We start from the raw sequence: 113,333 nt of genomic DNA, 5'->3' as shown, positions 1-113,333 counted from the left end.
CTTTTTTTTCCTTAACATTAATAGAAAAAAAAAAAGTATTATCAAAAATTTTTTCTTAAAAATATGTGGTGTTTTTAATAAAAATTGGTATCGTGCTCAGTGCAACGGTTGTTTATTTATGAGGTTTTTTTCCATTGCTTAAATCTGCAAGTTTGCTGAGGTATAATGTTAAGACATGATTTGTATGCCATACATTATCATATGTCATGTTGTTTTTGTTTTTTTTGGGTAGAGAGATATATATATCTAGATGTGCATAGATTTCTACTGTGCTGAAATTGTAATAAGCTGTAATGGGATTTCCATAATTAAAAAAAAACAATCAGACCTAGTACAATGAACGATGGGTTTCAGTGTGATTTTTCATATTGTAAAAGAAATTAAAAATATTCAATGAAAATAAATTAAATTTCATATGTTAGTTTGATTAAGGCAAAGGTCATTGGAAAATCTCTCTTTCATAATATGCTGAATACCTTCTTTAACTTGAGTAGATAATGATTTTTTGTCCTCTCTTGCTTTTTGTGATCGTAATTAAAATTGATGCAAATCTCTTATTTATCAAGCTTGGCAAGCTTCTATTATCAAATGTACGCAAAACTAAACTTGATTTTGTTAGTTCAATTCTTGGCATGATTTGAGTGAAAAGCGTTGCAACACTTTTCATTTTCAGGTCATTTTGTACTTATAGAATGAAGATTTATTCTGGGGAAAAACAGGTGGGGGGAATGAATATTTTAAAATTTGCAACCTAACACTGTTCGACTTAATCTAATGGTCAAAAATTTTCGGAAAAATTTCCTCCCAGTCATTTCAAAAAAAGGGGAGGGGTTTCCCCCTTTGAAAAAAATTCATTTAAACGAAAATTCAAATTTTTATGCTTTCCCAATTTAAAGCAATTACAAAATTTTATTACGGAAAAATAATAAAAAGAAAAAAGGGGAAATACAGTTTTATTTGCATTTAATCTTTTCAATACTCCCTCACAAAATGGCCCCCAGAATACGGTAGTTAAAACCCTTAATTGAGGAAAAACCCACATGTTTCCGCATATGAGCAGAAAGGGAAAAAAAAAATAAAGGGAAAAATGCTTTAGATATGTATAAAAAGTTAAACATTGATAAACAAAAAGTACAGGGCTTTTATTATATTAAAGCTGAATACTTTTGAAAATTATTTTCACTCATGGCATTCGAGTATCATGTTTCTTTTATGTGTTTCCCTGATGCTCATAGCAAAGACTGTGGTAGCCCAGTAATGTTGCCTCGTTCAATAAAGTTGTTACTGACATACTGACTGACTGACATATTTAAATATTTCAGTTGATAAGTACATTTGAAGATAGACTGTCTCATGAAGAAACTATAAAGCTGCCAATACTTAAAGGTAAGTTAAGCTTTTATAAACCAGTTTAGCCTGACTATTTGACAAAAAGAGAGAGGTATCGTACTGTAGTCACCTAGGTATCGACAATGGAGTCACACTTTGGTTAAGTTTTGTGTGCGTGTTCGTATCTAGAAAACTACTGAAGGGAATTGGTTGAAACTTCACACACTTATTTGAGATCATAATAGGAGGTCACTTTCCAAGGCCCAGAACTCTAACATGGATTTTGACAGAATTATGTGCCTTTTTTTGATCTTAGAAATTCTACATATTCAGGCCTCTTGTTTTAACTATCAGCTCTTGAAGAATAGTCTAGCTTACTCTCCTGCTGACAGGTCTTGTTATAAATATAGCAATTTGAACTGGTTTCTGAAATTACAGATTTCTTTGACACATGTATGATATTATTAGACTTGTGTTAAGTAATACATGTCTTTAAATAGAGTACTAAAATATTGCCTTTAATTATACAGTCGACATTGTATTAAGAGGCCACTCAAGGGACTGCCAAAAAGTGGTCTCTCAATAGAATTCTGGAACATTCGAGACATTTTATTACAAGTCATAGATATAATAACATCTTTTTTATAAAAACAAAAAACTATACAATATTATGTATGTATAAACAGTTTATAATTACATTTTAATATGCCTTTTTTTAAAAATAGTCATCAATATTGTTATGTTTTTGTTTTTTAGTAGAAATTTGTGTACAAATGTGATCTACGCTCATAAATACTGTCAACAGGTCATTTTGACCATGAAACAAAGCATGTTGTCTTATATTTTTAATATGTTCATACACATCTCCTGCTGAACATACTTTACAATCATCAGCAAGAGCCACTCCAGATAATTTTTTTATGCAATGAGTTTTAAACTTCTTAATTTTTTAATAAACTTCTTAATTTTTTAATAATTAGTTTTCACACTAACCCCGATTTCAAATTCAATAAGATTTTTTAGAGATCTAGGATTTTTTGTCTTTTTTTGTCGAAGGGTCATATTTATTGGGATACTACATGTATTTTATAAAGTTTTCAGATGAGCACCTACACCATCAGCAATGAAAGGCTCGGTTCTGTAATGTTTAGTCCACTACGTTTCACGATTTTATTTCGACTACAATCGATGACATTTGCTATTTACTCAGACTCAATTTCATGCACGATTTCCTCATAAAATTTATCCGGTCTTATTAGTTGTCTGTCTTTTTTTCGCTCGATCCGACGTCATTTTCGATAAGGGAGGTCACTGCTGAGCACATGACAAAACTATGCAAATGCGGTGTTGTGATACGTTATTGCTCTGACAATATATGTCACAATAAATATTACGATCGGAAAATCGATTTTGAAACAATTGCAATTGTTATTCATTTCGTTTTTAAACGACAAATTATTTGTGACCATTGACCATGAAAAATATTTGTTTGTTTGCTTGTACACATCTAACCTACTCGCTAATTACACAGGTGAGAATGCCCGCAGGGACGATAGTTTGTCACGGCCGTTTTTAATAGATACTTTAACACACTTAATTTTGTACATTTGGGCCGACATTCAGTGGCCGCTGGCCGCGATATAAAATAGTCGTTTAATGAAATTAAATTAAATAGTAAAAATCATCGGGAGGGATTTTATGCGGCCGCTTAATAAAAAAGTCGCTTAATAAAGGTGGACGCAAGTACGATGCCGACTGTATATTGATAATTTCCCAGTAAAATGTATCTGTTATTTCACAGTAGAGAGATTGTATTCAGATGTGCAAAAAGAGCATTTATCATAGATGAATAGAAATTCCAACAGAAATACATTACATCTGAGCAACATGAATAAAATATTATATTTAAAACAAGCATTGTAAGCATTTACAATTGTTAAATCACGTTGACTTTTTATGTATTGACGTAGCTGGCCTTGCATTATTTATATAATTTCATTTGAATCTGTTAACACTCATTTATGGTATATGGTGGAAAAAAAATTTCTTTGAATCACAGGTACGCAGAACCATAGAATCGAGAACCAGGAAGTACTTAGCCAGTATGTATCATCACTATCCAACTTACCCGAGCACATACGACAGAGTAACTTCTTTACGTTGTTCTTCGAGAATGCGATGCAAAGGCCAGTAGAGATGACCGATGCATGTACTAGTCCCCGCCCACCTGTATTAGCCAATGTACCTGTTGTACAGCGATTACCAAACTCAGGAGGTACGACTTTTTTGTTAAAATTGCCAAAAAGAAATTTGTCGTTTATTCACTCTTTTATTCAATAAATTGTACAGTGAAGTAAGGTACTTTTTAGGTACTTTTTAAACAGTATTTGAAAATATGATGTCACTAGTTTTCACACAGTTATTTGTCCATGACTACATCAAATAGTTCACAAATCTAAAAAAAATATTTCCAGTCCCTTTGTGTCAAAACCTCTGACAATGGGGTCAGTTTAAAGTGTTGTGTTTGACAAACAAAACAAAATACTTTATACGGTTATTCAACGAGGATTTGATTATTGTTGTTTCAGATGAAGATGCTGTGATAGACCAGACATATGTTGGTCAGCCACTTCTCAAATGTATACACCCCATATTTCTCACAGTCACCTATAAATGGTAAGACTCTTGCTTTAACCATTTCCCTGCTGGAACCAAAAATATATTATATATCATTGTGACCTGTATAAAGCCTGGCGATCCTGTTCATCAGTGCAGTCAGGCCTTAAGCTATATATACTGTTGGCTTATTAACTTTTAAATCTCTAAAATTGATGATGAACAGTTTGACAAGTCCAATTTAATATATTCAATAGGTTGAAGGTTAAATACTGATAGTGAATTTTTTACTATCTGAATTTTATCTATAACTATGCCTCTATAATACCACTGTTATACCAGCTTGTAGACATGTTCAGTCTGACCAGGATCTTTACTGTTTGTGTTGGATGCTTAGCCTCCAGGATTTAGATATTGTTGATAATGTTATTCTCGTATTACCACTTTTCTAGCTGAATGGACTTGTCTATCTTTTGATTTGGACAAAACCATTCATCATTTTTAGGGAAAATTTCAATATATGTACTGACTGAATAGCCATAAATACAATGATCAGACAGCAGGAATATGCCAGCTGATCTTGATCTGCACTAGTGGCATGGGTAGATTCTGTAGCCGCTATCAGTCTAAGGGTAAAAATTAAACTCTTTAAAAATACAAAACAGAGCAGGTTCATATCTTATGATTTAATACGGGGTAGAAGCTTGTACAAAAAAAAACCCTCGTAAACCATTTGATAAAAGTATATCTGATTGGTCATTATATTAACATAAGGTTTCAATTTTAAAATTGTTATTAAGATAATAATACAAATATTAGGTACTTGCAGAAAAGCTGAAATTTTGTGTAGAAATTAAACAGAATTTTGAATTATTAACTTCACTTTATAATGTATATCCTCCTGTGGTGGAAAGAAACAATAAGTTTCTTACTGATAAAATTTCTATGTAAGGATGAACCAAGTTGTCAGAGGCAGGTATTTGATTAAAATGTTATGCTAGACATAAAATTTTATTTTAAAGTTGAAGAGTAATGGAACAGGTCATTGTACAGAGTGTTTCAACAAAATGATTTTGCACATTCTAATGTTGTCATATTGTCAGAAAAAGCTAATGTTGTCTATTAAATTATTATTTTAAGTTACACTGTATTCAAAGAAAGAGTTTTACTATAATTTTTTTGGTGACATGTGTAGTACATTGTATATTGTATTCATAAAGAGAGTTTTACTATATTTTTTCAGGGGACATGTGTAATTTATCTCCCAATAGTCCATCTCATCATGAAATAGCTTACCAGGCTGCTGCTGCTCTCAGGTACGTTATATTTTGTTTGCTGATATTCTTTCCCGTTTGTATGTGAAATATATTAATATACTGATGAAAAATTGCTGAATCAGTGTCCTTGGATTTTTGTGTCAATACTTACTTACTTATTTAGCTCACCTGTTTCAAAGAAAAAGTCAAATTATTATGATCACTGCATAGTCCTTGTCGTGGTCATATGTATTCCATTATTCAAACATTAACAAAAGTTATCAACTACTTGCTTGCTTATGAAAAGGTGCAGTTGTTAGATAAGGGGCATAATTCTGAAAGCTATATTTTATAGTTATGCCCCTTTTTAACTAATAATTTTTGTCAAAATCGGCTCTATGGTTAAAAGGGAACATAAACCAATTGTCTCTAACTACTGTAGGTTTGAGCCCCACTTGTGTCTCAGATTCTTCATGTGAGGAAGCTATCAAGCTAACTTCAGGAATGTCAGTCGTTCTACTCAGGTCCCCGCTTGTGCCTGAAATAATGTAAAGAGGGGCACCCTAGGTGTTCCTCCACCAGTAAAGCTGGAAAGTTGCTATGTAATCTATTCTTCATTGGTGTGATGTTAAACCCAATAAAAAACCCAAAAAACGAAACATTCTTACAATGTTATTTTATATTCAAGGATAAGTACAAAGATGTCAGATTTTTCATTCAGTTCATGTTCTGTTTTCTCATTTCAGTCCATGCTCGGCCAAAACAAATTCTCCACTTATTAACTCCCCTTGCCACTCTCCTGTTTCCTCCATGGAATCTCCAGCAAACAGTGTGCCTGGTTCCCCTTCTGTACATGATAGAGATGAAACTAGTCGGCAAGCAAATAGCAATGAGGGTACCAGACTTCTTAAATCTGAAGGGGGGACCAGTCTTCATAATTCAGACAGACAAGACGGTTCCAGGCTGGAAAGCACAGAGGCTATGGGCCAAGGCTCAAATTCAGAGGAATGCAGTGTTACAAATTTACTGAAGTTTAATAACCTAGCAAACCATGCTGAGAAGTTCCTTGGCTACACATTGGAACAGGTAAATCTTTCATTGATCATGAACATTTAATGTATAGTGTATGTTTTTTACAAAAAATGCAATAGATTGTTTAAGTGATGAATTAAAGGTAAATTTTAGTTTAGTCATAGTTTAGCTTGAATATGATGGAAGTTTGAAGCCTAATTGGAGCACTTTCTTGTCTTCTTTCTGTTAAGATTTGCTCATTCCTGATTTATATGAAATTAAGTTATCTGCAAATAAGTCTTTTTTGTTCTTATAGACAGGTGCTGGCACAGAAATTTATCTTATTAGTCACTGACATGGTAATCTGTTTCTTTATTTGAGTAAAATATTTAAATAATTGCAGGTCCAGTCAATGAGGATTGAAGATATAGCAAGGATGGATGTGCCAAAACATGATATTAGTGCAATAAGAGCAGTAGTGCTGGAGAAACTCAGGTAATGCTAAACCAAGTGTATTCTTAAAAGTTGATAATTTATTCAATAGTATTTCACTTTGTGAAATTATAAAGTGGATTAGAAAAAAAAGTTTTATATGTTGTTTATGAGTTTATGACCACATTTGGGACATTCGGTTTCATTTAAAGTTTACTTTTGTTTATATGGATAATTTATGCCTAGCTGGGTTGTTTTTTTTCTGATTGATAAGTCTATATGAGTTATGGAATTTGTGATGAATGACTTAAAGGAATATGTATTGAAGGTATACACAAAGTCATGTCAGCAATGTTAATGCTTTCAGAGAGAAACAGCCACCCTATTTGAATGGACTGATTGAGCCAGCACCACAAACAGGGGTGATATGGCAAACACCGGCTTTCATACCCCACCCAGCAGTACCTGGCCTAGCACCCATGCCTCCATTACAGTATCATCCTCCCGGTGCTTACCCACCAGTATTCAACTACCCAACATTCCAGGATGGTACCGCAATGGTACCCGTCACACAGGACATGTCCCCAACCAATTCAGAGTATTCAAGCCCATCACCTAGCCCCCATCTGCCACAGGTACCAATGTTATATAAGTCCCAGCAACAGAATCAACATACAGACAGTTCATCTGAAGATGGAGAAAGGGGTAAGAAATTAAAAAAAAAAACACCATTTCACACCCTGTGTTTAAATGATATGATTCTAATATTTCTAGTAAAGTTAATTGATCATATGATTTGCATACTGCCCTAACATAGCATACAGATGTTAATGTATTAACAAAAGTGCCCATTGATATAAACTTACTTTTTCACTACCATTTGTCAATGATAAATGCTTTATTTCAGTTTTGCATACTTGAAAGTTTAGTTCAAACTTGCCTTTTTCAGAGAAGAAACCTGGTCAGTACAGGGGAAGTGTGAGAGGTAAAGGGCACTCGGCCCCAAATTCTGCTAGATTAGCCCGTCCTGAGAGAACTGTAGATCTAAAACAAGACATTTATTCAAATAGAGGTACCCCTCCTCTGCCGTCCGACAAGTGTGATGTTAATGTCAATAATGCCGGAAGTAACGGAAGCAGCGGCTACACGTCTGATCCTACATCTACGCGACCTCTGATGCGTGCACATAAAGCTCAACCAGCACATACCAATAATATGCAGCCGCATTCCAATGTTGTTATTAATATGCCTGATAATAACTTTAAAGGCAGTGCTCAACCATTTGTGCAGATGATGGCAGCCCCGCCCTACTTTAAGGAGATTAACATGAATTCATCTCCCACAGATATAGGTCACAGACCAATGATATATTTTCCCCAGGGACAGTCTCTGATTGCAAGATCTCATTTTAACCCAGTGAGTGTGACTGGTTCTCGGCATATCTTTCATCCTACAGCTGTAAACCAGCCTATAGTTCCTGCCCAACCTCAGACAGTCATGAATGGGAATGCCCAGGTAGTGGCAGGAAGTAAAGGGAAGGGATTCCACGGATCTCCAGTGGGTGTAGCACCAGGTAAATCACCGAACATTATAATGAATGATGTTGATAACCTGCCTCAGACTTCAGATACCAGTGCACATAGATGTCAGGCTTCTTCAGCAGTCGTGAGTTCAAGTGCTAGTAATTCTACAGTCACACATACTAGTAGTGGTCAGTCGGGAACCACAGGAAATAAACCGGCAACTTGTTCTAACTGTGGTTGTCCCGGACACCGTGAGGGAGCTGTTCCTAGTGTATTCTTGCCTCAAATGCACGCAAACATGTGGCCAACACCATACCCAAATGGCTTTGTACCAATGCATATGCAAATGCCTCATCATCTGTATCATCATCATATGCCATATCCAAATGGACTCACCCAAGATATGTTGTACAATAATGTATATGGAATGTCTCATTCAAACAATCCGGTGGTGCCAGGTAGTTCTAATGTGATATATAATCATTATAACAATCACCAGACGTCTGCTGCTGGATATAATCAAAAGAAGCCAAAGAAAATAAACTGTCACAATTGTGGGTCAGTCAAACATACAGCAGGTGATTGTGTGGAGGTTTCCATGGAAGCCATGTCAGGTATAGTGTTTGAACATTTCTTCAATTTTTGTTTTTATTCGGGTTTTTAGGTTAAAAAAAACAAACTAAATAGTAATTTATTATAAGTCATATACAATTGTACTTACACACAATTGAATTTATTAATGTCTTAGTAGTTCAAATGATATCTTGAATTCTTTACCAAGTTGCATTTTTGCCATCAACAAGTTACGTCTGATACTTGATATAAACCGGTAACTCAAATTAGACTGGTAACTCAAATTATACCAGTAACTCAAATACTGGTAACTCAAATTATACTGGTAACTCAAAGTATACAGGTAACTCGAATTATTTTGTTACTTCATTTACTAAATCAATTTTTCTTTTTTTACAGGACCACCAATATATTCTTTTAAACCAAAGAATGATTCAGACTGACAGGAAGCCAACATACAGAGATAACAGGAATAGTAAAAAAAGTTCTTGCATATTTACAGAAGAAGACCCTTCACATTATTGTATTTTTATTTTATTATGAATGTTATCACAAGTTCCTAAATGAATTTTGATTAGAAATCATCATAAATTTTAACATCTTTCACATTTGTTATGTACTAGTAATGTTATTTGTGCTAATAACATTGGCATAAGCAAAATAGAAAACAGGTATTTTTTATATCTCTTAATTTTATAATATTTAAAGACAGTTGAATTGATGCTTTTAGTTGTCTTATTTCTTTCTAAAAAGACAATGCTTCACAGAGAACTCTGCAACTTGTATATGAACTTTGTTGGGTTTTTTTTTTTTTGTAAAATATATTTTGTGTTAGTATTAATTTGTGTTCAGTTTTACTCTTGAAGCTACTTTTTGTTGTAAGTATTTGATTGGAATAAAAACTATGAAAGGGTAATTTTTGTAAGGCAACTAATAAGTATAATACACATTTTGTTACCAGTTATAACACATACGATTTTTTTTTCAGTTTTACGATAAATATATATGTGTCATCATGGAACTCTATCATATTATGTATGAACATTTAATTAAGGCTGTAAGTTTAAACTGTTTTTAAGATTCATTTTAAATGTCTCTTCCCGTGCTACCTCTGTATTTTTATGATTTATTGAAATCAGTTTTATCAAAATTTCTTCTTTTTTTTATTATTATTACAAGGTGAGATAGAGTTGTGAAGGAGAGAGGACTAATTGCTTTTTTTGCAACAATAAACAAACAAAATTTCTTTTTTTTTAAATTTTTTGTTCAAAAGCAGGATGAATTTTAAGCAGATGTATATTGAAAATTTTGTTAAATAAGAACGGTATACAGCATATATTTATATATATTTGGAATTGATATGTTAGGAATGATGAAGCTTTTTTTTTCTGTGTGCGCAAATTTCAGCTTTGTGAGCATTCTTATATACTGTGCTTTTTTATTTACGATATTTGATCATGTAGGGCAACTGGACTGCAATATTTTTGTTTACATATTATATGAGCCGCGTCATGACAAAACCAACATAATGGGTTTGCGACCAGCATGGATGCAGACCAGCCTGCGCATCCGCGCAGTCTGATCAGGATCCATGCTGTTTGCTATCAGTTTCTCTACTTGTAATAGAGTTGGTAAGCGAACAGCATGGATCCTGATCAGACTGCGCGGATGGGCAGGCTGGTCTGGATCCATGCTGGTCGCAAACACACTGTTGGTTTTGTTGTGACGCGGCTCAATTATATATTACTTACTATGTTCTATGACTATGTTGTGTCATAAAGTTATTTTGCATAATAACCTGGTTATTGTTATACTGTAATTGTTAAACTGTGAAACAGGAGTGCTATTGTAGATCTCATAATGTGACACACAAAAAAAAAAAAAATGTGAAAATTATAATTGAGTTGAGTGTGAATTAAAAAAAGAAAAAATGTGAAAAAGTGTGAAGTTTGTGAAAAATATGAGAATTTGTTGTAATCAGTTTTCAGAATGTAAATGAGAAATTTTGTGTGCTTGCTTTTTTTCTGTCGTTTTCTTTTTGTAAATGCTAAATCAAATGATGGTAGTTGATATGGTTGTATTGAGGAAAAAGGCGAGTGTGAAATGCTGTTGTATAGAAACTCAAGGATATATTGTATTAATGCAAAAGTTGAAAATTTGACGAGATTGTTATTTGAATTGATATAAGCTCACATCTTTGTTTCAGAAACTAATATTTCATTTCTTGTGTCTCTCTGAGGTATAATTTTTACACAAACAAACTACCATAAACTTGTCAGCAAGAACACTTTAATAAGGTTACTTAACTGATGTAAGTTCTTTGTACTTTTACATGATTAACATTTGTGTGGGTCTGTAAAAATAGCGGTAACTAAAATATTCATTATGAAGCTGGGAAGAGGGCACATGCTGGAAATTTTTATTTGGAACTTTTCTTTTTTAAGTGATATAAAGCCATACTGAATGAAATATTTTGTATAGAATTGAAAAAAGAAAACTTTTTTTTTATTACTTTTTGGTTTTATCTAGAAAGATTTATCTGTTATTTAACACACGTGAAAACTGTGGGTAAACAGAATTAAAGTGCTGTTATTTTAAGTAGGTTTTATAGTAGGTTTTGAAGCGTTTAGCATTGAGTTTGTGCATACACCATTTGTTCAAAAGGAAATATACCAACATTTTCAGGCTATTATTAATTATTCAGTATCAAAAATCCAACACAAAATTTTTGTAAACTGCTGCTGCAGCAGGGATATATAGCTTTATACATTATAAGTCTAATCACATTGTTGTAGCTTGTTATCTACCTCTGCTTACATACAATGAAAATGAATTTTTTTCTACAGTTTCTTTTGTATTTGATTGATTGTTTTTATAAATAGGTCATGTATTTAATATGTGAATCAAAATTTTTCTTTGTCTATCAGAATTGATGATCATTTTTATAGCTTGTATATCAAAAAACAAAACAAAACTTTCATCTCTGGTAAACTATAGGAGCCATCAAATGATTACAGTAGAAAAAGTGTTGACATGTAATGATCACATAAATTAAAATTCTTCTTAAAGTGACATTATACTCATTTTGTTGTTGTCAAGTTGAATTAGATATTTATTTTCAAAAGATTTACTATTTTGATGGTGATCGACCAGTGATTGATAATAAGTAATGTTTAGAATGAAATATAAAAACTACCTAAAATATGAAAAGACTGCCTCACTATAATGTTACCAGTACATTTTTGAATGATATTTATATAAATTTCTGTGTGCCATGTGGGTTACTGAATATTGGTAAAAAGTATAAGAAATTTGAAACAGTCATGGCAAAATGTAAACTTATTTTGACTTTTACCTTTAACCTCTCAACATTTACACTTGGATGGGTATAGTGTCACTTTAATGTAAGGCTTATTCTACATGTTGAATACAGTCCTGTGTTATATCTAAGGTAATTTTTCAGGAGGCAAGTTACATCATCATTGCACACATAGTCCCACAACTTTATGACCGTGACATGTTCTTCTTTTTACAGTTAATGATTTTAACATTTGTTTGCTGCATACCATAATACAATAAAACAATTGCTTAATTTTAAACCTACTGGCTTACCATTATGTTTCAGGGTAATTTTATTTATTGTACATGTAAGTGTACAAAATGTCCCATACCTTCAGGGTGATTATGCTCTTATCTGTTCATTAATGATTTTCTTTACTAATAACCTATTAAAGAAAATAAGGAAATTCAAGTTTTTTGACATTAACTTGGCATATATTAATTCAGAAGTAACAATTTGTATTTTTTGTAACCTATGTTACTTAAATGTGAACGTCTGAAAGTTTCTGAGACAGGAAAAAGAGCACATGTTGGATAAGGTAACACAATGAATTTACTTTTCATAAATTTTTGAAAACAGTTGCATCAGAAAAAAACGGCCTTAAAAGCAATCGTCATTAACATTTGTGGGAGTGAAATTTGCACATATCCTCATTCAATATTAATTTCTGTTTTCAATTTCATATTCACCATACCAACAAGGGTAATTAATTCTCTAAGGGGCACCTGATGTCAACCTCCACCAGTATAGCTGTAAAGTCACCACATGTCCTTCATTGTGTATGTGTTATTTTTTTTAAATTTTTTTTTAAATCAAACAAACAGTTTAATTAATTCAGAAAGAGTGATGGTTTAGTGGTGTCAGCATTTTCTTTAGGATCACAACCATGTTTCCTCAAACCACAGCAGTATGGACAGACTTTAGGGCTATCAATATAAGTTGCAAGAACTTGTTTCACAATCTTACCGCCATGAACATGTTGTTAATAATTTTAATAATAAATGACTAAATGGTAATGAAAGGTAATGAAACGTTCAGATATTCAAATTTGGTCAACATGCTTATTACTCATCATTTTATTTTACAATATTATCAAACTTTTATCCCCAATCATGCTGTTGCATTCTATTGTATTTGTTCATTCTCTTTTTTTTTGTGTGCAAATTGACACAAGTTTATTATTAGGTAAATGTTCAGTTCTATTTTTCTCATAATGTGATACATATATATACAGGGGTTGTACTTTATATGCAGTTAGATCTGGTTGTCACATGATGATGAATTTGTCATGATTTATCGTTCTTTGAATTTATATTGCATGAAATTGATAAGATGGTTTGATGTAACAGTATTTTAACCTTGACCTTTTATTTGTATTAATTTTGACGATATTGCTTTGAAATACCAGCGTAAAATAGATTTACGCTAGTCATCATAAGGTATGGATTTTCCAAATTTTACATAAAACATGAATTAAAGAATCCTGTACAATTTTCTGCCCACTCATTTTGACAGTTTACCATTACTCTTAACAGTTCTCCTTTGGACATTTTCACCATCATGAAATTTTTTTTTTTAAATTTAGATAAAAATAAAAAACAATCCATCATTGAAATGTTTCATATTACCTTCCTGAAGTGATTTGATATAGGATCATTTATCTATGGACATCATACATGCCATGTGTTTATTACCAACCCTACATCACAACAGGAACACATTGAAATATGTCTTTAAAACTCAACATCTAACAGACTAGTGTACTTCTTATTGAGTCTATTTCTTCATATAGATTGCATTTCATGACTTTGGTCTTTCCTCTACAGACTCTATCTGATATAAAAATGATGTGAGGTTTTTTTTATGTCACCGTCCCCACCCTAGGTAGGGGCATTTAGATTTGCCCTTGTCTGTCCATGCCTTCCAAAATGTTGTCATGAGATGAGCTAGAGTAAACAGACTATACAGGAATGTTGATCAGCATGTGTATTTGTGCACATTGGGGTTTCTCATGTGGATTTATTCCAATATTTTTCTTGATTTAGTGAAAAATTTGCAATTTTCAACTTGTATCATGCGTAACTAAAAAAGTATTAGATCTAGAGTCATGAAACTTTACAGAAATGTTGGTCAGCATGGGTAGTTGTGCATCTTGTGTTTTGCTTGTTTTATTTTCTTTAAAACCTTGACAAAATGTGATCCCTCAGAAGCATTAAAGTATACTTTAGGATATAAAATTTAGATTTCAGCTCAATAATTGGAAAAAATCAAGATGTCAAAATTGGAAAAAAATGGATGTCATTTTTATGCCCCAACCATTTAGAGGTAGGGGGAGTCATGTAGATTTCCTTTGTCTGTCTGTCATACTGTTCTGCTGTATGTCCGTAGACTGACAAAACAGGGGAATGTGGGGGCATCTGTGTCCTATGGACATATTTTTAGGGTTTTTTGAAGAACAATATTACCAGTGTATTTTGTAATTAAAGTAAACTTGTTCTTTTTAAAACATGTATGTTAAAAAAATGTTTTTATTATTGTTATTTTTGTATGCATTTGAAAATATATAAATATTTTGTTTTGTATAATATGTACAGAATGTTGCAGAGTGCTACTTAGATTTTTTTCGGTGAAAACGAACATTTTTTATATTAAAATAATATGGCAAAAACTCTTGTTTAACCAAACAAAAAAGATATATTGATTTTTGGCAAAAAAGATTTTTAGACTTTTCAATGCAAAAAACAATAAAAAACAAAACACTTAAAAAAGCATTTTCTCATATTCAAATACCAGCATTTAATAATCTCTGCAAAATCCTGACTTTTAAAAAAAAAAAAAGTTTTCACCCTTTTTATTGTTGATGATAATCATATATTTATGAAATAGTTTCAAAACTGTGTTAAAAGACCATGTAACATATCACAACACAACAGGATAATGCTCACACTTATAGGATTCCTTTGTCCTGTTTTATAGACCACATTCTTACATATTTTAAGCTCAGGATTATAAGACAAGTAGATACATAAAACAGACCTCTCCCAAATTTATGTCATCTTTGTTTTTAACTCTACTTTTCAAAGAATATATAGAGCTGTTGTACTCACCCAGCCATCGGCATCACACTTGGTTAAGTTTTTGTGTGCAAGTTGGTATCTCCAAAACTACTGAAGGCAATAAGTTGAAACTTCACACTTAATTGAGAGCAATATAGGTCACTGCCCAAGGCCCGTAACGCTTACTGGATTCTAAACAACATTATTGCCCTTTTCCAACTTGTAAATATCTACATCCTAGCTCTCGTTTTACTATCAAGGCCTTAGAAAAGTCGAGCAACAGCTTGTTGTTTATGAAAATATTGTGTTTTATTTTTATAGTCGAGTGAAGTAAACATGGAAATTAACGTAAAATCTGAGTGAAATATAGTCTTTACTATGGTAAGATGTATTATGAATATTTATATATTTCTAAAAGTAAATACAATGTTCTAAATTTTGAATTATTTTAAAACTTTGTTCGCTTATCTGAAGGTTGGTAGCTTGAAGTAAGTGTATCATTAATAGATATAACTGAAAGTCGAACAAGTCTTGGCAGTCAAATTCAACTGAATATTCAGATGTTAAAATCAAGCACAGAACTGTATTATTCTTGGTCTGACTGTAGATAATACATGCTCTATATAGCATAGGCTTAATGTCGTTACCTCTGCCTTTCCTCTTTTATAAGGAACATAATTACTTATATGATGTGGTCTTTTAACACAGGGTTGTCTAAATGTTGCAATTTGTGTCAAAAATTGGTGGTCTTGATATATTTGTAATGTTTTACTACCAATATTGTTTTAATGAATTGTGAAATAAGTGCAAGCTTGTTAGTTATGGTAAGAAAAAAAATGGAATAAATTGGCAGTATTTATGTATAAAATACATGTTCATGTGGAAAAAAAATCAATAAAACTTTTTTAAAATGTGAAAAAAATATTAAAAATAAATTGAAAAAAAAAATGTTTTGTTATCTTTATGTTGATTTGAATGAGAGATCACATGTACAGTGAAATGAAAATAATACGAGGCCCATATTATTATATAGTTAATGGTCCAGGACGTTTCTTTTTTGACGGAGCAAACATTTGTATATTTGAAGAGGCACTCAAGGCAATACTAAATTTAAATTTTAAAATGTCTGTAATGAGTCTGTTGAACATTACATGCATTTCTGCAGCTTTTCTTATTTCTAACACCAGGGCCATGATTTATACGAGTTGTAAAGGCCCACTAGAAAATTTGACATACTTTGTAAGTGCTAGAGGAAAAAAGTTGGTACATGTAATATTATTTTAACATTATTTAAATAAGCATTGTTTCTTCATTTCCGACGACGTTCAAACAGGTGCATACATGTACTTAATATTGACAAACTTGCCTCAAAGATCCTAATTAACTTCAAACCTCAGCCAGGGGTAGATTCTTTTTAAATGTCTTCTATGGATTCAACCTCTAACATTATGACCATAACTGGCTCAAATGCAAGGAATATGAAATATGCAAGGTGTTAACATAATAGATATTGAAGACAAAACAACCCCACAATGTTTAGTACAAAAGACTGATCTGTAATATGTGCCTTGTAATTAACAGTAAACACATATCAAACTAGCGTAGGTAACACATACAAATAATGTATGTTGTGATAAAGTAGATATGTAATGTAGAGAACAAATCCAAAGTATGCCAAATTATATATTAACTGCATTTTGGCAGTAATGTATTGAATTAGCATTAAAATAATGCACAATCTGTTACATTAATTATTACCTTGCATTCCCTGAAAAAATAATGCATCATTAAAATTTTAATTTGCCCTATGTCTATTTTGCAAAGGGTGCTATACTAAGAACTTAAGATTATGTAGTAAACATGGTAATTCTTATACATGTATATAAAGTTAACAAAACACAGATGTATATTACATTTATTTCATTGATTTATTTTCAATTTAAGAGACTCTTAACGTTATCAAAAACAAAAAATCATTTTCTTCTGTTCTTTTTTACAGCATTTGGGTTTCTCCGTTCCCAGTAATGAGTTTCTCCTTTATGTGACCTTATTCCAAGCTGTGCAGCTCTACTTGTGACATCATTTAGTGAAAATGGTGAGCTGTTAGCCACATAATCTGGGTCAAACACGCTCATTTTTGCACGAGCTTTATTTGATATTCTGTTTTGTGCCGATGGCATGTCCTCCACAAGTTTTGGATTGGCTGCATGTTTACCTCCCTTGGGCATTGGTAGCTTAAACTGAAACACAAAATGTATGAATGTTATATTGAGTATTAGTATAAGTAGTGTTCCTTCATATAGCTAATAAAACTTTATGAATTGTTATTTAATTTGTCAAGACATAATGTCTATTAGGTCAGAATTAGACTTAAAAGAGCTCAACTGAGGTCCAAAAAATTTAAAAACAAAAAACTTGTAATTATGATTTAGATAAAGTGACGCACCTTAAATGGAAAAATCAGTAAAATATATAAATATGATCTGGATTCAATTGAAAATCAATGTTTCTTTTTTGATGTGATTCTTACCTTAATTTGAATGGAAAGTGTTTTAAATGCTTTCCATTTTTGGGTATATTTTGTACAATAAAAATGATTATTCAGGAAAGAGGGATTGAGAGAATGATAATGATCTGAGATTTTGCGTCCAGACCTTCACCCAACTGGTACACAAATCTTACAGAAATATTTCCAGTCCCCTTATAGTCAAAAACCTTAGTAAAGTCCCTTTAACACTGTTTTTTTATGCTCCCCGAAAAATTTCGGGGGAGCATATAGTCGGCGCCTTGTACGTCTGTCCGTCCGTCCGTCTGTCCGTCCGTTGTCTTGTCCGGAGCATAACTTGAAAACCCTTGGAGATAATTTGTTGAAACTTCATACAGTGGTAGAGGGCATCGAGGGGGAGTGCAGTGTCAAAGAACCATAACTCTATTTTGCCCGGTTTTTGAATTATCTCCCCTTATAGAAAAATCTTGTCCGGGGCATAACTCTAAAACTATAAGAGATATCAACATGAAACTTTGTAGGTGAATAGATCTCAATGGGTAGATGTGCAGTGCATAAGAACAATAACTCTTTTCATCCTAATTTTGGAGTTATTGCCCTTTGTTAATTTTAATACTTTGAACTTGAACTTTGTCCGGAACATAACTTGAAAACCCTTGGAGATAATTTGTTGAAACTTCATACAGTGGTAGAGGGCATCAAGTGGGAGTGCAGTGTCAAAGAACCATAACTCTATTTTGCCTTGTTTTTGAATTATCTCCCCTTATAGAAAAATCTTGTCCGGGGCATAACTCTAAAACTATAAGAGATATCAACATGAAACATTGTAGGTAGATAGATCTCATTGAGTAGAGGTGCAGTGCAAAAGAACCATAACTCTGTTAAGCCTTATTTTTGAATAATCTCCCCTTTTAGAAAAATCTTGTCCAGGACATAGCTGTAAAACTATAAGAGATATCAACATGAAACATTGTAGGTAGATAGATCTCATTGAGTAGAGGTGCAGTGCACAAGAATCATAACTCTACCTTGCCTAATTCTGGAGTTATTGCCCTTTGTTTATTTTTACTTTTTGAATTGTCCAGGACATAACTCGGAAATCATAAGAGATATCATCAAGAAACTTTGTAGGTTGATAGATCACATTGATTAGAAGTGCAGTGCAAAGAACTGTAACTCTGCCTTGCCTAATTTTAGAATTATTGCACTTTGAACTTTTTCCACGGACATAACTCTGAAACTACAAGAGGTGTACTTTCCTGTGTCCAAAACCTATTCGGGGAGCATCACCCGGCTCAAACCGGGCTCTTGTTTTCTCTATTCAGTAGAACATTAAAATATTGGTCCCAAGTTGCAGTAATTTGAAATTGCCATACCTTGGTTCCCCTCGTATTCATGGGTCTTCTTCTGGACAGGAAGTACTTGATGGAACCATCATCATTGACTGTCATGGAGACCTTGGTAAGTGTTTTATTACCACAATGTGGACAAAATGTCTTTTCTACATGTGTGGTTATTCTGTTGGAAAGAAATATACTTGCTAAAGAATGCTTTGTCACAATTACATAACAGCTAAAATAGAAGATCAAAACAGAGTTTTATAACAAAGAACTTTTTGATCACCTGATGATTAAATCATATATATTGAAGAAAACAACACAGAACATTTTCTAGCACAGTTTTTTTAGCCCAGACCATACTCAATGTATGCAATGATCTTGGACCGCTTCAAAATTTGGAATAGCCCATCAAGAGTTTAATAATATGGTAGGACAGGCTTGTCTGACTCTACTTATATTGTAGGAATCTTATAGCTGCTAGTTTAAATAGCATAATTACATCATATATTCTTTCTAACTAAAGACAAAACATTAAGTATGTTACAGTTCTCTGATCATATTTATATAAGTATATTTTTTGGTTCGACTTTACGTCCCTCCCAAGGCCATATTGCTACTTTACTGGTGGAGGAAGACCTCAGGTACCCCTAAGTGCATTATTTCAGGTACAAACAGGCACCCCTGTAGAACCACTGATGTTCCATAAGCTAGCTGGATAGTTTCCTCACATGAAAGAATCCAAAATCCCCATGGGAATTCGAACCCTCAGCTGTGAGGAGCAAGTGGTTTGAAGTCAAGGACATTTACCACTTGGCCACGGACGCCATCAACGTTCATATACATGTGAAGAGAGATCAGTATGCAAAAAGATATTACATCAACAAGCCTCAATAGTCTTTCAATAATGAAAATGACACTAATAGATAAAAAAAAATATTTAACAAGACATACTTAAAGCAAGCAAAACATCTGAGGACAAAACTCTTAGCTCTCTTGATCAGCATACCATCTACAGAGATTACGTTTAGGCCCATCTGTATCAATACATTCTGAAAGTATTTCAATATAAGACTATATTTGAAGGTGTGTTGACAGTGAGACACAAGGCTTTCTTTTACTATCTAAAATTTTTTAAGCATCTTAGAACACTGTTGTAAATCAAGGTTACATTATATTTTGTCTGCAATAACATTTTACCAATTGAATTACATATATTATTTCTTCCTATGCTATAATATAAACAATGTGATGAGGCATAATTTAAAGGCCCATTCAAGGCCTCAAACTTTTTATTTTTGGTACCAGTATATTGTTACAGTTTCCAAATAATTGCCACATAGATCAACTATCATTTTTTTCTGTTACTATATTAGCAACAAGTATAATTATAATGAATTAGTGTTTTGTATGGAAGTCAAAATACAACTTTGTTTACATTTTGCAACCTTTATGTCACATTACTGCATGGCATCAGTGCTATTTTCTTTAGTTGTTTAACATCTAACATAATCCATCATTAAAACATTTTTAAGTTTTTAAACACATGTTTGACATTCTGAAGAATTAAAAAAATATGGATTTCTGAGTTAAAATGCGCCTTTAAGGGATAGAAAGCAGTACCTGCATAGCAAAGTCAGTAGTCAAACAACCAACAGAAACTTCAGTTTTTTCTACATCAGTGCCACCCATTTTCTCTTTCACAGATTTTATATTGCTAGGAGTTATCCAACCATCATCATCGTCATCATCATCAGTATCATCATTTTCATCCTCCTTCTCATCCTCGCCACTGTCGGACTCCTCCCCTATCATATCATCAGGAACTACATCCCCTTCTCCTAATTCTTCAACTGTTTTACACGGTTCAGAATTGTCCTCTTTCGAATCTACTTCAGTTCTATCATTTTCAGTTGAACCATTTACACAGTTTTGTGAAATGTTGGTTGTTTCCTCTACATTATTTGTACTTTCAGCTGTATTCTTAGTAAGTGTATCTGTTTCATTGTCTTTAGATTCTTGATGATTTGCGACAGCAATGTCAGGAACATCATCTGGTCTCAGATCTGTAACATCAGGGTTGATGGAAGAACATTCTGACACTGTCCTTGAACTTGCTGGTTTCTAAGGGTAACAAGGAAACATATACATGTACATATACAAGTATCGATTGTGATTTTAGGAGGCCCTTAAACATAGTTTTAACATTAAACACATTAAACTGTTGTCTATATACTTCAGATCAGGTTTCAATATACCATTTAACTGCTTTCTAAACACATAAGCAACATATAAACTAATATGACTTGATTTTTACTTTCAAGACCGCTTCTCATTATTTTTTACATTCTTTCGTTTCACATATTTCAAAGCAGGTTGCATTTCATGTTTGTCTAACAAATGTCTGTTTTGTAAGAAAAAAAATAAAAAAATACACAAAACAAGACATTAATTGATGCAAAAAACTGCTCTCTTAATTCTAACTAGAGGACTACATGCAAAGTGCTTTTAAAACATATATCTAAAAAATTATCCCATAAATGAAGTGGATCTATCGAAATAGGTGAATAATCTATTTAATTATTTTAACATTTTTACTCCAAAATAAATGGTAGTATATGTAGTGTAGTGCCTGTGAAGACAATAAGATATCAGTTACTTGTTTAAAACAGCAAGTTTCTTTTGCATTACAAAAACAAACAACAACTTACTTTAGGTTTAACATAGAAACCAGCAATATCAGTTGCCTTTTCAAGTGGTCGGGTTGAAGCATTCCATTCAATCTAGAATAATGAGAATATAATTTTATATGTATGTATATAATAGACCTTAATATTTCATTTTTTGTCAATGCTCTTTTGTCTTGTAAATATTCTGATTATGAAACAAAAACAAAGTTGGAATTTGAAGAAATAATGAATGTGTTCTGAAAGCTACTCTCCCATATAAAACAGTTCTAAAACATCAACATATTTGTTAACCATTATTAAATATGCATAGAAGTAAATTTGCCGTTTTCTTGAGATAATTGTGACCTTACAGTTGTTACCTTTCACTTGGCATACCATATAAACACCCCAATCATCACAACAGTGAACATATACCTTGTAGGACAGTTTAATATAGGTAGAACTTACGTTTTAAATATCAGTTTTAAACCAGATACCAAGATGTGTTTTTCTTTTTTGTCTCTTTTTATAGGACTTCATAATTTTTTATGATATATTGTGCAGTAATTGTTTGCAGAATAAAAAACTTACCAAGTACACAATTGTTTTACCCACAAGCAACTGCTCTACTTGCAACCAGTTAACAGGTGTGTTAATAATATTAGTCAATATTTACAAAATAAAACATTGCAACAGTTTAAAAATTACAGCAGGATAAAACATCAAAAATATTACTTTGATGTTTTTAAGGGGGATAAAACATGGATCAATTATCTCGTTCCATATAAATGTATGAGTCTGTGGTGAAATTTTATCTTTTGATAACATTTTATTTCAAAAACGCCCAAACTATAGTGTGTTGGATAGTAGCTTTAACATAACAACTATGAATACATCTTATTTACCATAGTAACACAATGTAACTTTAAGATAAAAAAGATTTCCTTTAATGTAGTATTTTCATACTGTAGGCAGCATTTATATGATAAAATCAAAATATTTTTTTTTTTAAATACACACATGAAATTTTTCCATATTTTGTTTCTTGAAATTTATATCCCCCATTTCTAAATCCTAAACAAACTTTAACATTCTTTTAACTAATCCAGTTGAAAATACTCAAATAATGTTTTACTGCATAAAAATTTGTATTTATTAAACATGAAATAATTTTCAAACCTTTTTATCTGGCTCAGTTTTTATATGTTGTGTTCCAACAAATTGTTTTTCTAGCTGATAAGCAAGGGCCATAACTTTAATATCAACAGCAGATAAACTCCTGTAGTCTCCAGTTTTCTTCGAAAACTCAGTCACTGAAAAATACAGATACATCATCATTCATTCTTATATATGAATATTCAATAAATTATAATACATTAAATGTGACAGAGAAATATTTCTTATAGTTTCAGACTCTTGGTACTGGTCATGATGCCATTTTCAACGTTAACTACACATACATTATTCCTGGCTTTAACATTGTTGCCATATGGTCATGTTACCAAAATAGAAACAAGATTATCTGTCACAACAGTGGACATTCTTCTATCTTACTGAAAGTTAAACCAATTCTATGGAAAATCTATTTTTAGCCTCAGTGACCTTGACATAATCAAGCTGAAACCACATCTTCATGAGGCAGAAAGTTGCCAACAAACTACAAATGTAAATATTTAAGTTATCAGTCAATCAAAAACAAAAAAGTTACTATTGAAATTAACTATGGTAAATTTGCTCATGGACAGCAAATTGATAAAAAGTATACCCCAATAAACAAAAAAAATTGTGATCTTAGAAAATGTTATATTGGAAAATAATTGCATATGTCAAATGAACAAGTTATTTTATTTGTGCTAACAATTATTTGAGTTTACAATATCATAATTGCAAAACACTACCCAGTGCCCATGAGATACATTTAATGAACATCAGTGATTATCTTAACAAGATAGAAAATACTGCTTGTATTTGTTTTACAGTGTACAAATAAATTAATCATAATTATTAACTAGAACTCCGCGAGTCGGATGTGTCGCCTTGTGAACAATGTAGTTTAGGGGAAATGGCCAGGACAAAAATGAAATATGAAAAATAACAAAGGGCAATAACTAAAAAAATAATAAGTGCAGAGCAGCAGTTTCTGTACACTGCACTTCTTATCAATAAGATCTATCATTCTATGATGTTTCAAGTCCATAGCTTTCATACTTGAGGAGAAATGACCAGGACAAAAATAAAGTAAGAAAATCAACAAAGAGCAATAACTCAAAAATAAGAAATGCAGAGTATCAGTTCTTATGCACTGCACTTCTTTTAAATGAGATCTATCATCCTATGAAGTTTCAAGTTCATAACTTTTATACTTTCGGAGAAATGGCCTGGACAAAAATTAAGTATGAAAATTAACAAAGGGCCATAACTCAAAAATTAAGAAATGCAGAGTACCGATTCTTGTGCACTGCACTTCATAATAATGAGATCTATCATCCTATGAAGTTTCAAGTCCATAGCTTTTATACTTAAGGAGAAATGGCCCGGACAAAATTAAAGTATGAAAATAAACAAAGGGCAATAACTCAAAAAATAAGAAATGCAGAGTACCAGTTCTTGTGCACTGCACTTTTTCTTAATGAGACCTATCATCCTATGAAGTTTCAAGTCCATGGCTTTTATACATTAGAGAAATGGCCCGGACAAAAAATAAAGTATGAAAATTAACAAAGGGCAATAACTCAAAAATTAGGAAGTGCAGAGTACTGGTTCTTGTGCACTGCATTTCTTCTTAATGAGATCTATCATCCTATGAAGTTTCAAGTCCATAGCTTTTTTAGTTGAAGAGAAATGGCCCGGACAAAATTAAAGTATGAAAGTTAACAAAGGGCAATAACTCAAAAAATAAGAACTGCAGAGTACCGGTCCTTGTGCACTGCACTTCGGGTTATTGAAAGAAGCATGCATACCAAGTTTGAAGTAAATCAAACGTATAGTGACTGAGTTATGCTCCGGACAAGCTTTAGGGGACGCCGACAACGACGCCGACACAGACGCCGTCGGCGGTGTCACGCTGCCGCCGCCGACACCGCCGACAAAAGTAACCCCTATATGTCACCTTTTCAAGGCGACACAAAAATGATAATTAAGAAATTCCAGCACTGTAGAAAGTTGCAAGTAAACTTTGAATATTACCAATTCTGATGGCATCAGATGAAGGCTCTTTGAAAATCAACTCATATGGAAGGACCTGAAGTCGCTGCTTAGTGGCCTTATCTTTAATCTCTGACACCACTTCAGATATTGTGTAAACATTGTTAGATATATTCTGAAATTCATATAATGTTCAATATAACTTTAAGTAATATGTTAATTTAAAATAAAATAAGCCTAGTATTAATAAGTATAAACAATCTTGTGATCAATTTTATTGATTTCAGATGCTGAAATTTTCAAAATATAATATACCCATTTTTCCAGTTTGATTTATCAACATCTCCTTTCACTTTCATATCAGTATTGCTTTCTTTAAAGTCTCAGACACGGCCACAAAATATTCTTCAACATTTTTCTAAATTCTAGTACTCAAAAGAAAAAAGGCCCTATGATTTTCATGTTGTTGTTTTTTTCTACACAGGCATTATGTGAAAATGTTAGAAATTTAAAGTGAAAGTTTTTTTTAATTGCCAAGTGTTCAAATGAAAAAAATCAGGAAAAGTAGATATCTCTTTGAAAACTGGGTAAGTAAAGCATGGGCTACATCATCAGATTCTGGAAAACAGTGAGCCAGATTTTGATGTTTCACTTGTGAAATGTTGGAAGTTCGGAGATTGAAACGATCCAACTTATCAGACACAGATTGAATTTAGGCCAAGCTGGTCTTGATTCAATCATCACCTTAGCTAAAGAGACTTCAGCAAACATGTTTTAAGCCCTATTGTATCCTACCGTAACCCAAATTCGGCGTTCTCCTAAATTCGGCAATGTTTTGTTTTTCGTCATTCATGTGAGATTTCAGAGGTGAAGGTCAATCATATTTATGTCCCACGGTGTATTTTTACAACTCGAGTGATTTCCTGCACTAAAGATGGAGATACGGCTGGTAAACATTAAAAATTGTGTATGACATGGAGAAAATTGTGTTTTACCTGACGCAATTTCAAGTTTATCTATACTTTCCTCTATTTGATTGATATTGTTGCTTAATCAATTTGACAGTCTCCATCTGTTATATTACTATTTTTACTGCTGATCTAGGTCAACATACTACGTCACAATCCCGCCAAAATTAAAAATTTACTGCAACCAATCAGAATCGCCGAATTAGGTGACGTTTTCAGATCGTAGTAAGATTTTACATCAGCCATATTTGTTTTTATTTGGCAACCGCTGAACGATTACATTGTTAGAAATCAACTTAAAAGTAACTTTTAAATAGTTGTAGTAAAATAATATCAAGTATTATTATAGATTATTGTAGTTTATTGAAAATGCCATTGACATTTGTTCTTATACCGCCGAATTTAGGTTACACCGGGATATTAATTGTATTTGCTGTCCCACAACCAGAGCTCCAGATAGCGTGCGTATAAGCGTAAAATACGCATAGAAAATCTAAAATACGCATCACTTTCAAAATTCGTGCGTCAAAGTTACGCACAACAAAATGAAAATACGCTTGTATGTCAAAACTTAAGCGTAAACGAATAGAAGTGTAAACATTTGATATTCAGATAGAGGATGTTTTGAGCATGAAAATACAATATATTTCCATTTTATTGCATTGAAAACTAAAAGTTATGTTGTCAACAACGCATGTTAAAAACGAAAGTAGCAGGAAGTACAGAAGGGAGGTAACTCCCGTCGATCAACTTGTGAAATTATTGATATAAATTTTTGCCAGATAATCATCGTAGGAGTAAACAGTTTGTTTAGGCATCAATTGACATGCTTATGTCTCAAGATAAACAAAAATATATTTTAATTTCTTTCACTTTTGTTGTTGGAACAAAATAACATGTTTTTCACCTGCAGTTTTGTACTCAATATGTTCGTACCCAGTCTACAGTTACGGACAATTTTCTCTCAGACCAATACTTTTTTAAGGAAAGATAAAAAATCTTGTTTATTTTTCTTTAATTCTAATTTCAACTATAATTGTTCAAACTGGAGCACATGATAAGCTACATGCCAACAGAAATAAAGAAAGAAAAATATTGACTCCTAGAAAATATACATGTATTAATTTCAGGGCTTCCACTAGTGGAAGTTTGGAAGTCATTTACTCCTTCATTTTGGCATGTGACTTCCGAAAATATAATACTTTTCCTTCTTTACCAATATAATGTGACTTCCAATATCAGAGATTTTTAAGTCTTTGACTTCCAAATTTTGAAAATGGAAGCCCTGATAATTTTGCTGTGAATCCTAAACTTGAGTTCCAGTATACTCTGGAAGTCTGACTTTACAGGGCACGTTTTGTATTGCTTCACATTGAATCAGTATTTCATTTTTAAAGGTTTTTCCAAAAAAAGAAAATAAACAAACAAACAAACAAAAACAATAAGTTTACAAAAAATGCAAAATGCTTTTTTGACAGATTTTACCCCTTAAGTTTTTCAGATTTTATATTTTACCCCTCACTTTAAATTTTGAGGGGTAAAAATCCCTTGGCCAAAAAAATTATCTGGAGCTCTGCCCACAACATCAAAATAAAACTTTATTAAAAGTGACATTTAAAGTTATGGAAGTTAGAAATGTGATCACCTGTGACACCTGCCTAAAACAGGGGTCTATTCCAAGATATAGCACCAACAGATACAGTGACCAATTGTGTTACAAACTATACTGTTTGAAAGTTGACAAGGGCTGGGTAAGGTGGTATATGGGTCTTGCAGGTAAAGGGTCAACTCGGCCCTATACCAACTGGGCATGGGTCAACTGGGCCCTCTTTTAAAACTTATATTAGGATATAGATTGTTTAGTTAATATAACATTTAAGGAGTAAATTATTATAAAAGTATTCAAAAGTATGATCAAATGCAAACAGAAATTGAAAAGGGTGACAGTGTACATGTAAGTATTTTTTTTTAAATTATCTTTGTTAAGAATATAGATCTACAATATACATATATATATATATATATATATATATATATATATATATATATATATATATATATATATATATATATATATGTTAAATATTGATTTTGGATTGAATTTTTATGACAATAAATGTTATTGTAATTATAAAACCCTGTTTGAGGGTTTGTTCTTTTATACGATCAATGCTGTTTTAACGATATTTTTTTTACTAAAAACATCTTTAAGTAGACAAAACATGCATGTAAATTGTAAACACTTCCTTTCTCTACAATTCACATACAAATTGGTACTTTTGTCAATAAAACTTTTCAATATCCTTGAGTAGAGGTCTATTACTGTGAAAATGTTAAACAATGAAAGTTATGATGAAAACATTTAAAAAGTAATCAATATCTATTACTGTGAAAATGTTAAACAATGAAAGTTATGATGAAAACATTTAAAAAGTAATCAATACCAGTAATATATAATTATGGGCCGAGTTGACCCGTGCCGAGTTGGAATAGGGCCGAGCTGACTCGGGGGCCGAGTACGTTTTAGGGCCGAGCTGACCCCGATTCGGTCTTGCACGCAATAAATTATTGTTATGAAATGTTAATAAAAATCATAAAATTGTGCATAAATATTTCATAACAACACAATAAATTAAACTGTATACAAAGTAACAAATAAATGGATATTATATATATTATCGCGATTTTTATACCTCAATTTTAGCATTTCGTAAAAAAGCTCCAGAATCCAAAACAACGTGTTTGACGGACGCCATTTTGTACAGTCACGTGAGAACAAATTTAAGTACCTAAACAGTTGTAAATGTGCAAAAGAGGTGTTAATCTTTAGAAACCTTCTTCTGTGAAGTTACTTTTATTGACAAAAGTCATCTCTATAAACCATAGTTTTGCTATCGAACTTATTATGATAATGGATATTTCAATTAATTTGAAGGAGACCTGAATTCTTAGCTCTTGGTTTGGGTAAACTTTTAGTAAAATTTCTAATTTGGGAAGTAAAACAACCTGTGTAGGGTATAGTTTTGGAAAAACTGCACGATTTTAAAGAAAAATTATATTGGGAAGACACCTAGAATGAAGTAAACTATCATTTTGGTTTATTAGCACATGATTCATTTATTTAAAAAAAGGACTGTTTTATGTATATATTATGCCTAATCAATTTTTTATTGCAGCTGTTGAACCATTGTTGATATGATACCTTATGTTAAATACAGTCGGTTATAAAAGCTCTTAGAGCTTATGTTGTACTGTTGTTAACTTGCCGACTTGAAATAAAACTTATCTTGTCTTATCTTATCTTATCCTTTATCTTACCTTTATAAGCTTCAGTCTCTCTGAAAGCATTACTTTAAAAACTAATTAAGTCACAAATTACGTGATATTTTCTTACAGATGTACATATATACATTTCTTACCTAACTTGAAAGTCTCTCTGGAATTTAACAGCCTAATAGATAGATTATTTTCCCCAAAGGGACTGACAACTGCGTAACTTCTTATAAACTTCTGTCGGTATCAAATACACTTCATACTTTCTTTCATCTATATGTGTCGAAAATGACAACATCCGATTTTCTTTTCCTTTTGAAAAGTATAAGTAGCACAAACAAACGAACGAACTAACAGATGGACGGATGAACAAACAAACAAACAAAAACAACAATAACAACATTTCACAGAACTTTAGTGGATTGTGCCAACTTTATATTTTTCTGGTCCTTCAGGATCATTGATGCCAGCTATTTAGTGTTGAGAATTGAGTACCGCTCAGCCGGTGCTAGGGGGGCGTGAGGGTTGTTGCACTTATTCATTAACGCTCATGTACAGACTCAATCAAACCGAGTCTGCAATTTTCATGTAATTTTGTTGTGACTCATACTTCCGAGGGATCACTTTGTTTCTAGTTTATTTTTTCTTTGTAATCATACGTTCTCCATACTTTTTAACCGTACATGTTAACAGCAGTATTTAGGGAGTTTTAACATCTACATTATTGCATTTATCATATTGCTTGGGTATGAAAAATTTACACTAAATTAACAGAGACTAAGAAATTTCAATGTTTTGTCCACTGAAAAAAATATTAAACTGCCAAATTTATAAGAATTATTATTATTTTATTTCAGGGATCCAGCCGTTCACCTTTACATCTCTGGTTTCTCTTTATTATCTTAGCATTATTAGCATATAGTGTGTTTAATATTTTGAAAAGATGAATGCGGCAAATAAAAAAAACGTTTGATATCACAAATTTGTCTGCATGCATGCATTTATTACCGAGTTCTTACTAATTGTTCCAGAGAGACTAACAAGAGCTAATGGTTTGTCTCTTTCAGTAATTCTATATGAGGTCCCGATGTTTTCATGCTGATTGTTTTTTTAACAGTTCTAAAATCAAATCAGTTAAACTGCAGTATAACTTGCCTACCGGTGGCGGCTAGAGATTTATACATGGCCAAATGTATCATAGTCATACTAAACAATTACAAAATATGTATTGTCTCTTTTTTGTTCCTGTTCATAGTCATTTGAAAACATATTTATTTTCCGCGTTTTATCGTACAATTACAAAAAAACATGTACTTCACCCTTCGACCTGCAGTATTTGACTCACGAATGTGCCCTATTTTGAGTTTGGAATAGTTCCTTCGAAGTTTAAGAGATTTTAATATATTCAATAATTAAAATTTAGCCGACCAAAATTTCTGTTAGTGCAACACTAAATTCATAAAAATGATTATAAACAGAAGTACAAATAGAGGAGCCGGAAACAGATTTATCTATACAGATAATTATTGATAATAGCTTATATATTCCTGAGAAGATAAAATAAATGTTCCTTGTAATGAATCATCATTCATTTCTAATATCCCTCAGTGTGAAATTGCACTCAAAATTTAACAATGAAAACCCATGGTCGTTCACTAATAATTTGTTTCTTAATTGTAAAAAAACACTAACCAACATTACGTTGTTTGCTTTAACCCAGAAACGGACTATAACCGACCGTGCAATTTACAAAATGTAATATACAATGTACTATACGTAGCCTGGAGATCATTTCCCATACAATACTCTCCAGACAGGGAATTAGACTAGACCATATAAAAACATATTGACTAGTCCGATTGGACGGGGAGCACTAGGTTATTACAGAAAACGAAAAAGAAAATAAAAACAAGCAACAATGACAGTTATATCATAGTCGAAATCAAATGTATGATGAGATATAACATATTTGTCATTTTGTCACTTACTAAACTATGCTTCGTTTGTTTGTTCAATGATCCTAACTATACCGTTTACGTTCGTCTGCTACTACCCACCTCTTAACTCAAAGTAGAACTTCAAAAAGTCCATCTACATCCACATTGCTTTGGACTTCTAGGTGAAGTTTAATATCACAGTGAGTTTCAGCAAACACAGTTCTTCCTTCTGATGAGAAGGGAGAATAAATTAGATATATTATAATGTTATGTAATAAATTCTGATATATTATTATAAACAAAAGCCGAGATGTTCCGACTGCCATGATGTATGTGAACTTTCGGTCAGAATTAAAATAGCAATCACCTATATGTCATAAAGTGACAAATTACGTTTACAAAGATATGGCCTTCTTCAGAAGCAAGAACAATACACTATATGATTCTGCATGCATTTATTAAGCAAATGTACATTCGTAATAAAACTGAGTCTGTAAGTTTCATTTATTCTTCCAATACTCCCTAGGGTATTCACGTACACGTTTTATGCTCAAAGTTAAAGTTCATATCTATACAAATAGATGAGAAAAAAAATCAAAATCTGCTGTTAGTTAAGTCTTGAATCCTATATAGAGCTGTTGGTGGCTACAGAATCTGCCCTTGCAACCTGTGCGGATCAAGATATCTGTCATCATGATTTGTACTGTTCGCTATTCTGTCAGGACATGTTTCCTCTTAACTGATGAATTGTCTTGTCCAGATTGATAAATATTTATCAGAAGGGTAGACAGTGCACAAAATATACTAACTGCATGATAATTAGATATTTCATACAAATAGTCATGATTGAGCTACATGTATTTGTAACTTCTTTTTAATTGTTTTTCAATGAAAGTACCAGTCGTGGTCAACATTATTACTTCTGATAACAAGTTTACACATTTTTCCTACTGTCTCAATCAGTCTTCTCATTCAATGAGTTAACGAATGACTGTGCATTGGTTTCGCAGTCGGAATATGGCCATAATATTTGTTTTACACGCGCAAAATGAAAAGATAGATCTCAGGCATATCCCTAATTAACCGGCGCCATACATATTCAATTACTGTTTTATGAAATAATTTGCAATTGACAGGTCAAAAATCGAGTACTTGCAGGGGATAAAATTTTTGAACAACAAACAGTGTATTAGATTAGCAGGTTGCAATCACTTTTTTGTCAAAACATGCTGACAAAGTGTGCCTACGCGAAGATTGAAGTAGTACTTGTGGTATTCGATACAATCTACAATATCGACTGTGCACGGTTTCTTCTGTATCATACCATCACTACAATTGTAAGAATCGTCTCCTCTACATTCCTTATAAAAAGAGTTCTTTTTCATGGTATCGTTTGGGTAAAAGATTTCTGTTCGATGGTGATACGGTCCGTTATCAGGCGTGGAACAACCAGTAAATAGTCTACACGTTGGCAAATGACTAACAATGTCTCTATTGTGGACCACTCTCCAGCTGTTGTTTATCAACCGATCATAATTGAAAGCAAAGTTTTTATCACCAACCCTGGGTTGTCCAAAGGTGTATATAGACATATTGCGTAACGGAATAACATGTTGATATGCAAAGGTAGAAGCTGCAAGTGTTGCGAGTGCGCCACCAAGCGAGTGTCCTGTAACCACAATGTTGTATTCTGGATACATTTTGACCAGGGTTGTGACGCTTGCGTTTACATCATTATACAACTTTTTATGAGCATCAGCGAAATAACGCTGAACTTTCCCACCGATTGGAAATGGAACTTTATGAAAAGTTAGTACAGAAATCATCTCATCAACAATTTGTGAAACCGCAGTGCTTCCCCTGAAAGCAAGGGTAATAACTCTATGTGTATGTGAAACTGCAGTATAGGCAAAACACTTTTCGTGCGTAAATAACGGTAAATCTTCGCAATCGTGTTTGATAATGTCTTTAATTTCAAAATCTTTAGTAGCGTTCATTTTCTGCAGGCACATCTTTGGGTCCTTCGAGTAGGCGGCAGCGGACATAAGTGTATACAAAAAAGCGGAATGAGGATCATATTTTCCATACTTAGTTTCCCTACACAATTTTGGATTTACAATAGTTAAATTTTTTAAACATGGATTCTCGGAAGAAGATGGGTCGTGACATTCACGGTCTAGAGGACACCACTGACATCTTTCTACATTCCAACTTTTGTCGCTAGTGCACGTTTTACAGTCTGTATACGTTTTACATTTGCATTTAGCAATCGATTCCTGCGGCAACATTGAAAGTACCAAAAGAAATTCTAATTTAAAAGTGAACATTTTCATGAGTGCGGAGTACAGCGTTTGTTCTGCTTCCAAATGAAATAATGATCATACAGTAATTCGGTCAGTTTAAAGTTTCTCACTTGTTGGAACTCTGATGTAATGTTTTCAAAAATCTAAAATTTCACTTTTACTGACACGTACATTTCGAAATTGAAATGATCAAAACACTGTTCATCTACTTGCAGTACAAGAATGTAATGTTCATTATCCAAATTTTTATAATATCGTTTCCTGATGGTTCAGCTTACTTACTATCCTACATATTAAAATATATTACTTGCTGTAAGTTACAAATCTAGTTCCATCAGCATAAAATATCAGTGTTGCTTCATATAATTGAAAACCCTGAAATCAGCGTTGTTAAAGGTATAATTTTTACTTTTCAATAAACATAAATTTCAATAGTTATGATGAATCCTTATAACACTTTGTTGCGAAATCAATGTTATCACTCGATGTTTGCCGAGACAATTAAAAAACTGGAAAATCACATTTAGTGATATCTATGATTTTAAAATGAGTTACATGAGCCTTAACATTCGATTTTATTTATCCTTTCCTTTTTTATGTACTTTTTAAGTTCTCTTGCCTTTATTCATACTTATGTACATCATAATTACCCGTGGTATATTTATAACTGCGCACAAACAGTATGTCTTAAAATTTCCTGTTTCACTTTTGTTAAATGACAAATAATATAATGCTTCATCGGCTATAAAACATGTGTTTTAAGAAAATTGTTTCTCATTAAGCTTGACAAAAGTTAACAACACCGTTAAAAACACAATATTTAGTTTCAGTCATAAATAGAAAACTTCCTGGTTATCAATGTTTTATAAGTAAATCTATTGTATGTGTTTAAGTGTAATAAGATACAATGTATGTAAATGAAACAAAAAATGAAATATGAAATTAAGCAGGTCAGTTTTGTTTACCAAAAGATCGTAGATTCAAGTTTGTTAGTATGTTTGATTGGATTTTAAGTTGCACCGACACATTATAGGTCATATGGCGACGTTCCAGCTTTACTGGTGGAGGAAGACCCCAGGTGCCTCTCCGTGCATTATTTTAGGCACGGACGGGCATCTGCGTAGAACCATTGACGTTCCGTAAGCTAGCATGAAAGAATTCAAAGTCCCTGTCGGGATTCGAATCTAAAGCGGTTAGAGGCAAGTGGTTTGAAGTCAACGACCTTAACTCGGCAACCGACGCCTCACGGCTTCTATAATTACCTCTTAATTCAAAGTAATACTTCAATAGATCAAGATGTCTGCGCCCATCTACATTCTATATGCTTTGGACTTCAAGGTGGGGTTTTTAATAGCGCCACCTAAACAAGCATAGTTCGTCTTCAAAAGCAAGAACAATACACTAAGTTTCTGAATGAATTTATTAAGCAAATGTATATTCTTAATTAAACCAAGTCTGTAATTTTCATTTATTCTTCCGATACTTCCTAGGGTATTCACGTACATATTTTTATATTCAAAATTAAAGTTCATATCTACACAAATAGATGAGTACAAAATCCAAAACTTGCCGTCGGTTACGTCTTGAATCCTATGTAGAGCTGCTGGTAGCTGCAGAATCTACCATTGCGACCCGTGCAAATGAAGATATCTGTGCAATTATGAATATCATCATGATTTGCACTGTTCGCTATTCTGTCAGTACATATTTCCTCAAAACTGATGAATGATCTTGTCCAGATTAATGGATATTAAACAGAAGGGTTAACAGTACACAAAATATACACATAGCATGATAATGTAATACTTCATACAAATAGACATGATTGAGCTATATGTATTTGTATTTTCTCTTGAATCGTTTGTAACCTTAATGGTTTCAGTGAAGGTGAAAGTGGTGGTCACATTGTTCATTCTAATAACAAGTTTACACATTTTTTCTACTGTATCAAACAGTCTTCTCACTCAATGAGTAAACGAGTGACTGTGCATTGGTTTCGCAGTCGGAATATGGGCATCATTTTTATGTTACACACGCAAAATAAAAAGAAAGATCTCAGGCATATCCATAATTAACTGGCGCCATACATATTCAATTACTGTTTTATGAAATAATTTGCACTTGACAGGAGAAAAAAGTAGGTACATGTACTTGGAGGGGATTAAAAAAAGCTGAACAACAAACAGTATAGATATACATGTAGATTAACAGGTTGCAATCACTTTCTTGTCAAAACATGATCACAAAGTCTGCCTACGTGGAGACTGAAGTAGTTCATGTGGTATGTAAGACAATCTTTAATATCGAATGTACACGGTTTCTTCTGTATCATCCCATCACTACAATTGTAAGAATCGTCTCCTCTACATTCCTTATAAAAAGAGTCCTTTTTCATGGTAACGTTTGGGTAAAAGATTTCTGTTCGATGGTGATACGGTCCGTTTTCAGGCGTGGAACAACCAGAAAATAGACTACACAGTGGCAAATGACTAACAATGTCTCTATTGTGGACCACTCTCCAGCTGTTGTTTACCAACCGATCATAATTGAAAGCAAAGTTTTTATCACCAACCCTGGGTTGTCCAAAGGTGTATATAGACATATTGCGTAACGGAATAACATGTTGATATGCAAAGGTAGCAGCTGCAAGAGTTGCGAGTGCGCCACCCAGCGAGTGACCCGTAACCACAAAGTTGTATTCTGGATACATTTTGACCAGGGTTGTGACGCTTGCGTTAACATCATTATACAACTTTTTATGAGCATTAGCAAAATAACGCTGAACCTTCCCACCGGTTGGGAATGGAACTTTAGGAATAGTTAGTACAGAAATTATCTGGTCAAATATTTGTGAGCTCAGAGTGCGTGTCCCCCTGAAAGCAAGGGTAATAACTCTATGTGTATGAGAAACTGCAGTATAGGCAACACACTCTTTGTACGTAAATAGCGGTAAATCTTTGCAATCGTGTTTGATAATGTCTTTAATTTCAAAATCTTTAGTAACGTTCATTTTCTGCAGGCACATCTTTGGGTCCTTCGAGTAGGCAGCAGCGGACATAAGTGTATGCAAAAAAGCAGAATGAGGATCATATTTTCCATACTTATTTTCCCTACACAATTTTGGATCTACAATATTTAAATTTTTCAAACATGGATTCTCAGAAGAAGATGGGTCGTGACATTCGCGGTCTAGAGGACACCACTGACATCTTTCTTCATTCCAACTTTTGTCGAGAGTGCACGTTTTACAGTCTGTAAACGTTTTGCATTTGAATTTAGCAATCGATTCCTGCGGCAACATTGAAAGTACCAAAAGAAATTCTAATTTAAAAGTGAACATTTTCATGAGTTTGGAGTACAACGTTTGTTCTGCTTCCAAATGAAATAATGATCATACACGCAGTAATTCGATTGATTTGTCAGTTTAAAGTTTCTCACTTGTTGGGACTCTGATGTAATGTTTTCAAAAACTAAAATATCACTTTTACTGACACAAGCGCTTCGAAATTGATAAGATCAAAACACTGTTCATCTACTTGCAGTACATGAATGTAATGTTCATTATCCAAATTTTTATAATATGGTTTCCTGGTGGTTCAGCTTACTTACTATCCTACATATTAAAATATATCACTTGCTGTAAGTTACAAATCTAGTTCCATCAGCACAAAATATTAGTGTTGCTTCATATAATTGAAAACCCTCAAATCAGCGTTGTAAAAATATAATATTTACCTTTCAATAAACATAATTAAATTTCAATATTATGATGAATCCTTAAAACACTTTGTTGCGAAATTGCTGTTATCACTCGATGTTTGCCAAGACGATTAAAAAGTTTGAAAATCACATTTAGTGATATCTATGATTTTTAAATGAGTTAAATGAGCCTTAATCCCTGTTTAAGGAACATTCAATTTTATTTATCCCTTTTTTGTACTTTTTAAGTTCTCTTGCCTTAATTTATACTTATATGTACATCATAATTACCCGTGGTATGTTTATAACTGCGCACAAACTGTATCTTATAAAATTTCCCGTTTTACTGTTATTAAATTACAAATATTATTATGCTTTATCAGCTATGATTACACGTGTCTCCTTTTTGATATTTAAGAAAATTGGTCCTCATCAAACTTGACGAGATTAGATACAACACCGTTAAAAACAAATATTCAGTTTCAGTCATAAATAGAAACTTCCTGGTTATCAATGTTTTATTAGTGTGTTTAAGTGTAATAAGATATGTAAGTTAAACAAAAAATGAAATTAGAAATTAAGCAGTTCAGATTTTTTACCAAGAGATTGTGGAGGAAGACCCAATTAAGGTAGCCACCTGCATAAAATATTTTAGGCACGGACGGGCACCTGCGTAGAACCATCGACGTTCCATATGCTAGCTGGATAGCTTCCCCACATAAAAGAATTCAAAGTCCCTGTCTGGATTCGAATCCATAGTGGTTAGAGGCAAGTGGTTTGAAGTCAACGACCTTAACCCCGCCACCGACGCCCCACTTGGGTTCCAGTCGTTCTTGTGTCAGGTCCATGTGACACCTATCCTGGTAATCCCGGGGAACTGACTTGAAACGTTGTGATTATCCCATGTTTACATCAACAAGCTTCATATGATGGAGCCACATTGATGCATCGGAACAATGCGTTTTCCAAAGTTCTGAAATATTTCAGCATCAAAGCATTAAAATGTAATCATCACATTATACGAGACAGTGGTGATATCAGATATTGAAAAAGAAAAAGCAACAGAATCCTTAAATCACACAAAAACGCCAAAATTGAAAATGTTGCAGGTTCCCCGCGCTCCCAGCACTGACCCAAGCAGAATTCAATATTTAAGATAGAAAATGGTGACTTTTTTTAATTTAGAAACAAATGTGTTTATGCGCCTGTAATCATGGAACTTCCAATGTGATACATTTGTGCCATTTCATGAAAAGCTACGTATGGTCCCCAAGTAAATGAATGCGTGTGCCCTAAATGAGCGGAACTAATAAAGTGGAATTTTGAAAGGAAGTCAAAAGACAAATTTTAAAAGCAGGCAACATAGCTTTAGCGTGATTATACAGTTTTCAAGTTGGAATACTGGAAACATTCAAATAAAAAAGATCAAATAGAAGGAACTACAACTACAACAAACACTTTGTGTCGTGCTGAACGATCTTCAAGGATCGAAAATATAACATCTTTGATTACATGTACGTGGCAACTTTTTACGGCCATGAGCCGAATTAACACAATCAACACATTTGTGTTGTGTTTGTATTATCGAATCCATGTCATATATACATATTCTAACACAAGTTATCTATTTATAAATGTTCTATATAAAGTGTAAGAGATTGCAATGATACCCATGAATACCTTGAAGCTTTTGTTTCGTGGGTTTTGCCCGCCTTTAGTGGTCTTTTCTTTTATAAACATGTATTTTGATACAAAAATTTAAAAGTTATAGAAAAGGTATTACTCAGAGCAAAGGAGGCATTTAACTGATGAATAAAAATAGCCGGAAAAAGGTGTAAAATTTTTTTTTCGGATGTAATATTACCATTATGCATTTATTTATATTACATACGTGTTATATGTCATTGGCGTACAAAAGCGCATCAAACATCCAAACTTAATCTTAATGCGTTTAGTCATGTGATAAAAAAAATCTCACAAACGTTGCCAAAACATATCAAAGGCTCGCTTTATATCATTTTTTCCAACTTATTTAGAAACATTTTACAATTTATGTCAATGAATGTGAAAGCCTTAATATATATCGTATCATTAAGTTTTTACACCAACTGAAAATGCTAAAATGCATAAAATGTGAATTATAGCAATTTATTTTCAAACAGGGTCCCGTTACAAATGAAATTGTTTTAAGGATTCAGAATTTGTGCTAGATTTCACATTGTGTGAAATATCACAGATTTTTTTCAGACAACAGCCCAAAAGTCTAAGCATAATTATGAATTTGACTAAGAATAAAAAGATGCCGAAAAATGCTTCTCACCAAATCATAATTTTTCCATAAATAAAACAAGAAAACGTCTGGTAAAAAATACATAAATTTATAAAGCTTTTCGTACTTTCTTATAAATAAATATGGGAAAGCAATGTACATAAACTTGTATCAAAATCATATATTTATGTCTTTATTTTTATTTTTATATTTCTTTTAAAAAAAGCTGCATCTAAGAAGAAATGCAAAATGTTAAACTGGAAAGAAAGTTCGTGTGAGCATGTCTTTATCCTTGTTAAGTATAGTTTACTGTTTCCAAGGCAAAAGACAGAATGTTAAGAATAACCTAGTCTGAATTTAACTAAGTTATAAGTCTTATGAGGGTCATTCCACCCTTTCTGGCGCAAAAAAGGTATAATGAGTAGGTAAGGCAGCCATGATAACTGTTATTATGCCTGCTATGGCATTTCAAGCCGTCTCAAGTCGAATACCACTGGATAGTCATTACGTATATATAACTGTTATTCACGGCAACTGTAAATTTAATATAATATATTTATTTTCATATTTCCCAAATAAAGAAATTGCGTGTGATACAGGTTTTTATGGAGATTTGGTTTATGAACTTTGTAAGATGTTGGGTCATGGTAATTTTTCAATTTTTTTTTTGTCTACCAACATTATCTAAAGTTGGATTTAAATTAAAGAGGTTATAACTAAACTACTTTTAGTGTTAAACGCTTTTAAAGTTGAATACTACGCATACTTTCCTCTTTCGATAACATCTGACGAGCCAAGTCTTTGATGGGCATTTGAGACATATAGAGTACTTTTGTTGTGGTTATAAGGTTTTTTTTGTATGTACTCGTATTTACTACAGATTTCAGTGTTTTATTTATCAATTTTAACTTACATGTTTCCATATCAACTAAATTTTAACTTGTATGTTACCTTATCAACTATTAGAATTTCTTGCGTTATCTTTTGTCCCAGGAATTTCACTTGACGGGGAATAATTTCATTTACACTGTCTCGTCTCATATGAACATTTTGGGCTAATAATGAGGTTTGGTGCACTTTTAACCGGTTTAATTTAACTCCCAGTAGTGCTTTTTGGCTGCTGTCTCTTCCAAGGCTGTGTCAAACTGTATTCATTAATTAAGATGTGTCCCTGTGTCTCTAGTCTATAGACCCTTTCATTTAAGACCGTATTCAAGTTGTCGCCCTTGAATGACGTCATTGGGGGATACGGTGGACAATGCCGATACGATTAAGTACAGTAGGTGTCACCCCGGTACGGAATTAGACCCAGCCCGTTGTAGTCTAGAAAGTAGTTCTTTTAAATTTTGAAATGGCCTATTTCATATCATCTTAATTGATACTGGTTATATTTTAAGTATATCTTTAGTAATTATGTACATGAAGTTTCATTTCTGAGTACTTTAAAGGTTGTTTTTGATGTATTTTTGCAGGATTTCATTTCTGGGTGGAAGGTTTCATGAGGCACTATGCTCAAGAATACACACCAGTTACTATTTGGAATATTCTATAGTGATTACAGAAATTAAAAGCTGCAGAAAAACTCCAAGGGCTAATGTATTATTTTTTTGTGCTAAATTTACTTGGACTGCATTGGTGTTTAAAGAAATGGTCATGAAGTTTCGGTACCGGATTTGTTTTGTCCAGAATTTAGCCTTAAATGTGATGGATTTACTATAGGATATATGGGTCGAAAATTCAGTAGGCCGTGTCCAGTAATAAAGGGATATAAAGATCTTAATTCTTTCTCTTGTAAGATTGGAATATTGAAATTGCAAAAACTTTGTGTAATTGAATAAGATATTACATAAAAAGGATGGTGAAATGAATAAAAATGTTTACTATGATAAGGTTAACGATTTGTTTTAATAGTAGACCATATTGCTGGGTAACTGATTATGATTACCATTTTCGTTAGATTCTTAAAATGAAAATTTTACAAGGCAGTTAAATCGTACTAACTTGCTAATACCAGAGATATAGATAATGTATCTATGTCTCTGCTAATTAATAATATACAATATCCAAAAGATATTTTGAGTTTCAAAAATGTAAGGATTCTGTAGTCTCGAAAGACGGCTGCGTAATAATTAATTGCAAGATACTGGTTTTTTAAAAATCATTTTGATTTAAGCATTACTAAGACAAAGAAAAACAACAATATAAATTTATGTAATTTCAAAAAAAACATGTAAAGGCATATAAAGTAAAAATTATTTTGAATGTACATGACTGTATACTATTTGTGTCGGCAAAAAATGCACTCTCAAAAATCGTATATCACACCAATATATCTAAGCTGGTAAAGTAATATTTTCAACTTGATACTTTTAATTCATACTATGCTTATCAAATATTTTAAAAAAATCAGAAAAGAAAACAAAACAAAAACAAGTTGTGAAACACATTCACAGAAATACGTTATTAACTGAATTATAATTTTACGCATTTTTGACAGTGCCAGTTGATAGGACTCTGGATCGAGCATAAAATCAGTAAGGCATGGCCAATAAAGTCCCTATGATGAACCATAACAAATTTCGGACATAGATATTTTGACAACTTACAAAAGTGACGTAATCTAATTCTTATAACTCTAAAAAATACACCCTGGTGATTTATGATATCACAGCCAAGTGCCGCTTGTATATACAACATATGCACCCTGTTAATTAATATGTTACCGCCTCCGTGGTCGAGGGGTTAGAGTCGATGACTTCTAATCCAGTTACCTCTCTGGCGTGGGTTCGATCCCCGGGAGATGCTTTGGTAGTTTAGCGCGGAGGAAGGTAGTCTAGTACTGGTGTAACTCTCCAGGAACGATGGTTAGGAAACTACCCGCCTATATGACTGAAATACTGTTGAAAAGGCGTAAAATGAAACAAACAAACAAACAATTAATATGTTACGGCCCAGTGGCGCTTATACACATCTATTTATCTATGAAATAAGTTACTGGGAAAAGATCTTAAGTTTTATTACCATAAGAATATATTTTTAATATCAAAATTATCTTATTATCGTCTGTTGCGAATCTAAAATTATAAAAGTCAATGCCACATGGTTTTCGTTCTTTCCGAATATTTATAAAATTATATCCTTCACCTTTTCTTTCAAATATTTTTATACGGCATCATGAAAAAGAATCAGTAAGTATTGACAGAATGCATTCTGTTGTTGTTCTATAAAAGCTTGAAAAACAATCATTCAAAGACATTGGCAATCTTATTTTCATGTTTGTCACAAATACGCCGGAATTTTCAAACTGACAGAAAATAACACAGAAAACTAGAAAATGGCCATTTAAATTTGTAATAGGCAATTTCAGTGTGAATGGGTGTTTATAAAATATTAAAATTTGATTTTTATCCTGACATTAGGGAAAATCTAGATGTAATAAATATCTTCACTTTGAAGTTTTGCTGTTTCACTCCGTAGCGAGAATTATCTTAATCTTTGTTTTTTTTGTATTTTTTTCTATTGTCTTGATATTGAATTTATGTATGCATGCGTAAGTTTTTACATGTTATAATCATAATTGAACGATCAGTATTTACGCTTTTAACATTTCAATAAGCTAACATTCTGTGTGTGTATTTGCGTTTATTAATACTCGCTAACATTCTATGCGGCCTGCATAGTTTTATCCCCATTTACGTCACATCCGGTAAGGGAAGTAACTCTTCCCTGACTGTTATCGCTTAAATGAAAGGGTCTATGGCTCTTCGATCTCTTTACCACTTGCGCTTGTTGGCCTTCTTGAGTTTCCTAAGTTATCCTTTATTACATTGTAAACAATTATAAGAAAACCTCAACCTTGCTTTGTCATAGTGTACTTTCCATTTTGTGTTGCCCTTCTTGAGTCTGTGTCGGTGGTTCTGTGTTGCTGGAATTTAAGTGCTGCGGCTAATCTTTGTTCTCATATTTCTTGTCTTTCCGCGCTTTAAAAAGTTTTACTTCTCAACTTCTCGGCTTTTTCCGTCAAACTTTGGATGAACGAAAATCTTCGAAGTATTCCGAATTTCCGGATATTCCCGACGGAGACCGTATGACCTTCACCTCAAATATTCTATTATTTAACATGTTGAAGGCGTTATTTAACTGTGAATTCACAGATATTAGATAGCACATCTCCTATGTGTGACAGAAATTAAATTTGCTGTTTCGAAACGGCCGGTGAGTTGACTTTATTTTAAGTTTTAATGACATTTCATTATTTGTAATATATTTTCGCGATAAACCGGTTTTTCTCGAATTTAAAAATTACACACTATTTAGCCTACCGAAAATTCTTGTGGGGCAATATTGACAGGATTACAAGTAGAGGAGCTGGCAACAGCTATTTTTAAAAAAATATTTAATGATAAAATTCATAATAGCATACTTTTTTATGTTTCTGTCTTGGGCTAAATATTGATATGATCCATTCAGACAATGAAATTTGTGCGCTTTAGGGCTTTTTATTATATAGATGATGGTCGCCCTTCACAGACATCTATGAAAAATCAGGTTATAAAATCGGTCGGTCTTGCAGTCCAAATATTGAGACTAATCAATATTATAAAAGTACCAGCAAATAAGTTCAAGTATTAATAGTTGCAATGCATTGAATATTATAAATTGTTAATTATTGGTGTAGCCTGGGATTCAGGCGTTGATAGTTTTTGCTTATTTATAACATTTTTTTCTTTATTCATAACATATGCGCTATTCCGTATTCGTTGGTCGTTTGATAATATATCAAAGTGTCGATTTGCCAAACAGAAACATAAAAAAAACGACAAACTGGAACCCAGGCTTTTATTGGTGCACAGGTGTAACATCATACACATGTTAATTATTACGAAAATGTCAAGTTGCATTGCTAAATAAATCAAAGTTTATTAATAGATAATATTCAATCCACGTCTAACAGGATTAAATTTGAAAATTTTAACTTAAATCTTCATGTATATATTTTCAGGTGGAGAAGAGTTTTCAAGTAAAAAGTATTTAAAGAGTAGACATGTCAGCTGCCAGATATAAACGTGCATTACGTATACTTGAACAATGGCCAAATGACCCAAGTAAAGGAGATAGACGTGATATTGGGTTATTATTGAGAAAAAGGATTGGAGATAATTTTAAGAAAGCTGATCAGTCAGAAATATCAAACCCTGAAAAATGTGATGAAATGTTGACAAGTTTAGAAAATTTGTGTTCTAATAAATATAGCCAGAAGTATCCCGTGTATCCGGAGTTAACTGTCGGCTCTCTCATTTTAAATTCTGAAGAATGCAAGTTGTTTGTCTCAGAAGCTTGTCAAAAAGAAATGCTGAAGCAAAATACATTCTTTGAGAGGAAATACGTACGATTTTTTGGCATTAACAAACCTGCGGAAAATATTATTGACAAAAACATGACAACTGAAAGTGCTGGAGGAAAAAAGTGATAAATAGGAAATTATTGACTTAAAAAGAAAAAGTTCAGTCCATGTAGATGCATCTGAAACAGTTTTGGCAGATGTCATTTCGTGGGAATGATTAATTTTTTGTGATATAAAAGAGGCTGTCACATATACATATGTGATTAAGGGTTTAAATTATACATTTATGTATTGAATTTTCATTGTCAAAAATAATATGAATCTTTCAAATGTAGTTTTCATATTTTTATAACAAAGACACAGGGCTTGAATGCTTTCTATTTATAATTCTGTTATAAATATGCACATTGTGTTATTAACTTATTTTACAGTATTTACTTTAGGAACCATGTTTTGAAAAAAGTCAAATAAAAGAAATTGCTGTTTTGAAAGCAAAGGCTTGTTTTTACTCATGTCTGTGTGATATATTCATCTACAGAGAGATTATAATTTAAAACTATAAGAAAAATTACTTAAATCTTACCAAGATAACTATATTGATATAAACATACTTTTAAAGAGGTGAGCTATTGTGAATGCATACATTTGTTTTGTAAATGTTTAATACTTCCACATTTTAAAGAACATATTCTCACGTGGGTTCTCCAATGGGTAGGAGTTTTCAGGTACAGTACTATCTAAAATGTCAGGATTTTGATACTCCTAAAAGACTTTTTTTATACAACATTTAAAATAAAATTTGATGTATAAAATAAAAACAGACAGGTTGTTGGTGTCCAAGCAATGTTCAGAGTGTAATCTATATGCATGGAGGGATTTTTATGCTAACATAGATAGAGCTCATTGGATAGATGTGCAGTGCAAAAGAACATCAACTCTGCCTTGTCTAATTTTGGAGATATTGCCCTTTGGTAATTTTTTCACTTTGAACTTTTTCAGAGACATAGCTCTGAAACCATTAAAGGTTTGTAGCTAGATTGATCTCATGAAATAGAAGTGCAGTGCAAAAGAACCTTAACTCTGCCTTGCTTAATTTTGGAGTTATTGCCCTTTGTTCATTTTTACACTGAACTTTGTCAGGGACATAACTCTGACACTTTAAGAAGTATTCTTTTCTGTGTCCAAAACCTACTTGGAGAGCAACAACCGGTTCTTGTAGTATTACTTGATACAATTGTCAACACCATGAGTTGTTCTGTTGCAAGCTTTAACCAGGTTTCTACATATAAGTCAAAGGTCACAAGATCATAAGAAAAAAAATGAAACTACTTAAATGGTGGCTTCTGGTGCATTTTTAGGTGCAAATTTTAAAATATTTGATAAACAGTCACCCATACAAGAGTGTTAAATACTATTCTTTTCTTGCATTTTTCACTTTGATGTATGAATAAAAATGATGGTTGTACAATGTATTATTTTTGAACCCTTTGAAATGGATATTGGTTAATATCTTACTTATATGCTTTCATTTGTAATTAGCTAGGCTAGAAACAAAGAGCATTTGATGTAACTGTCATTTAGTCTGTTCCTGTTGCCATTTCAGCTATAACTGTTAATGATGTTTGGATAGTATTCATACTTGGACACAACAATCATTTGGACAAGACCTTTAAGCAGCCAAAAAAAAATTAACCTTCACTCATCAATGATCTTGATGTTTTACTATTAGTTTGTTATTCACATGAATGGATTGTCTTCATATACACAACAATCCTTTGGACAAAACCTTCAAGTAGACCAATAGTTTAATTGATGCTGGAATAAACCAACTTTTCCCATACATGTTGACTCATGGTGAGAAATTCAGGTATGACCTTGGCCTTAAAATGACCTTGACAGTTATGACCAAATAATTGAATTTTGCTAAAATTGCCATGATTGTATGATTAGAATGATATTATTCAATTTGAACTAACTACCACTATTATGATATAACAATAAGGAAAAAATGTCAAGTGGAGCAAAATTAAAGAATGATCTTGACTTATCAATGACCTTGACCTTTAAAGTTATTTGTTTGCAAGTTATTGAATTTTCGTAAAAATGGCTGAATCTTTGTTACAGATGAAGGGATATGATTCTTTTTTTGGACAGAACAATTTTAGAAAATATTCATGTTGCTTAATTGAAGTATCACCTTGACCTTTGATATGACAATTTATTTGAATTCAGTGCAATTTACTACTTGAAGCACAAAATTAATATGATTAATATTTGGTGGAACAAATGACTTGTTAGACATCATCATCATATTCTGACTGAAGTGAATATGATTTAAAATTTTACATGATCTTTAAGGCATCTTTTAATTTACGTGCCCTTAGCAGCTAGCCTACTTGAATACACTACGTTAAGAAAGTAAACGGTAGGAACATTCGACCGGTGCACAGGAGAGTACTTTTTACTTTATGACATTTGCTACAATTCTTTATTTAAATGCTGGGCCCTTTTATATTTAGGGGGCTTATCATAATTTACAATTTCAATTGTGAATAGGCCTGGACCTTTTTTAATTGTGAAAGACAAGCACAATTTTTCTTAAAAATGTGAAGTTTCAGCATTATTAACTTTAGATTGTGAAAGAGGAAGAACAATACTGAAAAAAAATTGTGAAAACAGTGCACTTCACAGATTTTCCCTTGGCTTGGTGAAAACAAGACATAAAGGTTGTATACAAACATCTCAAATGAAAAGCAAATTTTAAATAAATTCATCAGAAAACACCTAAGAGTTTTATTTATAAAAAAAAATTGCCAAAATTATTATAGTCTAAGAAACAACATTGTTGCCTGTAGACTAAAAACATACATAAACATTAATTCATTTCACCCTCTCATCTGTTTACCTGTTTTGGGTAGGGCTATTACCAATGTCTTAATAATGATTCTTCATGTGTACCATCTACTCAGGTGAGCAATTACAGGCCATCTTGGTCCTCTTGTTTTTGCACCTGACCTCTAGCCAGCGTGGTGAACATAGTGATTCAATTTTGTAACAGTGAAACCTAGTTTACTGTCACAGTGTATCAGAATACGATACATCTAGCCCCCTCTTTAATCAAGAGATATGTCACAAATAGATAGATTTGTCATACTTCATTAACTGGTTAATTAAATTTTTGACAAGATGCAGCATTTGGTTACAGGCTGAAACTACTGCACATGTTAATTCAAGGTGGGAAGTAATTTGTTTTGTGCATGAAAATAACTTGCCTTTTTTTTTAAGGTAAATATAACTAAATACATTTTCAGTTTAGATTTGTTATTTTGTCTGTAAAGCTTATTTGAACATTTAATTTTGTAATGATTTTAAAATAAAAAAGATATACATGTATATAAAATATGTTTATATGTTTGAAATTTGATTATAACAATATTTCTACCACTAAAATTAAATTATGTTTGCAAGTCCCAAAATTCAGTTATAGATATTATGAAACTGTGCACACAGTTACCTCCCTTGTTTACACTTTAAGGTATCATCTGGTCTAAGCTCAATAGGTAGAGCATTGGACTATGAATCAGACAATCTGTGTGGTTCAGGTCACTTTCGTTGCGACTGATCATGAAATCCTGTCTTTGATCATTTGCACTGTACCTCTGCTCTGGCATGTGCTGAAGTAATTGGGTCCTAAAACTGAAGGCGGCTTGTAATGGTTTACTACTTGATAGCCTGCCCAGGAATAATGCGGTGGCTGGACTGTGCTCTGGTGAATTCAAAGTGGCTCACTGCCATGACCCGAAGGCTAAACTACCACCACCATCTACAAAGCTGTATTATTAAAAAAAAAGCATTCCCAGTGCAAATAGTATATAATGTTTAATGTCAAACTTAATATAAGAACAAATTGTGTATTATCAAGATGTAAATTTACAGCAGACGTACATTCACAAAATTAGTACTGATAGGGAACAGCCAGGGATTTTCTTAATAACTTTATCTATGAAAAGAAAAGAAAAAGATAAAAAAAAATGCTGTGTAGCCAGCATATGCAAATTTTCATAAACCTCTTTGGGGATTTATTAATCCTGTCTGAAATGTTAGATTGAATGAACAAATTTTTTAGAACATTTGTATTTTTGTGAAGGAATAATTTTGAATAATAGTATTATATATTTTCTGTAAGTTTCATGTATGCAAGGGGTTAAAAAAAATAAGAACTACATCAATTTTTGATCCAGAAAGTACTTATTTGAGTACTTTGATTTATTTGAAAAAAAGCATATATTTATTTAATATTCTATGTATTGGTGTTTTGGGTTTTTTTTTTGGCTTTTTAGCTCACCTATCACAAAGTGACAGGGTGAGCTTTTGTGATTGCTTTTCGTCCGGCGCCCATAAACTTTTACGATAAATGACATCTCCTCATAAACCACTGAGCCAATTTCATCCAAACTTCACAGGAATGTTCCTTTGGTGGTCACCTTTAAAAATTGTTCAAAGAATTTAATTCCATGCAGAACTCTGGTTGCCATGGCAACCGATAGAAAAAACTTAAAATATCTTCTTTTAAAAAACCCAAAGAGGTAGAGCTTAGATATTTGGCATGAAACATCTTCTAGTGAGTGTCTATCAATTTTGTTCAAATAAAAGCCCTGGGGTCAAAATTGGCCCCGCCCCAGGGGTCATTGATTTTCCCTATATGCATATAGTAAAAACTTATAAAATCCTCTTTTAAAGAACCCAAAGAGCTAGAGCTAAGATATTTAGCATGAAACATCTTCTAATGGGTGTCTACCAAGTTTGTTCAAATAAAAGCCCTGGGGTCAAAATTGGCCCGGCCCCAGGGGTTCATTGATTTTCCGTAAAAACTTATAAAATCTTCTTTTAAAGAACCCAAAGAGCTAGATCTAAGATATTTAGCATGAAACATCTTCTTATGAGTGTCTATCAAGTTTGTTCAAATAAAAGCCCTGGGGTCAAAATTGGCCCGGCCCCAGGGGGTCATTGATTTTCCCTATATGCATGTAGTAAAAACTTATAAAATCTTCTTTTAAAGAACCCAAAGAGCTAGAGCTAAGATATTTAGCATGAAACATGTTCTAATGGGTGTCTACCAAATTTGTTCAAATAAGAGCCCTGGGGTCAAAATTTGCCCTGCCCCAAGGGTCATTGATTTTCCGTATGTGTAAAGCAAAATCTTAAAAAAAAAATCTTCTTTGAAAAAAAAACAAATAGCTAGAGTTTAGATACTAAGCATGAAACATCTTCTAGTGAGTGTCTACAAAGTTTGTTCATATAAAAGCCCTTGGGTCAAAATTGGCCCCGCCCCAGGGGTCATTGATTTTATTTATGTGACTATAGCAAAAAGTTTAAAAAAATCTTCTTTGAAAAAACCCAAATAGCTAGAGTTAAGATATTAAGCATGAAACATCTTCCAGTTAGCGTCTTTAAAGTTTGTTCAAATAAAAGCCCTAGGGTCAAAATTGGCCCTGCCCAGGGGGGCATTGATTTTCCTTATATGTGTATAGCAAAAACTTAAAAATCTTATTTTAAAAAAAAACACAAATAGCTAGAGTTTGGATATTAAGCATGAAACATCTTCTAGTGAGTGTCTTCAAAGTTTGATCAAATAAAAGCCCTGGGGTCAAAACTTGCCCCGCCCTAGGGGTGTCATTGCTTTTAACTATATGTGTATAGTTAAAACTTAAAAAATCTTTATTTTTAAAAACTCAACGAGCTAGACCTTAGATGTTTAGCATGAAATATCTTCTAATGGGTGTCTACCAAGTTTGTTCAAATAAAAGCCCTGGGGTTTAAACTTGCCCGGCTCTGGGGGCCTATATACAGGTGAGCGACTTCAGGGCCATCATGGCCCTCTTGTTTTATTCATATTAATAATATTTTTAACTACATTTTGTAGGATACTTGTATAACTTTATTGAAAGGCCATGATTCGCTGTACTGGAAAACTTAAGTAAGGCAGCTATATTAGAAAAAATCCTACATCTAATTATCTTAAGACTATAGACATAATAATTGTTTTTGTAGTCTTATGTTACTTAATGTACATTAAAAATAGGTTAACGAAAGTATATCAGTGTTATATAATATATAAAGATAGGGATAATGATTAATTTTATTGTTTGTCTCTGGGCTATAAAATGTCATTATAAATGATGTACAAGACTAAAACTGTACAAACTTGTCTGTTACTATTATACTGTTAGATATTGTGTAATGAACTGTACAATATGTGATGTAACTAAGTGTATCAATAGCTAATTTTAGGCATTTCAATTATTAAGTGATCTGCCAATAGTAAGGACTGCTATCACAGAATAAATATACAATTAGATAGATACTTTTAATTTGTGCATGGCAACAGAGAAATGTAAGTCTGTTTCAGTAAGGTTTCGGTGTGCTTCATTATTTATTCAATCTAGAATACTTTAAATTGCCAGGGTAATGAAGGGCAGAGCAATTGAAAAAAATGGCCATAAGAATATATAATGTTCATGTAGAAACTATGGGAAAATAACCATAAAAGTATATGATGTAGAAACTATGGAAAAAATAACCATAAAAATATATAATGAAGAAGCTATGGAATAATAACCATAAAAATTTATATTTTAGAAACTATGGAATTATATGTTAACCATAAAAAATATATAATGCAGAGAACTATGGAAAAATAAGCATAAAAATATATAATGTAGGAACGATGGAAAAGTAACCATACTAATAAAAAGATGAATGAAGAAATTGTGGAAAAATAACCATAAAAGATACAATTTAGTGTCCAACTTTATTTATCATCCAATGAAAACGCTATATTTCTTAAAAATTCTGTGCGTTAATTTTCATAGAAGAACAGAAGTCGATACTATATCGAATTCCGTTCATAGTCGACTTCTATTTTTCATAGTATTTCATAGAACGGCATAGTGACGTAATAAAGTGAGTGATTATGAAGCCAAATAAAGCTTGACACTAAGTATGTTACAAAATGTAGTATTCATCCATAGCTGTTCTACAGAAATTAGAAACATTCTCCTGTTGCTGTCGCTCCCGTCCAAGTATCTAATTTCTGTAGAACAGCACGGATGAACACTAACATATACATAGAAACTAAGGAAATAACTTTAAGTTAAATGTAGAAAAACTGCCTTTAACTTTGTTATTTATTAATGGATTATTCTTGTTGTTAAACTTTGATAACAGCCTTCAACCTTCAAGAAGACTAACTTAATTAGACCTACACATGTAGACGTATAAATGACCTTGACCTTGAAGGTCAAACTAATATTTTATGATAATGATGGTGATAATAATCATGTAATAATTAACATTGTGTCTGTGTTTTTTGACAGTTTATTAGTTTTTTTTGGTAAATAAAAGTTTAATTGGTTTAATGACTTAGCTATCAAGTTTCAAAAGTTTTTTAATGAATGGTTGCATTTTTATGTTTAAAAATTCTGTAAATTGACATTGTCAGTTAATTAAACTATGGATGTCTATGATATTTGATATGAATTTTTACAAAATTAAGATGTAAAATATTTCTTTATCCATAGGTATTTTTATTTTTGATGAGATAAACTGGAAAACTTGTAAAAACTTGCGGTCATTCATTCACTTTTATATATAGAAATACTGAATATTTGTTTAGCATAGCTCTTCCTATTGAAAGTTTGGGGTGAATAGTTTATGCTATAATTAATTTCTATATTGCTTTTTACGACAACAAAAATGCTTTTTATATGATTTGATCGCAAACTTGATAAATGGACAGATGTTAGGCCTTACTGTTAGTTTATGATAAAGTTGCAATTTTCACTTTAAATTGCCTGTTCTTGCCTTGAGGTTATGATACTTGCCATAAAATATGGTAAACTTCTAACACACTGATCAAGTGAAGTGATAACTTCGGTTAAATTTTGTCAATCAATATGGTATTGTTTGACACTGTTGCATTAACATAGTTTAACTATGAATAAGCAGTGTGGACATTTTAAAATTGTTAGATTTTTAGATAAGACAGGGGCTGGATTTCCCACTGAATTAAAGTTACATCTTGTTTGTATTTTGATTAAATGTTTTGTTTTGTTTAAAGGTTATCACACATGTGCATGTGTGTTTGTGCGAGGACTTAGATAATACTTGTTAATGGAGGAATGCTAACCGAATAATGTGAAACCGGACATATCATTGTGTGTATTGTAAGTATTTTCATCATTATTTTATATTATATAAATTGAAATGTGTGAAATTCTAAATTAAATTGAATATTAATCAATATCATAGATTTAATTATGACCATGCCTATATTCTATGGCCTGCTTCTTATCTTAACACATGTCACAGGGTGAGAATAATGTGCAGCCTGACCAGGACTCGAACCCGGGACCCTCAGAATACTGTTCCGCAGCTCTACTGACTGAGCAATCCAGTCGCTTACACATCTTCTCCTAAAAACAGTGAACAGTTCTGAACCATGACACACACCAGTAACAAAACACAAAATGCTGCTAACCACATTACAAGCATTTATATTTAATGCCTGTAATCCGAGATTTATAATGATACAGGTGTTTCTTTTATTGATCTCCCCATAAAAACATGGCTTTAATTGAAGCCATGATAAAAATCATACTTTTATGAATACAGAGGGGATTTATGATCTCTGCATGAACATTGCCGTGTCTGACAGATATACAGCCATGTCAGCTTGCTTATCAGTCAATTTTAACTGCTTGTTACATAATTTTAAGTTTAAATTTCCTTGTTTTATCAATTGACACTGTTCAACATTAAAACAGAACAAATTCATTTCACATTCGGGGCAGGGGGAGGGCCAGGGCAGTAATATGAATTTAGAAAAGGGGACTGAAGTTTAAGTTAACATGAGTTATATGTATGACCTTGAAGATCAAAGGGGTAAAGAAACTTTGAATATACTGTAGAGAAAATAAAACTGTATATAAATGTTCTTTCATTTCACAGTCTGTATTATTTAATTGTAATTTAATTGGAGGGGAACAGGTGTTCTCCATACATGGTATGGGAGGTCATTCAGCCTAGTTCACAGTACACATTACACTGTTAAAGGTAAAGATAAAATCCATATATTCTAATTAGCAGGCAGATATTGTGATCAAATACTGCTTCAAAAGGAAAATATTGAAAATATGTTTGCAATTAACTAATCAATAGAGTTTTATTATACAGTATATTATACATGAAGGTGTAGTGAAGGAATAATCAAATGATTGTTGGATATATTTCCTGCATTAAAGCCCTGAAAGCTGTTTTATTTACAAATATCAGTGACTAATTCAGGTATAATATTTTTCCATATTTTACCTGTATCTATAAAATTATCTTTTTGTGTTTTTTTTTATGCAAATAGATCAGATGAGTTAGAAAATTGCACCCACTTGCGGTTAAATCTCAATTTGCTATTCTGTTTATTATCTGTTCAATATTGACATACTGGGGTGTTGAAAGCATCCTATTTATTATCTATCTTTGACCTATACTCATTTATATCCAGTAAGTACTTTGTAGGCATAAGCATAGAGTATGTTTGGTATAAGTTTAGTGATCCTTAAAGATTAATATTTTTGTTGTTGTTTTAGTTATTTTTCAACTTACTGAATTCCATTATACTAAGGCTTTTGAAAACATAAATTTGTATATATATATTCATGTTCAAGTCAACTGCCATACCTGAACACATACCGGTAACTGATATGCTATTTTATTGGAATATAAATGCAGAAGGTAATTATTAAAATGATTTAACCAAGCATTTCATAATGGTCCGGCTAAATAATGCAAAGTTATGAGTTTGACCTATAGATGGACTTATTAGCAATTGCTTAGTACAATTATATTACTTTTGCACCTGTTTAATCATGTCTGGAATTGATTAAGATACTCTCAAATAAAGTGCTGCAGTCACAAATGACTACCTCAATGACAAGGCGACTGTCATGCTCAAGAATCTGATTCATAGATCAAAGGTCAAGGTCATAATTATTTAGAAGTCAAAGGCTAAAAGTAAGTGCACTTGTTAGTACTGTAACTCTGATATGGGTTGAGAGATTCCCATGTAAACTGGGTCAGGGGCAATGTGCCACATGCAAGGATCAGAATGATTACTGAATTAAAGGTCAAGGACAAATTGAGGTTAAATGTCAAACATGTACATTTGTATATGAAACAACTTAAGACTTCAACAGATTTTCTGTATAGAACTGTACCATTTGATGATGGATGTGAAAAAAAGTAAGTAAACACAAATGTTAATAAGCTAGATGAGATAATGCATCATCCAAAAGAACAATGTGTTACCTTGAATATGTATCTTAACCACTCTTAGAGTTAATTTTTAAATTCTTGTGTGTTTTTTTAAATTTTTAAATATTTGGGACCTACAGTTTTAAGGACATTGATCTAGAATTGTTGGTCTTGAAAATAATTTAAACTATAGAATAACTTGGCACAACTGTTCAGCATGATAAGAAGATAGGAAAATATTTTTTTGTCCTAAATCTTGTGGTCTGGGCATCTATAGTAGTTTAATATTGCTTCATTTTCATTCATTTAAGTTTGGCACATGTTTTCTTTGTTGATTTTAAATTTCACAATTCACTGAATACCATGGTTTAAAAAAAATCTGTATTTGTTCTTGAGGTCATCTGAGTATAAAGGTTAGCTTAAATGATGGCCATGTGACAGTCATCATTCATTAGTTCATTTTCATCTCAGCCCATCCACCCTGGGAATCACATTATTCAAATATTGTATAACTCTAGAAAAGATCTTCTCCTCTGAAACTGTATAACATACATGACTGTATATTTAATTTTTATTTTCATGGTAGACCTTTTCTGAAGTTTTTATAAATAATCTTGGGTCTATAAGGGGTTGGTGCTGATGGCCCCTAGTGTCACATTTTATATATACATGTACATTATAAATACCTATAAAATAGAAAAAGTCTTCTCTTTTAAAAATAAATGAAATATAGCCATTTGTTGTCAGTATCAGTATCCAGAGTTATATAAATCATGCCACTTGTGGTTAAAAATGGCACTGGAAGGGGGTCAGATTTGCTAATAGACCTTTTATTACAGAAGTAAGCTTAAACTTAATGGGTTTATGAAGGAAAAATAATAAATTGTGCTAATTTTGGATAGTGTCTTGATACTGAAATGAATGCAATTTTAGTTCAAATATGGCATACTTAATGACTTCAAACACCAAATTACATGACAATGATCATGTTGATGTCGTCCTGCACGTTTTTCTGTTTAAAGATAACAAAATTAAAACATGACAATTGTTTACACAGGGACAAGATTAAATCCGGTTCGTAAATTATTGATAAAATTATCAGTATTTGTTATATCTCTGTATTTCATAAAGTTAAATGATTAAGTTTACATTTGGTATTTTTTTCAATTAGGATATGAAGATAAAGGCAAATATAAGGTTAGTGGTTTAGGGTGTCTGCCTCTTAAGCCAGAAAAAATGGCTTTGGATCATACTGATGTCTTTTTACCATGTATGATGTGGCACCATGTACTGGTTAGTTACGGATGTATTGTCTCCTGAGTACACTTAACAAATCTTATAAGTGTGCATGCATAAATGGTCTCATAGGTGTATCAATATTTGCCCGATCATGCTGAAATTTTCAATAAATACAGAAAAGAGACAGGCTGTTATTTTTATTTGTTTTCTTTTTTCATTCAAGATAAATTTTAAGATACATTTCTAAAAAATGTGAGTGCGTGTCGAAAGTCGATGTTGCAAAATGATGTTTTTAAACCGTGTGTGCCACTCTGACTGTGCATTACAGCCTTGGAGCGTCGTCGCATCAATGTAACATACCGTTGGAGATAATTTTGGGGTCGGCGAGGAATGTTATAAACGCTGCCAGTTACTCTGTTATGAAGATAAGCCTTCTTAAGCCTTGGTATTACATTGCGGTGACCACCATGCGTTGCGCAACCTCCAAATGATATAAACATGTAATAAGTAAAAAACAAATATGCAATTACGTTCGTCTTTGGAAGGAACCAAATTTAAATGATTTTCAGCTTTTACAATGCAATGGAGTTTAAATAATTATATAAACAAATTATTTTTTTACCAGTCTCTGATTAGTGTACTCCAGCGTAGACCAATCCTAGGGCTATGCCACGCTGTTGAATAGATAATGTACCCATATGTTATGTTTTTCTGATATGTGGATCTCTGTTGTATTCGAGAATATCATGAGCAATTTTCTTTCACGCATTCACACAATTTTTTCGTGCATTGTGTAAATTTTGTACGTTCACGGTTGAACGCGCCGCATAATTAAATTTGACAAGTTTGAGCACGGGAAAAGTGTGGAAATGCAGCCAATAGTCAGAACCCAAAATTTTGTAAAGAAATATTGATGAACAAAAAAGTTATAAGGCCATAAAAGATGCACACTTATAAGATTTGTTAAGTGTACAGTAATGGGTTTACTCCTTACATGATTTAATAGGAGTTAACACTTTACTGCACTAAGGTGTAATGGCCTAAAAAGGTCTCTTTTAAAAGGCTTTCATTAACCCTTTACCTCATATATACGCGAAACAACGCACTTTCGACCCCCCCCCCCCACCCCCCCCCTTTTTAGGCCTGAAATAGTGAAAAAATGTCCTTTTTGGGTTTTTAGTTTGAGAAATGTTGCAAAAAAAAGTGAGCACTTTTTCGGCGCCGCCCCCCATCCAAAAGATACATCAGGGGGTTGCCAGAAGGGGTATGTGCCCCCTTCTGTTTGGGGGGTTTGAAGGGGGCGGAGTCCCCCTCATCGCCAAGAAAATTTTGGACTTGTGAGAGGCTTAAAATGACCCCAGGTCGATCATAAGGTAACGTGTAACCAACGCTGAAAAGCCTTTGACTCTATCTCAATCCCTTGAGAAGTTGCAGCACTTTGAAATAAATTTTGATGGAAAAAATCGAGGCAAAATAGTGATTTTTGGCAATTTTGAGATGTCCCCTCGTTGCCATGGTAACAGGAAATTTAAGACTGAGCATGTCGTTACAAAGGCAATGGTCCAGTCAACATTTGTGCCAAGTTTGATTAGTATTGAAGCATTTTTCACAGTTTCATAGCAGTTTGAACTTGTAAGAGGAGGCTTTTCAGTGAAAATGGCCATTTTTCACAATAATTTTGCTCATGGGGGAAAGGGTTAACTTAAGAAGTCAGCTTGGCCAGATCAGCACAGTTACAGTAAGGGCTTAATTAACACTTTGCTTGCTGGTGGCAACATATTTTACCCATCCGATTATGGTCTGCACTGTAAGCTATTGGGTTGGTAATTTTCCCTAAAAATGTAAAAAGCTGGGGGGGGGGGGGGGGGGGGTATAGGTAAAAAGGACAACTAATAATCTTGTTTTTGACAAAAGAAGCAAATAATGATTATGGTGCATTATATGATGAAAGTAGTAAGGAAAGGTTAATCTTTCTCTTAGTTCAATAACAGGTTTACTCCTTGTATAAATTAATAAGAGTTAACCTGTTACTGCACTAAGGGGATAAATTTAATATGGTAATCATTGAGTAGCAATATACTTGAAATATTTTTTGTTGAAAATTGTAGATAAGACAATATTTGGGAACCATACATTTTTGTTCTAGATAATTAAGACTTATTAAAATAATTTATTGTGTGAATAATTGTATTCTTTAAATAAATGAGAGTAATTGCTCTATTTTTAGAACTCTTTTTATAACAGACATTATAAGCTTAAACTATAAAATCTACGTCAGAAACGAGTTTCTCTTTTGTTTAATTCTACAATATATTAGAATGAAAATATTTTACAAAATCATAAGTATCATAGAAATTTTTGCAGTCTGGCTTTCATTCAAGAATTTTAACTTGTTTTGCTGAAAAAGCAATATGTATGACATTAATTAGGGAACGAGACAATGTTAATACTGTAGAATTAGGATAATTGCTTTTAAAAACCAGTAAATTTATGATTGACAGATTATCTCCACCTATATCAGGTCATATTTGACGAGAGCAAATTGCCAAATACAGTCCGACTTTCACTGTCATCTTTTCTCTTTTTTTTTTAAATTTTATTTTCCATTAATTTAAGGGCGTCGTTTAGATATGCTATTTAAATAGAAATTCGCTTTTGCTTAAATTTTACTGTTACATCTGTCCATTAAGTAACATTGTAAACAATAATTTCTTAAACCACAAAAGGTTTCCTGTTTCACATTTGACTAAGTTTTAGTGTCATTTTATGGTAATAGCTTTTTTGTTACTTATCAGTGTTTTAAACCGAGAGTATTGGAGATACAAGAAACATTAATAATGATAATGACACAAATTAATTATATTGTACATAAATTACTATCATTTAACAGTACAATAGTTAGGCGATACAGCCGGGTTGTTCGTGTGCCTTGTACCCTGTACAAATTACAAGCTGATTAAGGACATTGCCTTTAGGGGGTAGCATTTAGTGTCACTTTGAGATCAAAGTAGTTGCCGTGTTTATATTGTCCATATGATACGCTCAAAATATTGTAACAGTCTCGCGTGTAAAGTCACAGGATTAAGTATTTGAAACGAGAGTTATTTGTATTGTATTATTGACACACACAACACACAATTTTTGAAAATTTTCAGGCGTGGATTGTGTATAAACAGAAAAGAAGCCATGTGATTAAGAAGTCAAAGATTAAAAAGGAACAAGAGGGATTTACTGTTGAAGATTTAAAGCTTAAATTGTGAAAATACAGGAAATGGCGGTTTGATCAATAACAGGTGAGAATTTATATTTTGGAAAATGTTTCAATACAGACAAATTAAATAGTAATGTACATGTATCTGTTTAACACATCATTTAAAGAAATCATACCTGTGAAACTGTCATATTATTTAGATAACACTGACAGTTTGTCAGCGATTCAGAAAATTAATTTAGTGTCAAGGTTAGAGAGCATACCTGAATTTTGAAAAAATCATCATTATATGATTTTAAATACACTTTGTATGTGAAATTACTAAGTATTAAAGTAACACACTGTTAGAGATACTTAAAAAGTTTTTTTTAAATAATACAAATAAATGGCCTTATTTTTCTATATATTTTAGTACATACATGTGTATATGTATTTGAATTTTAGTACATACATGTGTATATGTATTTGATTATAATATGAGTAATTTGTATCCATTTCAATGTGTATATAGCCCTGAAGAATAAATTTTAGCATAAATACAAAAGATTGTATTTTTCCTGAGGGAAAAATGTATATCCTTTGATAAAAAAAAGTTCAAAGAAAAAATTTGACCTGATATTTGACTGAGTAAAATGTATGAATGTCATTTATTAACACTGAATCTATAACCAATGCAACCAGTGCAGACCAACATAAGCTGACACAGATGTGCTGTGTTATCATGGTCTGTACTTTTAGCTATTCAATCAATACATATTTTGAAATTTTCCCTAAAAATGATGAATGTTTTTTGTCCAGATTTAAAGATGGACATGTTTGTTTAAGATATTTAGGGTGGTAAGGGCTAAACTATTTTTTTTTAGCTTGGCTTAAAATACGGTGGCATATATAATGGTGCTATTCACTGGAACAGTGTCTCATGGATTTTAGCTGAATTAAATACCCCTTTAAGTGAACTGAAAAAATACTTAGTTAAGGTACAGCATGCTTGCAACCAATGAAACTTTACACTAATCACTTGTCTTATGGACCATGACTGGATCTGTATGTCACTGTCCAAAAGTTCATTTTCATCAAGAAAAATTATGCAATCCGCAAGCTCTTGTTTTAGCTGTCACAGAGTGTGGTTATAACCTGGCAGCTCTTGATGGCTGGAAATATTTGATAATTCAATTTGAGATTGTTAAAATTTCTTACAATTAAATGTTATGTTTCAAAATAATAGAGGTTTAATTATAGTAGTTAAATAATAGAGGTCATATACCGGTAATAGAGGTTATTAGTAAAGGTCTTCAACTTCAAGTGTGAATCTCGGGGTAGGACACTCACTTTTTCTTTGTCATGATTTGGCTTATTTAATGCCATTCACCCATCTTTATTAGTATGTACTAATGGGAAGAAGTAAGACGTTATTTACTCAAAACAAGTACTTTTTTGTATAATATTGTTAATTAGTTTGACTGAATTACCTGCTGACATTGAAAGGTTAAGGTATTACATCCATCATTATGTAATATAAACTTAGACAACTTTTGTTCATCTCATAGTTATTTAACTCATTGGTGCGTCTGGTCATTTCAACCATCGATGTTTCATCATTAAAAATGTTGTTAATGTTTAGAGTGGTGGCATGGCCGAGTGGTTAACGCTTCTGCACAAATAATCTAAGGATTGCTATCCACATGGGTTCAAACCAGGGTGTCATGGGCAAGCCCCTGTTTCCTTAAAAAAGAAACTTCACACATGTTGTTCAGTACTTGTTGTTTCCAGGAACGGATTTGAGAAGTTGTCTTTAAGGTATCAGCTTCCAATGAACTAAAATAAATTCTGTGTAAACCAAAAATGTTGTAAGTTATGAAATAAGCCTAATTATGATGAGGTTACAGTGATTTTTCACCTCATAAAACTGTGGCTTATTATAAAAAGCCTTTTCCCCGCGGAAGTTTTCTTTAAAATCATGCAGTTTTCCCAAAAATTTGAACTTACACAAGTGTTTTTTCTTCCCAAATAAATAAGCAATTTTAGCATTATTTTTCCCAAAATCAAGAGGCTAAGGCCTCTTGCCGATCAAGTGAGAAAAACCACTGCAGGTTGTTGTGGGGGTGGGGCTTTGTCATGTTCCTTAGGAATGATTTCTTCTTGTATACATGTCTGACTTCATAGTGTTCTGCACTGAAATAACCACACTTTATTCTACTTAATGCTGGCGCCAGACTAATACCATTTGGACAGCTTATGTTGCATTGTATAACCTAAACAAAACTTATTGTCAATTTATAACATTTTCAAATTTAAAATATTGATGAAAATTTTACTGAAAGTTACTGCAGAAGTTTTTTAGTAATTGAATTTCTGTCTTTGACTTAAAATGAAGTATATGTATTTGAAAGCTTGATGAAATATGGAGCCACTGAGATAAATAATTTGTTTGAGTTTAAAAAAAATAATTGAAAAGTTAAAGTATGTTTTCTCTATGCTTAAGATCATAGATGGAAATACTTCAGAAATACAGGAAAAAGAATTAATTAAACAGTTGTTATTTTAATGGATTTATTGAAGACCACCTGTAAATTGTACTTGAAATAATTGTACTGTTGACATGAAAGTACTCTATGAAAGTGGTTAGGTCCCTGAATTCAATTTTTTTAACCACATGCTTGGCTAATGGTGGTTGAATGAATTTTGTCATTGTGGTTCACATGAGGTTAGTTTGTAGATGATTAATTGTTCTATCCAATGAAAGTCTAATTAATTGTATTATGAGTTGAGTCCAACTATAATAGTATTATGAGTTGAGATATTGTGCTATTTTGTGTATGGGCAATATCACTTCGACCCCCCCCCTTCCCCTTCCTCTAGGAGCAAGATTCTGACCCCAAACAAAATTATCTCAGAATCAAGCTTTGGCATGAGATTTTTGCAAACAAAAATATCTCTAAATTAAGCTTTGGCAATCAAAATATGTTTACTGTCCATGCAGATGTTTGCCTAAGTAGTGCAATATGTTGGTTCCTTCACAAGGAAAAAATGTAAAGTTGTTGTATAACCCAAACAGAGACAGAGTTTGTTGAATTGGCTTGTAGAAAATTGATGAAAATATTAGGGGATTTAAAATTTCAATGTCTTTCCTGTGATGTATTATAACTGATGAAAAAAGTCTAGCTTATGAAATATCATATAAGATGATATTTTAAGCTGTTTGAAACTGGCATTAAGGGATATAACAAGTACTGGCTCAGTTTCTAACTCTACAATGTTTCATCCAGGGGGTCTTTTTGCACAATGATATGACCAGTAAAAGAATTTTTTTTCCCTCCCTTTTTAATCCATATAGATGTATTTATGACAAATTTTGTTTGGCTTTGCTTTTGTACAATGATTGACATTAAACACAATATTTTAGTTAACAACTATTTCTGTTTTCATGGTTTGAAGCCAAAATGAAAAAAAAATGAATACAAACATACTTATTTAGAGTTTAAAAAATTTTTGTTTCCTTCAAACTCACTCAAGCATTAATTTAGGCACTTGTGTTTTTTCTGCCTAATTTGACCAAGCTCAGAGACATAGCTGTATTTCAGTATCTAACCAGGTCTCCAATGCTTTGACCTGTTAGAAAAATACTGTTCTGTATCTTTGATATCAATGGCATTCTAAAATAATTTTGACCTTCAGTATTCTCTACTAATTGTTCACTCTTTATTGTTATTAGTTAGACAAAGCCAATGTTTTTCTGAGACAAAGGTTTTAAGTTCACATAGGTTACAAGACTAGTACAACAAACATGAGCAATTTTACTGTGGTATTGTGTAAACATCAATTGATACATTTCCCATACCTTCTGTAATTAGGCTAATGGAATAATTAATTAGAGAAATGTGTGTTTTAACTTGTAAACAATGTTGTTCCACTCTAATAATTGACATGTATGTGATGTTTTACATATCTATGAACATTATGTTAACTTTTCAGGGAAGTTCAGTGTTTTTATTTGATACACTTAGCTACCTTTGCATGTTACCTGATATATAGATATGTCCTTTCATTTAATGTAACCTTAGATGCCAATGTACTATACTGATAACAGTGAACAATATTGTGATATCAGCATACTTAACTGGTATCAGCATATTTTATTGATATCAATGTCATTTACTGATATCAGTGTTTTATACTCATTTCATCATATGATATCATCATACTTAACTGATATCAGCATAGTTTGATATTATCAGTGTACTTTACTAATATCAGTGTATTTTACTGATATATGTATACTTTACAGCTATCAGCATACATTACTGATATCAGTGCACTTTACTGATACATGTTTACTTTACTGATATATGTATACTTTACTGTTATCAGCATACATTACTGATATCTGTGTACTTTACTGATATATGTGTGCTTTATTGATATCAGTGTACTTTACTGATGTATGTGTACTTTACTGACATCAGTATACTTTACTGATATATGTGTACTTGACTGATATCAGTGTACTTTACTGATATATGTGTACTTTATTGATATCAGTGTACTTTACTGATGTATGTGTACTTTACTGACATCAGTATACTTTACTGATATATGTGTACTTGACTGCTATCAGCATGCATTACTGATGCATATGTACTTTCACTGACATCAGTGTATTTTACTGAAATCAGCATACATTAAATCTTTGCCTAGCAATATGACAAGTGCAGACTAAGTCTTAAGATCAGCTGGCACATCTGTGCTGTCTTATAACGGTCTGCACTGTTAGCTATATTCTGCCAGTACACCCTGAAAATGATGAATGGACTTGTCCAGATTGAAAGATGAGCAGTTCCATTTAAGATATTTCATGTGGTTAGGGTAAAGAAATAGAGCATTTTCCTAGTTTATCTGAAAGTATTACAGTCATATTGAAAATATCTTAGTCATGACCCTGTAGATCTACTGCACTAAAGCATAGTTTAATCTTTTTTCTGAAGCTATTCTTTTTCTTTGTTACAATTGTCAAGCATTTAACCTTTCTTTCTTTAAGTATGAGGAACAAAATTAATTCCTTGTAAGATCGTGTCAGTGTCATTTAACTTATATAAGATAAGGTAATCCTTTTGTTATAGTGATATTTGTATTTGTATATAGTTACAATATATTGGCAGTATAAATATTTATAGATACATTGATGTTTCACAATATTCAGCAATACCTGGTTTAAAACGATTTAAATGGAAATATCCTGTTTCATAATAATGTTATAGAGCAACAAGATATATGTACAACAAAGATATCTTGTTTATATTAAGTTTGTTGTTCAACAAGAATCCATGTAACTTAATTGTTGTATATAATTTTGTAGAATGAATAGCAACAATTTTACAGAATGACAAAAATATATCTTGTTTATCATCTAAGTTTGTAGAACAACAAGAATATCTTGTTTTATATAATTTTGCAGAACAAGTATCAAATTGTATTTTGGTGCTAGTTAGTATCTCCAAAACTACTGAAGGGAATGAGGTGAAACTTCACACACTTATTTGAGAGCATAATAGGAGGTCAATTATAATCCAAGGCCCATAACTCTGACATGGTTATTGACATTAAGGCTCTTAGAAAAACTTAGAAAAGTCTACATTTTTACTATCAAGCACTTAAATAGTATCCTGTCCTGTATACAGCTCTTGTTATATGTTTAACTTTAATTTCTGCTGCACACTGACCCTGTTAAAAATCATGTGATAACTGGCAGAAGAGCCTGATGTTTCCCTATTCTAGTATTTCCAGCTAGAACAGTATTTGAGCTTTCATTAGCATGCATAATCCTTTAAATTTGCTGATCATGGTCTGTTCTGGTCACATGGTGTAAACAGAATTCAGTTGCCACCAGCAAGCTAAGTTAAAGGTTAAACTACCTTATTATTTAATTTCTTATATGACCAAATATAACGTATTTAACAGGATTCAAACCCTCAGTGCTGACATAATTATGTAGGTTAAATTAAGGACTTTAATATCCGTGACTTAACCTCATTATGTTGACATAATTATGTACATGTAGCTTCAATTTAGGACTTCAATACCCGTGCCTGTACTTTTTTTCACTATTAATTACTAGACTGTAAAAAAGACAGCAAGAAAAAACAAAGAATGATTTTCTCAATAAAAAGCTTTTGGGTACTGCAAAATATTTGTTAGAAGAAGATTTAGGACAGCATGACATCAATAATTAATATGAAGATGCTTTTACACAATGGCAATTGAAATTTTACACACATCTTGCAATAAATCAAGTTATTTGGCCGATAAACTTTTTGTTTATTTTTTACTGATGAACCATTCTATAAACCATGAAAGCTTGAAGTATTCATTTTACCAGTTTCATTGACCATTATAGCCAAGTGGTCAGTTTAATAGGTGGTTGTTTATGAAAGTCTCTTTATAATACCTGATTCTTATATAAAGTGTTAATGCAACCTTTAAACCACAAAACTATAGAGTATCTTGCTATTACACTTATTTCAAGATCTGCAAGTCAAACTGATAGGACATCAATAAATTTTAGGTCTATAAAAGCTCAATGAATTTATGGTAGTATTTTTACAGCACATCTCTTGAAAGTTGAGCTGTTTGCCAACACTCCAGTTTAATATCACCTAATGCCATGTGGTTGGTTATACACAATGGGGAAACAAATTTTAAATGTGTGTCGTCAAATATTGTAAAATCTCAGCCTTTTCTTCAAGACACGCCAACTGATATTTTATATAAATCTATAGTGATACGATTATATTAAAAGACAGCAAATGGCAGTACTGTCATGGCAATATTATTTTTATGATACGTCTAAATATTTATAGCAAATATCTGGAACGAGTGTCTTATGATGATGTAAACTGTGCAACATGTGAACATTGTCTTATCGTGGAATATCAATATGGAAATTAAGACAGGAGATGGTGATACTGCATCCAATACAGATATATATACCAGTAGACACTGTGAGAGACGAGCATAAGGAGGGATGCCAAAGAGAGGGACAGCCTACGTAATAAAATGTTGTGTTTTACGTGTTGATTTTTTTCTTCTGCCGAGTAGGGCAATTAATGACTTGGACGATGTCACTTATACAAATTACATGAACTTTTATTGATATTGTTTAGGTCAACAGTGTGTTATAGAAGATTGTTACATAGACAAAACGTAAACATTACAATGCACATAGAGAGTAAAGACATCGGGATATTTGTGTTATAAAAGCTGGAACAATTTGGCAGTTTTTGTTGGATAAACTGTGTTTGGTTAAAGTGGATTATGTATCAATTAAGGACAGTTATTGTGTAACTTTTATAATATTAGCTTATAGAGATACTTTGAATGGAATGCCTTTAGATAAAAGAAGGAAAAATTTAGATTGACTAAGCAAAACATAATGTGAAACTAAAGTGTATAATCCCAATCATACTAGAAACTTCCTTCAGCATTTAGTTAATTATTTAAGGAGTATCTAAATCTTTATAACATTTTATAGAGATGTTGAAGTAAAAAAAAAGCATCAGAGGTACCTAGGAAAATGTCAAATGGTGCAAATAAATGAAATTTGCAGCGTGACTGTGACAAGAACTCTGTCACTTAATTTTCACACCTTGTTTCAAGATAAATGACATTTTTTTATGAAGGACCTCTGGTAGCATATACATGTATAACGGTAACAAGGAGATATTGATTATCAGGCAGTTTTGTATTTCAGCATGTAACCATTTCTAGAAATAAAGGCATGGTCTGTTTTGATTCATTTCAAGAGAGAAATTACTAATGGAAAGATAAATACAGGTTTTTACGCAGGAAATGAATTTACCGGTGTTTATAAACATTGTATATTTACATAGAAATAGGCTGATGAATGATGATTATTAACTGTCAGTTAACAACAGACAGTCATTGTTCAGGTAATCAATGATTGAAAAAAAAAAAAATGGATGAAAACTGGTGACTTTGTGAGAATATAAAAACCATGATAACTTCTAAGTGCATCAGAACTTGTGAGCCAAAGGAAATTAGGAAGCAATTTTCACTTGCTAGACAATTTGCAGAATTTTTGAAAAATGATGTTTTTCCGCCAGTAAAGAAGGACATATTAGTCTTGAATCTTGAATAAAGATAAGATATATGAAGAAAAAGGAACATTACATGTAATATAGATGGCTCCACTTACCACTGATTGATATTCCAAAGGATGGGGAATGTCCATAGTTAGTTCTGATTTTCTCTTCTAATTTTATTACAGTACAAATTATGTCTGTTTCTGTATTATACTAGACGCTTAAAAAATATTTTTTATAAATATAGAAAATATTAAATAATATTTTAAATTTTATTAAACTGCTTTTTTTTATTATATGTGCAATTAAAAAAAGTTAAAAACATGTTTGCAGCAAAATTAAGAGTATGGTAATTTAGGAGATTGTTAGGCAAAATATTTTGACAGTGCCAAAGCTTGAAGATTTTGCTCAGAATCTTGTTGCTGAAGGGGTACTATTGCACATACACAAAATAGCACAATATCTCAATGGGCAATAAAATTGATTTGACAAAGAATCTGTAAGTAGATTTTTTTGGGGGCCTATATTAAACTATGTATGATTTAACTGTAGCGATTGACTTGTTAATGTATAATTTTTTTTATAAGAAGTACAGGTCATTATCTGAGGTATGGTTAATTAAAGGCCCATTATTTATTTTTACCTATCAAAAAAGTATTTTGATTTTGGTGTTTTCTTTTATAGTATCCAAAAGGTTACTCATTGGCCAATTACCTGAACCATCTTTTTCATCTGTTGCTTTTTGGCAATAAGTTACTGTTATAGTGAATTAGTATTTTGTATGGAAGTCAAAATACTACTTAGTTTACATTTTGCTACTTTTATCACAAATTATTTCACATTTACTACTTTCTGCAGGCAACAAGGTGTAACTAACATTTCTATAAAACCATATATATTTAAACATTATAAAATTCATGTTTGCCTTTTCAATTTGAATTTTATGAAACTTTATATGCATACATGTATAATTTTCACAAGAACAAGCATTGTTTCAAAGGGGGGGCAATAAGATTTTTTTTTAGACTTTTAGGTTACCCCACAAGGAAACTAAACCAAAGGTGTTCAAATTCATTTGTTTTTTGTCCTAAAGCCAGTGTATGTAATTCTAGTAATAATTGAGCTGCGTCATGACAAAACCAACAAAGTGGGTTTGCGACCAGCATGGATACAGACCAGCCTGCGCATCTGCGCAGTCTGATCAGGATCCATACTGTTCGCTATCAGTTTCTCTTCTTGTTATAGAGTTGGTAAGCGAACAGCATTGATCCTGATCAGACTGCACGGATGTGCAGGCTGGTCTGGATCCATGCTGGTCGCAAACCCATTATGTTGGTTTTGTCCTGACGCGGCTCACATGAATTGTTTCCTCCTTAAGACAGAATTAAGATTACAAAATTTAGGGAATGTCTGTGTGACACTGTTGGGTTTGACAGCTAAATAAAATAATAATAGAATAGAAGAAACTTGGCAGATGTGTTTTTGACAGTCTGCTTTTGTAAGGACAGTCAGTTCTTAATCCATTTGATAAGCTGTTCTATTGACCAAATATTATTCTACATTCTCATTTAATAGTTGTAATTCTAAGTTTGAGCAATTGTTACTAAAATTAATAAAGACTTAATTGAGTATATGTTTTTTTATACATGCATATGGTTTGTTATGATATTACATGGTATAACAAGGAAATAGGCCTGAAAACGTACCTTCATTTTGATATTGTTAAAAGTTTTGCATTGGCATTTTGGAGCAAAGTCTTCATTTAACCTTGTTGCATTTAGATGTGAGTATAGATCTACAACTTTCACAAACACCATATTCCTTGTTTGAATGTGTTTTTGAGCTATCTTAAAATTTACCATGTGTCTTTGGTCATGACCTTTTTAAAATGGAGTAAATATATTCAAATGTTGTTTATTGCTTAGCTGTTTTGAAGTTGTTCACAATTGTTGATATTTTTAATATCAAAGCTTGTTTAATGGCTATTTTATGATGATTTCCCTTTGTTCTAATGGTATGGTACACAATCCAAGGTTTATAGGGTTCAACCAAATGGGGTAGATGGACTGTTTATAAACAGATAAACGTGAGTGGTCATTGACACTGAATTTTACTCTTACCCTGCTTGCGGCACTTAATTTCAAAGACCAGCTCAATCGGATCATCTTGGCCTCCCATTGCTGTGGTTCAAATCCCAATAGGGACTTTGGATTTTTTCATCTGAGGAAGCTGTACAGCTAACTTATGGAAAGTTGGTGGTTCTACTCTGAGATGCCCGTTTGTGCCTGAAATATTGCACGGAAGGGCACCTGAGGTCTTTCGTCACCAGTAAAGCTGGAAAGTTTCCATATGACCTATTCTGTGTAGGTGTTACGTAAAATCCAAACCCCGCAAAAAAGAATCAAATTTAAAGCAAACTAGCTTACTTAAAAGCTTTGAAACTGAAAACATATTTTTTTTTCTTTGGCGCTTTTAAATGTAATGACACTTGCAATTCGTAGTTATTATGTAGTAAATAAGAAGCATGGTGTCTGTATTCAAATGAAATTTTGTTTTTGAAATTCTGCAGAACAAATCAAGATATCTGTAATATAATTATCTTCATATCTATGTGACACTGTACTCTAACAGCAGTAATATCTGGTGGTAACTTTGGTTACCAGAGACATGGCAACATTCCATGAACAACTTCAAATTTGTTTTTTGTCTGTATGAGTAATCATAGAAAATTCAGATAGTTGTTTAAATTTGTTCCAATAATTTGAATGAAATTCTTTCTTTTTCTTAAGATTTTCCAACAATGTACTTCACAATCTGTTAGTTTTCATAGAAAGGCACAATTAAGGGGACTGTGACCTGCCCATAGATTACCACATATAACACATTATCTTGGAACACTATTTAAGCTTTTAGCATATCGTCATCTAAGTGCAATAACAGGCTTACTCCTATTGATTTTTAATATGAGTTAACCCGTTAATGCACTTAAGTGACAATATTTAATTATTAATGGTTGATCGTGATATAAGTTACTGCAATTATACTGTATAAATTGCGCTAGAGTCTTGTTGCTGGTAGTAAACCAGTATTTCAACAGTGTGTAATATAAGGAAATAGGGTGTGACCCAGTTAGGGCTCATACCACGGTCCCTTGGTTATGTGGCAGATTATGGCCCTTTTTGAACTTTTGAAAATTCTATATCATTCAGGCTCTTGTTTTACTATCAAGCTCTTGAATTATTTTAGGATGCTGTCCTATCGGCAGCTTTTGTTTTAAAAAAACAAATTAAATTTTTTCTGTATTTTTGCATTAATTACATGTAGTACTTTTTTCAAAGCAGATGCACTTATCTAATGTGATGTTATGTTGTGCAGAAAAAGTATTTTTCCCCAGTGAAAACTAATACTGGTTTTTACCAAGACTGTATCAAGAAGATTGATAAATTGGGTCTAAATATAAACTTGAGTATACACAAATAGCCATATAAAGTGAATAGCATGGTAATTTACCAAATGAACCTTCGATTTCTGGTCTAGAGTTAATTTGAAAGTCTTGGCAATAATTAATTTTCTTTGTTTTACTGTAGAGTTTCATGAAAAACATATTGATTACAGAGTTTTCTTTGTGATTGTGATAAGACTTGACTGTTTGTATATATTATGGCCTAATGAGATCGTAATTAATGAAATCACCATTTTTTCTTTTTGGCTGTTTTGAACTTTTGAAAGAATCTTTTCCTCAATATATGTTATGATTTGTTGGTATGAGCAAGCTGTTATCAATTTATCAATTGAACTCTTCTTACAGAAGATATTCACTGAAAAGTTTTTTTTAGTATTGAAATGTTTCATATTTTGTGATTATGTTTCAATTGACACACAACTTCTCATCCGAGTTTATGACATAAACATACCACTGTAGATAGAGTGGAGGATAAATCGCCACCTTAGTGCAGTAAAGGGTTAAGTAATAGAAAGAGCACCGAAACACGAGGCTATTTGATTTGTACGAGGGGGGTAGCCCCAGAGTATAAATCAGATTGCCGAGTGTTTTGGTGTTCTTTCTCTTTTGTATCATAGTCAATCATGACAGCACGTTCCCTGTTGTCATAATATGAAACCCTTGAAAAAATTAACCAATGAACGAGCATTTGAATATGATATTTCTGCCCCTTTCCCTTTCTCTGCCGTCACAATAAGTAAACCCCAGCAAAAATGAACCAATCAACGGGCATGCTCTGGAGTGCGGATAACTGATACCTGCACTCCAGTTACCGCACTGTGCATGTATATGTATTCGATTTAACTCTGACACTTTTTCAACAGAAAGGTCCTCAAACTATGATACAACTCCTCATATAATTTAATTGGAGTTAGCCCCTTTATTATACTGTACTGAAATATAAAATGTCCTGGGCAGCACAATACCTTAATTTCGATTGCATTACTGGTATTTGAGTCCCTTTCTCTCTGGATCTTTATAATTAATAATATTGCTTATGGTGAAGAAAAGCTTCCATTACAATGCCAATTAAAATGGGAAGTAACATTACATAAAAAATGATATTCATTATTTTAATTTATTATTGAGGCCTTATTCGAATAATCAATAATGAACTTATGAATAAAAGAAGAATGTAATATCTGAGCATCACCTTTTAATGGATTACATGATTGTATATCTGAAACCTCATAATACAAATTATGCTTTTAAACATAGAATCAAATGAACTTATAGAATAGTGAACTATGAAACTGTACATTTTTCCTCATGATATTAAATAGGTTCCTTCAGTTCAAACCTTAACTCCACTGAAGCACTACCCTCTGCACCTTTAATCGTTAAAAGTTTAAAACCCCATATTTCTCTGGTCTTATTTCAGAATTTTGACTTACGAAATTCAGGATTTATTTCAAAATTGTGACCTGTGAAATGTATGGATTATTTTGAAATGAAATATGAATTTATGAAATATAGATTAACCTCCTATTGTTAGCTATATAAGACAGATTTTAGATATTAGCTATGTAGGTATTTAATATTGATCACAAAGTATACAAATGTTTTATGGGTTCCTGAACATGCTGTATATCACTAGGCTGGATTAATTAATTTGGATTGTTGACGGTATTATTTTGATAACTGTTTTCATTTGTTTTAGTGCTGAAAAGTGATAAAATGATGAAGAAAACTTTTTTTTATAAGATTCAGGCTTTATTATTTTTAAGATCTAACAGATTTCCATTCATTAGTTTTATATACAATATTTGTTAACAATCTATTTGGTAGATGATTTCTCTGCTGAGTTAGTTGTCTTTGTGTTTTCAGTTTTCCATTGTGCCTGAGTTAGTTTTCAGTTGTCTTTGTAGCTGAGTTAGTTTTCAGTTGTCTTTAAGGCTGAGTTATTGATCTGCTTTCTTTCTGACTTAGTTAGTTTTCTATTGGCTGAGTTAGTTTTCATTTGTCTTTGCAGTAGTTTTCTTTCCAGCAGAGTTAGTTTTAAGTTGTCTTTGTGGCTGAGTTAGTTGTCTGCTTTCTTTCTGACTGAGTGAGTTTTTTATGGGCTGAGTTTGTTTTCATTTGTCTTTGCAGTAGTTTTCATCCAGCAGAGTTAGTTTTCAGTTTTCTTTCCAGCAGAGTTAGTTTTCAGTTGTCTTTGTGGCTGAGTTAGTTGTCTGCTTTCTTTCTGACTGAGTTAGTTTTCTACGGACTGAGTTAGTCTTCATTTGTCTTTGCAATAGGTTTCTTTGCAGCAGAGTTAGTTTTCAGTTTTCTTTCCAACAGAGTTAGTTTTCAGTTGTCTTTGTGGCTGAGTTAGTTGTCTGCTTTCTTTCTGACTGAGTTAGTTTTCTACGGACTGAGTTAGTCTTCATTTGTCTTTGCAATAGGTTTCTTTGCAGCAGAGTTAGTTTTCAGTTTTCTTTCCAACAGAGTTAGTTTTCAGTTTTCTTTCCAACAGAGTTAGTTTTCAGTTGTCTTTGTGGCTGAGTTAGTTGTCTTTGTGGCTAAGTGGTTAAAGTAAATGACTTTCCCTACACTGCTCTAGGTTAAAATCCTGCAATTACTTATGCATTTTTTTGTTAGGAAGCTTTCAAGCTAGCTTAACAAATGTTAATGGTTCTGCTTGGGTGACTGGAAAAAAGGAGCAGATCTTGTGGTCTTGCTCCAACAATTAAAACTGGAAAGTTAACATATGAAATCTGAAACTGACCAATGTGGCATGTGGAAATGGTACTATTTTGATCAAACATTGTTTATTTTTAAGCAGCTGCATAGACTTAAAATCTCAAAATCTAACAATGGACACAATGCAGCAATAGTCTTGTACTCAAAATAAAGGTGTGGAATAGGTTAATCAATAGTTTTATTGCAGGGTTATTGTTATATATGTATGTTCATGGGGAAAAATGAATTATTGATAATGTTTTCTGTTAACTGACTGGCCGACTTTATTCATAATGTTTTATGTTGCCTTTATTGATTGCAGGAAAAAATAGGAATTAAAGGTGTTATCTGTAATTCTGCAAATGTAGGTTTTTCCGAGTGTAGATTTAATAATAAATTGATTGAATGAGTTGAATAAAGTTATACTATCCGAGCCTTTGGCGAGCATAATATTGTTTTATTCAACAAGTTCAAGAAATTAAGTATTGAATCTACAGGAATATAATATTTTAATTATCAGTACAGTTTACAGCTAAAAAAAGTAATTTATCATTGATGTGCCTATGGTGTAACGCCAACATATCAGCATGTATTAATGCTTTGTTTGTATTAACACGAATGACGTCACATCAAAATGTTATAACACTAGTGTAATATCATTTTATTACACTCCTGCACCTTGGTTTATGTGATAAATATATAATATTACCTACATGCATTTATAACAATCACCAGTTGATCCTGTTAATATAGGATCAATTAAACGATTTCTGCAACAAGTTCTCTGGGGGCGATTATTAAAATATACTACAGGATATATGCCATACAGTAATATATAACATTGGCACTAATAATTGATTAAAACACCATTAATAGCATAAAACACGAATGAATAACATAAAACAGACTATCGCAGTGTTGTGTAAACAAAATGATTTCCCTGGCAGGCACGAGTGATCTGTTATTTCTACTGTAATTATTCCGCTGGGTCGATGTCGTTTCTATAAGCATCTAGGAACACATTTATGATTTATCCAATGATTCTAATATCTCTCCTCTTGTTTAATGCAAGAGAAGAGTGTCTGTGAGGTTAAATCACTGTATAATATCAAAACACAAGGGAAAAAACCCGAAGGATTACACATATAAAAGAATTGGTTAATTTAAAATCATTTTAACACAATTTCAGGTGATGCTTTGATTTGTTTATTTAAAGGTAATTAACATTTTTTAGAAGCATGACAAACTGTAGCCTAATTAATTCAGCATGAACAGTTTGATCCATTTTACAGACTGTTTTATTTGTATACTGTTAAGGAAAAAGACATTGTTATTCAAAAAGACATCACCTTTCAAAAAATATCTCAAATTGTCTCTTTTTGGCAAGTCTTATTAGTTGGACTAGACAAACAAGAGATGTACTGAGAAGAAAAAAGCATTAATCATTTGATTTTTATACCCCCACAAATGAAGTTTATAGGAGTTAGCTTGTCAGTTGGTTTGTCCATCTGTTAGTCGGTCTCCCTCATGGTTTCCGGACGATAACTAGTTTTGTCTAGAAGTATACGTACCCTAGTTCCTTCATGTACAATATAAAAAAATGAAATTCACTGATCATGTTTTTGGTTCATTTATCATTTTGTGGTCTAAAATAAGTATTAAATAAAGTGTTTTACTGATTTCTTTTTCAGATCTGAGTGTTAAAAGTAGAAACCATCATTCCAGAACAATGGAGGAGGAGTTGACATGCCCTGTATGTCTAGAACTGTTTGCTGATCCACTTCTACTGCCTTGTTCACACAGTATCTGTAAAAAATGTCTTCAGGATATTGTTGATAACAGATACAAATCAGGAAAAGATGGTAATAACTCTTTTATTGTGATGGTTTTGCTGCCCAAATCAAGTGTTTTTGTTTAGTTTTAAGCAGCACCAATATTGTTAAGGTCATTTGCCAATTGATATACCAAGTTGGCTACCATATTTACATTGCCTTAAAAGAAGGCTTCCATAATACTGTTAATAGATGGTTAATTAATCTGATATTCACAAATTAAGTGGCATTTCTATTTTCACTATCTGTTTCTTAATGCTTTTGAAAACATGAAGATATTTATGTGCACCTGTTAATTTGAAATTGGTTTATAATATAAAATTTATTTTAGTTCAATTGTGTAGGAAGCTATAGGCTTATAGGCACCTTTTTGAATCAGTTCCTGGAACCAACCATTACTAAGCAATGAATGTAAAGTTTCCTGCTCAAGAAAACAACGGCTTGCCTCTGGATTTGAACCACACATCTAGCGATCTTTAGTCAGATGTGCTAACCACACGACCATGCCGCCACCATGAATTTAAAAAAAACGTGCTATCAACTTAGATGTAAACAATGTACAATGATGTTTTTTACTTTTCATACAATTTAAAGCATGAGTAAAATAGTAAAGTGATTCTTGAACAGACTTCAAACCTAAGAAAAATACATTTATTGTTTAAGATAATTGACAAGTACCTTAGTTCAAGCATTAGATCTGACAGTCTTTGTCCAACCCATATCAGCCAAGGGAAACATGAATTTTAAAGGGACTCCACTGAGGTTTCTTAAAATAAGTGGACTGGAAATATTTTCCCTATATTTGTGTACTTTTTGATGTATGTCTTAATATAGACCAATACCTTTTGGTCAAATTTTCAGATCATTCCCTCTCCCCTGTTTTTACTGAATCATTATTTTTATTTTTCAAAATAACCCAAGAATGAAAAGCATTGCAATCACACGAAAAATCGATTTAATTCTGAGCATACTTCTTTATTATCCTTAGCAGATTTTTCCATTTTAACTGCTCCACTTGATTTATGTAAGAATTTTAGAATTTATGTTTTTTAGGCATTTTGACCACAGTGGAGCTCCTTTAATGTATGAAGCATATAGTTTGTGGTATTGAAGTTTTTGTATGATATTTCAGGGCTTGATTGTCCGTCATGTAGGAAATCTCATCCAGTCAGCAGAACAAAAGTGGGAAAACTTCCGCGGAATTTAGCACTTGAAAATATAGTGTTCCGATACCAGGAAATACAGAGTCAGAGCATGACTAGGTCACGTAAAAGTCTTGACCTCACTCTCGATTTCCAATCTCTTGCTTCTCTTGCTTCTCCTAGTCAGTGCGCAAGTCCACTTTCACCAGACGTTGATAACATTGTTTTTAGTGACGATTTATTAGAATCGTGTGGACTGTGCGAGGAAAATTCATGTAGAAAAGCATCATGGTATTGTGAACAATGCTGCGTCGCCTATTGCCAGTCGTGCCTTGAAAACTTTCATCCAAAACGTGGGCCGTTAGCTCATCATAAGTTTAGAAATCCAGTTAAAGACAGTTCGTCAGAGAAACAGGCATATTGTTGCGATCACAAGGCGGAGGTGGCGGCAATATTTTGTGATAAATGCCAACTTTTAGTGTGTCATCTGTGTGTATGTGAAGGGGTCGGCAAACACTCACAACATAAGATCCTGTCTCTAGATACAGCATTAGTTCAAACCAAGGTAGATATAGATATTACTTAGTAATTTAATTGTTTGTGAAGTTTCGTTAGGGATGAGTGACACAATATTAAGAATGGTAAAACTTGTACTTTGTTTCTAGCTTAAAGGCCCATTATGCCTCAGAATGCTATCATTTTCATTTCTCAAAAACTTTTTATTTTTGGTATCTTGTTACACTTTCCAAAAAAATACTCACTTGCCACATAGATGAGTCATCTTTTATTTCTTTTGCTCTGTTGGCAATGAGTATAATCATAGTGAATGAGTATTTTGTATGCAAGTCAAAAAACTACTTTTACCTGTTTTACATTTTGCTACCTTGTTACTGCATATTCAGCTTAACTTTCAGTTGTTAAACATCTTATATAATCTAAAATCATTATTAAAACATTATTAAACATATTTTTGACATTCTTTAAAAAAAAAAAAAGGTATGGATTTCTGAGGCATACATGTGCCTTTAAGCAATCAAAGAAATTATCAGGATGCCTATACAAGCACTGTTTATATAAAAAGGCACCCTTCATTGGCTATTTATGGTATATTTTAGCAATTCTCATGATAATACACAGCATTTTAAGGGATTCAAAGAAACCAGCCATGAAAACATAATTGGAGGGCCTCTGCTGACCTCAAATTTATTACCTCCCTCCAAAAAAAAAGAAGCAAGAAGCAATGATCCCAATCACACCCAAGTTCAAACATGAGTATATTGCCTTGAGGATAAGCATAATAAAATCATATTTTCATGGTCAGGTAAACTCTAAAACAAGATAATATTTAGATCAAAAGGCTGTTTATTGCTTATATATCTATATTTTCACTCTTTTATTTGATCTTCTAAGTAAAAAGCATGATATTCAGTTTTGGTTGAATGGAACAAAACATAATTTAACTCTCAAGGTGGTATCAGGTTAGTTTAGTTTATACAAATTTATTTTAGTTTGAATGTGTTGGAAGCTATATAAGCTTATTGAAACACATTCAGATCCGTTCCTGGAACCAACTGTTACTAAACAATGAGAGTAAAGTTTCTTACTGCCCTCAAGGTGGTATTAACAATGATTCTAGCTTGTGTTACTGATGTTGAGCAAAGTCAGCCTGTATATATTCATCTGCTGAAACTAAAATGAATACTTATTTTGCCATGAAAAGGTTACTTATTGCTTTCAAGTGGTGGCACACTTTCCAATGGATATTTTCTATTTGAACTATTTTCTAAACATTTCATGAAGGTTTGGAACTTATGAAACTTTCAATGAATCACATCTTTACCTTAACCGCAGCAGCTTTATAATCTTGATACAGTTAGCTAAAATTCAAGTAAGGAACAAAAATTTTTGGATTTCATGACCGAAAATTGAAAATGGGTTCAACTCACTTGGAGCAGTACCTCTAGACGCTTGCAGAAATCATGATCATGAAGTAGAAAAATATTGTTTTTTTTTCACTGATTCTTTCATATTTTATCTATTTTTGCATATAAATCATGTGAAGAGATGAATTATATGTCTTAAAATGCATTTGGGTGGGTAAAAAGGCAAGATTTTAGCATTTGATAATTCAAGAGACTTGTCACTCTGGTGTATACCGGCATATGGTATTTAGTGTGGTACTCCAACACTTTTTTTAGTCTCACTCCTTGTGAAAATTGACTTGACATAGTAAAAGTCTCACATACAGGTACTCATCACTTTGATCCTAATATAATTACAGCACAGGAAATGCTTTTAACATGTATATGTTAAAAGGACTTTAAATGGATAAACAGGTTACAGTGTCTGTGAAATCTTAAATTTTGATGAGAGGGAGATGGTTGCTCTGATAATAAGAGATATTCACACATATCCCATTTACAAAGTCAACAAATAAGAGCCTTGTGGCAGTATATGATTCATACAAAAGCTTTCTTTTAAATGCCCATTATGTCCCAGAAGTGCTTTTATTTTTATTTCTCAAAAACTTTTTCGTTTTTGATGTTGTCACCCAGGGATGTCACTAAAAGGGGGCTGGAGGCCAAAATGACCATCTCAAATCCATTTATAATGGCCCACCTCAAAACTCATTGTTTTATATGATGAAATTTATAATGACTACCTCAAATTAAAAAAAAAGCTTCTCAAAAAAATCTTATTGCAACACTGTTGTGTTATAAATTCCGAAAGTTACTCAATGGACACTTTTCTAAACCATCATTTGCTTATAAATATAGTTAAAGTGATTTAGTATTTGATATGGAAGTCAAAATACTACAATGTTTCTGGATAAGGAAAACTATATTATTTATGAGGTAAAATGTGCCTTTTAAATAGTTCATATGTTGTCACATGTTATTACAGGAGACAGTATCGGGTACAAAAGAAAAACTTGACAGTATGATTGCAACATTATCTGAACAAAGTGCTAAGATGAATGAGATTACAGAGGACATTGAGGTAATGTTTTAGTTTATTCATATTCCATTTAGATTAATTGTGATAAGAGCTGATGTATGGTCAGAAACCACTTTTTTATTGAATTTTGTCAAGTCTAACAGAAACAATTCACTTTTTTGTTAATTCCTTTTTAATTTGTAAAATTTCATTTGAACAACCTGTCTTATGAAGGCGGAAATCAATGTGGTAAAAGACCTTAAGGTCTGGGCTATATAAAATTTTCTTAAATCTCAGGTATGTTATTGCAGAATGTACCCTGACTAATGAAAATTTTGAGACATAACTCCAAAAAGTTTTATATCTGCAAGACCATTCCTGTTTTTCTCATAGTTTACAGTAACTTGATTTTCTATTTGGTAACATATAGCAACTGTCCTAAATTGTGTTGGTGGGTCGTGAAAGCAACACAAACCATTTATAACAACAGAACAGCAAATCTGTATGGTAAAATGATATATTTCTATTATCATTTCAGAATATCCATACTCAGGCTAGTCACAAAATAGATTTACAGTATCAACGTTTGATAGATGATCTAACATCAAGTTTACGCCAACACCGTCATGCCACTCTTCATCGTCTTTCAGAGAGCAAGTCCAAAATCCTTGCCAAACTTAGGACCCAGATTGAAGAAAATAGGTCTAAAATTATACCTTTATTTTGTATATTTCTGCATATAATATTTTTATCTTATGCGATACTTTGGTTTTTGTTAAACTACTGACTTCGTACACATTGTAATTTCCATCACCAAAGACTCCGACTTATATAGGTTCTGCACTGGGCAAATTCATAGCCCAATTGTGCATCACTTCATAAAAAAAGAGTATCAATCCAGAGAATTTTGTTGTCATGAAATCTCTTGTTTACCAACAATTAATCAATAATTTTCCAATTATTTACCATTCATTTACTGTTATAGACAACAGATGAAAACCATGGAAAATCTAATGGAATCTAGTAAGAAGTTATTGGATGAGGACCATACCAAAGGTTTACTGATGAGAGCAGCGGATGTGGCGCCACTTGTACAGAAACAGGAAGCTGTAGCTGACAGGTATGACGCAGATTTATCTCGGGATTTAACTCACTATAGTGTTTGAGCAGTAACTCTTAAGGCTTGCAAAAATCATGATCACATAGTAGAATAATATTGCTTTTTTTTCGCCGATTCGTACATTTTTCATTCAGTATCATATATAAATTGGTGTAAACAGATGAATTAGATATCTTAGATTGGTAAAAAGGCTAGATTTTAGCATTTAATTATTCAAGCGCCTTGTCTGGTATATATCGAAATACGGTTTCTCTCATGCTCCAACACAATTTTTTAAGTCTCACTCTTTATGTAGTGCTTATGGAGAATGTATTAGAAATATATGCAAAAAATCTAGGAAATGAACATTTTACTCGCCTTTGGAAATTTGAAAATATTTTTATGATACAAACAACCACAAAAGTTGTAAAAAGTCTTTTTTCTAAGAGAAAATAAAAAGGTTCTTTGATGTTGTTAAGATGAAAAATTTAAAAACATTTATTCCAATCTCTTTTTCTTTAAATTAACCTGAAAAGATGTGTCTGTGCATTTTGTTTAAGTAAACACTTTATTAATAAATTACCTTATATCACCAAAATTCTTTTGTATGCACATAACACGGATATTATTAGGTTGTTGTGTCTGTTTATTTGATGTGTGAAAATTATCAGAATATTCTCAGACAATTTATTTGGATTGTGTCCTTGAATACTGATATGAAATTATTGTTCAAACATACTTTACTCGTAAATAGTGGATACTGAATGAGTGTAAGTTCAAAACTGAATTTATTGAACAAGTTGAATAAAATTATATTATACAGGCCTCTGGCAAGCATAATATTATTTTATTCAACAAGTTCAGTAAAGTCAGTAATGAACCTACACCCATATTACATAAATATTTATCACATACCTAAGATTAAGACAGTTTTAAGTGAAAAGAATCCTTTTTTTATTGCACTGCCTATAATGTAAAGTTAATGTTTAGCATGTCTTTACACTATGTTTGTATACTGTAAATGAGGTTAGGTCAAAATATATGCACAGCTGAGCAATACCATTTTTACAGAGTAGGAAAAGCGGCACGATTTTGTGATAAAGCAATACAATGTATTTTAGTTTGAAAGCATCATCAACAAAATCTTACTTTTTGTTTTATGGATTTTCTATCCTGCTATTTAAGGTTTCATTGCCTGCCTGAGATTATATATGTTCTAAATTATGGCTTTAATAATTCAGGTTACACACCAGCAAGCAGGTTTTCCAGGAACTGATGTCGGACAAGATGGCGCAACAGGATATGAAACAAGCTGTCGCCACATTCAAATCTTCCTCCTTGTCTTGTCTGAAGAGTATGCTAGGTATATATATGAGCCGCGTCACGACAAAACCAACATAATGTATTTGCGCCCAGCATGGATCCAGACCAGCCTGCGCATCCGCGCAGTCTGATCAGGATCCATGCTGTTCGCTTACAAACCCTATTAGTAGAGAATTTGATAGCGAACAGCAGGGATCCTGATCAGACTGCACGGCTCAATTATTTATATAGATAATAAACTTGTGATGATAATATTTTTATTGGCTTGTCATCTATACACACTGCCGCTGCAAAAGTGTGTATTGATTTTTTATTGTGATCAAATTTTAAGCAATTAAGGAGTATTATAAATTGGTTATAAAGACTTTTGCTGGGTTATATGGCCATATATAAATGGTGTTTTACCATATAACACTCACTAGTAGCTAGTGTTATATAAGCTTACAGCTATTTATACTGTATGTTGTAACTTGTCAAAAGGGACTTGGTCGAATAGTTTGAAGCCACTGACTACAAATCACATTGCCCTCACTGCTGTGGGTTCAAATCACATTAGGAACTTTGGATTCTTTAATGTCAGGAAGCTTTATACAGATGATCAGTGGTTTTACTAAGGTGCCCACTTATGCCTCGATGTGAAATAGGGTGATTCTTTAGTTGTGCATTATATACATGTATAAAATGCTTTATAAGTTTTAGTTATTCCAAAGATTCTTTATAATATTAGTTATAAAGATTTTTTTGACAGACTATACAGCCCTTTACATGTTTAAATGGTTATATTGCAAACAGCTGTTTAAATATAGCATTATAACCTGTCAGGAATATTTATAATGAATTTATACTACAGCAAACTTCCTTTTTAGAGAAAAAAAAAAGAGATTTCTTTATACAGTAGCAGCCGTGTATATAAAACTGTATAAACATCATGATTATCCAATAAAAAGCAATGTTACAAACATGCAGTTATAGTATTATAAGCATCGTTTATTGTGCATGTGACGTATATTTGCTTAATAATGAATAAGTCTGTGACATTTAATTTTTATGACTTTTTCTCAACAGTTGATGAAGCTGATTTATGTCAAAGTATTATTCCGGTTATAAAATCACCGGCTTCACCAGGCAAGGATACTCCGCGGGTTGGCAACAAATGTTTAACTACATGGGGCTTCAATTCCTCGAGTTTTACAGCGGAACCCCTAACATTCAATGCCATGTGGTCAGTAACAGTGGAAAAGAATGCAAGTCAGATGGGTGATTTGAAAAACGGTTATATATTTGGTGTAGGAATCTCGTTTGGTAAACTTAGTTTAAAGGATCAAGTTGGTATGAACAGTTTATCCCATGGGATAGTTTGCACTGGAGGAAATCTTGTGTACTTGCATAATGGTAAAATAGAACAGCTTATGCCATTGGATGGTTTGCCTTTATCTGTGACAATCTACTGTACAATTGACCAATCGGAAGGCATTTTACTTGCATATACTATCACAGATGCAACATGGGGTGACACTCTTCATGGGAAGAAAATTCTAATTGACCAATTTTCAAGGAAAGAAGTATATCCTGTATTTACAGTCAGTCAAAGGGTGAAGATGCAATTTCCAACCTATGTATAAGTGCAATGTGTTCCTAAATTTTTTTCTTCAATTTAAAGTTGAACTTTTTTATTGTGTGGCTGAAACCATTCATTATTCTGAAAATGTGATCATCTCATTCCATAATATATCACTATAAAGATACTGTTCAATGAAACAATTTATGTTTCAACATAATTTAAGCTTTATTATTCCATATACCTTACAATGTAAAGTCAATACTCAATACCCATTAATCAAGAAACTCTAAAAAATTAAATACATGCATATCAGTTAGAAAAATGCTGATTTTCATGTAAAGGGAGACAATTCAATTTCATGTCAAAGTCTTTATAATAAGTAAGCACATCTGATTTATGATATAATATTAAACTGATATAATAATATTATGATATAATATTAATATTTTTTGAACTTCTTTTATTTAATCTAATATTACTTTTTATTTAACTACTTGTATTTTCTGAAATTTTCAGAAAGCACTCACTGTTTAAGTTGTACTAAGCATTCTATATAATTTTAATAATATATAGTAATATTGAATTGTTAGTTTTCCCCTATATACAGTAATCAATGACGACATTGTATTACTATAAGTTTTTTTTCAATATTTAACAACCTATTGCATACTTTAGAGAGAAAAAAAAACAAGAATATATTAGACATTTTAAATATTCTAGGCAGGTTATATTAAATCTTGTTTAACTAAGCACTGAGAAAAGTTGAGCACGCTGTCCTACCAACAGCTCTTGCTTACTTTGAAAAATCATCATGTTGAAATAGATGATAATTTTTTTAGAAGCAAAACAAGATATTTCTCAAATCAGAATAATCACAGTGTTTTATTTTCAAATCATCAAATAATATACGTGCATACTTAAAATTTGCTTTGTCACAATATCACATTCTTTGGTTTCAGAAAAAAAGTACATATGAGAATCACCTATGGTGCTAATCAAATGTACCGATAATATAATTTGCTTTATTTATTTGTTATTTTTCTTTGGCAACATTGCCGATGCTTATATACATTTGTAGTATATAAATATCAGTTAGTATTCATGAATCAAACAGCATTAAAATTAGAAAATGTTGATAGGACTCGTTATTTGTTTAATTTTTTTTTTTTTGTAAATGTATGTAAAGTCATTGTTACAGAAAACAACTGCAGCCATCACTTAATTGTATTATTCAATCAAATAGTACTAGTATGTTTCATAAAAGTGACATTCATTGTCAAGTTGATCTAAATTGACCATATACAATGTATCTAAAAAATTTGACTGATAAAATGGTGATTGACCATTAGTTGATATTGGAAAATGTTTATGATACAATATAAATCTGCCTAAAATATAAAAAGACTGTCCCACTCCTTATAAACTGAACATTACAAGTAAAGTCTTCTGATGAATTTACAGAAATTTCCTTTGGCCATGTAAGTTATTAATCGTTTATGAGAAGTAAATTATTAAATGCAAAGGAATTATGGCAATATGAAAACTTATTTTGACTTTCACCTGTTCCCTCACTATATATACATGTACCATTGAATGGGCATAATGTCACTTTATTGTTTACATTAAAGCAGCATGCCTCCAGTTGCATACCAATTTTCATGAAAATTTTGAAAAGGTATTTAAAAGTGAAATATTGTGAAGTAACCAAAAGAAAGCAATTTACACATAATAAATGGCACTTCCAAAACACGTTAACTATCAAAAAAGGGTCAAAATATGCAGAGATAACCCTTACTGCGTTAGTAACGCAGTAGAAATACAGTTAAAAATACTGAAAAATCGGTCATTAATCACAAATAACATGTAAATTATTACCTGAATCTTAAATATTTTTACTTTTCCTAACTTATTAGTATCTTTTACCCATATTTGATATTGTAGAAATAGTTTTGCTCATCTGGAGGCGTGTAGCTTTAGCATGTAAATATTGCTGAATAATTTTATGAAACCAAACATCATTGTTTTTTTGCCACAGATTTTGGGCAGATCCATGCAGTTTGAGCAGGCTCCAAACAGTTGACTGAATAACTTTAATCATTGATAATGGACTGGTCCAAAATGGAAGTAGGGCAAGTCCATTTTAAATGAACAGGTAAACAAAGGAATAAGGGCAAGTCCATTTTAAAAAGGATGAACAGGTTAAGAATAATAGTACCTAGGTAAATCATGTTATCATTTTGTATTATTGCATGTAGATCCATTTCGTTTATTTATAAAATGGCATTTATAACTTATTGTGAATAAATTAAACTTATAAACATTTTGAAAGTGTTTTATTCATTTGTTTTAAAACAATTAAAATATATTAGAAACATATTGATGTTTTTAATCATGGCTTGAATTATTCAGGATCACACAAGCTGAAGGTTTTAAAAATTTTTTTTAAAAAAAAAACCAAAATTTTAAAAAACCCCCTTTTAAAAAACCAAAAATTTTTCCCCTTTTTTTTAAAAATTTTTTTTTTTAATTTTTTTAATTTTAAAAAATTTTTTTTTTTAAAAATTTAAAAAAATTTAAATTTTTTTTTTAAAAAAAAAACCCCCCAAAAATAAAAACCAAAAAATTTTTTTTTAATTTTTTTTTTCCCCCCCCAAAAATTTTAGTTTTTAAAGGTTTAAAAAATTTTTAAAAAAATTTGGGAAAAAAAAATTTAAAAAAAAATTTGGAAAAAAAAGAAACGAAACCCAAAAAAAATTTTAAAAAAAAAAAAATTTTTTTAAAAAAAAAAGGGAAAAAATTTTGAAAAAGGTTTTTTTTTCATAACCCGGGAAAAAAAAATTTTTTTAAAAATTTGGGCCCCCGGCCCCCTTTTTTTTAAAAAAATTTTTTCCCTTTTTTTTTGGGGGGAAAAAAAAAGGGGGAAAATTTTTTTTTTAAAAAAAAAAAAATTTTAAAATTTTTTTTGGGGGGAAAAAAAAAATTTTTTAAAAAAAATTTTTTTTTTTTTATTTTTTTTTTTTTTTTTATTTTTAAAAATTTTAAAAAATTTTAATTAAAAAAAAAATTTTTTAAAATTTTTTAAAATTTTTTTTTTTAAAAAAAAATTAAACATTTAAAATTTTTTTAAAAAAAAACATAACCAATTTGGGAAAAAAAAAAAAACCCCCCGGGAAAAAATTTTTTTCCCCCAAAAAAAAATTTAAAAAAAAAAATTTTAAAAAAAAAATTTTCCCAAAAAAAAAATTTTTTAAAAAAATTTTCCTTTTTTTTTAAAAATTTTTTAAAAAATTAAAAAAAAAAAAATTTTTTTCCCCAAAACCCCTTTCCCAAAAATTTTTTTTTTTCAAAAAAAATTTTTAAAAAAAATTTTTTTTTTAAAAAAAAATTTTTTTTTTAATTTTTTTTTTTAAAAAAAAAAATTTTTTTTTTTTTTTCCCCCAAAATTTGTTTTTCCACCCGGCCCAAAATTTTTTTTCCCCCATTTTTGGGGAACCCCCCAAAAAAAATAAATTTTTGGAAAAAAAAAATTTTAAATTTTTTAATTTTAATTTAAAAAAAAAAAAAACCAAAAAAAAACCCAAAAAAAATAAAAAAATTTTTTAATTAAAAAAAAAAAAATTTTTTTTTAAAAAAGGGGGAAAAATTTCCAAAAAAAATTTTAAAATTTTTTAAAAGAAAAAAAAAACCCCCCCAAAAATAATATTTAAATTTAAAAAAATTTACGTTTATATACGAACTATAAGTTGTGCAATATCGGGGTGAGCCGTAGCATGGTGGATAATCTTGATCTTACTTCAACTGAGACTAAAGCAGCTTGATCTCTGCCGTCGGAAAAGCTTCGGTTGGACCGTCGGTAGAACCACTGTGCTAATTCGACACTCATCCTTTTATCGTTTTTGCAAATGGAACTGAATATGTGGGACAAAACTTATCTCCGTTTACAAAACAGTCTATATTTTCTTAAAATTTCTTTCGCTCACGAGTTCGAGCCTTATATAAAAATTAGAGAAAATTCTCCTCTTTTTTATTTTTTTATTCATTCAATTTTTTTTTATTCATTGAGTGATGTGGGGATTAATGAATTCAAAGAAAACTTGTGCATTCAACAAATGAAACTAATCATAAATAAGTTTTCTGAAGTAAATTTTCAGCATCAAAACAACTAAATAATAGAAGATGAAAACTTGTTAAATAACAAAACCACAACATGTATATGCAGCATAGGCATGAGTCTTTCAAAGACTTCTAGATACAAATCAACAGAAATATTTCTTCCAACACTAACCGTTTGGGTCAAACTATATGCTATTAATTTTCTCATAGACTTACTCTTGCAAGGAATACTATAGCTCAAATTCATACCATAAAAAATTTATGTTAAAGATGTGTTTTTACTTTAACATTTATATGCCTGACAATTAAGTTTCATTTCGTTATTAAGAGTTGAACACCAATTTCTTTTCGTAAAATGCCTTCAAACAGCATTACATCATAACAGTGAAATTCTATGCTGATCACTGGACTAACATACACTTTTTAAAACCTAATTCTGCAAATGAAAATTGCCTCTACACGCGCTTCAAATATTCCATGTTTTTCAAAAAACGATGTAGTGTTGATATATAAAATATTTTTGATATTAATAAACATCACATTTTCGTCCAATCACCTTATGTCACATTGACTCTTACGGTTTTTCCTGCACTGTTTCTTTCAGCCAATCGTAGACCAATGCAGTAATCTACCTGTAATAACCTGTATAAATATTTCTTTTCTTTTTTAAAAAGTAAAATGTTATACTCTAAATTTTCTGATGATAAATAAAAAGTGATCGTAATGCAAGGGACAATTATATCCTTGGCCCGGTCTTTAGTCTGTATCTTTCTATGATGGCCATATAAATCGCAAATTTGCCAGGAATAAGTGAAATGTATGTTTAATATATGTGTAATCTTTAACTAAGAACCAAACAGAAATGACATCGGCCAGTACATACATGTATTTCAAGAATCATTCAGAAAAGTACATGCACTTTGTAAAAAGTGCATTCAATATCTCTCAATAAAGGGATTAAAAATGCATTAACGTATGTATTTCCGTAAACACACCGTTAAAACGTAACAATTGCATCACCATCTCAACTATCGATCATAACTAAATTTAGATCATATCTAAATTTAGAAAAAATATTACGTTTATATACGAACTAAAAGTTGTGCAATATCGGGGTGAGCCGTAGCATGGTGGATAATCTTGATCTTACTTCAACTGAGACTAAAGCAGCTTGATCTCTGCCGTCGGAAAAGCTTCGGTTGGACCGTCGGTAGAACCACTGTGCTAATTCGACACTCATCCTTTTATCTTTTTTTTGCAAATGGAACTGAATATGTGGGACAAAATCTTATCTCCGTTTACAAAACAGTCTATATTTTCTTAACATGTCTGTCGCTCACGGGTTCGAGCCTTATATAAAAATTAGAAAAAAATCTCCTCTTTTTTATTTTTTTTTATTCATTCATTTATTTTTTTTATTCATCGAGTGATGTGGGGATTAATAAATTCAAAGAAAACTTGTGCATTCAACAAATGAAAATAATCATAAATAAGTTTTCTGAAGTAAATTTTTAGCATCAAAACAACTAAATAATAGGAGATGAAAACTTGTTAAATAAAAAAACCAACAACATGTATATAGCATGAGTTGTCCAAATTTTTCTAGATACGAATCATTAGGAATATTTCTTCCATAACACTAACCGTTTGGGTCATACTGTGCTATTAATTTTCTCATAGACTTACCTTGCAAGAAATACTATAACTCAAATTCATACCATAAAGTATTTATGACAAAGATAATTGTTTACTTTAACATTTATATGCCTGAAAATAAAGTTTCATTTCGTTATTTAGAGTTGACTTCATAAAATGCCTCCAAACAGCATTGAAATTCTGTGCTGATCACTGGACTAACATACACTTTAAAACCTAATTCTGCAAATGAAAATTGCCTCTACACGCGTTTCAAATATTCCATGTTTGTCAAAAAACGATGTAGTGTTGATATATAAAATATTTTTGATATTAATAAACATCACATTTTCGTCCAATCACCTTATGTCACATTGACTCTTAAGGTTTTTCCTGCACTTTTTCTTTCAGCCAATCGTCGACCAATGCAGTAATCTACCTGTAATTACCTGCATAAATATTTCTTTTCTTTTTTTAAAAAGTAAAATGTTATAGTCTAAATTGTCTGATGATCAATAAAAAGTGATCGTAATGCAAGAAAAAATCATATCCTTGGCCCGGTCTTTAGTCTGTATCTTTCTATTATGGCCATATATATGACATTACGAAGTCGCGAATTTGCTAGGAATAAGTGAAATGTATGTTTAATATATGTGTAATCTTTAACATAGAACCAAACAGAAACGACATCGGCCAGTACATACATGTATTTCAAGGACCATTCAGAAAAGTACATGCACTTTGTAAAAAGTGCATTCAGTATCTCTCAATAAAGGGATTAAAATGCATTTAACGTATGTATTTCCGTAAACACACCGTTAAAACGTAACAATTGCATCACCATCTCAACTATCGATCATAACTAAATTTAGATCATATCTAAATTTAGAAACAATATTACGTTTATATACGAACTATAAGTTGTGCAATATCGGGGTGAGCCGTAGCATGGTGGATAATCTTGATCTTACTTCAACTGAGACTAAAGCAGCTTGATCTCTGCCGTCGGAAAAGCTTCGGTTGGACCGTCGGTAGAACCACTGTGCTAATTCGACACTCATCCTTTTATCTTTTTTTGCAAATGGAACTGAATATGTGGGACAAAACCTTATCTCCGTTTACAAAACAGTCTATATTTTCTTAACATGTCTGTCGCTCACGGGTTCGAGCCTTATATAAAAATTAGAAAAAATTCTCCTCTTTTTTATTTTTTTATTTTTTTTTATTCATTCATTTATTTTTTTTATTCATCGAGTGATGTGGGGATTAATAAATTCAAAGAAAACTTGTGCATTCAACAAATGAAAATAATCATAAATAAGTTTTCTGAAGTAAATTTTTAGCATCAAAACAACTAAATAATAGAAGATGAAAACTTGTTAAATAAAAAAAACCCACAACATGTATATAGCATGAGTTGTCCAAATTTTTCTAGATACGAATCATTAGGAATATTTCTTCCATAACACTAACCGTTTGGGTCATACTGTGCTATTAATTTTCTCATAGACTTACTTTTGCAAGAATAACTATAGCTCAAATTCATACCATAAAGTATTTATGACAAAGATGTGTTTTTACTGCCTGAAAATTAAATTTCATTTCGTTATTTAGAGTTGAACACCAATTTCTGTTCGTAAAATGCCTCCAAACAGTATTACATCATTAACAGTGAAATTCTGTCCTGATCACTGGACCAACATATATTTTTTTAAACCTAATTTTTCAAATGTAAATTTGCTCTACACGCGTTTCAAATATTCCATGTTTGTCAAAAAACGATGTAGTGTTGATATATAAAATATTTTTGATATTAATAAACATCACATTTTCGTCCAATCACCTTATGTCACATTGACTCTTAAGGTTTTTCCTGCACTTTTTCTTTCAGCCAATCGTCGACCAATGCAGTAATCTACCTGTAATTACCTGCATAAATATTTCTTTTCTTTTTTTTAAAAAGTAAAATGTTATAGTCTTAATTGTCTGATGATCACTAAAAAGTGATCGTAGTGCAAGGAAAAATTATATCCTTGGCCCGGTCTTTAGTCTGTATCTTTCTATTATGGCCATATATATGACATTACGAAGTCGCGAATTTGCTAGGAATAAGTGAAATGTATGTTTAATATACATGTATGTGTAATCTTTAACATAGAACCAAACAGAAACGACATCGGCCAGTACATACATGTATTTCAAGGACCATTCAGAAAAGTACATGCACTTTGTAAAAAGTGCATTCAGTATCTCTCAATAAAGGGATTAAAATGCATTTAACGTATGTATTTCCGTAAACACACCGTTAAAACGTAACAATTGCATCACCATCTCAACTATCGATCATAACTAAATTTAGATCATATCTAAATTTAGAAACAATATTACGTTTATATACGAACTATAAGTTGTGCAATATCGGGGTGAGCCGTAGCATGGTGGATAATCTTGATCTTACTTCAACTGAGACTAAAGCAGCTTGATCTCTGCCGTCGGAAAAGCTTCGGTTGGACCGTCGGTAGAACCACTGTGCTAATTCGACACTCATCCTTTTATCTTTTTTGCAAATGGAACTGAATATGTGGGACAAAATCTTATCTCCGTTTACAAAACAGTCTATATTTTCTTAACATGTCTGTCGCTCACGGGTTCGAGCCTTATATAAAAATTAGAAAAAAATCTCCTCTTTTTTATTTTTTTTTATTCATTCATTTATTTTTTTTATTCATCGAGTGATGTGGGGATTAATAAATTCAAAGAAAACTTGTGCATTCAACAAATGAAAATAATCATAAATAAGTTTTCTGAAGTAAATTTTGAGCATCAAAACAACTAAATAATAGAAGATGAAAACTTGTTAAATAAAAAAAACCCACAACATGTATATAGCATGAGTTGTCCAAATTTTTCTAGATACGAATCATTAGGAATATTTCTTCCACAACACTAACCGTTTGGGTCATACTGTGCTATTAATTTTCTCATAGACTTACCTTGCAAGAAATACTATAACTCAAATTCATACCATAAAGTATTTATGACAAAGATAATTTTTTACTTTAACATTTATATGCCTGAAAATAAAGTTTCATTTCGTTATTTAGAGTTGACTTCATAAAATGCCTCCAAACAGCATTGAAATTCTGTGCTGATCACTGGACTAACATACACTTTAAAACCTAATTCTGCAAATGAAAATTGCCTCTACACGCGTTTCAAATATTCCATGTTTGTCAAAAAACGATGTAGTGTTGATATATAAAATATTTTTGATATTAATAAACATCACATTTTCGTCCAATCACCTTATGTCACATTGACTCTTAAGGTTTTTCCTGCACTTTTTCTTTCAGCCAATCGTCGACCAATGCAGTAATCTACCTGTAATTACCTGCATAAATATTTCTTTTCTTTTTTTAAAAAATAAAATGTTATAGTCTTAATTGTCTGATGATCACTAAAAAGTGATCGTAGTGCAAAGAAAAATTATATCCTTGGCCCGGTCTTTAGTCTGTATCTTTCTATTATGGCCATATATATGACATTACGAAGTCGCGAATTTGCTAGGAATAAGTGAAATGTATGTTTAATATATGTGTAATCTTTAACATAGAACCAAACAGAAACGACATCGGCCAGTACATACATGTATTTCAAGGACCATTCAGAAAAGTACATGCACTTTGTAAAAAGTGCATTCAGTATCTCTCAATAAAGGGATTAAAAATGCATTTAACGTATGTATTTCCGTAAACACACCGTTAAAACGTAACAATTGCATCACCATCTCAACTATCGATCATAACTAAATTTAGATCATATCTAAATTTAGAAACAATATTACGTTTATATACGAACTAAAAGTTGTGCAATATCGGGGTGAGCCGTAGCATGGTGGATTATCTTGATCTTACTTCAACTGAGACTAAAGCAGCTTGATCTCTGCCGTCGGAAAAGCTTCGGTTGGACCGTCGGTAGAACCACTGTGCTAATTCGACACTCATCCTTTTATCTTTTTTGCAAATGGAACTGAATATGTGGGACAAAATCTTATCTCCGTTTACAAAACAGTCTTTATTTTCTTAACATTTCTTTCGTTCACGGGTTCGAGCCTATAAAAATTAGAGAAAATTCTCCTCTTTTTTATTCATTCATTTTTTTTTATTCATCGAGTGATGTGGGGATTACTAGTAATAAATTCAAAGAAAAATTGTGCATTCCACAAATAAAAATAATCATAAATAAGTTTTCTGAAGTAAATTTTCAGCATCTAAACAAGTAAATAATAGAAGATGAAAACTTGTTAAATAACAAAACCACAACATGTATATGCAGCATAAGCATGAGTCCAAATTTTTCTAGATACGAATCATTAGGAATATTTCTTCCATAACACTAACCGTTTGGGTCATACTGTGCTATTAATTTTCTCATAGACTTACCTTGCAAGAAATACTATAACTCAAATTCATACCATAAAGTATTTATGACAAAGATAATTTTTTACTTTAACATTTATATGCCTGAAAATAAAGTTTCATTTCGTTATTTAGAGTTGACTTCATAAAATGCCTCCAAACAGCATTGAAATTCTGTGCTGATCACTGGACTAACATACACTTTAAAACCTAATTCTGCAAATGAAAATTGCCTCTACACGCGTTTCAAATATTCCATGTTTGTCAAAAAACGATGTAGTGTTGATATATAAAATATTTTTGATATTAATAAACATCACATTTTCGTCCAATCACCTTATGTCACATTGACTCTTAAGGTTTTTCCTGCACTTTTTCTTTCAGCCAATCGTCGACCAATGCAGTAATCTACCTGTAATTACCTGCATAAATATTTCTTTTCTTTTTTTAAAAAGTAAAATGTTATAGTCTAAATTGTCTGATGATCAATAAAAAGTGATCGTAATGCAAGGAAAAATCATATCCTTGGCCCGGTCTTTAGTCTGTATCTTTCTATTATGGCCATATATATGACATTACGAAGTCGCGAATTTGCTAGGAATAAGTGAAATGTATGTTTAATATATGTGTAATCTTTAACATAGAACCAAACAGAAACGACATCGGCCAGTACATACATGTATTTCAAGGACCATTCAGAAAAGTACATGCACTTTGTAAAAAGTGCATTCAGTATCTCTCAATAAAGGGATTAAAATGCATTTAACGTATGTATTTCCGTAAACACACCGTTAAAACGTAACAATTGCATCACCATCTCAACTATCGATCATAACTAAATTTAGATCATATCTAAATTTAGAAAAAATATTACGTTTATATACGAACTAAAAGTTGTGCAATATCGGGGTGAGCCGTAGCATGGTGGATAATCTTGATCTTACTTCAACTGAGACTAAAGCAGCTTGATCTCTGCCGTCGGAAAAGCTTCGGTTGGACCGTCGGTAGAACCACTGTGCTAATTCGACACTCATCCTTTTATCTTTTTTGCAAATGGAACTGAATATGTGGGACAAAATCTTATCTCCGTTTACAAAACAGTCTATATTTTCTTAAAATTTCTTTCGCTCACGAGTTCGAGCCTTATATAAAAATTAGAGAAAATTCTCCTCTTTTTTATTTTTTTATTCATTCAATTTTTTTTATTCATTGAGTGATGTGGGGATTAATGAATTCAAAGAAAACTTGTGCATTCAACAAATGAAACTAATCATAAATAAGTTTTCTGAAGTAAATTTTCAGCATCAAAACAACTAAATAATAGAAGATGAAAACTTGTTAAATAACAAAACCACAACATGTATATGCAGCATAGGCATGAGTCATTCAAAGACTTCTAGATACAAATCAACAGAAATATTTCTTCCAACACTAACCGTTTGGGTCAAACTATATGCTATTAATTTTCTCATAGACTTACTTTTGCAAGAAATACTATAGCTCAAATTCATACCATAAAGTATTTATGATAAAGATGTGTTTTTACTTTAACATTTATATGCCTGACAATTAAGTTTCATTTCGTTATTAAGAGTTGAACACCAATTTCTTTTCGTAAAATGCCTTCAAACAGCATTACATCATAACAGTGAAATTCTATGCTGATCACTGGACTAACATACACTTTTTAAAACCTAATTCTGCAAATGAAAATTGCCTCTACACGCGCTTCAAATATTCCATGTTTTTCAAAAAACGATGTAGTGTTGATATATAAAATATTTTTGATATTAATAAACATCACATTTTCGTCCAATCACCTTATGTCACATTGACTCTTACGGTTTTCCCTGCACTTGTTTCTGCCAATCGTAGACGGTATTACAATGCAGTTATCTGATCTGTAATAAAGTGCAAAAATACTTTTTTAAATAAAATGTTATACGCTCATTTTTCTTATGCAAAATACCAATATTGATCATAGTAGAAGGGAAAATTGCAACCATGACATGATCTTTAAGCTGTATCTTACTTTTCCGGGAACAACACATTTTAATCAGTTATCTCCCTTTATTTAGATATGAGAAAAAATATTGCAAGGGAAGTAACCGCTGTATATAATAAATCCTTACTAGAATAATTATAACAGATTTTTTTAATGGCTAAACTCAATATCTGGCACATATCAATGAACTAAGTGCAAGTATAACATTCCATTTAAAAAATGTGTCAAACTAGACGCTTAAGAAATTTTTTCTGACGTGTAAAATAACTAACAAACACGACAAAATAATTCAGAACTGTATGATAATATTTAATAGTTGGTCAAATTTTATTTCTCTAATTTGCAATAAGTATGTAAATTCAAATCAAGACAAAATTTCGTGCTTGAATAGTCAATTTAACTGTTATGATTTAGCGTGAATTTTAAGTAAGGGAAACAACAATAGACATCCGTTATTCAAGGATATATTTTTGTTACCTCCCTTACATGGCATGTAAACATAATTTTGCATTTTGTCTTTTTTTGTTTTAAGTCTTATAAAATTAATTTAAACAGTCACGTATTATCTAAAAAAAAAAAAAGAGAAGATGTAGCCACGAAACATGTTGAAATATATTTGATGTGTTAAGATCAAAGTTGATGGACATTTTTTACACGTTTATCGATCTTTCATTATAATCGATCATATAACAATGGGAAAGTAGTAACTTTCATGACAAACTCTGATATAACTAAAAATCAATCAAGTTTTATGTCAACGTACTGGTGAGCATATTTAAAATTTATGATAACTACAAATTACATGATTCGTAGATGAATCAGGTTGAAACATTTATTTTAAAACAATGGGAAATACATAAAATCGCGGCCAGCCATTTTCAGATAGCCTTAAGGGCGTCAAAGGGAATAAAAATTCTTAATGTTTTTGCGAAATGTTGTAAACACGCGACTGGAAAAAGAAACATTAAGCTTTTAGCATTTTTTCATCCGTGCCTTTGTGATCAGCTAGATAGTTAGTTCTGTTATTTAACGGAAGTTATGAATCGTCATCATGTGTTAGAAACCAAATACATAAAACTTCAAACAAATTATTGAGCGTATGACTGATTATCTTTTTTATCTATTATAACAAAAAAAAATGAAAAAAAAATATGGAACAGAAAATCAAAATAAAAAAAAATCAGTATTTTGTCTTCAAACACTCCTAATCCAGAAGTTTCTTTTTTTGTTCAGTGTTATCTAAACAAATTATAATCTAATGATCTGTTTAAAACATCATGTATGGTACATGATGTTTCAATGTTCAACATATAAAATCAGAAAAAAAAAGAAAATATGTAGTAATGAAATATTGCATGCCACAAGAACTTTGTTTACTGCGACTGTTGCGTAATATTTATCATAACACTGGATCGTGACAATTTTAGAATTTAAAATATTGACAACTGTCAAACATGATTTACGATAAAGATATACTATGCTCATCTTCGAGTAAAATAATTTTATGGCAGAAATGTATTGAAATCTATGAAATCTCTTACTGACTTACTGACAAATCTGCTTTGTGTGAAATTGGAGCATGTTTATTTTATATTTTACAAAGAGACTGTGTAGCATTTTTTTTTTATTTTTTTTTTTTCAAATTTCAAATTTGAGCATAAAATATCTTAAAGGCATTGTATAACTATAAACTATGATATAACGGTAGGTATGTATATAGCATTTAGATATTACATACCCTTGAAATATAATATAACATTATACTTTTGCGTTACATTTTAACTATTACATTGCTTCTAAACATTACATTACATTGAACTATTGCATAAAATTAAACTAAATGTATTGTAAATAACTAAAGTAGTACAAAACATTTAACTATTGCAAAACAGCTAAATGTTACATTTCTTTAGAATATATCATAACATTAAACTTCATGTTTTGTAAATAACTAAAACAGTACAAAACATTTAACTGTTGCACAACTGCTAAATATTACATTACTTAAGAATATTGCATAACATTTAACTTTATAAAGTAAAGTACTAAAGTTTTATTAAACAATAAACTATTGCATAACAATTACATATTGCATAATCTTTAACTACTGTAAAACATAAAACAATGTCAGCTTTGCCTATTGTCAACAGGCTTGAAAGTTATCATACACTCTCGTCGCTCAGTACTGGTTAGTTCCAGAAACGGATTCGAAAGAGTGTGTATAAGCTGATAGCTTCCTACAAAATCGTCATTTCCTTTATGTATCAACTGACGAAGCTTATAAAGCGAAAAATGTATTGATATCTCAATTTGTGTTGGTTTTTTATCTATTTGTCCTATCATAACAATTACTAAAACATTTTTACCAAAATACCAATGGGCAATACAATAAAAATACTAATGGCTTATACAATATAAATTCAATGGACTATACAATATACTTACCAATGGCAAATACAATGTAAATAAATGTGGTCAATACAATATAAATACCAAAGGCTAATACAATATAAATTCCAATGGCCAATACACTATAAATACCAATGGCCAATACAATATAAATTTCAATGGCCAATACACTATAAATACCAATGGCCAATACAATATAAATTTCAATGGCCAATACACTATAAATACCAATGGCCAATACAATATAAATTTCTATGGCCAATACACTATTAATACCAATGGCCAATACAATATAAATTTCAATGGTCAATACACTATAAATACCAATGGCCAATACACTATGAATACCAATGGCCAATACAATATAAATTTCAATGGCCAATACACTATAAATACCAATGGCCAATACAATATAAATTTCAATGGCCAATACACTATAAATACCAATGGCCAATACAATATAAATTTCAATGGCCAATACACTATAAATACCAATGGTAAATACAATATGAATTTCAATGGCCAATACGCTATAAATACCAATGGCCAATACAATATAAATTTCAATGGCCAATACACTATAAATACCAATGGCCAATACAATATAAATTTCAATGGCCAATACAATATAAATTCCAATGGCCAATACACTATAAATACCAATGGCCAATACACTATAAATACCAATGGCCAATACAATATAAATTTCAATGTCCAAAACACTATTAATACCAATGGCCAATACAATATAAATTTCAATGGCCAATACACTATAAATACCAATGGCCAATACAATATAAATTTCAATGGCCAATACACTATAAATACCAATGGCCAATACAATATAAATTCCTATGGCCAATACACTATAAATACCAATGGCCAATACAATATAAATTTCAATGGCCAATACACTATAAATACCAATGGCCAATACAATATAAATTTCTATGGCCAATACACTATAAATACCAATGGCCAATACAATATAAATTTCTATGGCCAATACAATGCAGGCCAATACAATATAAACTCCAATAATCAATACAATATAAATACCAAAGGCCAATAAAATATAGATTGCAATGACCAATACAACTGAACATACATTCCAATGGCCAATACAATATAATTTCCAATGGCCAATATAATATAAATTCCAATGGCCAATATATAAATTCCAATGGCCAATATAATATAAATAACAATAGCCAATACAATGTTAATACCAGTGGTCAATACTTAACCAGTACATAATACAATTCAATATAAAACAAATACAAACAGCCAATACAATATATACAACAATAAATACAATACAATGCAATGCAATATCTTGTGTCAAGACGAATTTTCTCCTTTCCGTTAGACACGAGTTTGCGTGGCACTCTTTCAAGTTTTGTCAGGTGTGGTTCCGTCTTGTCGAGTAACGTACTCTCATCTTTTCCTATGGCGTACTCATCTTTTCCTATGGCGTACTCATCCTTTCCTATGGCGTACTCATCTTTTCCTATGGTGTACTCATTTATTCTTACTGTGTACTCTCGACTCTTTCGTTTTTGATGTACTTTCCCCACTTTGCACATTGCATGAATTAGTTACTACAGATTTTTAACATCCAGTTACTATAAGTAAGTAAATCAAATTAGTATATACTCGAACTGACCTCTCTGTCTAATGCAAGTAGAGACTAAGACAAATTACATCACACAAACAACCACCAGTAATATTTAACACAACATCACTTACTGTTCATATTGATATTTAAATAATATTGATTTTGGTCCATCGAAATTTAAAGCTTAGATAGCCACCATTTTAAATATAAAATATCATAATATTGGTCTTTAGCATTAGATGATTAGGAGTAAATATGTAAGTGCAAATTAAACAAATATAGCTAGCTCACAAGTAATTCTTGAAACAGGGAAAAACAAGCAAAGTTCCTTGATTTAAATACCGATGTGTGTTTACCTTGAATTAATTAAGATAAAAAAATTGCAAGATTCCGTTTAAAGTGGCGGCATGGCCGAGTGGATAACAAGTCGGACTAGAAATATTCTAAGATCTCTAGCCCCACGGGTTCAAACCCTGCCAGAGTTCCTTGAGCAACACACTTTACACTCATCGCTCAGTACTGGATTGTTCCTGAAACGGATTCGAAAGAGTGTCTATAAACTGATAGCTTGCTAAACAATCAAACTAAAATAAATTCTATATAAACCAAGATTCCTTTCTGTAATAATAAATACAGTATTTTAAATTTAGACAAAACTTAGAATTTTATTTTCATGTTATTATCAGCGTGGCAATATTTTACAATGCATTACCGTAAAGGTGATGTCTAACTTAAACAAAGTTCTCTAATTCAGTTATATCTTTACAGTCTCTTTTCATGTCCTATTCTCATTTAGTTTCAACAGTTTAAAGTTTAAGATTTAGATTTTCTCTAATTTCGCGTGTGTGTTCTCAAAATTTCTAAATTTCAGCATATTAGAGTACAAAAGTCTGAATTGAAATTGTAATCTTAAATCCACTTATTTCATAAAAATCTATAATACTGTAATCAAATCGTAAAGAAATTTTTCCTCGCCTATTACTTTGGTTCAGAGACATTTTTTTGATAAGAGGGGAAAAGTTAATCAGATATCTTATTCCCGTAGAGGACTGTTTTATTATTTTACTGTTGTAATAAAAATGTATTTCCACCATGATTCACATCAAAGATAAAAATCACGAGATTGCGTTATTAATCAGTGATTGTGATAATCCATTCTTCGACCTCTCTTTGAATCGAGCATCATAGACACTTGATTGGGGCCGCCAGATTTTCATTGGCGTTTTATACCCATAAACAAGTAATAATCTGAGAAAATTCACGGCAAAATTGTCGAAACGGATGCCTGTTGCATATAACATAGAGTCATAATTCCAGAAAACACCATAAATGGCATATAATCAAAATGAAATTAGCAACCGTTGTTGTAAAATCACGGAATGGAAAATTAATGTGGTAAAGGGAGATATTGCCAGAATTATTTGCCGGAGAAAAGAGATTGGATAGCTATAAAAATAGGGAGAATATTGCCAAATATACCATATATCTATATGTTTATAGTAGCATTATAAATGAGATCAGTTTAATTGGTCGGGTGTAAAATGGAAGTAATTATGGCTAACTGTTGAATGCGTCTGAGAAGATATAGTAAATAAACACAGCTCTTGAAAACCTGTGAACTTTACAGTCTGTTCAAAAAACAGTATAAACAGTAAAAGTCATAGGTATCCAAAATAACTTCCGCTGTTTTTGTATGATTTGTTTTGGATTATTACTGTATTTTTTGTTTTGTTCTTGTTGTTTTTTTTTTTGTTTTTTTTTGTTTGTTTGTTTGTTGTTGTTTTTTTGTTGTTTTTTTTTTTTGGGGGGGGGGGTTGTTAATGATATTTTAGCCCGATTTAGTGCTTGTTTTTAACACTTTCGAGCCCCTTACCAGTCATTGCGTCATTTGAAGATACAGGATCGTGATTCCAGTTCACGACCCCTGGTTATAGCGATAGACATATTAAGGTTGATATCAAACTATTGCCTGGCTAGGCAGGTGCCAAATGATTTACATGAAGTTAGTAAAGGAATAAAGCTGTGCTTGATTATAATAGGTAGAATATGTGTTGGTTTCTTAGTAACAATTACAAGGATGCCAAAGTACTTGAATTAGAAAAAAATGGCGTTTAACAACTTAAAAAATGAGATATTGTCGATATACTTAGTAAAAAGGTGGATTCATATTTTGTTTAAAGAATGTTTTTTCTATGTTTGTGTGTTTGTTGTTTGTTTTCTTCTATGGTTTATTTCGCTAGCTTTACATCTTAAACTTTGAAATAAATCATATTATAATAAGCAGCAACAGTTTAGAGATTGACCCATGTTCACGTACAATGTAACCCTTTGAAAATTATTAATCATTTTTTAAAAGTTAACTTCTCTGGAACTGGCAACACCTTTTTAGACCCTGACTTTGATCAAGCTAGAACATTCAATTAGCATGCCGCATATCTTGATACAGAACATTTTGTCTTAGAGGGAGAGAGAGAAAAAAAGACATTAATATTTGTGTCAAAATTCTAATGAAAATTTGAATATCAGGAAAAAAGACTTATTACGTCTGACGCCAAATAGCAGACGATATTTGATATCATGCTTCATATTGCCCATTCATTTCCAACCTGTATCGCCCAGACTTATTTGGCAGTTTGCTTGAACGTGACCCATAATTCTTCTACAATTTTCTTATCTTGGAATCATAATTAAGCAAGTTGTGTGTGTATTGTTTGTACAAGCTGGTATACGTCGTATCAGACTGTCATAACATAATTAGTCGTCCATCCACACTCCACTCAACCACTGAGATGAAAGTCCACGGAGAAGAGGAAAAGTAAATTTAATTAAGCAGTAATTTCGGATATCAAATAGAATAAATTGTCATTATATACTCTCCTATGCATCAAAAAGAATTAAGCTCTCTCAGAAAGATCTAGATATGGCATAACGAAGTTGGATTGCATGTGTACTCTATAGAAACTAATAATACAATATCACCAATCTAGAACTTGAATAAATAATTCATCGTATTCTAGCTGATATGATCGGGGGTATCATCATAAAATGATAATTCTAATATACTAAATTATGGGATACTACTTTCATCTAAGAGACACTATCGGTGTTGGAGTCATTATTAGCCGGAGATATGATCTCTCAACACGTTATTATGTGAAATAAACAGGAAGAATAAAAGAGTTAGGAAAATGGCAGTCTCCGTCAGTATCCAGACTAAAATCCGTACCAAAGGGAATAGCGGGTCTTTGTTGATCCGGCATATGCTTAAAGAAATACCTTTGCTGGTAATATGTGATTTATAGGATTTTTCACTTTAACATTATACATAATGTATTTTGACATTTAATAAATGAAAGGGGATGAAGAATAAACAGAAACTAATAAATTCTTTATTCACTTTTATATCAGTAATTAATCGCGGGTCGAATTAATTATTCATCATATTATACAAAGAAAATGTGATGTGTAAATCAAACTATTAGAACGTAACAAAGAAGGTTTGCGTAATAATTTCAGAAGGGCGTATCTCCCATTGTTTTAATATAATGAAGTATACATGTAACTACTTTGTAAAAATTTGAATTAATTTTACACTGAGTTCATATAGAGCTATTTGGTATTTTATTTATCATTTCTTAGAAAATTCATTAGACCTTATACATAAATGAATTGTGAATAATATAGCAAATGAAGTATGGCGTCAAAAGAACGTTAGTAAGCAAATGTACTGGATATGGTATGGTTTATAGCTTTGAATAACAGGAGTTTCCTTGGAATTCTTTTATGTGAAGAAGCTTACGGAATTTCTTAAATATCAATCACTTCACTAATTTTTCGGTACAAAGATTTTGCCTTTTTTAATATCAAGGACAATGTGGTTTTACTGTATACTAAGAGGTGCAGTTATTGTTTTTACCGATTGTTCAATAACAGTGAATAACTCTATGAAGATAATTACGGAAACGGCCACGTGTTCGACACGAATGACGTGAATTTCGCGTACTTTAACTGGTCGCGTTATAACTCGGATACCTTCTGCAGTTTTCATGATGCGCTATCCCACATCATGCAACACGCAACTCTTATCAATCATATTGCATTATAATAAGAATCTTCACTATATTTCAGCTCACAAAAAATGCTTAAGCACTGTTCTGATGAATCTTTAAAGGCGATTTTAATGATTTATCCGTGGCAGAGTTATATCACCCATGATTTATGCTTGCATTAACTGATGTTTTCCGATTATGCCTTCGACAAATGACTCTTTATGAGGTCTTCGCAGACAAATGACTGAACAGACTTAACGCTTATATTTATTTACGATGAAAATCAACATTTTATATCGCACGTTGATTTCCTTTTGGAGAATATTTAAGTTGGTTTCTTGGACACTTGTGATAGAATGTTGAAGGAATTGTTTCCGAAGCTTGATCTACTCGTACTCTATGTATAACAGAACCATACATCACATGATGTCACTTAGATGTCATGTCCGGGGTCCGTGCTCTCAGTCATGTCCGGGGTCCGTGCTCTCAGTGCCTGGAAGAGCGGATGGATCTTCATTAAGCCTAGAATACATATACACGAAGTCGCTTATTTTCAATGAAAAAAAATATAACCATTGTAAATAGTTGTATTTTACACAAGTTTCATATAAACAGGGACCAAAAATTACGGTATTGCCTGTTTGGTCGCAGATATAAAATGATCCGTCGAAATAGTGGAACGTAACGGCGGCTAGGTAGAGGATTTAGGGGAGATAAATAGGTAAACACTAATTAATGGAATTGTCTATGTAAACAATTCTACTTCCTGTTATGCAAAGATAGGTAAAAGTTGAAATATATATGCTCCCAAGAAAGGTATAGTGATCAAAAGCTACATGTGTTTGTAAAAGCAAGACATGATAAAGATTTTATTGTATAGGCTCGCAAGACAGGGTTTATCTACTGCTTTTTTCTTTCGGTATTCTCTGGCATTTCAAAATCACGTGATAGAAATGTCATTCAGAGAAACTCCAACATGTTCACTTCATGTTATATTCGTTTTTTATCAGATACGAAAAAACTCATATACGATCCTTTACATATGAGCTTTTTCTACTAAATTATTAACAATTTACTCCAAATTGTATATAAAAAGTAAAATAATGCGTATGAAAACGTTGCCGCAAATAATACTTGGAAAAATAGCAGAACACTTTGTCATGTCAACGAAGGAAGGTAATGGTAAAGGAAAGGTCAAGTAAATGTTGTTGTTGTTCTTCTTCTTCTTCTTCTTCTTTTCTTTTCTTCTCTTCTTCTTCTTCTTCCCACGTCTTGCTAAATTAAAAATTTCAACTTCTGAGAAGAAATTCCTCACAATACCAATATGAGCCTCAGACAGACAACTTCACATTTTATAAGCCTCATTTATTCTCCGTGTGGTTTATTTTTTTCTAATGTTTCAACCGTTGATATTACTGATAAGTTGAAATGGAAAATGAAACATTGTCTTTATATTGTCTTTATAAATAATATTTAATTGACGTGTACATCGATTGCCGCCTTCTGTATAGCTTTTTTTTAACAGTATTGTTATATCACGTTTATCTATCATCTTTTCCGACAATATTAATATACTGTTTCCACTTATAACAAGAAAATATCAAAGACATTTACATTTATAAATACAATACATATTTATCACAAGACAAGTAATCATAATTAAGGTTAATAACAAATCAAACGTTCTAACGTATGAATCACGAGAAACCCGTGCTACAATATCGCAGACGAGATATAATAGATCTTTCCTCGGTACAAGCTAGCGTGTCAAGAAAAAATTATCGGGCACCTTTCTGATATTTCCTTTTGATCTTAACATCATAAAATAGATTCACCTTTTTCAATCACACATTATTTTCTCTGCAGTTATATCTATGCATTAATTGTAATTGGTAAAGATGAGGAATTCATGTAATTTCACAATGTCATGATAAAATATCAAATGGTGATGTCAAACTAACGGGGTTGCCTTTTCCGAGAGTACATGCTCGTTTCCTTTGTAATTTGTATAATTATGACAGGAATTGGTTTTGTAAATTAAGAAAAAAACTTGATTGGAGTGGATGATAGAGGTATCACATCATAAAATATTATTGTTGCATGTAAAAGATGGATATTTCATCGATCTGCACGCCATCAATTGCGTGTTCTGACTTTTGCTACAGCTTTTTTTGTTTTAGATTTATTCATTTTGTATAGCATGTTGGCATAAAAAATGATCAGTTAGTACGTAAGGTGGGGGAAAATGAGTTCAAAACAACAACATGTTATTGAAAATCATTGATCCTGATGTAATCAATTGCCTATATAAGTATACATGTATATAATGATTTTTTTCATATAATGTTAGAGCTATTTACCCTAGAGCAGCAGGTTAAATTGTACAGCGTTTTTAATTGACAAGTGCACGTGTTAAATCAATATAGTGAATGTGCACGTTGATGAGACTGTAATAAGTGGTGATTTCGCGGCAAATTTTCATATGAAAAATGTAGAAATAGGAACAACAACAATTTCGTAACAAGCCCTCGAGATGTCAATCAATTTTATCAAATACAATGTAAGTGAAATTAATGATACAATCTAATCAATTTACAAATGAGGACACGATTCTGGATACATTAAATGCACGCACGTTTGGGTATAGGTTGGTTGAGACAATACTGCATTTAAAAATAAATGAGCCGCGTCATGACAAAACCAACATAATGGGTTTGCGACCAGCATGGATCCAGACCAGCCTGCGCATCCGCGCAGTCTGATCAGGATCCATGCTGTTCGCTATCGGTTTCTATACTTGTTATAGAGTTTGTTAGCGAACAGCATGGATGCGGATGCGCAGGCTGGTCTGGATCCATGCTGGTCGCAAACCAATTATGTTGGTTTTCATTGATATTTAAAGATTGAATCATGAATTTTGACTAAAAGAACAAGAGAGAAATGAACCGAGTCGCCTGGCGTTGCATTCAAAAGTCTTACGAAATTTTCTTTTACTTTTAATTTTTGGCATAAACTTAGAAATTTATAATTCGCATCATAAAGAATCCAATTACTTTCATATATATATATATATATATATATATATATATATATATATATATATATATATATATATATATATATATATATATATATATATATATATATATATATATATATATATATATATATATATATATATATATATATATGTATCTATTCATTTAGAAACTACATTACGAGCAAGTAATTTACTTCCACAGTCATTCGTACGTGCGTTTTAATTGTTCCACGCGTTTATATTTCAAGGACCTCCACAAGGCAGATTCTGTGATATAAAATTTATTTGTTTTTAATCTTATCGGGAGAAAATTAGGTACAAGAACATTTATCACTTTCAAATCGCTACCATCAATTTCTGTTTTGACAAACTTGAGACAATGTTAATGAGATGGAAAACGACTTTATTGGACTTATCTTGTAGCGTATGCCCCAATCGTGAAAACGTAATAGGGGTATGGACTATTGTTGGTACATGTAACTTAGTCTAGTCTGTAGAATCTAGCATCCTTTAAAAACATTACGTTGTCAAGAGATCACGTAACATGTTTTATTAGTATTATATAATAAAAATGCGCAAAATATACCTATTTAACCTATAAATGGTGGCTACGACTGCTGCATAGGAATTGCTCTCCGTCCGTCTGTGCAAATTTGTCCGTACGATATTTACTCTCAGGTTGTGCTTCTACCTACAATCTTTACAGCGTTTACGTTCAACTTTGAGAATAATTTTTGAAGTTAAGTTACTTATTATTAAATTGTAAATGAAAATTGTATAAATGATATCTATACAAATTTTTAAGGGCGTGTTTGTCAAGTCAATCAAATTATGCTTGTTGTAATTTAAATTTATTCATTGTAATAGTTACTTTTGTTATTTTATCAGTATTATCATCTTTTATTCATGATGCTTTTGTGTTTTCTATATTATATAAATGCCACATATAAATTTAAGTTTGTATGATGGTTTATCTTCATGTGTTACCTTCTTAAAATAAGGTTACCATTATTATGAAAAATTGCTTTAGAATTCATTCGGACAATATATATATATACAATATATAATTTACATATTTACACTGTGTGTCAGTTTAATGGTAGAATTTATACTATTTTATTTTCAGGAGTCATAAAGCACACCGTCTAGATAGAGGGATTATGTCACGGACACGTTCATTAGTACACCGATACCTCCAGACACGGCAATTTTTGCAGACTTTATATACCATTTTAATGTAAGAAGAAAGATAGCTAGATACCTACCATAAATCATAATATTGGCACGCCATGAAACAGACCGCATACATCATTTAACGCGACGCTAATGTGGTCCCGCTCGAATTCCGTAATAAGGAATTAATATACCTTACTCTTATAATAGCAACCTTTGGCGACCCCTTTTACAATTGGAAATTTAGCATATCACGATTTTGTGGGAATATAAAAAGATTAGGGATTATCTTGAGTACTTGTTATGATAAGACAAATTACGATCCCATCATCATTCCGAAGTTACGCAACGCAGACGTGAATCTTGTTATTTTTAAATGTTATCTTAATTTAAGTTTTAATCTTTGGAATATCTTATATTTACGTGTGCAAGTGTTTTCATTAAGAACAATTACATTATCATGGCTGTAAATGCATACAGACTTTACGCTTTTAGGTCCGAGGTGGTCTTGAAAAGCCTTATGGCGCAGTTATCTCTTCTTTAATTAGTCGCTCTGTTGCAAGAATATACTAGCACATGAAATCATATACATGATGCGTGAAGAAGAAGACATAGAACATGTTTCCGAAACGTTCAACAAATAATGTTAAAATATAATTTTGAAACAATGGTATGGTAAGAAGCATGTCTGAATAACTTGTATGCTATTGATATAAGAATACATGCATTTTTCTATTATGGTAAGTTCTTTATTTCTCAATAATTGATAAATCAATTTCTGTACAGAAACATGTGGGTTTGAAAATCAAAAACGGCCGCTGGTGTTATGCAATGTAGTTCTTAAGGTCATGCAGGTCATGCCTAAAATAATCTATAACCGAAATTAATACTTTGGAATTGTTTCTGAGAAAAATCGATTTGTATAGTTCCGACTGAATCATCTTTTTTGCTTGTTCCAATTAACTTCTATGATTTTGTAACAATCTCTTCAAATGTAAACATTCGTCACCATTGTTGAAGTTCATTTAAAATCCAAAAGAAACTGGGCCAAAAATGAAGAACTATTCGTTTTGTTTTGCTAATCACGCGTATATCTTGTTTTGTCAATCATTTCCATAACTTACTCTCTAAAGAAATTCCATATCCGGTGTTACATTGCTCATTGTGACGGCTATGTTCTGTTATCTCCCGGTCTATAATTACCGTTCTTAAACCGTATGTTCGCTTATAACAGAGATGAATGTTAAGGATAGTGTCTTTGAATCATGTAAATGGTGACACACTGATGTAGGAAGACGAATAAGGCCTTCGTCTGCTCAATATATGAGGCCCGATCAAAATTATTACTGTTTTAGGAATAGCAATCAATCCCCTTGTGGCTGAGGGGTTTCTTGTAAGGGCTGAGGCATTAGAATTGCAGCCATCGTTTACCCCTGCGTGATCATAAAAGGCGACTTAATGGGGTTGAATTACTGGAGTCTATGCATCTCTTTGCACTCAAGCAGGTTAGCTGGTTTTAACTACTGATATTGCTTAAAGTTTGTAACACCCGGGGTTAGCGAAAATCATCTTTCATGTTTCGGCGCCATATGACCGAAATTGTATTGGTGCGCCGTAAAACCAAACTTGATAGAATCTTATAATCTTGTAAATGACATTGATTTGTTAGTTTCGATGTACTTCCTGGCGGTCAAAACAAGTCTGTAATCATATCATAATGTTATATCTTGCGTTAAGCAGGGAAAATGTAATTACATATTCGAAAATGTCAATGCTTGTTTCGTTATTTAGCATCAGTTCTATACACTTATGATTTAGACCAGACTTTTTTTGAAGAATTTTTAAGAAAAGAGAGAAAACCTAATGGGAAACCAGTGTGTGTATGTGTGTTCATTGAATTTTGTTGATCTGTACATCGACATACTTAATATTTAATAGTCGTTTTTGACACACATAATATGATTATTTTGCAAGTTTCGCGCGTTCCCTGAGCTGAAGACTATAAACGCTTTATATTAACAAGCAAAACAACTACTATGAAAAGAAATCACGAGAACCAAATAATTAGTTCAGAAAAATCACTTATTTCGGGCCTCTCGTCTTTTAAAGTGTTAAGATAGATAGATGGACATTAGGCGATCTCTATATATCAGATTATTAGCTATTCTGGACGTTAACGAATATACTGGAATTTAGATGTAGCCTGTCACACAAAACCAGCGAGAAAATGAGTTTATGGCAAGATATTTCTTTATCAAAATAATGGAAAACGTTTTGCGTCTGCGACATCAATACACAGTTTTTATCAAATGGATTGTCGTCATTAATTCAGCTGGCCAAATGACAATTAATGGGACGACGATAGGCAAAAAGAAAGTCGAGGACGAGTAGGGGGGAAATATTCCACTCGAGGTCCAGTAATTTGATTGATATTGTCGGGGGGAATATATTCAAAATAATGTAAATAGGATGACAAAATGTTCGTGTCGTATAGAATTCGGAGACGCAGATGCACAGACGTAAAGCATGTAAATTAAGCTTTAATAAGGATACACCGCCCGGTCATCAAAGAAATATTTATAAAGAAAATACATTTAAACATGAATGCGTCAGCCACGTTTTGTAAATTTTGCCTTACGATAATACATATAAATATTAGATAAGATTAAAAACAGCGTTGATTTGGTGTTTCACTTGTCTGCTGCTAAAGCAAGGGGTCATGTGCTAGAGTCTACATGTCCTCTCTTCTTATTTATTTCCAAATCAATATTTACAGATATGTTTAGCTATCATAAAGCTCCTTATACAAAAGATGAAAGAAAAACAAGTATCTTTTTTCAGTATGGAAACAAGTTTTTTAATAAAGTGTTATCTGAAATCATTGTATGACTTTATCTCTTGTCTGCGTTACATCAGACGCGCAATGACGTTTTCTAATAATATGGTTTAAGTTTCTCCTTACAATGTATATCTTTAGGTGGAAATGTAAATATATTTTTATTTCAAATATTTAACTCTTCTTTCCTTTTTTCCTTAATTGAAGACGCATTGTAAATGGCTAGTCTGTGGTGCAACGTGGAACTATTTTCTGCTGACTAACTACACAATTGCAAGAAACCGTTCTTATGTTTTATGAATCCCTTTTTGTTATTTTCTTTTAAATAAACGTGAAATCATCTCTATACAACATTGAAAGTGTCATTTTAATGATATGACGAAAAGTCAAACAAGAGTATTACTTGTAAATCTATGAATAACTTAGAGATAAGTTTCCACTGCAGTAAGTATTAAATATTTGAGAATCAAAGATCAAAAAATAGTACAATTAATAAATGCATGGTGCACAAGGCTTTGTAAGTCTTGTAATGCTTCAATTAACTCTTCTTCCTGCACTAAATGTGCAATTACATGTGCGTAAAATTTGTGCTTCGAAACAGATATCAATTAAATTAGGAAAAATTCTAAGATTGCGATTTAACTGCGGAATTTTCTTTGATTTAAAAAAGTCTTTAATTCTAATTGTATCTCAACCTTTAATTTAACTTCTCGGTGCATGCATACGTGATCATACAAAATCTCGAAAGCTAGACTTGAATAAAACAAATCGCATTACTACATCTACTTACGCCCCCGAACTACATACATACAGGTTCTTATCTTATGCTTCCTTATGCTCTAAATATGAAATATTCTGTAACTTGAATTTTTCAAATATTGTTAGGTTTTCTCTTTCATGAAAACCATTGCTTTATGGTCTTGTAAAGAATGAACGCCATGCTAGCGAGCTCATTTGGAATTATCCACATTTGCTGACAATTCCGTAGAAAACGTACCAAATATAAATACACCACTTTGAGAGATACTGTTTCTCTGTGTGGAATTATTGATATTCCTCAAGAAATTGCAATAAATAATCCGTTTTCGGCACTAAATGATCACCTTCTGTCAAAATTCTTACAAATAATTGAAGAGCTGTGTTCCGGGCCGCCTAGTGTCAAAGTAATTGTTAATGCGGGAACATCATCTCGTGTATGGAATTTTTTACACGATGATAATACATTATTATCTGGCGTCTCTGTGTCTTAATCAGGTCTGTATACATAACAAAATAGTCACCCCTAGACTTCGCAAAGTTTTTATTTTCAAGTATACATGGAAATTCAGTGTAATACTAATGACAAATAAGCCAATCAGTTATTCAAATTACATTTGAAATATCTTGACATTAGTTGTAATATGGCAAAACTTGTCAAATATTAAGATATAGCATTCATCACATTCGGCATATTTCGTTACCCTCCGGTTTTATCAAGCGCAAAGCTGTCCGAATTTTTTGTTTAGGAAGGGAACAATCTTAATACGAGACGAGTGAACTACTTTAGCAAATATTCATTTTTCAACTGAGCTTTTATATTTAAACGGAACACAGATTCTTTTCCCCAGCAACGCCCTGATAAAAGAATAAAATATGATCTTATCTGTTGCTATACTTAATATAAGTTTTTAGATATGTTAGAAAATCGATCCTTGACTTTTTAATTTAGAAATCTATCTGATAAAAGCTGAACTTTATTAAGAATCATGCACGCACACAATTTGAATGAAATATTAAATATAAAAAGATATTTTTAATTGTAGCGATAAAAAGCGACGGTACTTATGATGATGACTTTGATTACGACGCTTAGCCTACGTCAATGACGACCGTGATGATGACGTTGATATTGATGATGATTATGATGATGACGACGACGTCGATGATCAAGACAGACGCTTAGCCTACCTAGATGACGCGGATGATGATGACGTTGACATTGATGACAATGACGATGATAAAAACGACGACGATGATGGTGGAGAAGAAGACGACGACGATGATGAGCATGGTCATGATGACGACAACGACCCTCATGATGATGACGTAATTGGGGTGATAAAAGCAACACAAATACGCGACTTAATATTATCGTCTCTTTATCTTTACTGTAAAGATACAATAACCTTAAGAAAAAAATGACGATTACTGTCTTGAAATTGTTCCTTTAAATACCGTCAATATAATATGATTGTATTGTCTCTAATGTCAGACAGAGACTAGCAATTGCCAGGATGGACCTCCCTAATCAATATCAATAATAAACATCTTCTTCTTACAACAAAGGGCGACAAAATATCGCCCTTGTGACGCCCAAATCATATTTAATAGCAATGTTCAACTGAAATAATTGACCCTTTGTTTGAAAATTGCACTCCGCTACAATTAATACTTCGCAAAAACGGAAGTGCGCACTTCTTTTTTCAGTTCGTTCGACAGCTATTGGGATTTGAACGTGTGATATTCCATCTTTGCAGAGGAAAATGTGCAATTATTATT

At 31.9% G+C, this 113,333-nt stretch overlaps 7 protein-coding genes across 10 annotated transcripts; 4 read left to right on the top strand and 3 right to left on the bottom strand.

The window, feature by feature from the left end:
* The first annotated feature begins 1,259 nt into the window (after positions 1–1,259).
* On the top strand, positions 1,260–16,084 carry LOC132725982 (uncharacterized). The gene is made up of 9 exons (XM_060711211.1): positions 1,260–1,386; positions 3,389–3,604; positions 3,918–4,005; positions 5,189–5,261; positions 5,948–6,287; positions 6,616–6,707; positions 7,012–7,349; positions 7,594–8,781; positions 9,140–16,084. Exons 3-9 carry the CDS (start codon positions 3,945–3,947, stop codon positions 9,181–9,183), a joined length of 2,136 nt encoding a protein of 711 aa, XP_060567194.1. The 5' UTR covers positions 1,260–1,386; positions 3,389–3,604; positions 3,918–3,944; the 3' UTR covers positions 9,184–16,084.
* Positions 16,085–17,039: 955 nt separating this feature from the next.
* Positions 17,040–28,577, bottom strand: LOC132725983 (RNA-binding protein NOB1-like). The gene is made up of 8 exons (XM_060711212.1): positions 28,454–28,577; positions 24,835–24,967; positions 22,828–22,961; positions 21,691–21,762; positions 20,603–21,103; positions 19,934–20,031; positions 19,019–19,160; positions 17,040–17,376 (listed from the first exon to the last, which is right to left on the bottom strand). The coding sequence occupies exons 1-8, from the start codon at positions 28,514–28,516 to the stop codon at positions 17,110–17,112; spliced, it is 1,410 nt and encodes a 469-aa protein (XP_060567195.1). The 5' UTR covers positions 28,517–28,577; the 3' UTR covers positions 17,040–17,109.
* Positions 28,578–32,178: 3,601 nt separating this feature from the next.
* Positions 32,179–33,015, bottom strand: LOC132725974 (lipase ZK262.3-like). Its single transcript, XM_060711202.1, has one exon. The coding sequence runs from the start codon at positions 33,013–33,015 to the stop codon at positions 32,179–32,181; it is 837 nt and encodes a 278-aa protein (XP_060567185.1).
* Positions 33,016–35,491: 2,476 nt separating this feature from the next.
* LOC132725973 (lipase ZK262.3-like) lies at positions 35,492–36,574 on the bottom strand. Its single transcript, XM_060711201.1, has one exon. It carries the CDS (start codon positions 36,572–36,574, stop codon positions 35,492–35,494), a length of 1,083 nt encoding a protein of 360 aa, XP_060567184.1.
* Positions 36,575–44,285: 7,711 nt separating this feature from the next.
* On the top strand, positions 44,286–44,711 carry LOC132725972 (ubiquinol-cytochrome-c reductase complex assembly factor 2-like). Its single transcript, XM_060711200.1, has one exon. It carries the CDS (start codon positions 44,286–44,288, stop codon positions 44,709–44,711), a length of 426 nt encoding a protein of 141 aa, XP_060567183.1.
* A 7,736-nt stretch (positions 44,712–52,447) lies between these two features.
* LOC132725975 (probable E3 ubiquitin-protein ligase MID2) lies at positions 52,448–85,827 on the top strand. 4 transcript variants are annotated; one of them, XM_060711205.1, is made up of 9 exons: positions 52,448–52,810; positions 59,288–59,425; positions 75,297–75,467; positions 76,570–77,144; positions 79,484–79,579; positions 80,055–80,218; positions 80,502–80,636; positions 81,857–81,978; positions 83,004–85,827. In XM_060711205.1, exons 3-9 carry the CDS (start codon positions 75,335–75,337, stop codon positions 83,558–83,560), a joined length of 1,782 nt encoding a protein of 593 aa, XP_060567188.1. In that variant the 5' UTR covers positions 52,448–52,810; positions 59,288–59,425; positions 75,297–75,334; the 3' UTR covers positions 83,561–85,827. The 4 variants fall into 4 exon arrangements, with proteins under 4 accessions (XP_060567188.1, XP_060567187.1, XP_060567186.1 ...); XM_060711204.1 differs by lacking the exon at positions 52,448–52,810 and adding an exon at positions 55,984–56,090; XM_060711203.1 differs by lacking the exons at positions 52,448–52,810; positions 59,288–59,425 and adding an exon at positions 66,064–67,589.
* A 14,277-nt stretch (positions 85,828–100,104) lies between these two features.
* LOC132725971 (prostatic spermine-binding protein-like) lies at positions 100,105–113,082 on the top strand. The gene is made up of 3 exons (XM_060711199.1): positions 100,105–100,213; positions 112,648–112,880; positions 113,047–113,082. Exons 1-3 carry the CDS (start codon positions 100,105–100,107, stop codon positions 113,080–113,082), a joined length of 378 nt encoding a protein of 125 aa, XP_060567182.1.
* Positions 113,083–113,333: the final 251 nt, after the last annotated feature.

This window comes from Ruditapes philippinarum, unplaced genomic scaffold (assembly GCF_026571515.1).
Source record: "Ruditapes philippinarum isolate M1 unplaced genomic scaffold, ASM2657151v2 ctg554_1_1_1_1, whole genome shotgun sequence".
Classification (NCBI taxonomy): Eukaryota; Metazoa; Mollusca; class Bivalvia; order Venerida; family Veneridae; genus Ruditapes; species Ruditapes philippinarum.
Note: the sequence above shows the minus strand (reverse complement) of the source record. Positions and strands in the feature narration are given on the sequence as shown.

Coding starts and splice junctions, on each gene's coding strand:
- LOC132725982 (XM_060711211.1), top strand. CDS start 3,945: ATGTTGGTCAGCCACTTCTCAAATGTATACACCCCATATTTCTCACAG. Junction 6,708..7,011: donor GTAGTGCTGGAGAAACTCAG/GTAATGCTAAAC, acceptor TAATGCTTTCAG/AGAGAAACAGCCACCCTATT. Junction 8,782..9,139: donor TTCCATGGAAGCCATGTCAG/GTATAGTGTTTG, acceptor CTTTTTTTACAG/GACCACCAATATATTCTTTT.
- LOC132725983 (XM_060711212.1), bottom strand. CDS start 28,516: ATGGCGTCCGTCAAACACGTTGTTTTGGATTCTGGAGCTTTTTTACGA. Junction 21,763..22,827: donor AAACTGAGCCAGATAAAAAG/GTTTGAAAATTA, acceptor TCATTATTCTAG/ATTGAATGGAATGCTTCAAC. Junction 19,161..19,933: donor AGATGTTTTGCTTGCTTTAA/GTATGTCTTGTT, acceptor TCTTTCCAACAG/AATAACCACACATGTAGAAA.
- LOC132725974 (XM_060711202.1), bottom strand. CDS start 33,015: ATGTCCGCTGCCGCCTACTCGAAGGACCCAAAGATGTGCCTGCAGAAA.
- LOC132725973 (XM_060711201.1), bottom strand. CDS start 36,574: ATGTTGCCGCAGGAATCGATTGCTAAATTCAAATGCAAAACGTTTACA.
- LOC132725972 (XM_060711200.1), top strand. CDS start 44,286: ATGTCAGCTGCCAGATATAAACGTGCATTACGTATACTTGAACAATGG.
- LOC132725975 (XM_060711203.1), top strand. Junction 79,580..80,054: donor AGATTACAGAGGACATTGAG/GTAATGTTTTAG, acceptor TTATCATTTCAG/AATATCCATACTCAGGCTAG. Junction 80,219..80,501: donor ACCCAGATTGAAGAAAATAG/GTCTAAAATTAT, acceptor TTACTGTTATAG/ACAACAGATGAAAACCATGG.
- LOC132725971 (XM_060711199.1), top strand. CDS start 100,105: ATGGCCGAGTGGATAACAAGTCGGACTAGAAATATTCTAAGATCTCTA. Junction 100,214..112,647: donor CACTTTACACTCATCGCTCA/GTACTGGATTGT, acceptor TACGACGCTTAG/CCTACGTCAATGACGACCGT. Junction 112,881..113,046: donor ACGACCCTCATGATGATGAC/GTAATTGGGGTG, acceptor CTCTAATGTCAG/ACAGAGACTAGCAATTGCCA.